Source organism: Epinephelus fuscoguttatus, linkage group LG5 (genome assembly GCF_011397635.1).
Source record: "Epinephelus fuscoguttatus linkage group LG5, E.fuscoguttatus.final_Chr_v1".
Taxonomy (NCBI): Eukaryota; Metazoa; Chordata; class Actinopteri; order Perciformes; family Serranidae; genus Epinephelus; species Epinephelus fuscoguttatus.
Genome location: NC_064756.1, coordinates 27,216,514 through 27,340,346, shown reverse-complemented (window position 1 = coordinate 27,340,346; position 123,833 = coordinate 27,216,514). Strand labels below are relative to the sequence as shown.

General features: G+C 40.4%; 5 protein-coding genes across 8 annotated transcripts; 3 read left to right on the top strand and 2 right to left on the bottom strand.

Moving 5' to 3' along the window:
• The first annotated feature begins 17,604 nt into the window (after positions 1 to 17,604).
• jam3a (junctional adhesion molecule 3a) lies at positions 17,605 to 26,999 on the top strand. The gene is made up of 9 exons (XM_049577432.1): positions 17,605 to 17,791; positions 22,681 to 22,752; positions 22,832 to 22,945; positions 23,155 to 23,307; positions 24,396 to 24,598; positions 25,137 to 25,236; positions 25,491 to 25,620; positions 25,722 to 25,773; positions 25,888 to 26,999. The coding sequence occupies exons 1-9, from the start codon at positions 17,743 to 17,745 to the stop codon at positions 25,921 to 25,923; spliced, it is 909 nt and encodes a 302-aa protein (XP_049433389.1). The 5' UTR covers positions 17,605 to 17,742; the 3' UTR covers positions 25,924 to 26,999.
• A 2,152-nt stretch (positions 27,000 to 29,151) lies between these two features.
• On the top strand, positions 29,152 to 35,252 carry vps26b (VPS26, retromer complex component B). The gene is made up of 6 exons (XM_049577431.1): positions 29,152 to 29,857; positions 31,007 to 31,163; positions 31,369 to 31,533; positions 32,499 to 32,674; positions 32,785 to 32,927; positions 34,668 to 35,252. The coding sequence occupies exons 1-6, from the start codon at positions 29,635 to 29,637 to the stop codon at positions 34,803 to 34,805; spliced, it is 1,002 nt and encodes a 333-aa protein (XP_049433388.1). The 5' UTR covers positions 29,152 to 29,634; the 3' UTR covers positions 34,806 to 35,252.
• Positions 35,253 to 38,732: 3,480 nt separating this feature from the next.
• thyn1 (thymocyte nuclear protein 1) lies at positions 38,733 to 41,447 on the bottom strand. 2 transcript variants are annotated; one of them, XM_049577434.1, is made up of 8 exons: positions 41,400 to 41,447; positions 40,067 to 40,122; positions 39,828 to 39,979; positions 39,670 to 39,738; positions 39,402 to 39,494; positions 39,215 to 39,310; positions 38,984 to 39,134; positions 38,733 to 38,896 (listed from the first exon to the last, which is right to left on the bottom strand). In XM_049577434.1, the coding sequence occupies exons 2-8, from the start codon at positions 40,110 to 40,112 to the stop codon at positions 38,850 to 38,852; spliced, it is 654 nt and encodes a 217-aa protein (XP_049433391.1). In that variant the 5' UTR covers positions 40,113 to 40,122; positions 41,400 to 41,447; the 3' UTR covers positions 38,733 to 38,849. The 2 variants fall into 2 exon arrangements, with proteins under 2 accessions (XP_049433391.1, XP_049433390.1); XM_049577433.1 differs by lacking the exon at positions 41,400 to 41,447 and adding an exon at positions 41,024 to 41,393.
• Positions 41,448 to 41,546: 99 nt separating this feature from the next.
• On the top strand, positions 41,547 to 48,242 carry acad8 (acyl-CoA dehydrogenase family, member 8). Its single transcript, XM_049577429.1, has 11 exons — positions 41,547 to 41,872; positions 43,610 to 43,710; positions 44,086 to 44,255; positions 44,478 to 44,587; positions 44,771 to 44,847; positions 44,959 to 45,096; positions 45,208 to 45,343; positions 45,738 to 45,835; positions 45,947 to 46,099; positions 46,345 to 46,447; positions 46,581 to 48,242. The coding sequence occupies exons 1-11, from the start codon at positions 41,755 to 41,757 to the stop codon at positions 46,634 to 46,636; spliced, it is 1,260 nt and encodes a 419-aa protein (XP_049433386.1). The 5' UTR covers positions 41,547 to 41,754; the 3' UTR covers positions 46,637 to 48,242.
• Positions 48,243 to 51,196: 2,954 nt separating this feature from the next.
• esamb (endothelial cell adhesion molecule b) lies at positions 51,197 to 110,945 on the bottom strand. Of its 3 annotated transcripts, none has more exons than XM_049577426.1 (7): positions 110,522 to 110,945; positions 66,252 to 66,397; positions 64,537 to 64,738; positions 63,964 to 64,119; positions 56,227 to 56,349; positions 56,011 to 56,140; positions 51,197 to 53,604 (listed from the first exon to the last, which is right to left on the bottom strand). In XM_049577426.1, the coding sequence occupies exons 1-7, from the start codon at positions 110,574 to 110,576 to the stop codon at positions 53,133 to 53,135; spliced, it is 1,284 nt and encodes a 427-aa protein (XP_049433383.1). In that variant the 5' UTR covers positions 110,577 to 110,945; the 3' UTR covers positions 51,197 to 53,132. The 3 variants fall into 3 exon arrangements, with proteins under 3 accessions (XP_049433383.1, XP_049433385.1, XP_049433384.1); XM_049577428.1 differs by lacking the exon at positions 110,522 to 110,945 and adding an exon at positions 76,303 to 76,397; XM_049577427.1 differs by lacking the exon at positions 110,522 to 110,945 and adding an exon at positions 68,004 to 68,193.
• Positions 110,946 to 123,833: the final 12,888 nt, after the last annotated feature.

Below are 123,833 nucleotides of genomic sequence, written 5' to 3'. Positions count from 1 at the left end.
AAGACCAGTCTTGCAAATCGGGGTTTTTCAGCAGAATTTGTCACAGTTTTGTCTCGGCATCTCTGCTGTCTGCCCCCCCCTCCTTTTTTTAGGAGACTGTCATATTCCTGTCTGAAATCAGAGAAAATCTAAAAAAGGTGAGTAAAAATCAAAGACATTCTCCATTTTGTCTCCAGACCTTTTTAATCCTGCAGTGAAATCCTGCTGAGTTACATTTTCACAACACATGTGAACATTTTTATAACCAGTTGTGACTGCAATTCATTGGAAGCTCTTTCCCCTGTGAGAGGACTTGAACACAGTGTGATCTAAGCCTTACACTACAGCCCAAAACAGTGCAGTATCATTTTTGAGACCTTAAAGGTCCAGTGTGTAGGATTTAGGGGGACATATTGGAAGAAATCAAATACAATAAGATTAGCATGTTTTCTTTTGTGTGTAATCACCTAAAAAGAAGAATCGTTGCATTTTTGTTACCTAAGAAAAAGCCATTTATATCTACACAGGGAGCAGGTCTTTGTCCACGGAGATTGCCATGTTGCACCGCCATGTTTCTACAGTAGCCCAGAAAGGACAAACCAAACACTGGCTCTGGATAGGGCCATTCATGTTGGCCACCATTGTTAGCAGCCCCTATGTAACGAGCAGTGTTGGAAAGACAGATTCTTTTATGTGAATCTGCGTCATTCAGTGTTTGTACCAGTTTAAATCCCAAGATCCATTTATTTTCGAGACAGTGTATGTCCAGGTAAAAACCTACTTCACATCAAGATTTTAAATTATCAGAGAAAAAGGGTGAGCGCACATCAGCAGGTGCTATGCTAGCGGCCCGTCTCCAACGAGCAGAACAGCACAACACTGATTTTGTAACGTGAAACTCCTTTACTCAGTGTTTTTTACCGCTTTAAAACAACAGCTCTGTTTGTTATGGAGAGGACGAGACCTCTGCAGATGATTCAGCTCCCAGTAAAAACCTCCTGATCAATGAAAACTGAAGGAATTCTAACTGGATACATTTCAGCTGATTGCAATCTGCAATCCTCACCACTAGATGCCACTAAATTCGCCCAAATCTTCCACACTGGACCTTTAAGAACTTTCAATTTTGCTTGCTTGATTTCTTCTATGAAGGCGTCAAACAAGGCCTGTGCATGTTAAATACAGATGGATTGACAAAGTAAACAAATAAACAGCATCACTTGTCTTAATAAGGTGTTGGGCTGTGGTCATTAGCATGTAATCTCCACGTCTCTTAAGAATGCTGTTCTTCCGAAAGAAACTCACTCATTAGTTGCTGTCGCTCTCAATGGTTTGGGATTGTGATCTGGTGACCGTGAAGGCCGTATCATGTGATTGACATCATTTTCGTACTCATCAAACCACTCAGTGACCCCCTCGTGTGCGCTGTATGGAAGCATTTGCATTTAGTCACTCATTAATTCAAGTTTGTACTTTAATTAGTTTGAATACTTTTCTAAAACAGTGGTTTCCAGCTTGGCCAAATTGTGGATGCTGGATAATTAAAAACAACAAATAAAAACAACAACAACCCACAAAAAGAAAAAGTAAGAAATATATATATATATTAATGCTACACATTTATGTTTATTTTTTCTTGACTGTTTTTTTCTTATCTAAGCATTTATTGTGAAAATCAGAACAGTTTAAGCCTCTTAACAATACTCTTTGATTCAACTTCTCGCAGCTCATACAGTGGCGATCCTAGACTCTGGAGGGCCCCAGGCAAAGACGCCTATCTTGGCTCCCCAACATCCCCTGGTGTCATTTTAGTTTTTCTCTTCTTTTTTTTTTTCGCCTTCCATTTCTGGTGAAAGGTATGCTCATTTCACTGTGACGGTTACACCTAACATATGTGCAACAGTTACAGGTAGCTAGCTGACTGTCCCAATTAATGGTATCCAGTTGTCATACAGTATAGAAGTGGCCACACTTAAGGATTTTCGGGACAGTGGTGGTGCACTGTATTGTGCCTTTGACAACCATAGTGGCCATCTAGGCTTTTCCAAAACTTTTTTTTGGCCCCTAACATTTGACTGGTTTGCCTCTCCTGGCGGTGCGCCCCTGAGCAAATAGGTATACAGTATTCAAACTGTAAAAAAAGGAATTGCATGTAAACACTACTTCTCTTTAAGGTTCAAGCCTTAAATGTTGGAAGGACTCCTCTGAAACAACACCAGCTTCATACAGAATAAATTAATGATCAGATTTGGAGCTGAGTAGCATCTGAGTATTGCTACTCTCTGAGCTCCCCCCTCACAGCTGCATGGGCACGCCATGCCACATACATACAGTACTGCACATGTCTCAGTGTAAGCAGGTACAGGTGGGAGATCCAGTGTTGGAATCTAAAGAGAACTAACCTCCTCTCACAAATGATGAGCAACACGACTGCTGCTGGAGACGAGGCCTTTCTCTGCAGAGACTCAGTGGCATCCACAACTGAAGCTATGAGTCATAAGTTATGGATCCTAATTATCAATAGCTGTGTGGCGGGGAGTCCTTGTTTAGTCATACAGCCTGTGACTAAACAGCAAAATTGGAAGGTTTCACATTCTAAACTCCACAGAGAGGGCTGCGTGGAGGAATTGTTACCGTCAATGACCAGGCCGTTTTAAAGGTGGAGCATCCATCAGATTCTCAAAATGACTGTCAGGGGAGGTGTGCAAGAGTGTGCTGTGACTGCCGCATGGCAAAACAAGGTCACATTACCTATACAGCCCCCTCCAGCCCTCACCTAAAGTTACAGAAGTGCTGACACGACACCGGAACATACTGTGTGCCTTCTTCAGCACGAGCCTTGATGAGTACAAAGCCTGTCTCCACAGTGACACACACATGACATAATGGCATTTGCCTCATGACGCCGCAGGAGAGATTGTTTTTCTTTTTCTTCCCTCCACGATAGAATTTGATTTCCTACAAGCCACAGCAGAGCAAAGATAAGAGCAGTTAAGATAATCTCTTATGCAACAAAACTATTAGTTTTCCAGCCCTGTTAAGGGAGACTGGATGGCTGTGTTGCCGAAGGGCAGGGAGGCAACATGAAATATTTCTAAATTTTGAAAGCAGTGGGGACCAGCGGTGCTGCCCAGAAAAACAACTTCAGGATTATTTTCTGCAGAAAACGGTCTATCCCTTGTTACATGCATGATTTATCAGATTCATTTTTATTGAGTTTGGATGTTTGTGCTTGTTTGCAGCTTCTCACTGATCAGGAAAAGGATATTCCCATTAACAATTACAGGAAGGATCTTAAACTAAAGAAATAAGAGGTTAGCTTTATTGGTTTACCTTTCATTTCCGCAGCTATACTGTACTATTAAAAGTTACGGTTTAGTCTTATTTTGAGCAGCAATCAATAAAGAAAACAATGCAGTATTTTTCTTTTTTGACAAGTGTGGACACGAGGTAAGACCAGAATCTGTATCTGTTGTCTTTAAGGTGCCCTGCCAAATATACTGGAATGAAAAATTAATAGATATTTGTCTTCAAGGACGGCACATTCAGTTTATTTTTAGGGTCATTGTCCTTTGGGATCTTCTCAGGCTGTCAGAACTGTGAGCAGGCAACTTTTTGATGTCCACATTGGTGAAGGCTTTATTCTACATCCCCTAAAGCAGGAGAAAATGGAACAAATATGGCATTCCCAGTCCAGCAAATTCTTGCACTGCTCCTTTATTTCCATGTTCTGTAAATCCGCACATTGGTGTGACTAAGAACCAAATGCGTCTGCAGACTCAGATGCTTCAGTGACAGAGACATATGGATGTGTACACTGAGGGCCCCACGCAGCATCAGTCAGTCAGCCTGCAGCTGACTAACCTGCCGAACAGATGTTCTGCTGCATGTCTGTTTATGGTGTTTTATAAGCTCTGTATGTCCTTATTGTCTCACACTGCCTCTGAGTATAATTCATGCTTTGTCCAGTAGTGGTCAGCAGTGTTTTACACAAGAGACCAGCCTGAATTTTCACTGTCGGTGGGTTTATTTTTGCTCATTAAAATGGCATTCAGGACAATTTAAGAATATTGTAAGAACATTTATATTCACCTTGAAAACACTCAAACAAGTGTATTAATCCTTATTAATCATAATAAGACAATCAAGATGTATATTAGGAAAAATACCTCCTGTGTGCACATAAACATTTCAGCCATACTGTATAATGACTGACACGAATCAATTGCAGTCATACTATAATCATTATACTGCAGATTAGCTGCTGTAGCTCTGGATATCAGTTGTCATCAATCAGCAGGGAATTAACTGGCAATTATTCTGATAATAAAATAATTGTTTGACCATTTTATAAGCAGAATTGCCAAACATTTGCTGGACTCAGCTTCTCACATGAAAAGATTTGCTGCTTTTCTTTGTTGTATGTGCTAGCAAATTGAATATCTTTAAGTTTTGGACTGAGTAAAGCAAAGAATCTGAAGACGCTATTTATATATTACTATTGTCTGACATTTTATAGACAAAGCAATTAACTGAGAGAATTCATCCTCTTGAGGGTCGCGGGGGGGCTGGAGCCTATCCCAGCTGACATCGGGCGAGAGGCAGGGTACACCCTGGACAGGTCGCCAGTCTATCACATAGAGACAGACACATAGAGACAGACAACCATTCACGCTCACATTCACACCTACGGACAATTTAGAGTTACCAGTTAACCTAGTCCCCAATCTGCATGTCTTTGGACTGTGGGAGGAAGCCGGAGTGCCCGGAGAGAACCCACGCTGACACGAGGAGAACATGCAAACTCCGCACAGAAGGGCTCCCACGCCCGGGATCGAACCGGCAACCCGCTTGCTGTGAGGCGAGAGTGCTAACCACCACACTACCGTATAGCCTCAACAGTATGCACATTACAACTGCTTCTGAAATGAAGTGCAGAGATTCAAGAGACCTTCACAGATCTGTTTAAACCTTTAACAAGTGGGTTTCTGGATATTTTTGTTTGTAATTGTGAAATGTTTTGAGAATCATTCATTTCTCAGATCCACCACATGCAGTATATTGTCACATAGTTCCAATGTCCTTATACTGTATATGTGTGCCTCTTACATGAAAAGTAAATGTCACAGATGTCAGAAGTTGTAAAGGAGTTGGCATGCTGGCTGCAGGAACGTCCACCAGAGCTGTTGCCCCTGAACTGAATGGTCATTTCAATACCATAAGCTGTCCCCAGTGTCAAATTGCACAAATTTGGAACATCCAACTGGCCTCACAACCACAGACCACGTGTAACCACACCGGCCCAGGACCTCCACATCAATTGATTTCACCTGCAAAGTCATCTGAGACCAGCTGACTTAACAATTGGTTTGCACAACTGAAGAATTTCTGCACAAACTTCTAGCCACCATTTCAAGGAAGCTCATTTGCATGCTTGGCGTCTTCACCAGAGTCTTGACCTGACAGCAGTTTGTTGTTGTAACCAATATCCAGCAACTTTGCACAGCCATTAAAGAGGAGTGAGGCAACATTCCACAGGTCACAATCAACAACCTGAGCAACTCTATGTGAAGATGTTTTGCACTGCATGAGGCAAATGGTGGTCACACCAGGTGGTGACTGATTCTTGGGGGTATCTGTGTCCAAAAATTGTGGCGCTAGTCCATTGAAATCCAAAGAAATGTTTTTTAAAGATATTTTTGGGGGCGCTTTTGCCTTTAATGGATAGGACAGCAGAGTGTGAAGGGGGGAGAGAGAGGGAATGACATGCAGCGAAGGGCCACAGGCTGGAGTTGAACCCCATCTGCTGCGGCAACAGCCTTGTACATGGGGCGCCTGCTCTATCCACTAAGCCACCAACGCCCCAGAAATGTCTTTATTTTAAAGATAAAACTGCAAATTTTAGAGTGGTCTTTTACTGTAACCATCCATCTGTGTAGTAATCATGCTGTTAATCAGCATCTTGATATGCCACACGTGTCAGGCGGATGAATTATACTGGGGAAGGAGAAGTGCTCACTAACAAATTTGCAATCGAAATTTGGGAGCAGTCATTTTTTTGTTTATTTAGAGAAAATGTCTTGAATCTTTAATGTAAACTTGTAAAAAAAAAAAAAAAAAATGGAAGAAAAATTGAAGTGTTGCAATTATATTGTTGTTCTGTGTCATTAAAAACAGCATTAAAAGTACAGTATAACACCACAGGTGAAAAATACAGTTAAAGTTACAGTTAGTTACAACTAAATGTGCCCTTAATGTGCTGTTACAGTCAGTGTTGTGTGATGTCACTACAAAAATTTGATCTGAAGTCAAACACCAGGCCTGAAACAAGTCAACTTCACTGACTTCACTGTTCCTTTTTGTCTCCATTCGTCTATGAAGCAGCTGATTTGAATGACACATTGGTTGCGTTGGCAGGAGGGCTTAGGGCCTCAAAGTCACTTTCATTCCCCGCACTGCTCCTCAGCAGAGAATCACTTGTCATGTTCAGTGGTCATCAGTAGAGTCTGTGAGCAGCCCACCTAAATGGTGAATCAGTGGGGAAAATACAGGAGCAGTGAAGCACCGCCCTTCGTCTTGTCGAGTGTACTGAACTGCAGCAGAATCACGCTGTTTCACCTCAGAAAGTTAAATAATTAAATGTTAATTACAATGTGTTCACGCCCATAAAAAGCACTGTCACTTAGCTTTCAGTGTCATCATTAAACACACTAGGTCAAGTTGCTGAGCCCAAATCAGCTTGAGGTTGCATGTATGACTGCCATGGTTTCACATCTCCTTCTACAGGTGTATGTCACTGCCAGAAATTCTGCTCCTTACTGGTTAGTCTAATTAAAATACACCCAGTTAATTAATATTCCAAGCTAAAGGAGAAGTTACAGTGTTAAAAGCAAATCTTAATTTAAAGCTGCCTGCTCACCTTCCTCACACTGAAATCACTGAGTCTCTCAACATTCTTTTTTTCTCCTGTGCATCAGCTCAGCTCACTTGTGAAAGCTATTAATACCACAGTGCTAATTGAGCTGTAGATGCAGTGCCGGCTCATTTCTGACTTTTCATATGTTCTGTATGGCATCACAGCGCCATTTGGCCTCACTGTGGGTGAAGCTCTGTCGACAGCTTCTCTTTAGCAAGAAAAGAACAAGGAGTTCAATTACTGTGGCCGAGAGGAGAAACTGTAGTGTGTGTGTGTGTGTGTGTGTGTGTGTACATAAGAAAGAAAGAAAGACAGAGGGGGCACATTTAGTCAGTTATTGTTTTTCGACTTGTGATAACTTTCAGAGAGTTAATCCCACTGCGACCAATATAAAAACTTTCTGCAGTGCTTGGCAACACAAACTGATTCTGCCTGCCAGCCAGCTTATCAGTACAGTCTATTCCCACATGATTAATACTACTGTAGTTATTGAGGTTAGGATGTTGCTTTTGAGAGAGCTGAATCAAAACTGTCACTAATTACCGATTACTTGCTAACATTTGTACACAGTGATTATGTTTACTGACTTACATAAAGTCAGATTAGCTGTGTAATCACATTTAATTAATTAATTAAGTGGAGGAGCTATATGAGCTCATAAAGAAACACATACTGTGTCTCAAATCGCGTACTTCTGTACTTACACTTAGTATTTTGAGTGCGTTCACACTGAGAAGTATGGAAAAATGCAGTGCACTATGAGCACCCATATGGTACACTCAAAACGGTCAAGAAGTTGAGTGTAGCCATCTTGGCTACATAGCGGAAGGGAAATGGACCACTTTTCAAACTGTAAATGGCGGCTGAGGACTGTGCGACAGTGAACGTAGCTGCATTGTACAAATGTAAGTTATACCTGTGTTTTTTGCACTAAAAACACAGGTATAACTATATACTATACTGTTGTTGGGTATAAGCCAGCAGTATGTTTATTTGGTTAATTTAGCAGTCTGTAATGATTTTGTACCGCAAATGCTAAGCCACAACTTCCGTGTTTGGTTTGAGACAACACTACCTTACGCCAATAAGTACATATTGCACAAAGTATACTACATGGAAGTGTACTAATAGAAGTATGTGATTTGAGACACACTAACAGTTTGCTTAAAGGGACAGTTCACTCCCAAATCAAAAATACATATTATTCCTCTAACCTGTAGTGCTATTTATCAGTCTAGATTGTTTTAGTGTGGGTTGCTGAGTGTTGGAGATACTTGTCGTAGAGATGTCTGCCTTCTCTCGAATATAATTGAACTAGATGGCACTCAGCTTGTGGTGTTCAATGCGCCAAAAAAAAATAAAAAATTCAACAGCAATGTCTTTTTCCAGAGATCGTGACCCGGTTACTCAAAATAATCCACAGACCTTATTGTGAGCAGGTTCATGTAGGACCTATTTTCTTTCTACCAAACTACACCCACCAACTGTATCACTGTGCAGAAGGAAATGTGCATCTACTGGTAGCTCCCTTAGGACCACTGAGCTAGCTAATGTTACAGCTCAGACGTGAAGAACGCCAGTAATGTTTACCTCTAGTGCTGTCATGAGCATGAATCTCTCGTCCATGAGTAGATGCACTCTTCCTTCTTCACCTTCGGTAGACAGAAAATAGTACCTACATGACACCACTCACAACAAGGTCTGTGGATTACCTTGAATAAACGGGTCATGGCTTCCTGAAAGAGACATTGCAGTTGAGTTTTTCAAATGTCTTTTTCGGCGCTCTGGGCACCACAAGCTGAGTGCTATCTATTTCCATTATATTCAAGAAAAGGCAGACACCTCTATGGACGATATCTTTACCACTTGGCAACTCACACCGAACTAATCAAGATTGATAAATAGCACGACAGGTAAGAGGAAAATACATTTTGTATGGGCTTAAACCAGAAATTGTTGGGACATAACCAGAAGTTGTTATTTTAAGCCCAAAGTACATATGGCTTGATCACAAGTTGCTATATTTATTATGTATTAGGAATCTGCAGAACAATCTCAAGACTGAGCTTCAGATCATTTCTGATTGCAGGAGTAAAAGATCTGAGCATTCGTCTCCACCCCAGCACATACTGTACCTCTCACTGTGATAACTGTCAAAAATACTTTAAAGTAAAATGAATCATGTTGTAAATTCAAAGAAGCTGTGAGCCCTGCTGAAAATCCCCCTGAATCCCATTTGTAAGTCCCTCCTGCCTCCCTCGCTCAGCCACCATGATGTGAAACTTCGCCCTCTCCTGCTGTTGTTCGTTAGCCTTTCCCATCTGATCATCATGTCTGGAAAATCGGAGCCGTCTCCCTATCTGAACCTCGAGCTGCATCTCAAAGCCCCGCTCCCGCTCTGAGGAGATGCTCTCTGGCTGCAGCTTTTTAATGAAAGCTATAGCCGAATGTGTGTCAGCTGCAGTCTTCAATATGTAAAATTACACTCTAAACAGCAGAGACCAAAAATAGCATGCGCACATCCTGAGGAATCGCTACCGTTTTTAGGTTAAAATGCAGACTGCAGCTTAAAGAGTGATTGAATCTCGGAGTTGGTGGGAAAGAACACTAAGTAGCAGGAAAAATTAGCAGGAGAGGAAATGTCTCGCTTTACATGCACACTAATAATAGTTGCAGAAAGGGGGTTGGGGGCTCGATGGGAACGTTCAAAGAGCAGGTTTTGACACTCACAGAAGGTTACTTTGAGATAGGAATATCTGTCAAAGAAAGTGTGACAGTTACGACCAATATACAGCCATATATAGTATACATTAGCATTTCTTTCAATCACTTAAGACCTGGAGTGCTGTTACCAAAGCCATCTATGTATCATTTATCTTGAAACACAGAGCTCATGCACTACAGTAGCTCACAGCAACATGCACCAATATGAGCCAGATTTGCTGACTATTTAACACTTTACTCTGGATCACATATTATCAGTATTTTTTTTTAAATGTCAGGAACACTGTGCTGTATTTTTGGAATTAGTGTTACCTGTTGGTCCACTGTCCCTGAATGAGTAAATAATGATGTATCTCAGTTCAGTGTAGCAGTGTATCATTAAGTCTGAAATGCCAGTTTGCTTCAACATCTCCCCTAAAGTTTGAATTGAGATACACAAGATTTTGGGTGCATTGCAGAACTCTCTGCAATAATAAAAACTAGATTACTAAGTAACCTGCTGTAGACTGCCTGTCCTGTATTCTCTTATAACATAAGTCGTGAAGTCGTCTGGGGAGGATCCCAAGACTGCATTGTAGGCGGGTGATAAGTGGTGTTGTAGGCCACCCCTCTGTTTAACGATGGTCATTCCAGCTTGACATAGATGGCCTCTTTTACTCCTCTTTCAAATCATCTTTCTTCTCTTTTACTAAATTTCAAGGGGAAAATTTAAATGTTCTTACTGTCAGGTGGTTTGGTGCAAGGCAACAGGGAGTAGGAACCAAATGCCGACAGTTGGGCAGTCAGGAACAGTTCAGAGACTTATAGAAAAGTTGAACGTACATAAGATTTCTGGGTGAGTCCAAACAGAGGTCACAGAGTCCAGAGGATAGCAGAATTAGAGCAGAGGTAAGTGCAGACAGGCAGGTTCAGTTCCTGGTCTGGTTACAGGGTACAGGGTAAAGGTATCAGAGGCTGGAAAGCAATGGCAACTGGTGAAAATAGGCTGGTATATGTACTGCAGGGTGATTGGGAAATGTGACACAGGTAAGCAGGAGAGTGTGGGAGTCAGGTGATCAGAATAAGGAAAGTTTGAGAGCATATTGTGGACAGGTGGAGAATGACAGTAAAGCTCAACAGAAATGCAGGGGCCTTAGGAAGTGGAAATGTGGTGGGAAGGGGAACCACTGTGACATTTAACACCTCTTCCTAACATAGAGGGAACGAGCAAACTGTGGTTGATGTACTGCTAAAAAGTGTATACTAAGAGCGACAATAACATTCATGGACTCTCCTGAGTTCTGAGCAGGGGCGATTGCTCTGAGACAACAAGGGAGGCTGAACTTCCCCTAAAATTTCATAGAAGAAATGGTCAAATATGCACTATTGAATTTACATTAAAATAAGAATTCACATTGCATTAAACGTGCGCTAGGATGTGTTTAACATCATGATGATGATGTTCAAACGTCAGCTGTTCATCACCAGTTTTCAAACACGACCTCCTTGTCATACATTCTCATGTCAGCACGGTGGACGTGGAGCCTCTAAGCATTCCTATGAGACAGCTCTGAGCAGGTTTTTTTCATGCAGTAAAGCGAGACGGTCATTGGATAAATGCCACAAAATCGTCACTTCCAGGGAGGCTCACCTTCCCTGGGACCTAATGGAGCGGTACGCAGGAGAGGATGCTCGTGTATGCATGATGACTTCAGGAATTGTCTAAAAGGCTGAACCCCTTTGTGACTGACAGCGCTTTGCATTTCAAGCTCAGTCCCATGCGGATATTTGCGAGTGGAGTCTTCTGACAGAGTGCCGTCTGGAGTTCCTTATCTCCATATACGACATAGCTCATTTGCCCATTTGCTCAGTACAGTTCAGGTGTTTAAACCCATCTGAAAATCTCTGAGGTATGTTTTGCTGTGGTTCTATGGCATGAGTGTGGCTCCTTTTATAAGTTACTGCCTCGCTACAATATGACAAATTTTATGATGTAAACTTAAAGTGAGCTCCCCCTGTTTGAAAGACCAGCAGCCTCCACTGGTTCTGAGCGAGCCTACGCAATGGCTAGCTGTTGCTCTAAGAAAGGTTGGAGGTGTGCAAAACTTCATCAAAATAAAGCCAGGGAAAGCAGTTTTTCAAACAAGCTACATACACTGTACATTGTATGCTCACACACAGAGCTGGCTGAGACATCTTTATTGGGAAACACTGATACAATCTGATGTTTGCCCACTAGCTCGCTCGCACCACGTCCAGTTAGGAAGAGTTCTAAAGACAGAGTCACACATAATCGTTCATATTTGACTTCCATTTACTTCCATTCAATAAGAGCAAAGTGGCAACTAAAACGTTCTCTTCTGGTGGCAAGGCAAATTCACATTTTCACTCCTGTAGAGTTAAACTTTGGTGAAATGTGACTGGCAAAGTTGCAACCTCAACCAATAGCAAAGAGGCATGAAGGAGACACTGATTGTTGATATTGATGTTATATAATATCAGCTAGAACATGGACCAACAAACTCATATTTCACAGTATTTAAGAGCAAGCTAGCTAATATTGGCTAGCAAGCCAGCTTTCCATGTACGTCACACTTGGCACTGCCTACGTTCAGCACAAACATTAACTCGGCAGGCGATGGTTACTCACATCACATGCATATTATCGTGCGAGTCTTGAAAACAGAAATTACAGATAAAGCATTTTGTAAAATACATATGTATGTACATGTATGAAAATTTAAATGTTGAATAAAAATGTTGGTACAACAACAATCACCTGTCTTTGAGGCCTTTGTCCACACTTTGCACAAATAAAACCCAACAGTTGTTTTATTGATACTGTAAAACAGTGGCAATCTCTGTATTATGTTTCTTAATATACTGCAGATGTCAACGCTTATTGGAAAGACTATAAAACATAAACTCATTTCATTTATTCAACCTGCAGCACCTGCACTGTTATAATCTTCTTCTATGTAAAGGAAAATTTGCAGTTTCATTCCACTGTAGATTTTGCATAATAATACAGGCTGATACGTTTTCATTTCCTGTGCCTATTTCAACACATTGCACACCTTAAATACCTCGGCTGGTGTTAGACCTGTCTGTCAAGCTTACAGGAACAGGGCTCATGGGTTTGAGACCGGATAGACGAGTAGAAATTAAATCCCAAACCAACCGTGCCGCATTCTTCATATCGTGAGAGATATACATTCTCAGTGTTAAATGATGCACTCGCTGATGTATAAACGACAACATACCACAGGAAATGGAGGTGTCTAAAAGCAACATCTGTAATGTGACACCGTGTCACAGTGATGGTGTCATTAATTTGGCTCAGTGTGAGATTGACTGAAGTACAAATAAGCTGAACATCACTCCCTCAGCAGATGTGTGATGTAAATGTTCTTACACTGAAACGACAGTAACAAATTTGAGTCTTTTCTCAGAGAAAAACAACCATTACGTACCAGAGTGTGTCTTTATTGTGTAGCTATATTTGTAAAATAACAGAATGTACAGTTTTCTATGAGGTGCAATGAAGGGCAGCAGGAAGGTGCCTTGCAACAAGGCATAATTGCCTAGAAACATACATTTCTAGTATGGCAACAGTGGAGGGTGAGCAGAATGGTCAGATGGTGCAGGAGGATTCAAACAGGGCAGCAAGTGCAGTTGTTTAATTTTGCCCTTTTTATATTTTATATATATGTTAGTGGGTTGATCAGACTTTTTAAATGCAGCTTATGTTTTCCATAACTAAAATGAAAACAACTGGTATTCTGAAGAATCACAAAATCGACTGCACATGATATGAATATCATTATTGCCCAAACATTTGCACAAGATGGTGCTGTTATCTGGATGTGTCTGGTTTACTGACAGCTGCATTAGTATCTGGTTTCACACTGCCACCTGCTGTTCATATGCAGGAACTCAAGCAGCTGCTGTGTGTAACCTACAATAAGCAATAGAAATAGATACAACTTGAAGATAAATGAATTGAATCTTAGAGGAATCAGCAGTATGGAACTACTTACAGTAGTACAGTACAGTAGTAAAATTTAAAAAATCAGGTATTGCAAAATATTCTGTCATTCTTTTATATCCAATTTTACCTTTTGCACCATCAGTAATATTTGTAAAATTTGTGTTGGTGCAATATTGCAAATGAATACAGGTCCCAAGGAGAAACTGGTGTTGACTTCAGAGTTCATTGTCTGACAATATGACGTACAGGCATTTCCTGTGTGTGGATGGTCCATCTTCCGCCCTGATGCTCTTGTAGTTTGTTTTTTTTTAATGTTGTTAAACCCTCATTGTTGTCTTACAGACAACAACCTTTTGCTAATGATGTGGTCTAGGCCTACATTCACTCGAGTACTGTACTTTGAGGTACTTTACTTAAGTATTTCAATCTAATGCCACTTTATATTTCTACTCCACTGCTTTTCAGAGCTTAATATTCTCATTTTTAATTTAGTTACCAATTATTTTACCAATTCAGATTTTTGCACACATATGAAAATAAACTAGTACAGCTGAAATTTTTTGATTATTGTCCTGTCTTTGAATATTTAAGCTTATTTCAGTTTATTACACGTTATGAGTTTGTTGTCTGTCTGTTCACACATATTGTTTCTTGTCTTTGTTATATATATGATATATTTTGCATTTTCTGCCACTTCATGTGCAGGTCTGTCACAATATATATAACACTTCTTATTTTATTTCACTATTGTTTCCTTTCTTTTTATTTGGAATTGAAGCCTTTTTTCTTGTTACTGAGTATGTGAATGTAGTATACATATATGTCGTTTTCATTGGCAGTTTCGTTCAGTGTGGTTTTTGTCTAGTAGGACTACACCACTATATCATGTGACCTATGCCACATGACGCCTACATGAGTTCTTAATTTGCACACCTGTTTCCAATACATTTTACACCCTGATGAAGACTCTCTAGTCGAAACACGCTGGTTTATCCATGTGTTCATTTAGGATATTTAACCACAGTCAGAGTGCCTCAGATGCATTTGTACTGCCTGCCTGTATCATGGATTTTTACACTGAGTGAGCTGGCCAGCTGTTGTGTTTTTTATCATTATGAGACATATTTTAAGTAATTGTAATAGCATCTCCCAACATGTTTAGAACAGTGTAAGAAAATGATAAATGGAGTCATAGCCTATTCATTACGCAGAATATCTGGAATATTGGCTACTGGATTATAATTTTTGAGTATTAATGTGTTCATCACTTGTTGAAGCAGGAAAAGATGACTAATTTTAATTACTTTAAATGGGTTACTGCTGGGTATCTTGTGAATTCCCCCCAGTGGTTAGTCTTTCCTTATCTTCATTTATTGATTATAATTTGTATTGTTAATGAGAACATGCAGAGTAACGTAAAGTACAAGTAGCCTACAGTATTTCCCACATAAATGTGGTGGAGTAGAATTAGAAAGTAGCATAGCATAAATGGAAGTATACAAGCAGCCTAAAATACAAGCACCTCAAAATTGTACTTAAGTACAGGACTTGAGTAAATGAAACCTATTTTCTGCAGTTAATTTCTACCACTGAAAATGAGGTAGCGTAAAGTGGCTGTGTTGTGTACATAGTTTGATCTTTTTTTACTCCTGCAATTTGATATTCTTTATTTTATTTTATTCTTGTATATTTCTTTTGTATTTTAAATTTTAGTATTACTCTGTTATATTTCTATATTCTAATGTCCACATACTGTTTGATTGCTTGCTGCTGTAACATAAGAATTTTCCAGTTTGGGATCAATAAAGTACTCTTATCTTATCTTATCTTATCTCTTAAACTAGGCTACAGGTACTTCAAAACTGTATTTAAGTCACCTCCAGTGCTTGAGTATATGTAGCATACTTAATTACTGTCCAACACTGAAAATATAGCAGTATGAAATGGAAATACTCAAGTAAAGTACAGTCACCTAGACTGGACTTGAGGGAAATTAAAGAAACAGTGTATAATCTTTACAGGGATTTAGTGGCATTTTGCAGTGAGGACTGCAGATTGCAACCAGCTAAAACTTCTTCCAGTCAGAATTCTGTCAGTGTGCATTGTTCAGCAGGTTTTTACTTGAAACCAAATTATCCACAAAGGGGCCCCTCCTCTCCAAAACAAACTGAGCAGGTGATTAAAAATGGCAAAAATGCTGAATGAAGCAGTTTGACATTAAAAAACGTGTTTTTTTGCTGCTCTCATCACAGAGGGGCTGCTAACTACAGTTGCAGATGCAAAAACACAAATGGCCCTATCTAGAGCCAGTGTTTGGTTTGTCCCTTCTGGGCTACTGTAGAAACATGGCGGTGAAAGATGGCAATCTCTGTAAAGGGGACCTGCTCCTGATGTAGATATAAATGGCTCATTCTAAGGTAACAAAAACACAACGATTCTTATATTCAGGTGATCATACACTTGGGTTGCAACTGTAAGAGATTATTCATGGAACAGTAACCGTCTAAGAAAATATCGTGGGATTACAGAATTATTATTACTATCAGTTACAATGACCCTTAAAGTAATGAGAACAGAAGGTTTTTCCATTGGTTGAACAAATGTTTTATCACTAAAATGGAACTTGAAACCATTTTTTACCAGACGTATGTGTACACAGTCTTCCTTTTGAAAAAAAGTAAAATAAACATGAGATTCGCTATTCAGTTGCATTTTTAAAAATATCCGACATAAGCAAATTAACATGTTAACTGTGATTTTTCATATCACAGTGTATGGGAATGCAGGGCACAACCTAACACGGGGGAAATTGTAACATGGACTTTTTATGTGGTCACACAGGGTCGATTCTTTCATGCTTCCGGCCAGTTGACCACAATACCACCACACAGTGACCTGCGAAATTCCACAGAGATTGGATGTATTTCAGCAGAATTCAGTGACAAAGAGTGTTTTCATCCAATTTAAGTAAATTTCATACTTGTCATACTTGTTTTTTGATTACTGAGCTGTGTATGTAAGTCACCGAATCCAACCAGATATCATCTTAATAATCTTAAACATGGCACCATTTGAGCAATGTAACCAACTCTCAGCAAGTGTTAGCTAGGCTTGATAAAATGTCCACACAGCAGGGTTAGTTGTAGCTAAGCCTCCTAAGGTTGCATTCTCTATTTTTGCACTTCAAACTTACGTTCAGTTTGAATTGATGTCCTTAATTAAATAAGATATACTTTGTATAATTAATTTGTCAGGTATCTTATTGACACACAGTTACACAGTCTTGTCAATATTCATACATTTAAAACTCATATTTTGACATGTAGGTCTAGTTTACATATTCCATGTACATCTATCAGTCCAACCATTGACTATCCATGATAGACTAAGGATACCTATCCTTCCCTTGATGTAGATGGAGACCTTTAGTATATAGATAGTATTGTATTGAATCAATGGTGTTAAACAGACTTTTCCAGCAAGTGTTACAGCTACACCCTCTGCCTGTTATAATTAACCCCACCCATGGGGTACGTTGTAACATTTCACTTCCACCATTTCTCAGTGAAATTGTAGAGGAAAGATAAGTTCTTGAAAAAAATAATAACTTGATTTGTAGCAGAGATGTGCATGCTGTTAAAACAAGACAAAAAATAATCTCAAACCGTTTTAATAACATTCAGCTCAAACTAAAATGTGTTAGGTTGTACCCCGCTCTCCCCGGTATACCCTGCAACTCTATTATACATTAAAGAAAACATTATATTACATTTCATTTCTGCCAATGTATCACCCTGAATCATACGCACTTGACAGTACAGTGCTTGAGTAAGTGTACTTATTTTCCACAGCTGAAAATACAGCATGAAGTGGAAATACTCAAGACAGTACAAGTACCTCAAAATACAGTACTTGGGTAAATAAACCACTGGGTATCTGAATACTTTCTCCATCACTGGTCTTTGGAGGAGGAGTGCATATCTGGCACCACCTACCGCCTGTCAGGCAGCGTTGAGGGCTGCCTCCCCCTCAGCGCTTGTAGCTATGGAAACTCGTCGATGGCAACATCCACCAGTCTGTTCTGCCCCCATCCTCATACCTCTCAGAGGTGCTGAGTGTGTGCTACTGTAACCGATAACTGAGGCGCTGCAAGATGGCGATCCCGCGACTCATCGCCTGTGTTGTCCTGTACACCAGCCTAGGTAAGTTACTCTTCCTCTCCCACGGTGCTGTTGTACACACGACGCTGCGCTTAACGAGGTGCCGTTACAGTTTAAAATCACAGCTGTGTAACGGAGCTCGCAATGCTAACGGTTACCAGACGTTAGCTTGACAGAAACAGACTGTGAATTGTCAGGGAAGCATAATGGTTTTGTATTGTATTGTTTTATTTAGGAAATTGTATTGTCATTGAGGTGTTTGACCGTGTAACGTTACGTTGCTGTTGTGCGAGTCAAACCTGAAAAATGACGTAGTTGTAGGAACATCCTTTACGTTTTTATATGTTAACGTTACCGTTTGCTAACCATGGTGTTAGCGTTACAAGGCTTTATTTCCTTATTGTAGAAACATATAACCAAGCTTCGACAATATTTCGTTTGCTTATTTGTCATGGCGAGTAATTGTGAGGAAATTTCCAGAATGAAAACAAAGCAAAACGTTACTTAGGGCGAAGGCAACCACATGGTGACATAAGGGGACTTTCATGCCAGCCACAATTTATGAGGAGTACCTGAAATACATATTGCCTAAAAGATTTAAAATACCGTGCATTTATTGTTCTGTATCTTTTATTGCACATGCATTATTAAAATCCAGTGTTCAAATGCATCCCTCTACCCAGCATGAATCCCATCCAAGTGTGTGAGTGTGTGTATTGACCTTTACTGGTCACATGCTGATTGATGATGGTGTGTGTGTGGTGTTATTAGTGGGCAGAAAATGAAGAGTTGGAGATGACATGCCTCATCTTCCTCCCTGGCCAACAACAACAACAGCTGGAGCTTTTGGAGCTGATCAATGCAGCCGATGCTGGGTGCTATGTTGCATCCACCCACCCCGGGTGTGTGTGAGTTCACCCTGCTGCCGGGTGAACATTGGCAGGGGAGTGGGTTATTTCCAAATGGCAGACGGCATCTGTAATAGTGTTGAACTTTTGACTGAGCTCTGCAAGTGTGAATCAGATGACTAAGCGTCTGACAGGAGGAGCTGTGATTATTATGTTCTTGACAGTGTGTTTTTGTTCTGAAAGTTAGTGGGAAAATGCAGCTCGCTACCGTAGTGGTGGCAGAGATGATTTGAATTTTTAGATTAATGTTAATAGACTGAAATACTGCCCTCCAGTTTTAGACTGCCTTTAGGTTTAGATGATGAATATTAATCCGTTTTAATGCTGTTTAATTCACGCTTCGTAAAACTTACACACATTGGTGCATAAATTTAAATGGTTTTGTTTAAAGTAAGATGAAATTAATGAATATCTTAATCCCTTAACATCCACACCCACAATATCACATATGTACTTCATAAGCTGTCTCTTAATTGAAGTTATATGATACTTAAACTAGGGCTACAACTAACGCTTATTTTCTTGATAGATAGATTCATTTTTCTGTCCATAAAATGTCAGAAAATAGGGGAAAATACCTGTCACAGTTTCCCAGAGAGCAACAGTCCAAAACACAAAGATATTCAGTTTAAAATCATACCTAAAAAAAACAATAAATCTTTACATTTGATGTAGAATCCTGCAACAAAGGGACTGTTTATTGTCACCAGTGTCATTCGTGTAGCCTATGACAGCTTTAGAAAACACAATACACTTCAACAGCCTCTTTTTGCATTTCCCTCAAGTTCTTAGGACAACATGATCGTCTCATACTGATCTACAGGACTGATTTGTTATTACACAGTCACTTCAGTATGCTGTGAATCCCAGCGGTCCTTGGTCCCTATACCTCTCCATGTTACTCGCCACTAATTCTATCTTGCCTTCAGCATATTTGCAGCGACTCCACTGGAATGTCTGGGAAGAAAGCTTTTTATAGATGCACTGGTTCAATGACATTTTTTTGTTTGCTTCAGGGATGGGGATGAATAGTTGTTCTCATATTTAGTGCGTAAGAGGATTGCAGAATGTGGCCATTTAAGAGCGCATTTCTCTCAGAACCTACTTTGTCTATGCATTACAAAAACACAGGGATTAAAAATGAGCCTGTGTTTGCTTTCCAGCAAGCGCCGGGATTATTTTTGTATTTGGAAAATATTGTCTTCTCTTTAGCCTACATTGTGTCACCGGGGGACCGAGCATTGTTGTGGGAATGCTTTTATTCTAAGCTCGTATTAGTAATTAGCAACACATTGTCATGTTAATTGACTGTGCTTATACTTTCCCACGGCCTAGTTTTTGTTAAAGAATCATGTCAAAACTGTGCCTGGTTGCGCAGTTGGTTACTCTAGTGTGCATGCACCGTACTCCATCTTCTCAGTTATCATTTCTGTGAATAATAAGGAGAGAGACTATGTTTATGGAGCCTTTTGTGGTTTGTTTATTTGGTCAAAGAGAGGACGGGGGAGGGTGACATGCAACAGAGGTCATCCCCAAGGAGTTTTTATCAGTTTTGCAGCTCTACAACAGCACATGGACTTCAGCTAACTTAATTAGTGAAATAATTTCCTGGAAACTTAGTTAACACATTAACCACTGCTGTGTTGTAATCCCTGACATGATGAGTTTGTTGTATTTTTGTCATGTGATACTTGTGCAGTGTGGTCGTAGCTGATTCTATCAGTTGTGTAAAGTGGCGTCACCTTCATTTCGTCCCCCCTTTGTTGTTCATGTAAACTTGCACTATGAGAAAAGCTGTTGCCTCTGTCGTAGATTCAGCCCGCAACTCTTGACTCTGTCTCACATATGCCAAGGGAGCGCTTGTTGGATGAGCTCTCCCTGTGTCTCCCGGGATGTCCAGTCACAGCTGGGCTAAAAATAGCGTCTTGATGTACAGGGTGGGAAAGTCAGCAACAGAGACGGAAGCTGAGACCTGGGAGTCAGATCTCATCAGTGTCCGCAGCTGTGCTTATATGACTGGATACTTTGACAGGACCCACGTTTTCATCACTTTCGGGCCGAGCGTCGGCTATATGCTAGCTTGCTGCAGTAGCTGTACATCTCAGGGTCACTCGTGTGGTAACGAGGCTGCTTTGAATAAATAGATAGTCAGAGTGCACGGCGCCTCGGGCAAACAGAAGGGGATGTCTCGCAGTATTCAAGGCTTGCTCAGATAATTATTGTTATCTAATTTCAGCCTTCATTTGGAATCCTTCACATTGCCCCCACTGGGAGTGATAATGCCTTCATTACTCAGCATGGGTGCTGTTAGTCGCATGTGTACCCAGCAATTATTGCATTTGAAAGTGACATAGACACAATAGGTTGAATGTAGGGTATCGTTGGAAGGTGGGAACATGCTTATTTATCCTCAGCATTTAAAATCAGACACATAGTGGAATTAGCCTAAGTGTACATTCAAATTAGTAATTTTCACATTTTCTTAATTTGCCATTGCACACCCCTCATTCCATACTCACGCACTTCCTGTTTAAAATGGCGTTCTGCTGCCCGAAGTTTGACCAGACTTGTGAATTATGCCCCTTGCCATTAAAATCTGACATTTGCAAAATAACACTGATTGCTTAAAGGAGCGCGCTCAAGCAAGGAACTTCTAAAATAAGTAAATCTCATGTGTTGTTTGTGCCGGGGGGGAACAAGACGGCTGATTAAATATGCTTCGCATTTAAGCACATTCCCACTGTCAAGTTATTTTTGTGCTTCTGATTTGTTTTGTTAAGGGATTTCGATAAATTATTTATTCTCCAAAGCTCGGTGTAAATTAGTGTCAAAATTTAGCGAGGAAGCTCTTCCACTTAACCTGAAAAAAATGAAAATAAAATAAAACAGATATCTTGTAATTGTTTTACAGTGTTTGCTCTAATGGGTGACACACCGTTGACCAGTTCAAGCTATTCCTCAGAGGCACGTTGACACCCAGACATTAGTCAGATCTCGTGAATTAGCAATGCAAATGCTCACATTCAAACGCCAGATTTGTTTTTGACAGATAAGACAACCACGTCCACTTTGTGTCTGAAAGCATCGTCTCTATTTTTATTTCTTCTGGCACTTTCCCTTTCTACTTCTCAGTTTGGGAATACTCAATTAAAGAACTTGTTACCCACTTGTATGTGCAGCATGTCAAGTTATGCTGAGCTAAAATAACTAAACTGAAATGAAGTCATCATAAATAATTAGGAAATCTTAGTTTATAAATGACTGTGCTGCAGTCCCTTCTTGTTTAAGGAGCTTTTTGCTGTCAGACTCTGTTTTCAGTCGGCGAACTGAAACAAATGTAAGACTGGGGTAAGGTGATTTTTTACTTTGGCCTTAAAAAACTCCTCAGTTGCCTCGTCTGCATGCTTATGACTATTGTCCTGCTGCATTGTTCTAAAACTGGAGGGACTGTGCATAAAAGTCCTCCCACACTGGCTCTCCAGGGTGTGTCAAACAAAAAGCTGAAAAGCTGAAAGTCAGCACTTTAACTTCAGACAGGGTTTGATTTAAAATGCAGTGCACAGGGGTAAAGCCAAACAGTATAAAACAAACATTTTTACAGCAGTGATGTAACATTTAAAACTTGCTCTCTCGTTCGATGTTTCATCATTAGCCAAATTATTATCCAATTAACCGCTATAAATGACCCAAATCAAATACTGTCAGAATATTTCTCCTCAGCAGTAAGTTTATGCCCAGAGCCTATACTGTGCAGCACACGTTCATTAAAAATGCACGTGAAAGCTTGCACATTTTGGCCCCAGGTATTAATCTTCTTCAACAGAAATGTGAAGTGATTAATAAGAAACGTTTACCCTGAATCAGATCCCAAGGCTCTCTGAGAGGTTCTATATTTATCACTCTAATCCACTGTTTATTAGGCAACATGCCCAGTTGATAATGTCTGCTAATGAAAATGCTTGTGTGTGCCATCAGGGTTACTCAGCGTTTAGTGTCTTCCTTCTTTTTTTTTTTTTTTCTCAGGTCACATCCCATCATCACTCGGGGTAATCCTCCGAACCACGGACAAGATTGTGTGGGCAAATGAGTTTGAGCGTGAGTTGCTGGAAAATCACTCTAACCTATTTAGCTAAAGTAGCTTTTCTTTTCCTGATGCATTCTGTTTCCCCCACAGCCATTGAACTGACCTGTTTAATAGAGTCCATCTCAACAAACAACCCGAGGATTGAATGGAAAAAGATTAAGAACGGTGTCCCCAGTTATGTGTACTTTCAAAACAAGATAGCAGGTAAACGGCTTGCACACTCTTTATTTTTTTTGAAAACCCCATCAACCAGTAGGCCACAGCATTTCAAAGTAATGTGTGAGGACTCAAAGCTCAGCTGAATGAATGCTACCTTGAAAGAACTTGGCATTGAATTCTGTTTTTCTGAACTGTGAAGTCACGCTGTGTATGTGAATGAGCAATTGTAAAGTGTTTTTTTCCTCTCTTAAAAGGGGACTTGGAGCACAGAGCTCAGCTCAGAGAGCCAGCCAACATCCTGATCTTCAACACCACCCGGTCAGACACTGCAGAGTACCGCTGCGAGGTGGCCGCCATCGATGATCAGAGGGACTTTGATGAGATACTTATTAGTCTTGCAGTCAGAGGTATGGTGGTACCACATCAGAGTGGTCCGTGATTGAAGATTTACAGCACTCTTGTGGGTTAACAGATGAACAGAAAATTATAGTATATGTCAGCATATATTAAAGGATTATCAATTAATTTTACATTTATTGTAGAGTTTAGAATTCAATATAAAATCTTGTTGTGTCCATACAGTTAATTTAAGTCTCTCAAGACACCTAAATAACCATTAGATTAATCAAATATAGCCACAAGCGGTGGTCCTGGGGTTCAAGCCAGTACGGACTTTTTAGAGGTTGAAAGCTGCAAAGGATAAAGACCTTTGACAGCTTATTACACCTGCATTTAAGATAACCCACAGGTTTTATGACAATTGGACAGATTCTCATTCTTTTATGTCCAATATCTGCTGGGTCATGCCCTTCTCCTGCTATGCTGTCACCCTCTATTAGTCAATTGCAGTAACATTTTGGGGACATGCTTCAGTAGGTTACTTAAAAATATCTACTGAGTTTGATGATGTTTGGACAATCTGTCTTTGATTTATGGCCAAATATTGCGCAAGGCCAGGAGAGATGTGGTGGTGCCCCTTGAGAGATTTCAAAATAAGTTTTCACATGTGGTTCAACATTGTTATGACACATATCTGGCAAAGTATGCGATTGGACAAACAACTTCTGATTGGATTAGTGATGCCATGCCTCTTTTCTTATATATGTGTCACCATCTAGTGGTCAATTTGAATGAACTGTTCAGGGTATGTTAGGGTTCTTAATTTGGACATGTCCTGCACGTTTTTTGATTATTGTTGCATTGGTTGTGGGGTTAGGTCTATTTATGTGCTGAGTCATGCCCCTTTTACAGTTCATCAGTCATTATTCATGGTCAAGTGGCCATTGTAGAGCACATTGAGCTGGACTTGTGTGTCAAATTTCAAGTCAGTAAGACTCACGGTGTGAGGAGCATGGCCTTTACAAAATTAAATTTTTGGGCCTTGGTGTAATTTATCATGTGAAATTTAGAGTTTCAGCCCGTCACGCTTGAACCCCTAATGACAAAAGCTGTCAGTGATTGCAATAGATTGAGGTGTGTCTGTGTCTGTGTGCAGTGAAACCTGTTGTGCCACGGTGCAGCGTGCCAGAGGCGGTCACAGTTGGAACATCAACCGAGCTGCGATGTCTGGAGAACGAGGGGTTCCCTGCTCCTCAGTACCGCTGGTTCCACAACAACGAGGAGCTTCCTCAGGACCCCAAAAACAGCCCTAAGTTGGCCAACTCTACCTACACCATCAACCCTGACACTGGAGGCCTGGTGAGAAAGACGGGTTATGACTTGTGTACTTCATCATCTGCACAACGTGTCACTAAAAGCATGGCAACATGCACTATTAACTATTAGAATATTATAAGAAATCAACCTCTCTCTCTCTCAGTCATATGTAGAAGAGGTAGCTGTTTGTGGATGGCACTCTGTAGCATCAAGGATGCTTAATTACAGCTTATCTAATGCAAATGTGAAACAGCTTAATCTGAATAAAACCTTAACCATCAGATGACTAATAGCAGGATTAATCCATGCGTGTAAAGATAGCCAGAGAGGAAGCTCAACCTAAAACTGCCGTATGAAAGAAGGATGATGTTGCATTCAAAGCCAAGGTGATGTGTTCACAGGCATAACAGCCATGTTATTTAACACATTTCCGTATAAAAAATAGTTACAACAAAATTTGAGACAGTCAGCTTTTAGAAACTGTCATGAGGTTTTATTCACAGCCAAACATCCTTAGCGTTTTGCTGAAAATGCAGCTGTCTGTCATTGCTCTGAGAAATCTCTAAAAATGTCTCCTCAGAAATTTCGAAGAGTGAGGAAGGAGGACGCAGGGGAGTACTACTGCCAGGCGAAGAATGATGCCGGACATGCACAGTGTCCCTCTCAAATGATGGAAGTCTGTGAGTGTCTAAACGTCTGAGTCACTATTTTCTATCCGTCCCAAGATGTCAGAGTTTTTTCTAAAGCTGTCTTATGTAATCAGCTACCAGAAAAAAATAGTTTCATAATGCTTTTAAGTTTTCTACCAGCAAATATTTGACATCTTTACATGATAGCTGGCTATTAATCAGCCGAACCATTAATCAAGTGATGATCTCAGCACCATGATGGATAACATAATAATCAGGCTACCTAACTGTGCGTCCTGTTGCAGATGACGTCGACATCCTGGGGATTTTCCTGAAGTCGTTTGGTGCCGTGACTGTTTTCTTCTGTTTGGCTGCCTCCATTTGTCACTCCTTTAAACGTGGATGCTTCTACAAGAAAGGTCACAATGAAAATAAGTGAGTATAATTCTGAAGAAGGAAACAGGCAGTTAGTTATTCTGTCTTGAATTCTATACTAACTAATGTTTTATTGGGTATTTTTAATGTATTTATTTCAGCTACAACTGGCCAGCACAGAATGATGGTGTCGAATATGGTGATGCAGATGAGGTAAGCTCAATCTGCAGAGCACACACAGCACTTATTCCATGTCTTACTATGAACAAATTGAGTTTTTAAGGAGCAGTTCTGCATGCCAATTTGATAATTCCTGTTTTGTCACAGGGCCACTTTCGCCACAAGTCCTCCTTCATCATTTGACAGCTGCGGCGGAGGACCGGATGGAACTGAGACAAACACAAACTGTCGAGGTTAACTTGCTACAATGATGCTCCAGATGGTAAAGTTTGAGGTGTAACATGGCACATTATTCTCTGATGCACATCAAAATCAAATCAACCAACTTGCCAAAGTAATTTTAATATCATTTTGTGGCACTGTTTCATATTTTTTATAACATTGTAGCATTTTTTAATTTTTCTCTCTATCAGTATTAATTTCCGTTTAAAACACTGTTTTTTTTTTACTCCTTATTTCTGTTATTTCAACTGATTTGCTGTCATATTTTTATTATACAATGAAACCATTTCAGAGCTGTGGAATTTGATATTTGGCCCACGATGCTGGAAGCTACATTCCTTCACAGTTTTTTGGACAAATCCTCTTTTATAACTGTTAAACTTTTTACTGAGTACAGTGCAGTTGTTTTACAAAAACTCCTTTACATTATCTTTATTCACAAGATAACCACGTTCTGATTTTGTTTCACACAGGGAAGAGTTGAAACTTGTTTTTGTATATACTGTAGTTATACAGGCAATAAGCAGCAGACTGTAAAAGGCTGATGAGCTCAGATTCATAAGGCACAATTTATCAGCCTTTCTTATATTCACAGATGATACCAAGTATGTACGAGTACAGAGTAATCCCTGAGTTTGAATATCATATATCCCACTATGCTGCAAAGTCAATATGTACTATAAAGGTGGTGAAGTATGATTTTTAGAGTGCTGTTTCTGTGTATAAGTGACCTTCTGTGCTTTACTAATTATTTTACGAGTATTGGACATATTGTCCAGTTTCGACTCAGTATTTAATGTACATAAATACATACATTTTTTGATCTTTTGATTTTCATACATAGCACTCCATACCTTATTGTAAATACTGCAATAAAACTGTTTGTTGGAAATAAATTTACAGTATTTACTGTTCAGTGTGTATCTGCAGTGTTGAGCCTGTCATTTCGAACATTAGTGTCAATGATTTGTGTAACAACTCAGGAACTGTTGTAAAATGTCCACTGTTCATTTGATATCAATGCTATATGTTCATGTTATTTTGTTACTATTAAATACGTTTGAACTGTAATTGTTGTGGAGACTCAAATGTTTCATGTGGTTCATTATGGGAGTGTATTGTAAGACTGGTTTAGAGAAAGTATTAGAAAGTAATCCTACAGGGGCAAGAGACAAGAAAAATCTGTGAGAAAGTAACTTTGCTAAACTAGTTATTGACCATAAATGTCTCTAATAGGCTTTTTCAAAATTAATTTCTTGGCAGCTACGTTGTCTTGAATATGACATTTTAAACACTTTAATTCACACAGTAATTATAGCTTCAAGTATTTTATTATTACCATATGTCTTACTGTGTGGTGGAAGAAGTATTCAGATACTTTACTCAAGAAAAAGTATCTATACCATAATGTAAAAATATTCCATCACAAGTAAAAGTATAGTGATCATATTTTTATATGTATGTAGAGTAGAAAGTACAATAGTTCCCTCTGAATTGAAGAGTTGAAGAGAAGTAGAGCTGAAGTCAAAGTAAAAAAAAATTGACATACCTGTAAAGTAACTGACTTAAAGGGCCAGTGTGTAGGATTTAGGGGCATGTATTGGCAATGATACCATAATAGTCATAACTGTTTTCATCAATATAGCATAGAATCACCTGGAAATAAAAATTGTGTTTTCATTACTTTAGAATGAAGCGTGTATAATTACAAACAGAGCGGGTCCTTTTGCCTCTTCCACACACCAGTGGTCATCCACAACCAAACCATTGCACAGGTCGATCATATAAATATATTGGTGTCTTTGTTGACAACTCACTAACCTCAAACACAAATGTTGATAGTCTCTGTAGCAGAATACAACAACGGCTGCATTAAGTCATCTGAGAGTTCATGGTGGATACATTTTTATCAGGGAGTCTTAGAGAGCCCGATCAGGTACAGTATCGCAGCTTGGTTCAGTAACCTTTCTGTGCAGTTAAAAAACAAACTGTTCTGATTTATCCATACTGTATGAAAAATAATTGGTACAAAGAGCACATTTCCATGCAGACTATTTTTGAACAGGCTACTCTAATTCAAGCCAATAAGATCATCAATGAGTCATCTCATGTTCTGCATGCACAGTATGAGCCGCTGCCCTCTGGTAGGAGATTTAGAGCACCTCGTTGGAGATTGAATAGATTTAACAGTTATTTCATAATTATGTCTATAAGGCTTTTAAATAATGGCAGATAAAGCCAGAACTGGCTTTTTAGCATTTGTTGTAATTTATTCATATTTTTGTGCCTTTTTTGTTTTGTTATTGCTACGTTTAGTGTATAATGTATTATGTTGATTTGTTTATGTACTATGTTGTATGTTGTGTTTTTGTGGCTGTAGTATGGCTGTAGAGCCCAAGACAAATTTACCACACTGTGGGACAATAAATTTAATCTTGATCTTGGTTCTACAGTAGCCCAGAATGGACATATCAAACACTAACTCTAGAAGGGCCCAAACGTCTTTGTGGTGGCCACCATAGTTCTCTTCTACAGGGTTAGTTAATGAGAGAAGTTTCACTTCTATAACCTCACTGCTAGATTCACATACTGAACCTTTAAGTGCAGTTTTGAGGTACTTTCCATTTTAGGCTACTTCACTTCACTACATTTCAGAGGAAAAATGTGTACTATACTACAATTATGTCACATTATAGTCACTAATTACTTTAAATATTAACATGCTATATTTAAAATCTGTGATAATCTCAAATATTATACATTATTATAAATACAATTTACCCAACAACATGGTAAACATCATCTCCTCTTTAATCAGCTACAGTGTTAAAACACATTTATTGACAGGGGTCATTCTCTTCTATAATTAATACTTTTATTCAAGGTATTTTGAGCAGGCCTACACATTACTGTTGATGTGTTTTACCTGAGAAAATATTAGAATGTATGACTTTTATTTTTATATTGTGGTACTGCTCATTCTAATAAAGTAAAGGACCTGAACACTTGCCACCATTGTTTTTTAAAAATTATACTTATGTGCAGTAGCCTATGTGGAGGAATATATTTAGTTTTCACCACTGTCCTCACTGAAATAAAGCATCAATACAAATTAATATATACGATTTCACTCACTTCCGGTTGAACTCCAACGACTTCTGGGTTTTATTTTGAAAAGCTCCACCCGGAAGTAGATCATCCAGTGCAGGTGGCGTACATCCTGATCATTTGACAACATTCACCGTCTTTTCTTACAGAAAACAAACATGTAATAGATTTTTACAGAGCGAGATTTTTGTCCATTACGGAGCAGACTAGTTTGTGGCGGGTGTAGACTATTTCCTGGAGACATTAAAGTCAACAGAAGGAAAGCACAAACGGCTAATTTGCTGATGGACGTATTATTGTGCGTTTTGGTTGTGCCGTCGTATTGCTATTTTGCTCCGTCGGTATGGACATGTAGCTAATGTAGAGTTGTCTGTAAAACATCGTCGACTTTCTCCATGTTGAATAGTGTGTTTTGTGCTCGGAAAGGGAACTAGGGTCGCACACCCTGCAGGCCTTACTGTGGTTTCTACTTTGAAACATTAGCAGGGTTTTTGGGTCAGTTTGCTAACAAGTGAGTCAGGACAGGAGTTTACACGGCACACACGGTCACTGCTTCACATCACGATGAGTTTCTTTAGTTTTGGACAAAGTGCGGAGATTGATGTGGTCCTCAATGACGCCGAGACGAGGAAGAAGGCTGAACACAAGACTGAAGATGGGAAGAAAGACAAATACTTTCTCTTCTATGACGGTGAGACTGTCAGTGGGAAGGTGAATGTCACACTGAAGAACCCTGGCAAGAGGCTCGAGCACCAGGGCATCAAGATTGAATTTGTGGGCCAAATAGGTAGGTTTAAAATAATAACTTGTACAACTGACACATTTTTACATGTTCACCAATGACTTGACAGTTGCCTCCGTTGAAACCCCTAATGTGGTGACGTTATGACGTCATGGTGCACATAAATTATATACAAAAAGCCATTTATATTAGGAACTGTACACAAATTATTAGTGTGGGAAGTAGGGGCTGAACATAACACTTAAAATCAACAGAAGTACACACCCCTAAATTCTTTTTACACCTTTTTAAAATGAATGGCAAGAATTTATGGGACCAGTTTAGTAGTGTTACATTATTTTAACATAATTTCAAGAGGTGTATTGTCGCTGCTGAGGGCCTCTCACAGGGCTAAGCACCCATTGTTCCAAAAAATATGCACACAAAGATGTTTGAAAAGCTGAGAAAGTCATATCTGTAGGTATGTCCAAATTCTTCCAACTCCAATTCTTCCAAGACTCTTCCAACCAACCATTAAAATATTCAGTTTGCAACACAATAAAAAAAGAATTACCAGTTTCTAAAGATGCAACCACAGTTGCTAATCTAGGAAACTAGAAACAACAGATCTCGTTCTTGTTGCTAAATATTAGCATGTTATTTTGTATGATGATATATTGCGAGCAAACTAAGGGAGAAGATATGTCATTTTCAGCCACCAACTTGAGAAGCAGGTTAAAAAATGTTATTATATCGTCAGGCAAACAGAAAAAAATAGAAAAGTATTTGAGGGTTCCATTAAACAACCATCTGGGTTTTACAAATATTGCCGGGTATGTATAATTTTTTTAGGAAAATGACATGCTTAGGCCTGATATTTGTATATAATGATATTATTTAAGAAGCACAAACTAGTATAAGGCCTTCCTCAGTGTTATCAGTGTTATCCTTGGACCCTTATCATCATTAAGTGAAAAATGGCAACACCCTCCCCACATTGTTTAAAATTTAGAGAATTATGCAAATATATGTGGAATATTCAGTTGCCAGAATTACGTTAAACATATATTATGATGGACAGAATATATATACATGCATATCTGTCCAAAACTTAATGAATAACATGGGTACATTTCAAGATGTTCTCATTACAGGGGTAAATGTTCAGCAAAATCTTAAAGTGGACGTTTTGCTAATGACTTCTGTCTTTTCTAGAGCTGTATTACGACAGAGGAAACCATCATGAGTTTGTTTCCCTGGTGAAAGATCTTGCAAGACCGGGTGAAATAACTCAGTCGCAGACCTTCGACTTTGAGTTCACTCATGTTGAAAAACCTTACGAGTCCTACACAGGCCAGAATGTCAAGCTAAGGTAAGTTTGATCATTCACTCTGCTTCACAGGCAGTCGAATGAATGACTCAGTGTCACTCTTTAACCTGTGTATCACATGGTTACATTTAAATGGGGCATTTTAACGCATGCCATTGTCTACGTTTACCTTGCAGTACATTTTATGGCTTAGATGTGATAATGTTAAAACAGTACTGTTTTCAGTCTCTGTGTGTACCATTTGCAGATATTTTCTTCGTGCCACAGTGATCAGAAGACTAAATGACATCAGTAAAGAGATGGACATCGTGGTCCACACGTTGAGCACTTACCCTGAGCTCAACTCGTCCATCAAAATGGAAGTTGGAATTGAGGATTGTCTCCACATTGAGTTCGAGTACAACAAATCCAAGTAAGACTTGTAGGGATGCAACAAAGCTGTATTTTTGCAATTTGATAGGACACATATTAAGTGTGAAAGGGGGAGAGAGAGAGAGGGAGGGACACGCAGCAAAGGGCCACAAGCCGGTATCCCACCCGCGGCCGCTGCAGCAAGGACACAGCCGTTGTACATGGGGTGCCTGCTCTACCCACTGAGCCAATGGGCGCCTCATACCCAATTCACTTAAGTGAACTCATGAGAAATAAACAATTTAATGGTGCTTTTTAAAACTTAATTTGCAAGGTGTAAATAGGCAAAGAAAGATTATCTATAAATTCAAGATTTAAAATGGTAATAAATTCACTTACAGAAAATTAAATGCCCGATTCAGCAAAGAAATCTAAATAAGATAAAGCGTCTCTAACTGCCTTTTAGAAGTACTAGCATTCAGCAGTCAAAAAGCCAAATATATTTAGTCTACTATAACAGAAGATAAAGAAAACCAGCAAGTCTTGATATTTAAGAAGCTGAAACAAGTGAATTATTTTGCCATTTTTTTAATTATCAATTTCATGTGGATTGACTGATTAATGCATCGATTATTTCAGCTGTAATTGTGTTATTTCATGCTGCCCAAGTTACGGCAATCAAAAGTGTCCAGTGAGACATTGGAGAAATAATCAAATACAGGGCGTCGGTGGCTTAGTGGTAGAGCAGGCGCCCCATATACAAGGCTGTTGCCGCAGCAGCCCGGGTTCGACTCCAGTCTGTGGCCCTTTGCTGCATGTCACTCCCTCTCTCTCTCTCCCCCCTTCACACTTGTCTGTCCTGTCAAATAAAGGCTAAAAATACCCCAAAAATATCTTTAAAAAAATAAATAAATAATCAAATACTATTCTGTGTGAAACAAATATTGGTGCTCAGTGACTAAATGACTTGTTATTTACAGCCCTCGTTCTCATTTTCTGATCATGTCTCCATTTGTCCTCTGACAGGTACCATCTGAAAGATGTAATCGTGGGAAAAATCTATTTCCTGCTGGTGAGGATTAAGATTAAGCACATGGAGATTGACATCATCAAACGTGAGACAACGGGCACCGGCCCAAGTGTATACCACGAAAATGACACGATCGCCAAGTATGAGATCATGGACGGAGCTCCGGTCAGGGGTAAATGACACTTATTTATGATTTCAGTCGGTTATTATAATCATGAAACATCTCCTTGCTCTGTCAGGATTTATGTTATCCAACCTGTGACAATGTATTTCATATTTTAGGAGAGTCCATCCCAATCCGGTTATTCCTGGCTGGTTATGATCTGACTCCCACCATGCGAGACATCAACAAGAAGTTCTCTGTGCGGTATTATCTGAACCTGGTGCTGATCGACGAGGAGGAGAGACGCTACTTCAAACAGCAGGTAGGCTGCTGATCAAAGATTCAGAAGAGAACAAGTTGGACTGGCCGCTCTCAGGCTCAGGCAGTGTATGTACACACTTGCATAATGATTGAAGCAGCTGAGAGTGTGTGGTTTGACTAGTGGGATGTCAAGTGTTTAAATAAATTCTAGGTGGGATCTACAGAAAGATCCTGGGTGACAGAAAATAAGTATTTAATATTGGTGCAGTAGTTAGCATTGTCGCCTCACAACTAGAGGGTTCCTGGTTCAAATCTGGAGTGGTGGGCTCGAAACCCAGGGTGGGGGAGCCCTTCCATGTGGAGAGTGCATGTTCTCCTTTCGTCACCATGGGTTTTCTCCAGGTACTCCGGCTTCCTCCCACACTCCAAAGACATGCAGGTTACTTGGTGACTCTAAAGTTGGCCGCAGGTGTGAATGTGAGCATGAATGGTTTGGTTTGTCTGTTGTCTGTTCGCACTGCAGTAGTCTGGCGACCTGTCCAGGGTGTACCCTACCTCTCGCCCAATGTCAGCTGGGATAGGCTCCAGCCCCCTCACGACCCCCAGCAGGATAAAAGATTCAGAAAATGAATGTATTGGAAATATGTTCAGCTTTCTCCCCCTCGTAAAGTCTAATTGGTAGTAGCACTCAAAAGGTACAGTTTAATTAATGGGCTTGTTTAAGATGAGCGAGGCCTCTGCAGAATCCATCAGTGTCAATCGCCACACAATGTGTGCGGCTTTGATTGTGTCCGATATGATTCTGACTTGCTCTGACGCCACGCACACATGGGCAGCGATAGAGCTGATTGGCTCTTTGATCAAACGCAAACACCATGTTATGAAAAAAGTTTCTGTCAAACATATCCAGTTGATAATGTAAAGGTTATAACTTGGTCTATAGCCTCCAGATGGATCTAACAGGATGTTAAAATGTCTATGACTTCCTGTATGTTCTTTAAAGACTGCTGGAAACTGTCCCACTTGACCGCAGCTAATTTGTCACCGCCCCCTGCTGCTATCTGATCTCGTCCACTTTCCAGGCGAGGCTCATCTCATCTTGAGCAAGCTTAATGTCTGTCAGCCCACATAATGCATCATGTCCTATCAGCACTAGTTCTGATTTGATTAGTGGATGAATCAATTGGCATAGAATTAATCTACAACAGTCGTGACAGTCCATCATTAGTCAATCACAAGTGCCAAACATGCGCTGGTCCCTGCTGCTTTTTTGTTTAGTATCTTTCAAAATTAAAGGTCTTTGGTTTTTGGACTCCTGGTTGGAGAAAACAAGCAAAGCAAACAATTTGAATAAGTCGATTTGGCTATGTCTTTCTTTTTTTCCACTATCCTCTAACATTTTAGGATGTACAGTGTAACATCGCCTTTTTTTACAGATAAAAGCTTTATTTATTTGTACGGCAAATCACAAGGTTCATAAAATAAATTGTTGTAAAAGTACAACAGTGTTCCTGGATTAACTGGACAGTAACTAACAGATGACAGTAATCCACTCTAGTTAATGATAGCATGTATGAGTTTGTTGTTATCAGCAAAGGAGTGCATTTCGCAGCTGATACACAAACAAGCTAATATTATACAATTGTTACTAATATGAGTGAGATTACTGGCAAGAGCAACACCAGCATATACTGATGTTGCCTTTGGCTGTCATGGACAAGGAGTCAATATACAGTGACATAAAAAAAAGTAAAGCACGTGAAGTCTAATAAGCTCCAAACCCTTTCCTTCCCCTGCGCAGGAAATCACACTGTGGAGGAAAGGTGACGTGGTGAGGAAGAGCATGTCTCATCAGGCCGCCATCGCCTCTCAGCGGTTCGAGGGCTCGGCTGCCTCAGAGAGCGCCTTGGAACAGGCTGCAAAGGAGGAGAGCGGGTAGACGAGAGCCGCAGCCCTCCAGTCTCCTCTCACAAGACTCGTCTGCGTCAGATTACCTGTCAACTGTACAACATCTGGTGAAGCAGCTGTTTTATTTGTAGCGGCTGCTGGTGGTGGAGGAGGAAGGAAGAAGGGATACCGATACACAGTAATACATTCAGTATGTGAACAATGAAACAGTTTGCATGAGGCATTCAAAGTGGCTTCAGGCTGCTGGTCTTGACCTTCCTCATTAATGCATTCTTCTTTTCTTTATAAGAATCAAACTAATCACCTGTCGCGATGTACACTGTGTTAAAACCTTTCATGTGATATATGTTGAATTTTTAAGCCTTCTGTCGGTAACTTTCATGCTTTTTGGGATAAATTCATTTCTAATCTCTTTAATTAATGCAGCTGAATTGTCATGAATTTTTCAGAAATGTATCTCCAACATTCCACCATTGTTGAATGCATTCCTAACACTGTTATGAGGTCAAGAAATCTGAGATAACTTTGCACTGCTTTAACTTGCTGAACACATTTTTCTCTTTGTGTGTGTTTGCACAAAAAAAAACAAAAAACATAACGAAAGCAGAAAATTTCCTTTTTGAGCGAGAGGGCTGAAGTATTATGATCTGTAAATAAGACCAGCTAAAACCTTTTATCCTGTTCCAGCTTGTGTACATTGATTATGCAGTACAGGGTGCCACACGATGACCTTTCATGTTCATATGCTTTGCCTCGGCATTCCAGCTGTGTTAGGAAAGGGTGTTTGTATTAAGGTCCGATAGTATGAAGTCTTCTGTATCCTCTTTATTAGAGACTTGAAAGTTGTGCCTAAGTGTATCAAGCAAATGAAATCCTCCTGCCTCTTTAACATAATTTTAGTCTTTTAACCAGAGAAAAAGTTACAGTAGAACTATCTATCTTTTGCAAAATGCTAATTAATTATTCCCTGTCCCTGAAAGTCAAATAAATTGATGCCAAATGGGAAAAAAAACTGAGTTAATGAGTTTAAGTGTTTGTGACAGACATGATAAACCTGATCAGACTGGGTGGACAGATGGATAAAACACCACATGACACCTCCACATCACAATGACATCATCCTACTTACACTGCCGTGTACAATACATGTGTGAGTTGTGCTGTCATTGAGCCATTTAACGCTGTGCGACAGCTTTGGACAGGTAATGTAGTCAGTATTCACGTTTTTCAAATCCATGTGGATCCTCAGCCAAGTAAATGGTTCCTAAGTTGCGCGTACATGAACACAAAGTTGCGAACTCATGCTAAAACAATTCAGTGGTTCGTCAGGCAACAAAAAAAAATCTGCAGCTACCTTTATAAGTAGTCATCAAAGTTATTTTGTAAGCTAAAGCAGTGTTATAGTCAATGCTATGTAAACAGAGACCAAGTCATGACCAAGACCAGATCGTATCAAGACTAAGACAAGACCAGACCAGTTGGAGTCCCACACTACATGACACACTTAAGATAAAATGTGGAACATACAAACCATAGAACTCCTCAGTTAATCTGAAATCTCCACATTCCCATAAAAACACCCACAGAAGTTAAATTAAGATTCCTCTTCATTCACCTCTTTAATTGTTCATGTGTGCATGTGTAAGTATACCTGAGAGAGATGTCTTGTTTATGTATAGGAATTTTCATTTGTTTTCTATGAGTAAACAAATACAAACACTAAGGAGATTGTATCTACTTAATATTCTTTATTCAACATTCCTTTTGTGCACAGACAATTTTGTGATATCCCTGGCGTTGCAGGCTGGACTCATCCTGAAATAAAATTCGGAGTCCTCTTTGGCGGCTGTGGCTCAGAGTTAGAGTGGGTCGTCCACCAATAGAAAGATAAGCGGTTCGATCCCTGGCTCCTCTGATCAACGTGGCAAAGTATCCCTGAGCAAAATACTGAACCCCAAATTGCTCCCAATGGCTGTTCCATCGGTGTGTGAGTGACTTAAAAAACTGAGTAGCAGGTGGCACCTTGTATAGTAGCCTGGGCCACCAGTGTATGAATGTGTGTGTGTGAATGGGTGAATGTGACTCGTAGTGTAAAAAGTGCTTTGAGTGGTTGGACCGAGTGAAAATGTGGTCGACACTGAGATGAGACAGAGACCTTCAAAAAGTGTTCTTGAGACCAACACCATTTTCATGTGCTACAACACTGGCTAATGTGCCAAAACTTCAATGGTTCTGACTTCTCTGGTGTTGTATTGTTTTAAGATGAAAACTTGGTATTTGTGCATTTGCATTTTTTTTAATGTATTTTTTTAACATCCAAACAAAAAAATCATCAGATTAACCAGTTGTAAAATGAGTAGTTGCAGGTCTATTGCAGAGTGTCATGTTACAAAGAATACAGAAAAGCAGGCCACCAGTCCATTGCAAACTATATTTGTAAAAAGGTCACCAGTCCAAAGTTCAAGAATAGATCAACACCACATCACAGCTTTAAAAACTGACTCAATCAAAATATCTACAGTATGACACTTTTAACAAGAACTGTATAAAGCTTGAAGTTATGGTCCAGCTATTGAAACATCAATTTGATCTGAAGACATCTTTAATAGTATCGACCAGACGTCCCCAACCTGGGAACTGGAACTACGCCAAGAGGAAATAACGATTCATCAAAAAAGAAGCAGTCTGTACAACACTTCTCCTTATCACTTCCTGTCACGCAATCAGCAGCAATATCTTGTATTAAGGGTTTGGATCAGATCTTGAAAGCAGGTTGTTAAAAAGAAAATAGAACTCTGAACTCAGATAAGATCATGTAATCCAGTCTTGGTTTTGGATCTGGATCAGACCTTTAGTATATTTTGTTCAAAACATTTTAGGATTTAGGATTGGGACACCTTTGATTAGAAAAAATCAGGATTATCTTGATCCCAGTAGAGGGCAAAAATTTAATAGATGCCTTTAAATTGGTTAAATATATATACGTTTATTTATATTTTGCACTTTATTTGTTGACCAGTTACTGTGATGAAGTAATTATTTAGCTTAATATTAAGCCTTTCAGTACAGTTAATGTAATGAAAGGATGTCATCCACATAAAATAATCCCCTGTGTAGCAGTCATATTCAAACAAAAATTACTTAAAGTTATAATCTCAATGACCTCCTTTTTGTTTTCTTTGGCAGCACCCATGACATTAAGTTTTAAATTGCAGTGTGTTTGTTGGCAGACAAACACACTCCTGTGTTGGTGATCTTGCAAAGTTTTTATCTGAATCAGGGCGATCCAGTTTAATGTTGCTTTGAAACACCGGTACAAAGACAGAAAAACATTCTGATCCAGATTAAAATTTTTGAACAATTGGGCCCAGTACATGGAATCTGTGCAGGGATATTCCCTTAGACAGGTTAAGGTCTATCAGTATATCTTTAACAGATATGGCCAGCTAGTTCACAACAAAATTGTCAGTATAAAAACAGTATGGTTGAAAAAAAAAGGTTTGCGAGCCAATGGGAGTCGTTGCTATCCATAATGACCAAAGAATATGAGGCCATTTTACAGGACATGGTGATCTGTAGGGTTTCAGATAACACTAATACTCTCACACTTTACACTGAGAAACCTGAGAGTTCTGCTCGCACTGAAACATCTATTATCTCCCCGCTCACTCGACCATCACTGGACAGCAGAGGACCCTATTATAGAAATTTATGGAGTGCAGAATGTGAGGTAATGTGAGACTGGCCTCTTATGCTGCTATATACAAATTACAAGTTGAGTAATGGAAATAAAACAAGCTCGAAGCTGTTCTGAGGGCAGAGGGCAACACTAATCAACATTACAAGCTCATGTTATATCATAATTTATATACGGCTGCTGTTTTGGATCCAGACTGTGATTCGAAAATCTTGTATGCAGCAGCTGAAGGTGTAGGTAAAAACAGGACATGAGCCATAGTTTGAAAAAAATACATTTAATAATATTTATGAACAAGAGAAAAACACAACAGTGCTGTAACTAAGGTCGCTGCATCATGGTTTCACTCAGTCACGAAGCATCATCTGGTCCAAATCCTCACAAAGGCTCCTCATCCTCCAGACTCAGGACAAAGTCAAACTCTTCTGCAGAGAGAAAGCAGAGCGACCATTCACAACCTGCCCACCACTAAGTACTGAAACAAGTCACAAAGTGAGAATGTCTTCACGTACCGGTAGTCAGGGGCTGCACAGAGAGCCTGGCTCTGGTAAAAAGCGCCATGTCCTTCAGAGGCCCTCCTTCGGCTCGGTGCTGCAGGTGGTACTTCTTCAGCTCGGACAGAGGCAGAAAACGCTTCAACATCCTCTGATACTGGACATCTACCTGAGAGAGAGGAGAACAAGATCAACCTTCATGCTTGATTAGTATCAGTAATTGTGCTTTTAATCCCTGACTGAGTTTACCATGCTCCATTTGGGGTTATCTGGTTTACTGCTTGCATCGTAATGGACGTCTTTCTTGTCAAACTGAGTGTGGTCCACGTAAGATTCCTTCACAATCTAGAAAAAGAAAGCTGAATATCACGCCTGTCTGCAGCTGTGTTTAAATAGTTTATATTATACTATCAGCTGGGGAAAGAGTGTGACTTGCTTTTATGATTCCTGCTATCCCCGGCTCCTTGCAGTTGCTGTGGTAAAAGAAAGCCGACTGCCCCTCTTTCATCTGCCTCATAAAATTGCGCGCCTGCAGATGATGGATAATTCAGAGGAACATTCCCGCAGAGAGAACAAAAAGAGCGAGACAAGTAAAGACTTTGCACACGGCTGGTGAGAATAAAATGACAAAAAGGCCTTTTCAGAGCGGTGCCTTATTGCAGGTAAACATCTTTACATCACAGGAGCCAGTTTTGCGGCTCTACCTGATAATTGCGGACGCCGTCCCAGCAGCTGGTTTGATCAGGCGAAGCTTTCAGATCCTCGATCCCGAACTGCAGGATGGAATCAGATGCGTCAGACGTGTGCGGCCCACTCATATTTCCCCCCCAAAACAACAGAGGGAGCTGATGAGGCTCTGTACCTTCACGTCGATCCCATTCTCGAAGCGGCTCTCAGGCTCAGACTTCATCAGCCAGTGGCAGTACTGTGGAGACCCTGAGCTCTTCTTCTTTGGTTCAGACTTAGCTGCAGCTTTACTCTTACTGCTGACCGTTTCGCCATTATCACCTCTGCCTGTTGTTGCAGCAATAATCATCACTCATTAGAAAATAACACACCAGACTAGATGTTTTGCTCACTTTTGACACTTAATTTGCCTACCTGAATCTGCTGTTTGACTCACTCTGGCCCTTTTCTTTGGTGGCATCTCTCACAGTCTGTAAAGAAACATGTACAAACATGATATTAAAAACATTCATATTAACATTTCTTTTTTCTGTGTACATGCACTGATGAATCTAACTTCTAAAATTACAGGCGCCATTTTTTTTTAACTGCACCTTGTGGTTATTTGTCCTTTTTATATGCACATCCGCCACAACTGTAATTACAAAAGGGGATGTGAAACTACTTAACTTTAAACTAGTTAAAAATTTTGGCGCTTCTCAGCAAATCCAATGTGGCAACTTTAAAAAAACAAAAAAACAAAACCAATATAAATAATATTAGTAGTTTTTAAATTGTAAATTAATATTTATTCCTATTGATAAATTACTGACAGAATATTGACCTTTTCACTTCAATTGCAACCCGCATCTTTCAATGCTGTTTGTGAATATAAATGAAACTAATTAAATACATAAAATAAGCAGTTAAAATAATTTTGCAATTTCAAAGTTTTTTTTTTAAAGTATTATGTCACAATATATAACGTCATTGACACTGTAATATGAAATTATACACACTATATAGACTGTTATCCAGCCAACCCTTAAACACATAATAAAAATCTGTTGCAAGAATAATTTCACTATTTGCATATATGATCTAATAATTATTATTTTACTGACACTGATTTAAGCTTGTTTCCTCTTGGTTTGCAAACTTGCATTCACCACTTTAAATGAGCAGCACTTGAATTTGGGAGGAACCTCTTCATCAGCATCATCATCATCATCATCACCACACATGATGGCAGAGATTAGCTACAGCTTTAACAACTCCGCACAAATCTGAGCAACACGTGTAAATTAAACGTGCCTCACAGTATCAAAGTAATACAGATTATAATGCAGCTCTGGTGAGTAGATAACCTCTATGAACACTGATAAATCCTACCTGACGTTACAAGCAGTGCTCCAGGTTTAGAGATCAGCCATCAGAACCCGCGGAAAAACCAATACATGACGTCTACAAGCTTATCGGCCCACTTTTATCTACTGCTAGCTACTTCCGCTTGTGTTGTAACGGCTTCTACAGGCAATGTAGTGAACCGTAACCCCGCCAACTAAACCTGTCAACCAATGCGTTAGAGGCAGTCACGGACGGTCCTGTGAAAATCTCAGGGAAGCAGCGGTGAACAGCTCTTTAACGGAGGTGTGGCGGTTAACCAGACGTTTATTTGCCAACACAACCCGCTAGTCTTCAGCATAGGAGTCTTTTAGCTTGTAAAAAAAAAATAGTTTAAACGCTTCTGATAACGTATAAATCTCACCGTTGTGTGTTTTGTCCATGTCAGTTTGCTATTGCGACTTCTTCTTCGCCTCAATGTGTTGCGCTAAACTATAACGGTCTCTTTACTGCCCCCTGTGGCCGGAGGACAAAACAAGCGACACTTCGCCACTAAACTACATTTCCCAGCAGCAACAGCAGCTGGTAGTAAGTGGTTGTATTTGATTTTACCAGAGAAACTGTAACTATATTACTATATTATAGCATGCTAACGTTACTCGAGAAATTGGTAGGATTATTTATCTGATTCACACTCCGAAGCAGAAGGCAGCGGTAACGCACCTCCATTAAACCCGAGAAGAAGAAGCAGCGCGTGACATAACGCTGTGGAGGTAAACATGGCGACTGTCGGACCTCTAGGAAGGATAGCCAGACTGGGCTCTAGCATCTGCAGAAACCATCGACTGGTGCTAAACAGAAGCCCGCAGAGAAGAGGAATAGCTTCATGTGTCGACCGTAAGTCCCAGAAAACAGAAACTGTTAGCGTAAGATAGTTATGACAGATGTGTGTTATGAATGACCATTTGTACTGAACTTTGTTAGCTAACAGTAACAGCCCGGTGTTGCTCTTCACTTTAACTGCTCCCCGGTACACACACTTAGCATTTTTTGACTGTGAATAAACAAGATAAAGTAAACACACACAGCCCATTCAGAGCTTTAACATTACATGTACCGGTGGTGTTACTAAGCTGCCATTGGTCAGTTCTGCACCGCCCCTTTTCTTGCTCTGCATGTTCTGTGTGATGTGTCAGGCAGTTTTAGCAAACCTGAGTCGGTTTAATATTTTAATTATTTATTGTCTGGAGTCTAGAGGCTTTGCACACTCTGTGCTAGTTTCCTACTTTGCACCATAGTGGAAGATGCTTAACTCCAGTAAAACTTCTAATACCACACTGTGGAAGTACTCAACTACAAGCAAAAGTCCTGCATTCAAACATTGTAACCTTGTAGAAGTATGAAAGTATTATCAGCCAAATTGACTTGAAGTGTCAAAAGCACCTCCTGTGTAGTAAAACGGTCCCTCTCAGTGTTTTTTCATTTATATGTGATGTTTTTGGGTTCATATAACTGCTGCATGTTGCATCTCACTGCTGTAGATGTGCCAATAATCAGTACCCAAACAACTTTCTTTATCCCACCAGGGGCAATTTGTTTTAACAGTTTGCCTTGCACACATACTATAGCATGCAGTAACATGTAGGCACATGAATAGATGAGTAATAAATGAAAATACAAAATATGCCAAGGAGTTCAGTAGAATAAATGAATCTAAAAATAATAAAAAGTTAATAGACTGATCCTCAATAAAAGGAACAAAAAACAATAAAATCAATTAAAAAATATTTACAAAAAATTTAGAAGACCAATTGCAGAGTGAATACAGGATTTTGAATAGGGGTTAGTTATTATACTGTTGGGTAGTTTAATCTACAGCAATCCATCATATTCTATAAGACCATCATATGTTCTCATGCATCGCTGTCCTGTGAGAACCACATATCTCTAAGAAGTCAACTTTTCATGAGCTCAGAACATTTTCAGCTTTGTGACGATGCATTTTCTAACTGATCAAAGAAGTGTTCTTAAATAGTCTTTTTATCTTAAAATGTAGGAGAATTTTCTCAACCCACAAAGGAAAACTTAATTCTTCTGTGTATCAGAGAGGTTCACATTCAAAATCACGAAATTAGGAGATACAAGGAGGAAAAAGTAAAGTACTTGCCTCTGAAATGTGATGGAGTAGAAGTATAAAGGTGCATAAAATGGAAATACTCAGGCTCAGTACAAGTAGGCAAGTAGGTCCATTTCAGCAAATCTGGACTTTATGAAATATAAACTCTTATATTGCAGACCAATGTGACAGATGCCATGCATCTTCTTGTAATTTGAGTCATATGTTCTTCTTCTGACCCAGACTATATAAATTCTGGACTGACTTTTTTTGTGATTTAAACAACCTTGTATTCCTATATTTGGGGTATCATCTGAACAACTCCAAATTAACTCATCACAGTCCAAAATATTAGACTTCACTTCCCTTTTGGCGAGATGTTGCATTTACTCCTGTGGAAATCTATATCACTGTGGCTTCTTAAATTTGAGAAAATAAGTTTTGCACCCCTGTATCTGTGCATGATCACACATTATTTAATCTATATTAAAAATATGTTCTCTGCTCTTTGTTGACAGCTGCTCATGGACTCACAGATGAACAGAAGGAGTTTCAAAAAGTGGCCTTTGACTTTGCAGCAAATGAGATGGCTCCACACATGGCAGAGTGGGACCAAAAGGTATGTTGGAGGAAGGAGAACAGTGTGTTAGTAAAACAATGTAAAGGCAGCAGACCTCATAATTTCTGGCCAGAGGATACACCCTAGAAAAGCAAGCATAATTTCTGGTGAAGTATCTCTGAGTGACAAAAATCTCACATCCTAAAACATAGTTATCATTACTGTCATTTTGAAATTATTGGCCTGACAGGTGGCACGTCTGCACCTACGTCATCCCTAACTGTGAAATACCTTAGCAACTTAGCAGCTTTACTTTTACAGTCATAAGTACAGTTGGGTCTGATGCTGATTGATAGAACATTCTCTGTCCAATGTGCTTAATTGCAGTTTTAACATCATCATCATTTATAGTTGTATATGTTTATTTTTCCACAGGAAATATTTCCAGTAGAGACGATGCGAAAGGCAGCCCAGTTAGGGTTCGGTGGGATCTACGTTCAGCCGGATGTGGGAGGATCGGGTCTCACACGGCTGGACACGTCGATCATCTTTGAGGCCTTGTCTACAGGATGTGTCAGCACCACAGCTTACATCAGTATCCACAAGTATGTACCCCTCATGTGGCAATGATGGCATGTCGATTAGAACATTGAAACATCGCGAAAAGATTAGTTGTTTGGTTGTTTCTAAGTCAAGAGGATGGATTTCACTTTGTTTAGTGTGTTGCTCTTTCTAACCTTCCACTTTATCCAGTCCTATAATGATAGCTGTGATACATATTTTTATATATTTCCCTGTAAGTTGGCAGTATGCTCCTTTTCTTCCAGCATGTGTGCCTGGATGATCGACACCTTTGGCAATACTGAGCAGAGGGAGAGGTTCTGTCCTGATCTCTGCGCGATGGAAAAGTTTGCTTCCTATTGTCTCACTGAGCCAGGTCAGTCTTTGTATAGGAAATAAAACAACCCCTAACATTTATTGCAAATTAAAGATTATTTTACAGTGACATAAATTCCTAGTTTATGTATGGAATTTATTGTACATCAGTGTTGTTGCTCTATACATGTGTGCACTTCAGTGTAAGGCCAGCAACACAGTAACCCTGTGATCTTTATTTTAGGCAGCGGCAGTGATGCAGCTTCACTTCTGACCACTGCACAGCTGAAGGGTGACCATTATATCTTGAACGGTTCAAAGGTAACCTAATACCTGTCTGTGCTCACATGTGGCTTTAAATAACTGTAAATTGTTTCTTTAAAAAGACAACAGTGAGCCAGAAGCATGTCTTGTCTCTTCATGACCTTTCAGGCCTTCATCAGTGGAGGAGGAGACACAGACGTGTACGTCGTGATGTGCAGAACAGGAGGTAAAGGAGCGAAAGGCATCTCCTGTTTGGTGGTGGAGAAAGGAACCCCAGGCCTCAACTTTGGCAAAAAAGAAAAGAAGGTAGTGTTCACTTGGATTGTTGAATTATTTTTGCTCTGTAGCTTGTGTCAGCAGTGAACCACTAGATGGCAGAAGTAAGTCACAGTAGCTGTTTTTCAATCCCATCTCCAGGTGGGTTGGAACTCCCAGCCGACCAGAGCGGTGATATTTGAGGACTGTGCCGTTCCAGTGAGCAACCGGCTCGGTGAGGAAGGACAAGGATTCAACATAGCCATGAAAGGCCTGAATGGAGGCAGAATTAATATAGGTGAGGAGGAAAAATCTATCCCAGTCACTACCCTTCTATTGCAGTGACACCCAACATATGTAATCATTCCCATAGCTAGAGAAAATGATAGTAATCGCCCTGATAATGGGAATTATTCAGTTTAAATACAGATATTCTGCAGATGTAAGTAATTATTTTGTGAGTCAGTCTCGGAAGCAGGTGGGAAAGAACCTGTTGGCAACAAATTTGTGCATTATGTATGTGCATACTGCTAAAAAAGTTGAGACTTGAGGTGGTTAAATGTGAAGATGGTTTTATTGGATACTGTAACCTTTTAAAAATTAATAGTTTAATTCAGAAGCAGTAAAATGCATCTTTGCCCAATAAGTACACTCAACTGAACTGTCCCTTTAATTAAACACTCTTCCAACAGCTTCCTGTTCTCTCGGGGCGGCACATGCCTGCGTCCAGCTAGCAAAGGACCATCTATTAGTACGCAAGCAGTTTGGAGAGACCCTCTCCAACAACCAGGTAAGTAGCTCATACACGGATCCCACATCCAAAGGAATTAATTACCTATCCTGCCGGTGATGAAGAGCTAATCTTGAGTTTGTCCTTCCTTCTCTTTCTGTCTGTTTTTAGTTTCTTCAGTTCAAACTGGCAGAGATGGCCACCAAGTTGGTTGCGTCTCGCCTTCTGGTGCGTGAAGCTGCGACAGCGCTGCAGGAGAGCCGGCCTGATGCTGTTTCTCTCTGCTCCATGGCCAAACTCTTTGCTACAGATGAGTGCTTTAATGTAAGTAATACTGAGTAATAGTAGGGGTATTGTGTGTGTGTCACATATAGGCTGAGTCCTCTGCAGAGGCTCGGGTTTGATTCCGACTTGTGGCCCTTTGCTGGCTGCAGGTCATCCCCTCTGTCTCCCACCTTTCCTCTGTTTAGCTGTCCAATCAATAATGGCAAAAATGCCAAAAAAAATCTTTAAAAAAAAGTTAAATATTATTTTACTTGTCTGCACTATTACCTGTTCTTACTCAACAGATCTGTAACCAGGCTCTTCAGATGCACGGTGGGTACGGTTACCTCAAAGACTATGCAGTGCAGCAGTTTGTCCGAGACATCAGAGTCCATCAGATCCTAGAGGGTGAGCTTTTATAACACTGGCTTTACTCTCTATGTCCTGTGTGTCAGATTTTAATATTATTAATTCTTTGTATTTAAGACAGCTGTTTGCTTGCATTTGTAATTCTTAAATTCTCCTGTTGTTTTCCCCAAAGGCACAAACGAGGTGATGAGGATGATCATTTCCCGAAATCTGCTGACTGAGTCGTGATAAATCTTTGCCCCTTGATCCTCGGGTGACTTTAGTAGTGACCATATTGTTATGGTCTTCACCTCTGGTTTGTTACTGTGTGACTGATTTTCCTGAAATATCTTCCACATTGTCGGTTTTGTAAAAGTGTCAAAGTCTTTGAAAAGGTTTGGGATAAAAGGGTTGTAAAATGTATTTTAGTAGTATGATATTAGTTATTTTCTGTCATTTTAGATATGGATGGCAATGTCTATTCATCACTGTGTCCAGAGTGAAATATCTCAGTAACAACTGCAAGAAAATTTGGTACATCTGTGGTTTAAAGAGGCTGAATCAGAATAACATTGGTAGTCCCCTGCTTATTTTTCATGAGGTGCCACCTGCAGATCAACATTTCCACACTATTGACTTAAATTTCAGGCTATACTCTGAGCTAAATGCTAATATATCATGTTAAAACGCTAAATATTAGCGTATTACACTAACATGCCAACATTAGCATTTTCAGCTGAACGTAACTGTAATTACAGTAGACAAAGCACCTTTTATTTAGGAGGCAACTATGTGAGCCTCAGTCGTGCTTGAACTACTGTACATAGGAGCAACACTAAGTGTCTGCAGCCATGCAAGCAGCTCTGTGAGGCTCTGTGGCAGAGCAGTGCTGATGTTTAGCAGGTGTAATGTTTACCATGTTCACCGTCCCAGTTGAGGCTTTTAGCATGTTAACATTTGCTTGTGAAAATTTGACCTGCTGATGGTGCTTGATTAAAAAGTTAAAGGATCACCACAGTTATCACAGTTCATCCTGAGGGGAACATGAACGTCATGTAACAAGTTTCATGGCGGTCCATACAGCAGTTTTGAGATTATGTAATTAAAAGCCAAAAAGGTCAACCTCATGGGCTGCATGGATGTGGAGATGCTAGATTTAAAAAAGTCATATAAAATTCACAGCAATCCCTCTAACAGTTGGTGGGTCGACGTTGCCATCATTAACCCTTTGCTGCTAGCATCACTTAAAACCCCCTTTGGTTTCTGTAACTACATAGCGTTTTCTCTGGCACCACCACCACCAGTGGCAACAATCAAATAATAGTTTAGAAGAAAGGGTTTGTTTGATTTTTCATCCACACATTTTGTTTCTTGTGAAGCTGCTAGTGTGAATGTTTTAGTTTTATTTTTCTATATACATCTACAGAGCCCCTAAAGTCCCAAAAGCTGGTATTTTTTTTATCCTGTGCACACAAGTTATTATCTTCTCCCTACAAAATACATAACTTGTTTTGACAAGATAATAACTTGTCTGCACAAGACTGTAGAGGCTCTGTAGAACGCTGCTCCTGACACCAGTTTCACTCAGTTTGTGAAAAAATGGTTGGGATTCTTTTTTTCATCATTTATAATTCAGTAATGGGGTTGAACTACTGTACATCACACATGTATATCCCATGCAGTTCCAGCATCACTGTGCCTAAAGTGGCCTTTTAGATCGTATAAATATCCTAGGTTACTGTATTGTTACCCTACATGCTGTGTGTATTGTGGGATATATATTGAAATGTTACTTTGCAATTTATGTCTGCTGATCACACTCCAAATAAAATAATGTCAGCTTTCATAAAAGGAATGAGTTGTTTTATTTGCACCCTAAATCTCACTTTACTGGGACTTATTTTTCTTTTACATTTTCTGTCATTTTATGTTGGCCGTACACCAAACGAGTTTTAAAGTGATTTCACTGTTGAGACAAATTTCCACTGTCGGAGTTAAATCACGATTCATTTAAGTTTTTAGTCTTGGCTCATGCAAATATCGAATCCTCAATCAAGTGAAATTTGTCAGCAACCAACAGCTGCACTCTTCAACACGAAACAGGAAGCATCAAACAGGGTGGACAGTAACGTGGAGTGGACTCTGGAGAGGCAAGAACGTTAACAAGACTGTTCTCTTGGACTCTGGAAAAGGAGGAGAAACTGGTGGATGTGTGAAATGAAAAGGAATCAGTTTTTAATTGGGCTCATCAGATCCACCAATCATCACTTACTTTAATGGGAAATCCTAATTTTTGAAACTGTCTGCTTCTTACAGTGGGTACGGAAAGTATTCAGACCCCTTTAAATTTTTCACTCTTTGTTTCATTGCAGCCATTTGCTAAAATCAAAAAAGTTCATTTTATTCCTCATGAATGTACACTCAGCACCCCATCTTGACGGAAAAAAACAGAAATGTAGAAATTTTTGCAAATTTATTAAAAAAGAAAAACTGAAATATCACATGGTCATAAGTATTCAGACCCTTTGCTGTGACACCCATATTTAACTCACATGCTGTCCATTTCTTCTGATCCTCCTTGAGATGGTTCTGCTCCTTCATTGGAGTCCAGCTGTGTTTAATTAAACTGATTGGACTTGATTAGGAAAGGCACACACCTGTCTATATAAGACCTTACAGCTCACAGTGCATGTCAGAGCAAATGAGAATCATGAGGTCGAAGGAACTGCCCAAGGAGCTCAGAGACAGAATTGTGGCAAGGCACAGATCTGGCCAAGGTTACAAAAGAATTTCTGCAGCACTCAAGGTTCCTAAGAGCACAGTGGCCTCCATAATCCTTAAATGGAAGAAGTTTGGGACGACCAGAACTCTTCCTAGACCTGGCCGTCCAGCCAAACTGAGCAATCATGGGAGAAGAGCCTTGGTGAGAGAGGTAAAGAAGAACCCAAAGATCACTGTGGCTGAACTCCAGAGATGCAGTAGGGAGATGGGAGAAAGTTCCACAAAGTCAACTATCACTGCAGCCCTCCACCAGTCGGGCTTTATGGCAGAGTGGCCCAACGGAAGCCTCTCCTCAGTGCAAGACATATGAAAGCCTGCATAGAGTTTGCCAAAAAACACATGAAGGACTCCCAGACTATGAGAAATAAGATTCTCTGGTCTGATGAGACCAAGATTGAACTTTTTGGCGTTAATTCTAAGCGGTATGTGTGGAGAAAACCAGGCACTGCTCATCACCTGTGCAATACAGTCCCAACAGTGAAACATGGTGGTGGCAGCATCATGCTATGGGGGTGTTTTTCAGCTGCAGGGACAGGACAACTGGTTGCAATTGAAGCAAAGATGAATGCGGCCAAGTACATAGATATCCTGGAAGAAAACCTCTTCCAGAGTGCTCAGGACCTCAGACTGGGCCAAAGGTTTACCTTCCAACAAGACAATGACCCTAAGCACACAGCTAAAATGACAAAGGAGTGGCTTCGGAACAACTCTGTGACCATTCTTGACTGGCCCAGCCAGAGCCCTGACCTAAACCCAATTGAGCATCTCTGGAGAGACCTGAAAATGGCTGTCCACCAACGTTCACCATCCAACCTGACAGAACTGGAGAGGATCTGCAAGGAAGAATGGCAGAGGATCCCCAAATCCAGGTGTGAAAAACTTGTTGCATCATTCCCAAGAAGACTCATGGCTGTACTAGCTCAAAAGGGTGCTTCTACTCAATACTGAGCAAAGGGTCTGAATACTTATGACCATGTGATATTTCAGTTTTTCTTTTTTAATAAATTTGCAAAAATTTCTACATTTCTGTTTTTTTTCTGTCAAGATGGGGTGCTGAGTGTACATTCATGAGGAATAAAATGAATTTTTTTGATTTTAGCAAATGGCTGCAATGAAACAAAGAGTGAAAAATTTAAAGGGGTCTGAATACTTTCCGTACCCACTGTATTTACACGGTCTCCCCCCGTAAAATAGAACAGCCAACAAACAGGCTGGTGGGCTAATGTAAAAATTTTTCACGTAAATACAGTTTATGGATTAAACCAATGCCAGATTGACAAAAATTATGTCAACATATGATGCCTTTAATATTGTGTTTCTAGAGTTATGTGTTTTTGCGGACATGCAAGGAATTATTAATATGCCATTTTTCTTAAAGGGTAGTTTGGAATAATATATTCCACTGGGAGCGTGATGGGAAATAATCTCAAAAGGAATCTGCTTGTAGTCTTGCAAATAGTGATCCTGCAAGATCCCAGGTCTTTGTCTTTTAGTGTGTGACTAAAAACTTGCATTATCTTTGGATATGAGAGGGGGTCAGACTTTAGTCTTTTTAAAGTATTAAAATCTAGTGTAGTGGATCCCAACTGTTCCAGCCACAGGGTCCAGGTTGCTTCCAGATTTGTTAGTTATTAGTTAAAGTCCACACAGTTAAATATATTCATCATCATTCTTGAGTTTGGCCATGTTATTGAGCTAGTTCGCTGTGTCAGTCAAGTGGCTATCTGTTAGTCACTCACTCTACGGCAGGAAACTGCATTTAAAATTAAACCTCTGTGGCGCAAATTCCCTGTACTTCAAAATAAACTGTGTTTTTTTACAAACTTGACATACTTGTAAGTCACTTGCGGTCCACTCAAAATGGACCTGCGACACACTTTTGGACCACGACCCACCAGTTGGGAACCACAGTTCTAGTGTATGGTAAGCATATGAATTGTTTGTAAAAGCAATAATGCGTTCAGTGGTGAAGTGATTATAAGACGGCTGTGCTAAACTCTCAAACACTCCAGAACACTTTATTGAAAAAATGATCAACAATCAAAACTGCATTAAAAGTGCTACACACAAACAGACACACATACACACACACACACACACACACACACACACACACACACACACACACACACACACACAGCAGCAGCACCACCACCTGCTGTTTCTGTATACTTCAGTCTTGGAGCTGTCATGATAAAGACTTGGCTCCTGTGTAGACTAAGCTGTGTATGTGTCTGTGTTATAGTTTTCTCTCCTGAGAGATTCTCCAGCTCCACAGGAGTCCTGCCACCATCTGACAGCCCAGAGGAGAGCTGTGTGTGCATGTTTGTGTGTATAGCTGATACTCCATTTCTTCACTACGCTCTGCTGTGATGTGGTGCTAGCAAAAAGGTGAAATATGGTCCATATTATATTGCAAAATTTAAAGGTCCAGTGTGTAGGATTTAAGGGAACATATTGGCAGGAATGGAAATGAGTTTGTTTTCTTTTGTGTATAATCACCTGAAAATAAGAACTGTTGTGTTTCGTTACCTTAGAATGAGCCATTTATATCTACATTGGGAGCAGGTCCTATCTACAGAGATCACCATCTTTCATTGCCATGTTTCTACTGTAGCTTAGAAGGGACAAACCAAACACTGGCTCTAGATAGGGCTATTTGTATTATAATGTTGGCCACCATACTTAGCTGCCCCTCTGCGATGAGAGTGGTGGGAAAACAGATTTTCTTTTTAAGTGACACTGCTTCATTCAGTGTTTTTACCGATTTAAATCAACTGATCTGTTTTAGAGAGGAAGAGAACTCCATGTGTTAATTCAGCTCCTGGTAATTACCTCATGACCATCCGGATGTTAAATTACCAGAGAAAAAATGTGAGCACACATTAGCAGGTGTTAGGCTACTGCCCCCTCTGTGACAAGCCAAACAGTATTGGGAAAACACTGATTTATAATGTGAAATTGCTTTAGTCAATGTTTTTTCCGGATTTATTCAGCTGGACATTTCTTTTGGAGAGAAAGAAACCTCTGCAGATAATTTGGCTCCTGGTAAAAACCTCCCAAAAAATGAACACTGATGGAATTCCAACCATTAGAAGTTGCAATCTGTGATGTCACCACTAGATGCCACTGAATCGCCTTAAAGCTTACACACTGTTCCTTTAAATGATGTTGAATCTTGCCCATAAAGTGTAGCCTTCCACTGCCACATAACTTCCAGAGTTAAGTATACTTACAACAAACAAGACCATCAGCAGGAAGTTTGGTCAAATATCATCTCGTCGACTAATTATATCAAATTATACAGAGCACCTTTGAAGAAAATAGCAAGAAACCCTCAACTTCAACACGTTTCACTCACTATTTTGGTTACATTCCAACTACCAGAACAGGCAACATACTCATAAATGTTCTCTCAGCAGACATCAGTGTCATGGAACCGTACTGACGTTGTTACAGCAGGGTGAATAAAACAACCCTCACATGAACACAAGTAAATGTGGGTCAAAAAAGCGACAAAAGATGAAGTTGAAGTACCTGAATTGTGATTTTAAACTAGTGCAGTTAGCCTGAGAGAAGTCACTGAAAAGTCACTGAAAAATGAAATCATAAAAATTTGTATATATTTAGTTATTATACAAATGTAGCCAAAACATTATACCTTGCAAAACTCTAAGCAAACTGAACTGTGCATTATGGTTTACAGTATCCAGACACAGAAGGTATATCTCTCTTGGAATCATTATGCCCACTGGATATCATTTTGAAGATCTCTTTATAAGAGTGTAAATAAAAATATATTTCTTACAAAAAGAAACTGAAATGAAAAAAAACAACAAAAAAACGAAGGGACATGCGAGACGTTTTCTCTCTCACAACCTTTCAGGTCTTCATGGAGAAAGTGCTTTCCATTTCAAGGCATACTTTCTCTCCATCTGTAACCTCTGTCCTCCCGCTGGCTGGCCTACACCAGTGAGCCTGCTTGGCTCTGAGCAGGCACCATGACGGCTACAGCTCCCATGCGTGTCAGAGTGGAGGAGCTGATCTGTGGGGAAACAGCAAGTGGAGGTGGCACCTGAGGCTGAGCGCCCTCAGTCCTGTTGGGCATGGCGATCGCAGGGCTTCTGAGAAGCTGCGGAGGGCCCCCGTTTGTACTCGGAGGTCGCTTGTGTTTGCGTGATGGGGTGCCTCCGATGTTGTAACCGGGCAGTCCCTGTAGCGTGTTAGCTTCTCCAGGTCGCAGCTGGTAGGCGTTGATCACCGAGCCAGCGTCTGACACAGATGTGGGGGAGTATGGGTAGTGGAAGTTGGGCTGGTGGGGGTCTCGGGGTCGAGGACTGGTCGCTATGGAGGACAGCGTGCCGTTCTTGGACACAATATCTGAGCCGGTGTTACTCTTTGCCCATGACACTCGCTTTGGTGCCTGAGCATCCTCCCTGTGTGTGAGAGAGGAAAGAGATTGAGAGGGAAGCAGAGAAAGCAAAAACTCATCATTAATGAAAATGATTAAAATTAAAAATGACAAAAAGAAAATGGGGCAGCACACATTCAGCTGCAGTGTTCTGCACTCATACTGAGCTCTGACAAAAAAGCACTTGTACATGCAGATTTTTAAATGACCCCAGTTTTATACAGTGTTTATTACAAATGCACAACGGTGAGCAAAATATTACTAATATTACTTTAAACAAGTAAAAATAGTGATAGCACAAATCCAAATAAAAGTCTTGTATGTATATGAATTGTTATGCAATGGACCTTTTTTGTGTCCTTAGTAAAGTCCTTATATATTGTATTATATTGTCAGTACAATTAACTGACAGAAGTAAAAGTATTCATTAGGAGGCTTTCAGAGTGTAATATCATACACCTGTATTGTTCAAATATTGTCACCATGTGGAGATACTTTTACAGGCTTTTAATCTACAACAATACATTATATTTTATTAGATAATCTATAACTATAGCTGTCAGATATGTATAATTACATAAAAGGTATTTCCATCTGAAATGTATTGGAGTGTAGAGCAGAAATATAACAATAAGTATTATATTGCATTTTTCTTATCAACTCAATATCATGACTATTAAATGCAGTGGTTGCTTTGGATTTAATGAAGTAAAAATGCAAGAAGAAAATGTGCGAGTGCTCGTCCTACTTATTTGTGAATTTAACGGGTCTAGGCTTCTGGAAGAAATGAGGAGCTTTAATATCGTTGTAATGAGCAAAGCCACAAGTATAGTAACACATAAAAATGCAATACTCACAAGAAGTACATGTACCTACAAACTTAACAGTACTTCTTTAAGTAACAATAACTAACTTCACTCTTAGAAATTACTCAGAGCCACCTGCTTCTGAAGAGCCCCTTTATGAAGAAAGGGTTCTTCAAAGGCTCTTTCTAAAGTTGTTCAGTCCATAGGGACTTGGGTTGGGAACCGAAGGGTCGCTAGTTCAAGTGCTCGTTTGGACCAAATATTGGGTCTGGACTGGTAGCTGGAGAGGTGCCAGTATGCCTCCTGAGCACTGCTGAGGTGTCCTTGAGCAAGGAACCGAATCCCTAACTGCTCAAGGCACCCTTCCATGGGCAGCCATTCTGACATCTCTCCATTTAACCCTGTGAAACCTGAGCAAATTGGCTTGATTTCTTTTTTAAAAACATTGGGGAAAGGCAATGAGCACTGAAAGAAGAAATGACCCAAAAAATTAGCATAACATTAGTATTAAAGAAAAGAAAAGCAGAACAAGGAAATTAGTAGAAAACAAATGAAATGACCTGGAATGATTATTTAAAAATTATAATAATTCTGTAACATAATTTTAAAATGTATTAATAATAATAATAGTAATTTTTTAAAAAATAATTTTCTTTTTTTCCATAAATTTATTACCAAGTTGCTCATTGCCTTTTTTCCCATGTGTCTGAAAGAAATCACACCAATTTGCTCAGTGTTCAAAGGTTCAATATATGGGAAAGGTGCCTAACATTACCACAAGAAAAGTGATGTTGCTCCAGGTTTCAAAGGGTTAATGCATGTATAGGTCCTGTTTGTGCATGTGCGTGTATTTTGGATCTGTGTGTATGACAACAGAGTGAAAAACATTTGAATATGCCATTGGGGATTAATAAAGTCTATCTTCTTCTTTCTTCTTCTTCTTAGAAGGTGGAAAGGTTCAAAACAGGACCCCCAGAGAACCTTTCACAGATGATTGTAGGTATAACCCTTTATGTTTGGTTCTTGACAGAACCCTCTAAAAAGTGATCCAGGTGCAACATTTAAAAAAAAAAAAAAAAAAAAGTTCGACTAGGAACCAAAAGTAGTTCTCCTACTAGGACAAGCCAAAGAACCGTATATGGTTCTAGTTAGCACCTTTATTTCTATGAGTGTTGTAAAGCTGTACTTCAAAGCCTGCTATAGTCAGTTTTCACTTTATCAGGTCGACTGTGCAATCTAATGCAATCCAGTACAACTGTTCTGCCTCAGAGCACTTTTATGATGCCTATAATGTTCAGTTTTTGTTGACACTGCCATGGAGTGGCTCATTAAATTATATGTTTTGGCACTCAGGTCGTAGTGAGTGACAGTGGTGTAGTGCTATTTCTAATATCCTGCCCCCCTCATGTATGTAAATAGTGAGGGCAAAACATTAGAAGTAGCTCTCAATATAATGTAGTCCAGTACAACAATACCTTCAACTATGACCTCAGCAACAATGACACCAAAAACTGAACATAATAATCTTTGTAGAGGCAGAGAATGTATGACAGAGCTGTTGTACTGGATTGCATTTGATTGCATAGGTGAACCTAATAAATTGGCCACTGTAGTAAAACTCTCACTTGATCTCGTTGGCCATCTCCTCCTCAGTGTCCCTTCTCCGTTTCAGTATGAATATAAGGAAGAGCACCATGGCCACCAATCCCACCACGGACCCCAGTGTGGCTGCTGCAATCATGCCTGCGTTGGAAGCTGGGAATCAGATCACAGATCAGTACGAACACTTAAAGTAAGTCACAGTAGAGGAGTGTAGTGGAGTAAAAATATTGTGTACGTACAGGTGATAACCTCCAGGTTAATGGAGCAGCTGTCGGAGCCGGCAGTGTTGCTGGCTCGGCAGATGTACTTCCCTGACATGCTTTTAGTGAGGTTGCTCAGCCTGAGGGTGCCGTGTCTCTCGTCTGTGAAACAACCACACAGTTACACACACATCACAATCACATATTTATGTGAGCTGTGCAAATGGGCTGAGTAGAATTAGAGAACTATAAAGGTCAACATTACATTAATAGTACGCACTGGGGAACTATATTACTAAAGTAACAAACACAACTTTAATGCAAGAATGAATATGGATATGAAGGAAACAACAGCACCATCAATCAGTCATAAATGAATCAACTGACAGAAATAGAAAGTTTCTACTGTGTGCAAGTTTCCTATTTCAGAGAATTCAGCTAGTTTTTGTCTGTTTTACACTTGGATTTATAAGTTTAGAAGTTTTGTGTGTAAAGAGGTTTAAATGAAAAGAAGTTGAGCTATTTCTTCCTTCAGGGGAGTAGAATATTTGTTTCATGGGTTGAGCATGATGTTTTTTTAGTCTTATTAACATCTTAGCTGTTTAAGAAAGGGAAAAAGACTGTATCAGACTGGTATCCCTATTGGCAACGACTCAAGGTTGTGGTATCAATATTGGTATTGGATGTGTTTAAAGCCCCCTGCCTCACCCACCCAAGATGCCATTATGGACTTTGTGCAATAATTGTTGTGTTTGGCTGTTTTTATTTTATCTTATTAATCTTTTTTCTTTTAATTGCTCTTACTACTTTGCATATATTTTAAAAATATAGATATGAATATGTGCATATGTGACTGTAAGAATGATGCGATGAGTGAGTGTGTAACATTTATATGCTGCTAAATGGATATCTATCTAGCTAGCTAGCTAGCTATCTAACTAGCTATAAGAGATAGCAGTGTGTTCAAGTGCAACTTTTTGGCTCCCACATGGAATGTGAGACAACGCAACAGTCGGCCTTTGTCACCACTACCTCTGTGATGTTTGTTTGATATGTTGTGTGTATCATATCATGGTGGTGTTGAGTCATTATTTACTGATTCCCACCCATAATCCAGAATCTAATCCACTATTGGCTCTTATCCAGCACCTACAGTACCTATATAGTTTATCACTGGTGCAATCCTACAGCAGTCAGAGCTGCAGAGGATTCTGCAGTCACTACATAATGATGTTTGTCAGCAATTTTTGTTTCAATATTTTCTCACACCAAGGTCATGACACAGCAAAGTTAGATGTGTGTGCATCCGCCACAGGGCTGTCACAACTTGGTATTTCCATTCAACACAATCTGTTCCTCTTGGCACATCTGACTTTAAAATGCTCTGTTGTTGTTGTTGCAAACATAGGCTGTAGAAAATAAACAAGCTCTATGAGGGACTTATCACAACAAATCCTCTGAAATCCAATCTTAGACGTCACATCTCAGCATGTCTTCATCTGATGTGTTTTTGCTTTCGTGGGGAATGTAAGGAAATGAGAGTGGGTGTGTGTCTGTTTAGTGGGATCACCCTCCTGAAGGGTGTCCGGATGGGTGGGTGTCTTAAAAGTGTTCGTGCACGCCTGTCGCACTCTAAGTCTATTCCCACAGAGGGAAGAGTAAAGCAATTCAGGGACTCGTCCAAATCATCCCAGATAAAAAGTCAACGTTCACATTATGCCAGCAAGCAATATTTTAATGCAAGAGGCCAGAAAATCCTTAACAATCATTATGTCCAAACAGCTGCCTTCCTCACAAAGTTTGGGTGTACTGTGGATTGAGCTTTGTGTCTGCACCATCTGCTACTGCACCACCAGGAGTGAGGTTAATGTAGGCAGGTGCACACAGACCACTGCCAAGAGTGGAAGTACAGTAAATCTGTCAATACCCTAAGATTTTAGGTAACTAAAACAAGTGTAACTCAATGTAAATTCAGAAATGATCTGCTATAATTTGCTGCTGATAAGAAACACACGTCCATGTTGGTCTGGTTAATGTGTCACACAATTAAGAACACCATACACTACAGTTATTACATGTTAAAGTAAGAATACTGGTGTTCATTAACTGATCATAGCTTTATCATTAACCTTTCAACCAGAGTATTAAAATCATGCCACAGAAATCAAAACAAAACTTTGTGCCAAATCAAACAGTGGCAGATGAGTGTGATATGCCCTTATCCCTCTCTGATTATTTAATCCCCCTGGCCTGAAAACCAGCTGTGAAGAACCAAACCCAATTGTGACAGATAAGCAGAACATCAGCTGACTGGGAGCTTGGAGCGAGTTCAAGCCTGCACAGTGATCAGATCCCAGCGGCGGAGCTGACGTTACAGAAGGTGCTGCCTCGAATCAAGACTGGGGCATTACTCATATCACGCTGCCGTCACCGCAAGGTCACTGAGCAGTATTTGTCAAAGCCCCCGACACACGACACGTGATTAATGTAATTCAGTTTCTATAGGAAGCTCATGGTATAGTTTGCCTCCTCACATGACATCGACCAAGCTGCAGTGGATTAGTTTTCACAATTAATGTAAAAGACCACACACACAAACAGAAATGGTGTATCAATTATTACAATTAATAAACTGTTGCTAAGGATTAGGCATGCAACTTTAATGATTACACCAACAAAAAGGTCTCAAGATTACATGTCTCATCAGACAAATGGTCCAAAACACATTCAGTTAACAATAATAAATAATAAATGAAACTACAGCTAGCAGCCAGTTAGCTTAGCTTAACGAGTAGTGGCAGGGGGTGACCAAGCCCCCAGGAGCAGCGCCGGGATTGAAGCCAACCATGAATTTACAATTTGTGGGTCCGTCAAGTGATGCCATGGCGCCCTAAATAACTTCTCCCTATAGACTTACAATGTGAACAAGATGTCTCGAACTCAGAACATCAACTTCCCAGTACAAACACTTAGACTGCCCCTACTTACATCATGTCCTAAAAGTTGTAAAATGCACTCATAGCTGAAACCAGAGTTTCCTGCCCAAGATTGAGCGGTTGGGAGCATGGATGTATAAATGTATCAGGAATATGTGTCACAAGTCAAATGTACATTTGTAATATTAAGTATTATAATTACACAAAAATTGGTTCAGCTGTTGTTACCTGACACGCTTAGGCCTCCGTAGTCAATATGTGGAACCCTTGATAACCCGTTTCTGTACCCTTACGTTTACCTTTGGGGGTACCCCACCGATAAAAGGGGTGTCTCCCTCCTTGCCTCTCCCCTTTTGCTGTTGTACTCCATGGGAGAGGTAAGTGACATTGCTCTTGTGGTAATATCCATGTTTAAACTATGTTTGTAAGTTCATTTTATTCTAACATAATCTTGTGGCACTTAATTTGTGTAGGGGGCTGGAGTTTGTATGGTTGTGTATGATGGAGGATTTTTGCCATTTGTTGTCAAGAGGGGATTAAACGGAGATCGCCTCTGAAGATATCCACCGTGTGGGCCTCTTTATAGCTACACAACACAGACATCACTAGAGTCCACCTGTTACATTACCCAGATCCCCCACATCTTTGGGCCAACATAGCAGGCACACCAATGACTTCCACTGTCAGAGCGGCTAACTACTGGTTCAGCCCTCTCCTAACTTTAATGTGGCGAAAATTATTTAATTGCACGTCTCTTCTAGTCTTTAGAGATGTTATCAAACTGACTGGATCAAATTCTGATAGTGAAAAGAGTCATTTCACAGGGCTGTGATGCTTAAAAATATTTATCCGCTTATTTACAGACATCTCTTTCACAATGTAAGTCTATGGGAAAAGGACTTTTGGGGCCAAATGGCATCACATGACAATTGATTGGTTGGGTGCCAGGTTAAAGGAAATGCTAATGGGCTTGCTCTATGGGCCTATGGATGCAGAAGATCTGAGTTATTTAAGACCTGGAAGTTGAACTTTTTCAGCTTCTTGTACCACTGAGCAACTTCCATAGGAATCAGCAGTGCTTCGTGTCCAATTCTGTATCCAGTTCTCTTTATCCATCCATGGGGGTAACAGTTAGCACACTCGGATTTGTCTAACGATTAAAAAAATCTGCCTACCAACACCAAATATAGTGTAATACAGCACTGCAAATACAGCTAAACCTAACATGACACACATACTAAAAAGCTTTGAAGGACAACTTCAACCCTTCTCACAGAAATGATTCTGTATGTGATTTTTTAAATTCCTGATATTCAAGAAAATATTAGTGATGGTATTGTGTTCACCAGGCTACACTTGACATAAGATTCCTTGAGAGTTTAACATCTATATTTTCGATGATTTAATAAATGGAGGGAGAATGTGGATTTTTAAGGTTGAGTAGGATTTATTATTACCCGGCTTAACAGCTATGCTTTCTCTTTTTTGATGGTAATCTTTTTTGAAACATAATCCTATAAGCATTCTTACAAACTGGGTTGATTTGTTTTCCTTTAAAGCTTTTCGTCCAGCTTATGGCTGTGATTTGAGGAGTGGCATGTCGACCCCTAGGTGCAGTTGAGGACTAAGGAGGGAAAAAGATGGAAAATGTAAGAGTGAAAACCCTTACCCATGAACCCAAGGACAAGCATGGGCTGGGGGCAGGCTCTCCATTCTGTTTTTAGTATTTGTGCAAAAGGAAAGATGGCAGAGAGAAAGAGTGATGATGAATGAGAGGTAGGGAAGAAATGGTAAAACTGATGGGGAGGGGTTGGAGTGAAGTCCCAAATCCAACTCTTGCCTCTTAGAGGGGTTGATCAAGTAATGACATGGGGCTTGTTAGATTAGGCACCAAGGTCAACAGGAAATGAGGAGTGCCGAGAGAGGATCAGCAGAGAGAGAAAACAGAGAGAGAGATTGCTGGAAGAGATAAGCAGTGATAGCGGAGATCAAGTATCATAGAGAGTCATAGAGAGAGAACACAGCAGCGCAGATGAAAAACATGGGTTTGAACTTGTGTGTGTGAAAGGGTGGCGAACACACATGTGATGGAGGCGTGAGTGTGCATACTGCACTACAGAGCCCTGGGTCAATGCACAATCAGAGGGAGTAGTTTTCATTTCATGAATCTGAGGACTTTTCTGCCATAAAGAGATGAAGGCCAAAGATCAAAGCAGTTAAGTCAATACGCAATCAATCAGCCTAAGTCCTGTTGCTCAGAAGCAGATGGTGTTTTCTCTGCAGCATCATCTGGAAACAAACAGTACAAGTATAACAGAGATGCACAAATGCCTTTTCTCTCTCTCTCTCTCTTGCCTGGGCTGTGAGAGGAGTGTGTTGTGGTTCGAGTTATCTCAATCTGTAAAGAGGATTTCATGCTGCATGTTATGGCACGATCGAGGATCTTCCTCTGAGGTGCATCTGGAGCATCTATCAGTAAAGCCGACAGGCAGCGTCTGGTCATGTGTGTGACCTGACGACACGGACTCAGCTTCATCTGCATGTAAGGTGTTAGAGTGCATGACACTTAGACCTGCACCTAAACAGGCTTACAGATCAGCTATCTACCATTTTTAATGCTTCTGTTCGACACATATCTATGTTGACAGGGAAATGAGGCTGGCTGATTGCTCTCACGTCTTTCACTCTCCAAAATTACCCACTTTAAAGAGTAATAATGTGACGCTATTTTAACAAGGATGCCTGAATGTGACATGATGAATAAGTGTAAGGCTTGCCTCAGTTGTGTGCAACCTATAATAAATGAATGAAAAAATGCATTTCTGTAAAATCTGCATTTGCATACATTTATATGAACCTAGGAAAAAAGAATCAAGAAAGTGGTTACAGCCCCTCCCATACTAATGTTAGTATGACAACAACAACAACAACACCAACAAAATGCTGTGTAAATCTGCATTATGAATGCACTAACCCTACCTAAAGGAGCAGTATGTAGGATTTATGGGGATATATTGACAGAAATGGAATATAATATAATAAGTATGTCTTCTTTAGTGTATAATCACCTGAAAATAAGAATCTTAGTGTATCTACATAGAGAGCAGGTCCTTGTGTAGATCACCATGTTGCACTTCCTTGTTTCTACAGTAGCCCAGAATGAACAAATCAAACAATGGCTCTAGATATGGCCATTTGTAATTTCGATTTTTTTTGCATCAGCTGTAGTTTGCAACACCATTTTTCAAAAAAGGAAACTGCTTTATTCTGTGTTTTTACCGGTTTAAATCACCTGGTCTGTTTGTTTTGGAGAGGAAAAGACCTCTATGAATAATTTGGCTCCCAGTGAAAACCTCCTGAACATCTGGATCTTAAGGGCCATTTCATAGTCGACGCAAAGGCACGCAGATGCAAACGCATTGGGACACATTGAGACGCATTGACCGCCATGATGTGTGCTTGCGTCTCAAAATGTGTTGTCCATTTTTTTGATACGCGATGCGCGACGTGATAATGCAAGCAACATACCCACTTTTTGTTATTTACAGAAGAAGCAGGTATGACAGGCCAGGAGGAAAAACTAGTGCCCTGCACTAGAATAGCAGTACTAGCTAGCTACAGCAATACTAGCTAGCCGGAATGTACCGTTGACTCTGCTACCCCCTATTGCGCAAGCGATGTATTGCATTCCGAGTGTCGCCTGCGTCGCTTACGTTCAATGTGTTGACTATGAACGGAAGTGCTTTGCTCGTGACGCCTGCTAGTGTTGCGTGCGTCAACTATGAAACAGCTCCTTAGTCATGGGAGAAAAAAGGTCAGCACACATTTGCAAGTGCGGGGCTAGTGGCCTGTCTCTGACATGCCAAACAGCATTTGATAAACACTGATTTGTAAGGTGAAATTGCTTTATTCAGTGTTCTTACTGGTTTTAATCATCTTGTGCGTTTTATTTTGGAGAGGAAGAGTCCTGTGCAGGCAATTCAGCTCCTGGTAAAAACCTCTTGAACAATGAACATTGAAGAAATACCTAACGTGGATAAGTTTCAGCTGGCTGTAGTCTGCATCATCACCACTAGATGCCACTAAATCCCCCTAAATCTTTAACACTGGACCTTTAAAATCCAGTTCCTATCCGTTTTTTAATAGGCATGATATGTTTATGCCAAATTCTGGCATTTTACAAAAGAACATTACGCTCGTAGTTTGAGTAGTTCTTGTGACCTTCCTCTCAGGCTGCATACAAGCGAAAAACCTCCACCAATAGGCCTCCTTCACTGAGGACATTCTGACATGTCACAGCAAGAGATGCACAGGTGTAAATAACAAAATTAACGATGGCTCAACTCCCGTCAGCTGCTTCAGTTTTAGGCTCCTGGTATCGGCTCACTGTCACGGCTTACTGGGGTAGCTGAATAGAACATTGATAACGTTATTAGGAACACTTGTGTTTCTCCTACTATGACAAGTCAAAATGTCTGCTGTGAAAAAGGTCCGTGAGATAAGGGAACCTGCATGTAGCCTGATAGGCAAAACCCAGGAGAAATAAACCGGAACTAACTTGCTAGCCACCGCCTGCTGCTCGTTAAGCTTAATTGCTGTGAACTCGTGGTAATAAGGTGACTGAAATTAGCTGTGTTTGTTGGGACTCCTGCTGCGACAGAAAAAAGTAAGAAAATAGGTTAAATTACATTTTTTCACTGCTGTAAGCGTCACAAGCCTCCATTTTATCTGTGTGACTGCAGGAAAGCTGGGCAAATAAAACCCCAGCTATCTACTACAGTAAGTATTTTTTTCTTAATTTGGGTGTAAATGCTAAATCCTGTCTTCAGAAATTACTCACTCTGCATCGGGGAGAAGAAGACCTCAGACAGTGGTGCAGCCTTGGTCCATTTGTACTGAGGGATGGGTTTTCCTTGACTGGACTTGCAGCTCAGAGTCACGTTGCCCTTCACCACTGGGTTCCCTGTCATGGTGCACACTGGGGGAGAAGGAGGGACTGCAGAGAGAGACAGACAAACAGACAGACAGGGTGTTATAACTAAATAACACAGGGTCAATCACCTCATATTGAACTTGTATGTTGGGCTTTAATCTACTGCAAACAACGTGGGGATTTCTCAGGGCAGTGGCCATATTGCATATGAATAAGTAAATGTTTTGATCCCGCGCTGTTTCATCAGCTGCTGGAGGATGACATAATGACCTCAGAGCCAAGTGAATCCCTAAACAGCAGATGAGTCTTATGTGGACGGCGCTTACTCACATAAAGGTCTGATTTTTAAGAGAACAACCTAAAATCCTTCAAAACATGTTCAGCATTTACTGTGCCTGAAATTTCCAAATCCGAGGACATGTGCGTGGCGCTCTGATTAAATCTAACCTTTGAAATTCCTCTGACGCTGTGGTCCATTACCTTTGACATTAAGGCGCATCTCTCCCAAAAGGCCAGTACTTCCAGGGATGATGACAGAGCAGGAGTAGAGTCCAGAGTCAGACTCCTGGGTGTTGTTGATGTAGATGGAGAGGTTGGCTGATGGCATGGCCGCGCTGAAGCCCACTCTTTTGGTGAACTCATTCTGGCCGTGCCCGACCTCGCCTGAGCTAAAGTTTATCACCTGAACCGGAAAAAAAAAATCATGACCATGGAAGCACTGAACACGGCAGCACAGAATCATTACACTGTTAATTATTAATACTCGTAATCAGACATTTCGGAGACTTTTAATAAAATACAACACAATTTGAAAATAAGGTAATACAGAGACGTTTACTCTCTAGTCATTTGAGTTACATAATTTGAATTTGAATTTCTGCCACCATATTAAGATGTGCAGATTAACCATATAACAGAAATCAACGTCCTTCATAAAGATAATCCCGACATGTACAGATGGCGGATGTTGAATTTTAGGCAGATTTTCTGTTTGAGATAAGCTCGCAGGCATCGGACATTGACACTGTTTAGATTATATTAATCATGCAAAGACCCTACACACCCTCACACACACATGCCCTACACACACAAACAGTTTCACCAGCAGTTCATGCCACGTGTGCTGTAGGAGGTGCAGCAAAAAGTAGAGATGCAATATCATTAGTGGCGTTCTGTCGTTAATAACAACCTTCCCACCTTCCGCTTTGAATTAAAAATCTGTAATGGTGTTGGGAATAATCCTTATCTGTACAGATCTTCTTACAAATCACTAGATGGGTTTCTCAGCACGTAATATACCCGTCATCAGATACAAAAAGGCTCTCTTCCTCTCATGTAAATTTCAGATGACGTATGTCTGGTACAGTAAAAAGACTTAGTGCTGCAGCGATTAGTCAATTAATCGATGAGTCATTTGAATCAAAATTTAATCACCAGCTTGTCTGATAATTGATTAATCATTTCAGTCCGTTTTCAAGCAAAAATATCGAACATTTGCTGGTTCCAGCTTCTTAAATGCAAGAATTTGCTGCTTTTCTTTGTCGTTTATGACAGTAACTGAAGAGTCTTTGGGTTTTGGACTGCTGCTTGGACAAAGAAGCAAACTGAAGACATCATTCTGGGCTCTGGTGAAGTGTGATAAGCATTTTTTTCACAATTTTTTGACACTTTTATAGACTAAAGGATAAATAAATTAACTGCGAAAATAACCGGCAGATTTCCTAATTTATCTGTCAATTATTTTCCCCATTAACCCATTTAAAAAATGGCATAAAATGGTATGAAATGCCAATCACAGTTCCCCAAAGCCCGAGGTGGCATCTCCCAATGTCATGTTTTGTCTGACCGACAATGTAAACTCAAAGATATTTCAAATTAAAAGGACAGAAAACAGAGAAAAGCAGCAAATCCTCACATTGGAAAAGCTGGAACCAAATAATCTTCAGCACTTGTGCCAGAAAAAAGACTTAAACTATCAATAAATCGTCAAAATAGTTGCCCATTCATTGTTTCAGCTTTATTTTTCTTTGTACAGTAAATATAGTACTGTCGTAGTAGTAGTAGTAGGATCAGCAAACACACAGAACATCATTGTAATCTCTTTAAAGAGGCTCTCATTTCTTTACTCCACTAGAGGTCAGAGCAGGGTCAGCTATAGAGCAGATCAATGCAGATTGACTTTGTGACCTTCTCACCTGCTTGGATTCATTTCCCCTGAAGTGCCAAATGACAGAGTTTTTGGAAATGTCTGAGTTGGGGCTGTACCATGCGTGTAACACCACCATCTGGCCCTTGACCACCTCCATCTCTCCTTTGGGGAACTCCACATTCTTTGTGTCACCTGGAAGGACAACACAGGAAAGTGTTAATCAGTGATGTAACGTAGCAGAGGCAAAGCAGTTCTTACTGGTGTCATGATTTAGGGCAGACATAGGTTATATTTACTTTAAGTATTTTCGGTGTGTGTCATGCTTCAATCTTATGCATAGAAATGCTTGTTTGTGTCATGTGATGTTTATTTTTTTTGTTTATTTAGTCCTTGCATATTCCAATCTGCTGATTATTTCTCAATATGAAATGTCAGAAAATAGTGAACAATGACTGTAACAACTTCATAATGCCAAACTTGACTTCTTTAAACATCTTGTTTTGTCCAGCCAACAGTTCAAAACCCAAAGATATTCAGTTTAAAATGTATAAAACATCTGTCAATTAATTCTCAATTAATCAATACGTTCTTGGTCTATAAAATATAAGAAAATGGTTAAAAATGTCATCCAGTATTTTCCAAAGCCCAAAAGATGGCGTACACAAATGTCTTGTTTTTTCCACAACCCAAAGATATTCAGTGTACTGTCATGTAGGAGTAAAGAAATATAGAAAAGAATAGAGAATAGAAAATATTTACTTTTAAGAAGCTGAAATCAGGGAATTTTCACTTTATTTTTCCTAAAAAAGTACTTAAATTGATTAATCTAATACAAAGTAGTTGTGATTAATTTAATATTTGACAACTAATCAATAAATCATTGCATTTCTACAAGTGACTAATCAGTTAATGGAATTTTTTTTTAGAAATTTTAGACAAGCGTGTCAGGTGCACGTTTATTCTGCTTTTATAAAAGAATAAAATCAGGTCAAATGTGACAAAAAACGGATGAAAATGAATCACTGTGCTGCATGTACACGTCTCTGACACTGGAATTTGTCCATTTTTACAGTACAAAAAAAGATCAGACAGAAGACACATGAAACAAAAATTAAATTCAGTAAAAATCTGCAAACATTCCCACTGGACTCTGTCATCAAGTTGTATTTCATAACTGTGACATCGGCTCATCTGATCTCTTATGCTCCTTTATAATCACCAGCAACCTCAGGATCAGGCAATCCCAAACGTGCTCTGACTCCCCCCTGATGTCTTGACGTGCATCTGTGTGTATGTGTGTGTGTGTGTGTGTGTGTGTGTGTTGTCCATTTGGTTTCTGTACATTCAGCTACTCGTCAAAGGCGAGGCAAATTTCTGAGATCACGTGGCAGCAGAATAAAGCAGACTTTTGCTTCAGTGGTAAAGTTGAAAAAACCTGCATCTGAGGTAGATGATCACATTATAATAACTGACATTCAATTTCTTCCATCTTCAATTCCTCACGTTAAAAAACAGCCCTGTCTTCAGCTTTACATCCATGCATTTTACAGATAGGGTTAGAAATGAGTTATTTAGCTGCAGAAGTAAAAGTTTAGGGGCATGGATTATGAGAAAACTAAATTTTAAGGACTCATGCTCACACGTCAATAAAGTACAAATAACTGTCTAGAAACTATATATATATATATATATATATATATATAATATTACTGTCACTCAAGAAAATGAGCTATAAAGGAAGGACTGAATGGAAGAAGACAAGATCCTAAAGAAAACAAAAGGAGGATGCCCAACTCACAGGGTGCCCAGTCACCCGAACCAGACAGCTGAAGCTGGATCAACTGATCCCAGCAGTCGGTGTCCACCCGTGTCTCCAGTTTGAAGATTCAAAAACTCACACCAAGGGAAAAAAAATTACTCGTGCCACTAAATCCTTCTACCGCAGAAAATACAGAGAATTGTGTCCCTCTTGTGCTCAGATGGCCAGAGTGGACAGTTAGAGGGGAATACACAGAGACAGAAAGAGGGAGGGAGGGAGTGTTATGATCCATAGACAGGCAGCTGCAATCTCCACATCTGTTCAGCCAGGCACGCCTTCCTTCTTTTCCAGAATGAGCGCGTGTAGAGGCAGGAGAATTAGGCGATCAGTAGTGGTGGGTGGTGGTGGTGGGGCAGGAGGGTATACAGATGAAGAAGAGGGAAGTGTATGTGTGAGGTAGAGATTTTAAGGCAGAAAGCACACGAGAAACTTGTTTTTTTTTTACTTATTTAGTTTTGCTGCAGTGACTCAGTGCTTTCTTTTTCCTCCCGGGACAATGTGACCCTGCCACTGAGGCACTCCTGTCCCTTAATTTCTGAATCTCTGGATCTGGTAAGTCCTGCTGACTAATCCCTAAACAATCCCGGGCTCAATCCTCTCACCTCACGTGAGCGAAAGAGCTCAGCTGGACATGGATATGATCTGACACATGGTCACTTCAGCTACCATCGCTGCTGCCACTGCTATCATCATCATCATCGTCATCATGGCAACAGCATTTGCATTCTCTAGATTACGATTAGCAGATCGCTTTGCTTTACATTTAATTATTCATGTCATGCAACGTCTGCCGAGGCTGTTCGTGTAGTAGTCCACATGTTATGAGTTTGAAATGAAGCATCCTGGCACACATCTGAGGAAACTAGGCAGATGAGAACCCAAAAGCAAAACAATTAGACGGTCAATGTAGCAAGCAAGCTCAGTTAACTTGGTCAGACAGGCAAAAGCCAAAATACTGGATAATCAGTCACTCAGGCAAACAAATCCAGTGAGGAGTAGGCAGGTCAGGTGAGGTCAGGGAGTCAGGTAAGCTGGATCACACACAGGTATGTCAGGCAAACCAGGGACAGGAAAACACTTGGCAATCAGATAAATGAAAAGTGAAACAGGATTGGTATATATACTGAGGTCTAATGAGGGGAATGAGCTGCACGTGAGGAAATGGGCATGAAGTGCCAGGTGAGGAGAATGATGGCTGAAGGGAGAGGAGGAATCTGAATTGACAGGCAAAGAATTCAAACAGATGAGAACATGATTAATTGCTGGTGGAATTTGTGACACATCCAACATGTGAGGGAAAAAAACCACTTAGGAATGTTTGATGGCACAAAAAAATAAATAAAAAATTTCAGCAGACATTGAACTATCAATTTGAGAGGTTTCTTTCAAGTACAGTTAAATTGGTCTTCCTCTTCAACACGCTAAATGTGATCTCAGGGTTCCACTGTGGGCAATGAATAATGTTCCTGCAGAGCGATCACAGGCGACAAACAGTGTACAGAGTGATGCTGCTTTTGTAGTTGCATAATCTTGTGTGAAAAAGGTGATGGCACATAATTACAATAATAACTTCTTCCTTTCCAAACACAGTGTTTCTAAATTTACATGGCAAAGTTGAACCTGCAAGGGAATCGCACTGAAACAGGAAAATTAAAGTGAATAAGAGAGCGAGTTAATATTCACAGAAGGTGCTAATGTGAATGTTGAAGAAGTACTTCACTGATGGATGGGCTGTCTATGCATGAAAGACACAGATACTTTCTAATATGGTGCTGCATGACCAGAGGAAACAAAGGAAAAGGGCTGTGGCATTTGCTTTTGCTCAAGAGGTAGAAAACGTACAACTACCAGAATGCACTGTGCCACACCAGACTTATAAACGCTCCTGCTAATGAGTGATGTAATGCGAGCTTAGCCATTTGACACAGGAAATAATATGGTGTCTGGTGAGTAACAAATGATCTCTTATCAAGGTTAAACACTGGATGTTTCTCAAAGTCAAGGAAGGATCCTTAGAGGAATTTCAAGGATGCTACATCATCAAATCGCCCCTAATGACTGTTCCAATGTCAAGGATCCTTCAAATTCTACCGAGGACAGAGTCCTTCATTAAAGGAATTTTCAAGGATGCATGTGTGTATCATCATCAATTCTTTGTGCATGATTTGCTGGAGGTGAGGGTGGCAGGATTTAAATAAATATATCATTTATTTGGACTAATATCTCCAGGGGTTTTTATAATACAAGCATGATAAACATATTGACAGAAACCTCATAATTTACACTTCCCAATGCGTCCACTGCCAAATAATGACATTTTTAAAAGAATGCAATTTACATAAAACATGAAAGTTTTTAACTGAATCATTTACAGCAGTGATGGAGTGCTAAGTGCTATGATTTGAGCTGAGAGATGAGCAGGTTAGATCTAGGCACTGGTAAGATTGAGGGAAGTTTACCACAGTTCATTTACACATACTACCCACATTGTTACAGTATGACACAGAGCTGGTTGAAAATCGGCAAAGTGTCCCTTTAAGCACAGCATCGCTTTGAAATATATGTGATCGTTGTGCTCACAATGACAACATTAAGATGATGATTTCAATATATGCAATGTTAACAGTTTTAACTATATTGTTTAGTGTTTTAGTATGCTTACATTTGCCATTTAGCATCTTTAGCATTTTTGTTGCAAATGTTTGGTCATGACTCAAAGCACTGGACAAATTTTGACTGATACTAAATTAAAGGTCAGAGGATCAGCAAAGTTATTACAATTCATCATGAGGGGGAGTATGAGTGTCTGTGCAAAATTTCATGGCAATCCATCGGATAGGTACTGAGATATTTCAGTCTGACCATCATGCCATTCACAGAGTGGGACATCTGCCCACGCAAGAATCCACAGCCATGCTTTTATTAACAAATGAAACCATGCCAAACCATGTGATGTGTATTATGCGATGTACATGCCAAAAATCTTGCCCTGCCTTGTCATAAATCGTGTCTTCATATCCGGCATTTCCTCCTGTCAATGTCGAGGAGCAGTAAAACCATCTATTGGATATGCCTGCACGAGATTAATATCTTTACTATCACCATTGTTCCTGCAGTCATCATCATATCAGTCTGTTTCTGATTCATAATGCACAGCAGCCCCATCTCTTTTTTCCTCCAGATTTGAAACATAGTTTTTCCCTCACAAATCCTGTTAGTGCTCCGATTTCATTTTCAGCAGCTATTGTGTTTGCTGGGAGCCGACATGTGTGCACTGTAACAATTACGTAACAGCACCGAGGAAAAAGGCCTCGTTTGGGACGAGGCTGCGATTGTGTCTACATTAAATCTCTCTGCTTGTATAATGCTGTGAAGCGCTGTGCAGGCGTCGCATGTTGATTAATATACGTTGTGTACCAGCAGTGGCACAATCAGAAAGGGATCAGGTTTTTCTGTAGGTTTACGAGACCCCACTGCGTCTTCATGTGAATGCAGCGCTGGACGTGGACAATAATTCTGAATGATATTCCATGATGAAGTAGGATAATGCCCTGTAGTCTCCTCACTCCAGACTATTCTTGTGCTTCTTTGAGCGGGTTTATCCTCAAAACTGTGTCATTCAATTGTTTATTAAATGAAGGAAAATCTTCGCTAATCCGTGGCTGTCTCCATCTGGGATATGTGTGTGTGTTTGGCTGGAGACACAGACAGATAGAGGCAGTTCAAGATGTGGATATGGGTATGAAGTCAATCTAAATCCTTCACAACAGGAAAAAAATAAGGAAAAGCTGCCAATAAAAGGGATGCAGATATGATACTGCGTAGCCTCAGTAAACTCTGTCCTAATTACATTTTGCCAAAGGCGATCGTTCAGCCTAGCCACGCTTTATATCTGCTAATTGGATTCTTCTCTTTAGAATAAACAGTGTTTTCTTCTTTTTTTTTTGTTTTCCTGCAGGGTATCCTGGCTATGAGATATTAGTGGAGTCTCGGCTGCAGCAGCAATTAAGACAGCAAGGACGCTGGACTCATAAACCTGCATGGACTCATCAAAGAAGAGTCAACCCTCTCATGCATGTTTGAGCTAGGGCACCATTAAGAGATCAAATGTGAGTTTGTTGTGGTACCGTGAGGCGTCCATAGGGGGCAGCACATTCATATGATAAAACAGATCATCTGATTATAAATAAAAAACACATTGGAAAGCATCATATCACCCAAATCTCTGACTGTAAGACTCAGCGAATGAATAAATTAAGCGCAAACTGAAGCAACATGGGCGAAACTGTCATGTCAGGGTGAGCGGGTTTGTGTTGAAGTAAATAAACAGGTGTTTCGTTTTTTACTGAAATGCATGTGATTTGCATGTCTAACGAGGCAACCTAATTCTGCTGTGTTGTTGTGATCAAATGAAGGATAAAAAGTCAGTCCCTCTCTCAAAGCCCTCTGGGAGCCACGAAGGCCTGTGTGAAGATAAACTGATCCTCTTTAACCAGCCCCGCTCTATCTCCCCGAGTAATCTCTGCTTCCACCCATGTCTTTCTCTCATGTGAGTCCCTCTCTGGAGCTAAAGCTTTAGCTGAGGCTCAGATTTACTCCCCATTTACACCTCTACCCCTCAGCTTTCCCCCATCCATACACAGGAGCGGGCCTGCTGCCTCGAAAATGAGCTGATAATCTGAGGCAACAACATGGTCTGAAGGGCAAAGGTCATGACAGCAGGCTGGATGCACTTTTCTGTTTCTAAGTGAGGCTGTAAAAGTCACACCTTTACATATAGAAAATGTTTTGTTTGTAATACCACTTTATACCTTTAAAATTATTTTGTATTTGTATTCATCACAGTCAGTCACCTGTCATCATTTGAAAAATATAAAATTCTTGAATTCAAGCTCTGCACAACAGCAAGTTTTCTCCCCCATAGGCAGACTCAGAGCTTTCAGGTGGATGCTGGGGTGGAGGTGGAGCTTTCGAAATGTTATTTGAACAGCAGCAGTAGCAGCAACACCAGTAGCACCAAGTATAGCTTTCACAGAGCGGTGTGGCAGCAGGCGCGCAACACGAGTGCACAGAACACTGATGGCTCAACTACAATGTGACATTTAAAAGAGTGTGATGTACACATGTTGCAGTGAGAAGAGTGTGCCATGGAGCTGTAGCAGTGGACTTGAGTTGACTGTCTGAACTAACTTAAAGGCTTCAAATCAATCAAATCAAATGCTCCCTCTTCATTGACACTTTAAAGACAAGTCTTAAAACGTACATGTTTTCAATGGCCTTTGGTTGTTTGTAGTTGTTTTAATATTTTAGTATTTTTTATAATCGTTTTTACTGGTGTTATTCTGTTTTATATTTGTGTACATTTTATATCGCTATTTATGTGTAATTCTTTAATTTTGTACAGCACTTTGGTTAACTGCATTTTTTTTTAAACATGATTTGATTTGATTTACCTCCACCATGAAGACACGTAGCATATTTAATAAAAAATAATACTTTTATTAAAAACATAATTACATTTTTTTTCTTCATGACTGGATGCAGTAATTGTTTTTATATTTAGCTGCATCTTCATGAAGTAATCTGGATTCTACAGCTCCTTAAACATAATCTCTTGCTACATGTCTCCGGTCTTCATGCAGTTCTCTACCTTTCATCTTGTGACACTGTTGCTTCTGATTGTTGCAGACACACTTCCTACTTATGAGTGGGTGTCACTAAGTGGTTCATCACTCACAGATGATCCAAACAGATGATGACTCTCTTTCCTGATGTTCAAACCTTGCACCAACCATACACCCGATACAATGTTAAAGACACGGAGCTGTGTGCGCTGCTTTTCCGCATCGTAATTTAAAGGCTGCACCTCATTTGCCGCAACCTGGCTGTCAGTCCCTTTGATGTTGAGCGGAAAGTATAATATTGCTGAAATAACATCTGATACATCACTGCAAATATCGATGGAATCAACCAATCACCTGCCTGTTCAGCTGAATCAGACCTGAGGATCCTGATGCATCTCATCTCGTTATCATTGCAGTTTAAACAATAGCTGTACACAGTGTTTGCTGTGTGACATGGCACCACTGCTCTTAGTTTCAGGTGCTCGGTAAAAGAGAAACTCTGCGTCTTGACAAGGTTGACATTTTCTGAAAACTTAATTTAGAAACCATTTACGGGAAAAATGAACAGAGATGAATGCCTTTTTTTTTGACTAATCCAGTCAATACCTAGCAGTTTAACGTAGTAACATGATGATATACACGCATCTGTGAAATGCTAATATCAGCAACAATTCTGTAAATCCAATACTGGCACAAAGCATTCCTGCTCACTGACTGTGCAACACTTCATAAAATGGCCAATTTCCACCAGAGATATTTAAGAAATAGCTACTTCAACAGAAACAGTATGGAATCTGTAATAGGTCTGCAACTTGCGACTGTTTTTATTGTCGATGAATATGTCAATTATTTTCTTGATTAACAGATTAGTTATTTGGTCTGTAAAATGATAGAAAATGGTAAAAAAAATTTAAAAAAAAGTTGATCAGTGTTTCCCAAAGCCAAAGATAATGTCCTCAGATGTCCTGTTTTGTCCACAACCCAAGGATATTACACTTACTGTCAGAGAGGAGAAAATAAACCAGAAAATATTCACATTTAAGAAGCTGGAAAAATAAAATTTTCACTTTTTCTTCTTTTTTAATTACTCGATTACTCTCTAAATTAGCAAATTAGCTGGCAATTAAAATAACCATTGTCTGTACTGGTTGAAAAATGTCTACTGTGATATCGTCCAATCCTGTGCTTCATCATTAAGTGAGGAGTTTTCTGCTCAGTAACACAGCAGATGTGCATGAAACAACACTTGTCTGATCTCTGCAGCATGTTTCGTCTGTGCTGAGCTGGGATCTGTGTCAGAGCAGCGATAACAAAGTCTTAAATTGACCCCATAAATGCCTCTGCGAGAACAGACAACATAATGATAAATTATTTAAGCATCGGATTTCTTGTCCTCATTATATTCGTTCATTAGTCTGGCTGGCTGACAAAACTGGTTGACCTTGAGTTTTACTTTTATTAAGGAATTTCACAAGTGAAGAACAGATTGCAAAGTGTTCCAGATTTGTTGATGTCAAATGAGGACAAACGTGAACAAAGATTATGGCTGAGCCAAAAAAAGGGGTTATTCCCTGACTTTTTGAGATACAGGACTGGGAGGAATGTAGGACAACAAAATAGCCTTGTTGGTGTAAAACCGCCCGTTGGACTGACCCTACAGGCTTCAAACAGATGGTGCTTCAATAATAAATATTTGGGGAAGGCTCCTTTAAATTGGATTACATTAGTGTAATCTCTGCAGCTATTTTAAACCATTTTGAGTGTGCTATCTCATCACAGTAGCTTTAATCCCTCTTAACTTTTTGATTGTGTTTAAATTGATTCTCCTCGCACACATGGATCCAAACTCCCACAACCTCCCTCTGGTTCTCACTGCAAACTCAGCCGCTTTCACGCTCACACGTACAAACATGTGAGGGCGGGCACACAAACAAACACACACACCTCATTTATATTTATTTGTTGTTTACAGTATCACCTTCAGGTCACAGCAGATGTACCAGCCCACTCATGACAGGAAGGTGTCATCTTAAATCAGAAGTGGAACTAGTTTACTGTAATTAACTTAGAGGGAGGATTTCTGTGCTTCTCTGACTTATGGACCTGATTCAGTTTGAGACTGATGCAAGTTTTAAAAAAAATAGAGAATTACTGCCTCACGGCTGTATGCCTCTGCCAACTAGGCAACTTGTAGTGTCAGTTTTAAATATCCATTTCTGTTCAGACTCATGTGTCACCATGACAATGCATCAAATGTGGATGTTGCAGCACAGTTAAGTATCACTAATTCAGTATCTGACAAAATGTCTCCCTTTCTGTTCCCGAGATATGATGTTGAATTTCGGCCAGTAAAGTGTTTTTGCAGAACATTATAACATAACAGCCAAGATGACCTTTGACCCTTTAGATGTAAAATGTTGTCACTTAATCATTTTATCCTATTGGACATTTGTGTTTTGTCGTAATTAGCAGATAAATTCTTGAGTTATGGCCAAAACTTATTTTGTGACCCTGACTTTGACCCCTCACCACCAAATTCTAATTAGTTCATTGTTAGGTTCAAGTGGACGTTTGTGCCAAATTTGAGACAAATCTCTCAAAGCCTTCCTTAGATGTAGTCTTCACAAGAAAGCGATGGACAGGGTCACAATAACCTTTGATCGCCAAAATCAAAGAAGTTCATCGTTGAGTCCAAGTGAACGTTCGTGCCAAATTTGAAGAAATTCCCTCAAAGCCTTTTTGAGTATGGTGTTCCCAAGGAAAGGCCGAGTGGACACCCTGCAAACGTAATGTCTCTGTCAATAACTATTGCCAGCATGGAGGCATAAAAACATGTTTAATGAGGTCAGAGTGACCTTGACCTTTGACAACCAACTTCTGTTCAGTTCATTGTTGAGTCTAAGTGGACATTTGTGCCAAATTTAAGGAAATTCCCTCATAGTGTTCTTAAGATATCACATTAACAAGAATGAGACAGACAAGGTCACAGTGACCTTTTCTTCTACCACCAAAATTTAATTATTCATTGTTAAGTCCAAGTGGACGTTTGCGCCAAATTTGAAGAACACATTCACAAGAGTGGGGTGGACCACCCAAAAACATTATGCCTCTGGCCACAGCTATCACCAGTGCATAGGCATAAAAAAAGTTAAAGCATCAGCATTTAGGTTGGTAAGGAGTACCGAACATGAAGTATTGCTATACTGATTTTGCCTTCACACACACTTTTGACTTGAGGATGAACTAAGAGAAACCACTTATTTTAAAGAGCTTATAAAAGCACCTGAAGCTGTCAATTTTCAATTTTTTTCATCACCACTAAAAGGATGCCAGCCCACTTTAGATGGCCCCTCAGTTGCAGCTCATCACAGGCGTAGATTTCAGGGGGGATGATGTTGACACATCCTCCTCAATATGTAGAACATGTGCATATGTCCCCCACATAAAAACATTAAAGATAAAGAGGACCTTTTCTTTGACGGAATTACAGACATCTGCACCACAGAATTGATGCAGAAAAGGCAGAAACTGAAGGAAATTAGGTGTCTGATGCTCAGAATTTTCATGTGGAGGACACCCAAACTCCATGTTTTATTTTATGGAGCCCTTCCCCCGCACACTGAAACAAAACCTACGCCCTTGCAGCCACTAATCTGCATTTAGAAAGGCTATCATAACTGATTATAGCCACTCAAAGAACATCCTTGTTACACTTGACGTTCACTAGGTAAGACTGAAGCAAACTCATGCGTAGGAGCAAATTTAACAACGAACTGAACAAATCCACATTCAGAACAAAACGCGAGGGAAAAAAACCCTCAGATTATTAATTTCCTCACTTCCTCTGCCACACTGTCATTGTCTCTGCTTAAACAAAAGTGAAAAGATGACGCTCAGGCAATTGAGGCAAGCGTGCACGATATATAAAAAGGCTCAATCAATGGGGGAAAAAAAGCTCCCTTGTAATTTCTCATCACTGAAACTATTTATAACCTTAATTTCCTGAACATTAAATCATCAGAAATACGATTACAACCATCACAACCTCTGAAAAACAAAGCAGCGACCACACACGTCTTCATTGTGTACTGTAGATGTACATGTGCCTTGTGTACTTTCCCTTACGTATTCAGAAGCCCACTACAGGTCAACCACCTTTTGAAGCTTGCAGACGCCTTCCGTTTGTTCTCACGAGGCAATGTTGTTTTACAGGCCTGATTATGCAGTTAAGGCGACAGAGGCATGCCTGCTTGTGTTTATGATGAATGCCTTACATGTCTCCTGTCAGCTCTGACAGCCGACACATTGAACCGCAGTGTCCTCTAAGGGAACAAATAGAAAACAGGAAACAGAAAAGCAGGTTTCTATAGTCAGCACTGGAAGGAGGGAGCAGTGGGCTTTGATCACATGGAAATACCAAACACACACACACACACACACACACACACGCCATACACGGGGGATATAGGTGTTTATGTGGGAAAACAAAGGCTCTTATTGTGGAGCAGCTTTTGTGAGTTATGTAAGTTGAGGGAAAGGTTTACACCTGAACATGTGTGTGTGTGTGTGTGTGTTGATGCTGTAGAGAAGCAGTCTGACGGTGAAGCTGAACAACAAGTAGTTGGTTTCTTCTTGCAGCTATGCTGTGTTGGTCAGTGTGACGCGGACTACTGGGTGCCAGCGGCCTTTTTCATCCCAGCTGTCCATCACAAGTCCCACACTGCCCTTCCTCACACCCTCCCCTCTTCCTCCAGCCAGCTCTTGGGTCCTAGTGGCAGGGAATGAAAGGCAAACTGAGAGCTTAAATGGGTCTGCAATGTTGCACCACAACAGAGCCCATAACCACCCTGCCACCCCTCACACCGTCTTGGGCCTTTGAAGAAGATATTTATAAACCATTAGTGTGGCAGCCGGGCGAGGGTTGGCTGTTTTATCTCCCAGATCTGTCATGTGTTACCGCGCACGAGTCGAGCTGTGATGACAGAGTGACAGAGTGAGGGCCGATAGGGCCGCTGCCGCACAAGTCCAGGGTCAAACTCGTCGGCTGAGGCCCCAACTGCCTTCACCACTCCACTGCCTGTGGGACAGGGGGGAGCACTCAGTGCAGCGAGACTGTAATTAGGAAGCTGTGTGATCTGATTTCAGATTTCCACTGAGCTCTCATCAGAGAGGAATTACAGCACGAGTATTATAATCTGCATACAGCATCAGATGCTCAAATGCTTCCCAAAGTTTATCATGGGAGAGGTGCTGGATACAAGTAGTATGGCATCATCATGTCACATCTGGAGAGGGAAACAAAGCTTACTGTTTAAAAAATCACCAGAAAACTCTATTTTTAAATAAAATCAAATCCCTTCATTGTCACGGCATGATCATATTACACTTAAAAACAAACTGATGTGTTTCTGATGAGGGTTTTTTTTTTTTGTTGAGATTTTTGTGCCTACATGTATCCTTATCGAAAAGAGCACCTCAAACAAATTCAACTCCAATCCAGGAAGTACTCCTACCTCAACATTTTTTGTTGGAGGTCTGAATTCAGCTTTCACCATCAAAGCACTGAGAGTATCTTCAGTTCCCACAGCCAGAGCTACTCCCAAAGCTCAGGTATAGATTTTATAAAGTGAAATCCAATCCATATAACTGACTTTGAGGTTACCGATCAATATGATTTAGCAGGGCTCTTTTCACAGATTGAGCTGTTTGTTTTGTGGAGAAAAAACACACAATAAACCAAACCTACAAGTGCTACTTTACTGCATTTAGAAAACGTACCAAACCTTTTAAACGTAACTTGATTTTCTGATTCTGAAAGCTTTTTCTTCAACAACAGTCACCTGCTGCTGCTGGAAAATAGTGGGAATGAACTGTAGCAGTAAAGTTGTGGGCCGTAAAACCAAAACATGAGCTGAAAGACGCTAAAGATGAAGGGAACTGCAGAGTCAGCCGATACATCTCTAAATTTTTCACTATACAAGCAATTCTTTTGACATTACACACAGTCATTTGATCCATTTATATGATGTGTGCAACTTTCTTTTAAATCTGATATCCTGAGAACCAAAAATTAAACTGTAAGGTACCTTAAAGACCTGTTTCATGGGATGTACCATACACAGTACCATGCCACCTTAATTTATATTTTACCATAATCAAACTTAATTTATTTCAAATTACTTCCAAATTCAAAACAGAAAGCAAGGACCATTGTAAAGATTTCTTTTATCATCAAAGTCCAACTACAATAAATCATTTCGTGGTCAAATTTAACTACAGTGAGTTACATGGTCACCACACCTTACATCTTTACCTCTATCTTTACCTTAAGCACAGAAATGAGGTGATTAATAATTCACATCACCTGCTGCAGAACCCATTATATAGGCAAAATCAATATTTAAAAAAAATCCTAATTATAGCATGCCAGTTTAATATGTATATAGGACATGGTAGACAGAAGTCACTGTGCATACTCTAATAGAGCAGGAAAAAGAAAGGCTTTTGGACATGTGACATCTTTAGAAAGGCAACAACTTGGCAAAATCCTGACATGCGGGAGAGTCAGGGCTCAGATGGTCAAAAGAAGCTCTGATGGTCCTCATCTCCACTGTACATTATATCCAACATGTCTGACACACACAGATTAACCCACACGCCCACCTACAGTACAACTGAAGGGGTCCTGGTTAAAGGTGAGAGCTGCAGCTTAGAGTCCACAGAGACCAGAGGAAATAACTTAGCCTGGCATGTCTCCCACCTGAGCCCAGTTCACTTCCCGCTGCTCTGCACATTTAAAGGGTCAGTAGACCCAAATGTTGTTGAGACATTAAATAGGATCAAGTAAGTCCCTCCCTATGCAATTCATGATGTCAAAAGCTTATGAGACCCAAGTGGCAACCTACAGAGCCGAAAAATGAAGCCAACGGGGCAGTGCCAAAAACTGCAGATCCTCTAATGGCCACTTGAGGCTGGATCCAAAAGCGAATTTACAGCCTGGTACAAAAAACAGTTTTGGGCTCTATGTCTAATTTCAACACCCATGACAACTGTACGGGGAGTACATTTTTATATACCTCAACCCTTGCAAGGCTCAAAGTTATGGATAATTAAGGGCGTGACCACTTTGACTGACAGACTGTCTGCAAGGCATCACAGTCTACAACACTTTTTACGGAAATCGTGCTATAGGACTACAAAGTCCCTTCTTTATGCCACCTTTGCTCTACACAATACCAAACAACGCCCCAGTGTGTGACTTGAGAAAGCATGCCAGTGTTTTGGACGCAAAAGAGACATGACAGGATGTGTAACACAATGGTGTCGGCTTCTAGTGTGATATGTAACATATACGTCTGCAGCACTTTCTATATAATAACAATCACATAACATGGCAATAACAATCATGTACCATCTCTGTTACATGGTGACAGATTTCACTCTCTGCTAAAAGGGTTTCTAGACCCACTGTCTCCCCAGTATGCAAACATCTCAGCTGCTGTTCTTCTTTGAGTTAGCTACTAACTGCTACTTCCTGCTTTTTTAAGTCTCCCAGTGGTAGGTTGCACGCATAACACATCATCAAAACGTCACATTTATCCCATCCATCCCATCCATAGTCCAGTCCTGCCGACTTTCCCTTTTACACAAACGTCCATTTGGCACTGTTCCTCCACAGCCGGCTCAAAGGCGAGACAACCGCCATTCCAGGCTCATACCATTTATAAAGAGCAGCATGACAGAATAACAGCACGTCATTCCTGCCTTGAACAGGCAGTGTAAAAGGGGCTTATCAGTGAGCTTGCTTGCTTCTTCACAGCTCCATCCTCTCATCTAAATGTGGTCACTTATGGCTCCAAAAAAAAGCCTAGATGGTGATGGCCAAAATGCCAAACTCAAGCCTTCAAAACACAGGTCCACAGACTAATGGGTGACATCACAGTGGCTACATCCATTATTTTTACAGTCTATGATGAGACCCCAAACACTGCACAGCAGTTCCTAATTCAATGGTATAGCATTTACTGCTCTGGAAAATGATCACCATGTTAACTGTTTTATCTTTTGTTGGAGTAATTGCTGCCTTAACCCTAATGATATCTGGCCATGCAGATAGTTTGGGTTTCACTTAAAAAATATCAGCTGTGAGACTTGTCATCAACACAATGGAGGTGTAATGGAGCTCAGAAATATTAATTAAATATCAGGTCTGAAAATCTTTAACAGAAATCCAGACACAATGTCCCAGTTACACTGGATCAATCCACAGACCTCACAGCGTGGATGTTTTCCTTGTACTATTATTTTCCCTCTGGCAGAAAATACTTCCCAGTGAAAACTGTGGATGATCCAACTTTCATATCTAATAATCTTTTTCAATGTTTGGAGGGAATAATTTGAGTGAATTGACCCTATCACTGTCACTATACCTTTGATCCAATTTCACCCAACTTAGGTGCACATGGTGCAGCTCACCTACAAACTGTACACACACACTGTGCAGTAGCTTACATTGCATCTGCATGGTTACACGTTGAAAGACATGACATGAAAAGATGTTTTCCAACTAAATTAGATCATGCAGGTATCTGTTTCTCCTTTAAATGTTTAGACCTGGGTCTCGCAGCACTGTTTGGCAGCTAAGGGTGACATAGGAGCAAGTATTTATGCAGTTATGATACAAAAAAAATGGACTGGAATAACTGGTTATTAAAAAGCCCTGTCAAATCTGTGGATTTATACACAGAAAAAAAATCTTAAATGGTTTGTTTAATTGCACAAAAATGTACAAGTCATAAAAGTTTTACAACACACATATAAAACGAGTTGTTTAGTCCATCAGCCTGCAGTAATGACTTTACAGCTCTCCACTGCAGCAGCCAGCAGTGTTCATGTGTGACATTTTACCGCTGAGCAAAGTGGGTTGTAGTCGTCTGTTTGGCACGCTTGCAAATCAAAGGCATGATTAATGTGGCACAGTGATTTGTACAGGTAATTTCGCTCCTGCTTTACTTCCTTGCTGTGCATTACCGTGCTAATGTGACACTTTATTGATCCCCGTAGGGAAATTTTCTTTTCACAGCAAGGTCTAAGTGCAGGGTCAGTAACAGGAGAGCAGCCCCCGCAGCTGGTAAAGATTCAGTGTCGTGTTGAAGGATGTTTGCCGGCATGGGGGCTTAAACTCGTAGCCTGTGGTCGAAGGACGGTCGCTAAACTCAATGTGCTGCCAAACACTGCCTGATGTATGTTGTTTCAGTTTCAGCAAGTTTCTAATAAGAGCACATTGCCATTATGACAGCTGGATTCATGCAGAAGTAAACATACATGTTGCATAGTTGAAGTCCGAGCCACGTGTGTTTAAAGGAACTTATCTTCATACTCTTGGCCATAATCCCTCTTAGTTATTATATTTCATTGATCCACTTGGTAGTAGTTAAAATAGAAGTGCAACAATAGGACCATATCCACAAGCAGTCAAATAACCTGAGGAGGTTAAAAAGAAAAACAAATGATAAGTGTTTTAGATTCTGCAGACAGGTTCTTTGTTTCGGTCAAGTTACTTAACTTCCAGATACGTTTTCTAGATCAGGGGCTCCCAAACCAAATACTTTGTATATTTTTTCCATTTTAGATTCTCCCTGACCTCTCCTGAAGAAACTCCAAACTCTTTTTCTTAACGCATGTTAACTGGCGAGCTGCAACAGTGACAGAATACAGCACAAACAGTGGAGAGGTCAACTGGGTGACAATTTACCTTGCATATTAATGACATCCTTTACTTCAGTGATGCAGAAAGATGCAGCACAGACAGATTGCACCAGGTTTCAAGGCAATTACTGTCCAAATAGCCTGAAATAGCCCGTAAAGGGCTTTTATTCAGTGTTTTCAGGAGTTACAGCTTTAGATGTCAGGTTTCAGAGAGAGGACACAAATACGTAACACCCAGCAGACAGTTTAAAGATCAAAAAGGTTAGCTTTGATCAAATAAAGCTGATACCAAAAGACACAAACAAGCACGCGGCACAACTGAGAGAGCAGGCTGAAAAATAAAAATAAAAGAAGTCCAAAAACGAAACTGGCAACAAACTGGTCATCGAGGAACAAGAGAAGAGAAGCCAGCAAGGAGCAGAGAAGACCATCACTGACAAACAGTGAGGGTGGTGATGAGGGACAGGTGACAGCAGGGTTGATGGGGAACAGGTGAAACAAATCAGAAATAAAACAGGCAACAGACTAAACATGTATCAGTAACATGAAACAAGTAAAAACACAACAATTAGAACACCCCAAACCCAGAAAACTAAGTCTTCAAGATAAATTATGATTCCCAACACAGTCCAGTCTAAAACATAAAGTCAGAGGGCAAGACAAAGAGCCAGGATGTGACATTAGATAACACAGCTGTATCGGCAGGTTTGCTTACAACCTGTGTGATCATCTCACAGCTCGTGTTTCGGTTATAAAAACTGCAAAACCAGAAAAATACGAGCAACGATGTGAGAAAAAAAAAAGAAGATGTCATTTAAACTGACAGCAGATTGAGTAAATTGCTCTTGCAGAATGATCAGCAGTGAGTGAGTGAAAAGGGCGGGGGTTTTTTTTACGAGCATTGACAGATACCAAACAAATGACAGATGGACTCATGAACTCACAATGGAGAGAAACTGTTGTAACGTGATTGACCATATCATTTAGTTGTAACACCTAAAATCTTTCACACTTTCTATTTCCATAGAAATTAAATAAAGTACTGCCCAGTACACACAACGAAAAAGAAAAAGAAAAAGAGATGGTACACAGACGAGAGGACAAGTCAGTGCCTTCTTGGATTCAACACAATTAAGAGCATCAGTAATTTCAGAGAGGTGAGAGGACTGTAATCAACATGGATTATATCTGAGGATTCGATGGCTCCCTCAACCTGACATGATGGATTAAGCTGAGGGCTTTTAGAGCCTCTCGAGGGTCTGCTTGTGAACACATTATAAAGTGTGCTTTTGTAAAAGTGCTCCCGTCAGTGTTTAGATGGAGAACAGTTGCTCCCCTGAGACCGACTGTGGAGCTGTTTCTGTGTAATGGTCAAAGACATAAGAAAGGGATTTATTTTGTGTAATCCTCCTGAGCTACTTTACTTTTCTCCACATTAAGAGAAAAAAAGCTGGTGTCTTAATGACAGCAGACTGAGGTGCAGGCCCAGGAACTACTAAGAGAAATGTATTAAAGTAAGTGCTTGTTGCAGTCTGGGGAGCAGTGATCTAAAGTATATGAGTATATCTCTGAAAGAGCATTTGATCTAGGGCTGCAAGTAATGATTATTTTCATTACCAATTAATCAGCTGATCAATTTCTCCATTAATACAAAGAGTGACTCAGAGTGAGATTCTGTATACCTGTATACTTTTATGCTCTGCCATTTCTACTCTAATCATCACACTGTAACCTGTGACAGGCTGTTATGCTACCAGACCTATCGCATATTCACACACATGTAGTTTTTTGTTGAGCTTCGAGCGTCACGTAGGTTTACGTTACTAAAGCTTTATGACAAAATTACTTGATGACACTGGCTATCATGTGCGCACGGCAAGAGAGGAGATGGAGAGAGGCTGTGCTGCTGCCAGAGGAGCCACTGAATGAGTTCCCTCTGAGCGGTAACTCACTACAAGAGTCTGAGAAGTCCGGGGCTGTTGATAAAGTATTCAGGATGCCATAGTTTATTCCACACTACTGAAGCTGCTCCTCTTTTTATAACCACCTCTGAGTCCAAAATAACTTCGCTTTCAGCCATGCTTGTTGTTGCCGTGGGTACCTGTATGACATTATATGTCAACAAATCAAAATATCGCGAGTCACCTTATGAATTTTTCATATGATATTAAAAATGATACCAGTATTATCGTGAACAAGATGATATGGCACACCCCCATTGTCTAATAGGTGTTGCTGTACCCCGCTCCTTTGCGCAACTGCAGTGGATCGGTGTGATCACTGTCAAACACTGTATCTCCCTATTTCATTACTTCCAGATGTATTAACAAGTAGAGAACTAGAATGTAATATGAGTGTTATATAGGCTACATCAATGTTGACTGTTACAATTTTTGTAAAGTGTAACTATGTTATAGTAAAAGGTCAAGATTTTTGTTTCAAAGTATTCTAAAATGGTCTGTTTAGCTGTTGAGTTTCTAAATGTTAAATTCTTAATTTTAAATATGTGACTAGCAGTCTTGTGGTATATGGAGCTGTAAAACACTTTCAGTTTACAACTTTGTCAAGGATGACTGTTTCGTAACATTTACTATAAAAGCTTCTGCAGCTGCAACAACACAAATAAATGTAAACAAACTCCTGTATCAGACGAGCCTTATAAAAATCAAAACCTATGTCTCAGCTGACTGACAGTCTAAATCCCGGAAGCTCAGCGACCACGGTGTTTTCATGCTGATGATCCCCAATAAGTGCTAGAGTGCCTTCTCTAAAGCTCTGCTCCTGTTAAGATCCGTGTGGACAGTTGGCAATAAGGGGTTAAGCCTTTAATTCTTGCACAGTTCAACAGAGCATTGATTAGTTTAGATGGATGAAGCCACTGATGGAGGCGAAAGTTGGCTTGCTGTGGAGGAGGTGATAATGGAGAGGTAAACAGGGTGTTTGTATGCGGATACAATAAAACATTTAATTCTGTGCATCCTTTAAGTATGTGTGTGCCGTGAAGCTAAATGTGCTCCTGAGTGTTTCCTGCACAGGCAATTAAAGTCAGTCACACAGTGATTTTATAGACACATTTGTGACTGAATGGCGCCTGTTGCCCCCTGACCTCTGCAGCCTCACACCCACTCTCCGCTCAGAGACCCCCCTCTCCCCCTGTCACATCTATCTGCAGCAGCCTCACGGATAAACGATCACCGTTTCTTAGGTCAGGTCGCTAAGCTGCCTCTCTCTACGCTCTAATCTTATTATCAGCCCAAGCTGGCTTTAGCAGGGAGGGAGACGGGATAGACAAAAGTCGCACACAAGAAGACATCATAACATGACCACTGTCCTTTGACTCGTGAGACAATCGCATTAGAGTGGAGACACAAACCTGGTAGTAATGAGCATGGCAAGTCTGTCTGATTGTAAACTATTCAGTAGAACTATGCTTTCCATAAATCTCTTTGTCAAAAGAAGAATAGCATCTGTGGCTTTATATTCATCGTACATTTTGTTGGTTATCAAATGACTAAAACTGAATAAAATGAGCAGCAATTGTGAAATTATGGTGCTGAAAAATATGAAAAATCATGAACTGATGAACTGTTTCAGATATTTTACAGCTCAGTTTTAGTTGAGTTTAGCTTATCTACTGCAGCATTTAATGGTTTGCTTTAAAAAGGGAGTCAAAGAGACGCTTTAATCAACTCCAACAGTTGATTCGGGACCACTAACTTGGAAAATTAAATCTCCCAGCGACAAAACAAACTGGTTCAAGTTTAATTTGTTGCACATCATTCAAAAACTGCCTCCAACAACACACTGACTCTGTACAGTCATGTTTTTCTCACTATAAACACTGTGGTGTATTTAGATTACAGACATGAAGCAGACGTCGCTCTTGGATTTTGTGCCACGAGATGCTAACAGGGTGAAAACTGCTGATCTAACCTTTACTTTAAAGCCATTTCTAAGAAAACAGTCTTCTAAGAGGAGAAGTGAGCTCCCGAGGGCACAAACCATTGTCCGCGCCTTCACTTAAACCAATTAGGACTACGTGTTGGTAAACTGCTGCTCTCCCCTCACCCCACCCAACTCTCTCAAAATAAGTATAAATACTTCTGTAACCGGGTAGAAGTATTCACTTTCATATATATTTTGTGTACAGAATAAAGTTGGACTCCTTGCTCCTCTCAACACTACTTCACATTCTCCTGTTTACCATGGAGTGTCGCCTCTTCAGTTTATATTTTATCTGCATCAAGGGTTTTACGCTTAAAGTGACCATGTACTTATGAAACAGATGTCCTGATAGGCTGTGATTATCTTGTCCCCTTAAGTATATTGCTCTCTATAAGTGGAAAGATTATCAAGAGAAGTGTTTGCCATGTCGGTGAGAGACAGAAAACTGGTGGGCTGACGATAAGCAACGCCAGGCAAAGTTCAAACGAGGGCCAACTGAGTTTAAAGAGTCACAGTCATAGAAGTGTAGAAACTTCTGTGGGAAAAAAAACAGATCTGCCTCTACAATTAAAGGGTAACCTTGGTAACCTGGGGCCATATTCACAAACACTTTGCGAATACTCTCAGGGAGCTCCTAACTTAGCCTAAAAACATTTAGTAAGGAGTCCTAGCCTAGGAGTGATTTAGGAAAGTTCTCAGAGCAACTCTGAAGGCGCTTTCAGACCTAGAGTTCACTTGCTTGCCTAGAGTTGGTTCGTGTTCTCATGGCAGCATTTACAAGCCAACCAGACATAATGCCTTGATTTTAGCGCTGGTCATCGTGGACTATATTGCTGTCATTGTTTACTTTAGGCAAACCATACAGTTTGAAAATGAGGCACGGCTCCAACTAGATAACAATGTTTGGATGCACTGGGTGTGCCAAACGCAGGAGGAGGTGCACATTAATAATCCTGCAGGACTGTAATATGCTCATGCTTGTTTAACCCAAACAATGTGTAATGTGATTGCAGCTGGTTCAGATCGAGGTCAGAACACGTTCTCACCACAAATGAACTGCATCAGAGTTCGTTTGTAACCGGACCGAGACCACCTCTTCAAGAAGGTGCCCACCTGAGTGCGATTGCTGTCTTCACACCTGCCCAAAAAAAACACACTTAGGGGGCAAACGAACTTTAATTCGATTGAACCAAACCAAACAGGGCAGGTGTGAAAGCACTCTGAGCATGGAAAGGACAGAAACTTCTATCTTAGTGAGGAGGTGTAAATGACCCCATTGCTAAGTATGAAATGTTCTTTTAACAGATGTGATTGGTTGTCACAGACATGCCTCTTTGTGAGTCTGCAAGGTGTGGACACCCAGTGGGAATGAAATGAACTACTGACTGTGAAAGTGTTGTCATTGTTAGTGTGATCAGTCTGCTGATGGAAGGTTGAGACAGACCCAAGTCATCACTGCTGCACTGTTGCATTTTTCCAGTTTTCCAAATATCTTAGTGTTGTGATCATTTTATCTCTGACTATTTCTGATTTAGTGGTAGGTGGGAAATGTGTGCGTATCCCCAATGAGATCAACCACACATATTATCCCTGCACGATCTTATCTGTAGCATTTTATATACTCACTGTCAACCAAATTTTAAAGCTCACAAAAGCTACCGTGGCTTGTTGTTTGTTGTCTTTTGGGTTGGCTTCATACACGCTAAAATGAATTATTTAAATGGAGTCTAGGGAGGTTGGCGATAGCGATTTCTGGGCTGTTTCTGGTTAAACAAAAAGATCTATCTCTGTAGGAATCCTTGCCATAAATTGTCAGACACTGTCAGTGACAAAATCAAACACTTTTTGTGGACGTAAATTGGCAGTGATCAAATGCCCTAAGTGGTTACATTGCAGCCCATTTCTCTGCAGTAGTGCTCAACAGTTCATTCCTCAAATGAACCAATTTCAAAACTTGCTGTATTCATTAGACTCTTAGACACAAAATCAAGGGAGAAAAGGGTCCAGGTTGGGAAACACAGAAGTTTCCCTTTGAATAAATAATTTCATTCCACTCAAAAACTTTACCTGACATGCTCTTTTACAATAAAAACACTCCTCTAGTTTTGCAGAGGAAGCTCTATGTCCTTTAATACCGCAGCTCTATTTCTGTAACTGCAGCAGTATCACTAATTTTCTCATTTCAAACCAGTGAGGACACAAGAGTGCGCTGATTAGCAGATCTAAATGCACGACAGTCGTCTCCACTCCAGGATTATACTGAAAACTCCAGCAGGATCTCTGTCCAGACTTGTTCCTTCTTATTTTGGGTAATTAGACCGCTTCGGTGTGGAGGAGAACACATGAATAATGAAATACTGTCTTAAATGCTACAAACCCAGCAGATGTTTTAGTCTGAATCATTGATTAATCACAAACTGACTTTCTACAATATGAAAATGGAGCACTGGTAATTTTAAGGGCATAAAGAGCTATTTTTTGCCTTGACGCTGAATAATAATACATCTCTGTGATAAAGTTATTTGTAGCAACTTCTTTCTTTCAAGCTCTTAAAAGCAGCTGTTAACCTCTGCTTTGTTGTCGGTCAATACTGTGGCTGTGAAACTTATTTTGAAATGGAGAGTGTGAAAAATGTTTTGCTTTTATCTTTTGTCGTCTCCAGGCATATTTTTAATTCAATGTAAGAACTGTATTTACAAAACAATAATACTTGGGATTATATCTATAATGTGTTTTTCATACGGAACCATCAGAAAGCATTATATGAACTAATAAAACAATTAAATGCAGGTAAATGAAGGTGTAAAAAACTAAACACAAAGACAGAGAGGACAGAGGAACAATGAACCTAATCAGATGTAACATACGTTATTTAATAGCATCAATAGTAGGGCTGCATCACAGATGATCATGTGTATTATTACATTTTATTATGAAATTGGATTCTTTATTAAATTTCTTAATTTAATAAGCATAAAAAAAATCTCAATCTTCCAGGTGATGTCTTCAAGTGGCTTGTTCTGTCTGATCAGCAGCTCATTTGCACATCATCACATTTTAGTAGCTGAAGCCAGCAATGACTTAAAATTGCACTAATCAATAAATTTATTTCAACAATGGATCAATTGACTGTGTATGTGATGTGTGTAATTAAAAGGAGTTGCTCATAATGATAAACTCACAGAGACACAGTTCCCTTCAGCTCTGCGGAGTGTTATAGCGTCTTTCAGCTCTTGTTTTGGGTTTTAACGCCCGCAAATTTTTGGTTTATTCTCTAATTTCAGTTGAAAAGAAAAGGTCCAGATAAATCTCTACCCTACATGTGCAGCACAGAGCAACACAGTTAGCAACTGGCTGTTGAACACAGAAGAGCAATCATCAGCTGAGGAGCCAGATTCCTCTCCCTCTTTTTGGCAAATGACCAATTAATGGTGCTTTTAATGGAGCAAAATTGCTGGTGATTGATTTCTTGTTCATGTCAGCTGCTGGATTTATCGATTGTCAGCTGATGATTGAGAGCATTGCTGATTTATTGTTTCAGCACAACTTCACAGGTTCCATAGAATGAACATTTTGGGACTTTTTTTTGGGGTGCTTTGGGGCCGGATGCATAAAATTCTGTGCAGATTCACAACTAAAACTGTGTGTATGCACAACAGCAGAAATATGCATACGCAGTCTTTTCACCTGATTCATAAAGCTGTGTGTACACCTGATTCTGCTTTGTTAACTCAATCATTGTGGTGCTGGGTGCATGTGCACACGCCTCATTTCCACATCCCCAGTTTGCCATTAATTGATATAGAAACGCCCTAAAGAAGACATTTGCATATCAGTACTTCCACCACTTCTGCAAACCCTCATCCCAGTAAAACTGCCGTCATCATTATTACTTCACTTCACACATTGTCACTTAAATAATCTATAATCAACTTTATAAATGATGACCTATGATTACCATTTTAGATTATGCTATGTAGCCTACAAAATAATATAAATCAGTGAAAGTGGTAAACAATTTAAAAACAATGCTACCTTACTCTAAACTTATATTTAATCTCCTTTTTTATCACCTGCAGCCCTCTCAGTTAAAACCATCTATACAGCTGTGTGGAGAATGCGTAAGGTGGAACATTCTTCCTTATAAATACCAGTGTATGTGTGGGAAAAGGTTTACGAAAGGTTTCTGTGCACATTATTTATGCATCTGGCCCCTGATCCTGTAAATTAACATCCTGTACACTCTTCAGATACCTCATGTTTGCAGCCATCAGTTCCTTCACACAAGAATCTCAATTGATTTGGTTGAGATTTTATCACGCACAGCTGAAGGCGCTCAGCAAAGATCTGGTACATGTTCGGAATCTAACTCGGCAGACCAAATGAGAACACTGCCTGGTCCGTTTCACTGGGAATGGCTCCTGTTGGTTTGATAATCTTAGTAAGTAGCTCGGCCACTAAGAGAAGTCAGTATTAGAAACCTTCTCATCCACAGTTATCATCTGACAACAACGCCCTTACATTTAGATGAGTGGAAACTCTGCAGGTAGCAGCCTGCTGGTGTCATATTTTAGAGCACTTTGTCAAACTTTTATTCATTTTACATTTATATGACTCCTGTGAATGTTCATGTGGGACTGACATGTTGCATGCGTTCTTCCCTTTCACCTTCAAGGAAGTGTCTTCACATGTCTCCACTGCAGATTAAAGACAGGTTGGACACAATAAAGTCTTCAGGTGCAGTTTTCAGGGCTTAATAATTTCTCATACGTCGCAACAGTTTCTGAATAAATTAGGTACTTTAGTGGCAGGCTTGATACCAGAGAAAGTTTATGACTTCCACATTCCCATCTGAAGTGAAGCATATTTGATGTCTGAGCTTTGCCGGTAAAGGTGCCATGGTTACCGGGCTTATCAGGTGTGAGCAGGTTTCTTAGAAGCAGCTGTGTTCGCCAGATCAATTTAGAGAACCGACCAACCAACCTCTGGGCTGGAAATAGAAATGAGCAAATTCCCCCGTTGAAAAAAAAAAAAAAAAAAAAAGCTATGAGGTAAGACTCACTATAGATCCTAATATATGTAACTTAATGCATGACTGCCTGCTGCCACACTGCTGACAGATACAGGAGAGTGCTGCACAAAGCAGTTCATGTTTTTGGCTAAATTAATTTCAGGACTGCTAAATGTGACATAATTTAAAAAAGCTTTTTTCAGCACTCACGCGACTATTTCAGAGTGGCATATAAAACCGATGATTCAAACAGCTTCACCACCCAGTTACTGTGTAAGCAAACTGTCTGTTAATGCACTTTCGAATGATTTAGTCAGACTTTGCATGCATACAGGGCGCCAGAGAAAGTTAGACAGACCTGCATTTGTTATAACATAATGACATGTTTATGTTCCATAAAAAACACATTTATAATAGCGCAGCTTTTCATAGTACTCAGGAAAAAAGGCCTTATGAAACAGAAAACTTTTGAAAAAGGGCATTTTGAATCAAAAATTAAGTCCTATAAAACTATATTAAAACTAGAGCACTCAGAGAGCGCAGACCTCCGCCAAGCAGCTCAGATTTCCCGCCATTTTATTATTTTATCCACTTCACTTTCATCAAAATCCGTTCAGAACTTTTCGAGTTATTTTGCAGACAAACAGACAAACGCCGGCGAAAACATAACCTCCTTGGCGGAGGTGATAAGAATGGAGTAACATTTTTGTGGAATAACTATTGTAAATTATTGTTTCATTTAAATATGCTGCAGAAAAATATAAACAACACCTCTGTTTTTCAAGAGTTTAAGTAAAATTCTTCTTCTATACACACATAAAACTCAGTTTTCTCAAAGTTTGGTCACATTTTTTTAAAAAATCCGTGTTAGTGAGCACATCTCCTTTTCCAAGATAATACATCCACCTGACAGGTGTGGCATTATCAAGATGCTAACTGAACAGCATCATCACTACATAGGTGTGCCCTGGGCTGGTCACAATAAAAGGCAGCTCTAAAATGTGCAGTTTGATCACACAACACAATAACCCATTTGAATTGTGCAAAGTTGCAGGAAAGCCCAATCAGTCTTCTTTCAGCATTGGCAGTATAAAAGCAAAATCGGGGAGTGTGGCAAAATGCTGCCTACCTACTTTTGTTTATACAGAATGCGCCTTTTTCGGGGCAATGGGGGGCATGAGCAAGTAACAAAACGTGTAGCTCAGCGGACATAAACAGTGACGTGGGAGGGAAGCCGCGGCTGGTCAGTCCTTTGGCGATTCTCTCGTAAGTCGGCCCATCCTTCACCGCGCCTGTCATGAATGGCCTCTTCATTTGCGAGGACAAGGAGGACGCGCAATTCTTTGTCTCCCCAGTTGCTCATCTTTACAGTGTCTGTCAGGTTTGTGTTTCCCTCTTGCTAGTAGCTGCTCGCTAATTCCTGCTATCAGCTGTTTCCTGTTTATCCACCGCCAGTCCCACATGCGGCATCATCAACAGCTCCTCCCACAAGTCTTCAACAGCCCCTCCCGTTGCGGAAGGCCACCTCGTTCTTTTTAAACCAAAAAGGTTCCGCCAATATGACTACACCTCGGGTCAACTCGCCAATCCGGCTCTGTGTGTCTAAATGCTCGCAGCTTTCCAGCAAAACGCCCCAACATTCGCAGAAAATCTGGCAGTGTAAAAGGGGCTTTTGTCACAGATGTCACAAGTTTTGAGGCAGTGTGCCATTGTCATGGTGACTGCAGAAATGTCCACCAGAGCTGTTCCCTGTGAGCTGAATGTCCATTTCACAACCATCTGCTGTCTCCAGTGTTTTCCTCTTTGAATTTGGCAGTACACCCAACCAGCCTCAAGACCACACATCATGTGTAACCACCCCAGCTCAGGACCTCCACATCCAGCGTCTTCACTTGCAAGACCGTCCAAGTCCAGCCATTCGAACAGCTGATGCAAAAACTGTTTTTCACGGTTAAAATAATTTCTGCACAAACTGTCAGACATAATCTTCAGTGGCTGCTTTCAGACTGTCTTGCAGGTGAAGAAGCCAGATGTGGAGGTCCTGAGCTGGCTCACTAGACTGGTTAAATATAAGATAAAACTGCATATTTTTGAGGGGCCTTCTACTAGGATCAGCCCAAGGCACATCTGTGTGGTAATCATGCTGTTTAACCACCATCTTGATATGCCACATCTGTCAGATGGATGAATAATGAATTATGTTGGTAAAGTGCTCACTAACATGGACTTAAAAAAAGTTGTAAACAAACTTTGAGAACTAAACCTTTTGTGTGCACAGTCAAAGTCTTAGATCTTTTACTTCCAGTCTTGACAAATGGGAGCATGTGATTATTTCATCTTTATTCATTATTGAACACTTTGGCGGTCCACAGTACTGTAGTGCAATTTGTTTCCCAACGTGCAAACAAGAAAAAATAGTTGAGTAAGCACCCCAGTAATCAAACATATATTAATTCATTATGACTGTGATATATTGTAAGAGTGTGTGATGTATTAAGTGAGGTTTAATAATCCATCATGATGACATTCACATGGATTCTGCTGAAGGCAGTATTGGGCTGGCTGTATATTTAATGTCCCTGTGTCTGAATAATGTGGCTAATGGTTGATCAAGGTGTTACATAATATAAAGTTACACTCATCAAACAAAAACAGCTGTCTAAAAGAATTCTTGCTGCAGAAAGTAGGAAGACTGCTGCACACATCTTGGTAGATGCACTACAAACACAAAGCACTAAAAACTGAAAAACAGCAGATAACTGAGGCAGAAATAAAAACTATGGTAAAAAGAGAGAAATCATTGATGTGGCTGCTATGGATGCAGACGTAATAATTATGTAAAATATGTTCTTCCTAACCTGTAGATACCGATTCTGTTCAAATAGCTCGACTCTTGCCTGGGTACATTGGGAGAATCACTGACACAGGCTCAACAAGGAAGGAGAGTAATGTTTGTGTCTGTTACAACATGAGTTAACAGTTACAGGATAAATAACTGACAATGTTTCACTGAACTTCCACATAATCTCTAAACTGGAGCTTCATGTAGAAAAACACTGTTTGATGCAAAATGCAAATCCTTTTTGTATCTGATCTAAATGCTTCTCTTCTGAACTCCTGCTCTGCAGCCTCTGTGTGTCTTTTAATCATGTTTTCTGTGTAAAAATGTCAGTGTGTATTATAGCTCTGGTTCTCACTAACTGGGAAATCAAAATACAGTAAATTTTCCAACTTGTTAGTGTGCAAAGTAAAAATGATAATAAGAATCTCACCTGGACAGTCACAGGACTAGCCCTTGCAGAAAGGCTTTCATTAGTGATGATGCCGAGGAGAAGTTCCTCTTATCAAACCCTCGCTGGTCATACTAATGACATCAGGAGAGGCTTACTGACAAGAGCGTCACCTCAAGTAACGGAAAGGTCATTACTCTGCCCGGCTTCAATTCTCAGCCATCCCAAAGAGCCAATTATTCCAGGGGTGACAGATCACTGAGATTATAAAATGCTGTTCCAACTCATATTCTGCTTGGTAGGTTGTTTCTATTTTGAGCGTCAACACCCCTCAGGGTATTAATTCTAATGGCAATGGCCTCCCCACCAGAGGGGCCAAGCAGAGTGAAAATTTGATCCACAAAATAAATTGATGTTAGAGCTGTAATAAACACTTGAGGGCTTGGCAAGGAAGGGAGGGGATTCGTGGAAACGACGAAGACCACCACTGGGAGGTTTAGTGTAGTGGTCGGCCAATAGTGGATATCTAAAGGCAGATTTAATGACGATAGTTTGGAGCAGACATTTTGCCGATATCACCCCCACACCCCTCAGAAAAAAATAAATTAAGAGTCTTTTTATATCTTGTTAGCACCAATAGCAGTCGTGCTAAATAGCTAGCTAGGATGCTGATGTTTAGAAGGTGTAGCCTAATGGTTACAGTGTTCACCATCTTGTTTTAATGTTAGCCCGCTAACATTTGCTAGTATGCGCTAAAAACAAAGTACAGCTGAGGCTGATGGAAATATTAGTTTTGCAGGAATCTGGACATACATTTGAGTGTTAAATTCTGGCCTGAAGATGGTGCTAGATGAAAGATTAGCGTGAGAATAATTGAATCCACCCCCTGGGGACCATACATGTCTGTACCAAATAGCATGCGACCACATCCAGCAGATGTTTGACAATTGTCTATGTCATGGTGAGTCATCGGATCACCAAAATTACTAGTAGGCTATTCATTCTCTGAGAACCATGAATGTTGGTATGAGGTTTCATGGCAATTCATCTCATCTCACTGTTTTTATTCACACATGCTGTATGTAAAAACACATTGAGATTAATTTGTATGCAATGTGCCATATAAATAAAATTTTATTGATTGATTGATTGTTGTTGGGATATTTCAGTCTAAACCAAAGCAATGAACCAGCCAACACTGACATGGATAAAAAGTGATGAAGGATTTTGGTATTATAGGTTTTAGGTGCCTTCAGGATGCCTGTTATTTTGACCAATAAAACAGAACTATACTGTTTATTAGTATGAAAAAAACCCCATAGATCCTCATATATCAACCTTTTAATTCCAGAGTTCAAGTGACATGACTGTTGGTGATGCTATCGCAAAGACAACCAGATCTTTTTGTCCTTCTCCTCAGAGCCTGGTAACGACCACAGTTCACTCAATTACTTCTCTTGTTCTACTACCGTCCACCATTTCTGCTACTGGCGATGGTAACTGCAAAGATCTTACAGTGATACTCTTTGGCAACTTAAGATAGCTACCGATAGCTAACAGGGACAACAAAGGCATTACCCTCTTCCTGTTTTGGTTGCACAATAATGTACTTCCTTTGTGCCATGAATAGAGCCTTCATTATCCTGGGAGATCCTACCCAGTGGCAGACACAGGTTCATAGTGAAAGCGAGGCTTATGGGGAACCAATCTAAAGGCAAACCAATCTAAAGTTAAAGCAAAAAAAATTCTCGACTTCTACTTTAAGAAAAATGTTTCTGAAGAGAGCATGAGAGGGAGTAACATTACATAGGCACAGCATGAAGCAGTTTTAATCTGTATGAAGGAATAACTGCTGCCCGTGCGGTTGAGTTGCCTCGCCACCGCAGGATTGACCCAAAGGACCTTCTTTAGCCTCACATAACCACGCCTGAAGCCTGTAAGGCCAGGTTACACCTCAAACCACATGACTGCAGTAATCTGGCCACAACAACCCTCCCCTCCATCTGGCGAGACAGTCGAGCAACAGGAGAAAGGACCAAAGATGCCTCTCACTCCTCAATGAATACTAATCTCTCATCTCTGCTGCCATTCGCCCCAATTCTGTCCTTTCACACGTAAAAAAAAAAAAAAAATCACCAGCTCCACAGGGCTATCACCTAGCATTTTAAAACTAACCTATCACCAATATAGCATGGCAGAAAACCTATACAACCCTATGGCACCATAAGAGGAAAAAAATTCCATCTCCTGTGGCTTCACTATAACAGCCAAACAGGACTATAATCTTCTAGCGTCTTAGTGCAAAACTCATCTGCTGCCACCACGCAGCCCAGTTCCTACCTGCACTACAAAGTCAAAAGAATAAAAGGTATTTTTTTCTTTACAGACCAGCAGTTTTCACGCATTTTACCCTTGAAAATCAATCTCCCTCTTTGGATAAAAGCAAACATTTTAAAATGCTGATGAAACAGGTTTTTTTTTTTAACAGTCATATTGCTTTTAAAAGAAAAGAGCTTCTCTGTCAGAGTGGAGCAACCTCCTGCAATTACAGTTCTGATGCTGCTTTTCAATTAGATAAAGAGTAATTGTGATGAGTTGTCTGAAAAATAATTTCAGCAGGTTAACACTGCTTTCACCAGCATTAATAGGATTTCTTTGTCTCAAATCTCCAGATAAATACCTCTTGGCAAATGTTACTGGAGATGAGTTAGCGGCCTTGCATTGTGTGTGTGTGTGTGTGTGTGTGTGTGTTTATATGCCTGGTCTCTGAAGTTCACACGCTGGTTTCTACCCAGACTCGTGATCTCATTTAAAGAGAGAACGCACCTCATTAGTGTGTGCCATTTTCCCAGGGTGCACCTGGTCTAAATCATTGCGACCTTCGCCCACGCCTGGGTTGTAAATCACACACTCCTCCGAGATGCATCATTTATGGGCCACGATCAACAGGGAGATCAACCAACGGCGAGTACAAACACACTTCATTTGCTTTTTCCTTTGCAGAACATCTGTGATTCAAATGTTGTGAAGGTGTTGCAGCTGGGGTGAGACTAAAGAGCAAAATGACCATGGAACTGGCCGAGTGGGAAGATTTGAAAAGCGCCCTGATTGTCACATCTCCCCGGTGGACAAACCAGACTGGTTGATGGCCACATCATTAGCCACATGAAGAGGGAACGGGGTGGAGAGGTCAAACAGGTGAAGGTGCAGCACCAGCAGCATCCATATTTAAGTTTCATTATAGAACAACCTGCAGGTAGGTTTAAAGATGGATTTGATCAACTAAAGAAACAAATAAATATACCACAGCTGCTTCTAAAGCCTTTTTGCTACAGCAGTCAATCAAGTGGTTGCAGCTTAGGTTTACAAATGATTCAAGCTGAGAGGATCTATCTCGAGTGTCTGTGACTATATATTTTTTCCCTTAAACACTGAAGACTATCTGAATCTGCCTACATGAAATTTTTATTGCATAACAAGAACCATTTTGCGCAGAGGAACACTCCTCTGAGAATAAAGCATTAACCTCTGAGAGTTTATGTGCATTTCATTTCCTCTGCTGTGTCTTTTAAATTTCTGCTTCAATTTAAAAAGGAAAAACTTGAATGCCCACCGTCTTAATGCCTGACTGGAGATAAAACAACCATATGATGGTGTGTAATGGTGTGCATGAAATAGTAACTTGCCATAAAACCAACAGTTAAAGCATAATTTCAACACAAAGCAGGTACTCTTGGTTTCTCTCTATAACAATGGCTGGTACTGCCAGACACACTGTGTGGTTAATCAACCTGCATGTCTTTCATATACAGTATTTTAAATTTGCTGGTTTTGATAGACAATATAATTTCACATCCGGTCACATTTTGGATGTATTTGACGTAGGACTGCACAAAATTATTTTGACAGATGGGAATGACAATTTTTACATTTTATTTTTTACCAAAAAATATACAAAAATGAGGATGATGTAATTTTTGCTGCGGTCTATAACAAAAAAGCATGTTCCCTTACGCCTGGAATATGATTTGTAAGCTGGAGCATCTCTGTGGCACCATAATGCTTCATTTATAATGGTATTTCATGACACATTTTACCGTAATCCAAAAAACTGCAGCTCTTGTGATTTGGATATTGAGATTTTGATAGCTTTTTGATTAACTGCACAGCCCTAATTTGACGAAATGCTCATTTTTATTTGGCATCTGTTACTGCAGCACGAAAATATATCAGATCAGATGAGTTAAATTCATCCTCCGGGGTTTTGCATATTATCAACAGTATGACTTTTGTTTTAAATTGGAGCAAAGGTGATTGACAGATATAATTTGTTTCTTCGTCTGCTTATAGGAAAAAAACAAAACCAGATTATACATTTAGATGTAGATTGTTTTCAGAGGAGTAATGACAATTTTAAAGGTCAATTCTGAAGCTCACTATCCTGCTGAATGACAGATGAGACCACACCATTAACACATCCATGACTGGGAGCTGAGTGAATTCAGTCAGATACACCACAAGGGGCTGGCATGGCACAATACAAGTGATTACTCTGTAGAAACCTAGCTTTATACCACTTTAGACATGATTTGCGGAATTATTGTATGTTAACACAACACAACTCTTTCACTTAAAAGGAAGGGGAAGGTTATACATATATAGATGACGGTCTCTTCTTCCTCTAATACATTTCCAAACTACTGCAGATGCTATAATACTGCACCTGCAGACAACGTGTGGTTTCCTGTGTGGAGTTTTGCATGTTCTCTTCATGCCTGAGTGCCACAAAGACATGCAGGTTAGGTTAATTGGAAACTCTAAATTGCCCTGAGGTTGTCTGCCTCCATGTGTCAGCCCTGTGATTGATTGGCAACCTGTCCAGGGTGTGCCCCACCTCTAATGTAACGGCCGGGCTCCACCGGCTGCAAACGTAAGCGTCAAATCAGCGTAGCGTCGCAGCATATTCATTTGGGCTACACTGACTGCGTACAGAAGTGACACGTAGAGAAGCCAGCGGGGTTATTTACCGTTTGCCGAGCCGAGAGGCTGCATGTAGGCTGCATGAAATGTTAAAGCATTTTCCACCTAAGTTATTACATATATTTGAGTTATCTACAAGTTTACTGTACTGTTTGTCATCTACTCGCTTTCAAATGTCCACCACGGACATTTACACAATGTCACGGATAAACATGGGTAAATGCATGAAAAAAAATCATCACATATCACCTCTGATAATGGTTTATTCATTTAAAAACACATTGTGTTTAGCACACTATTTCATGTAGTTTTTATCTGCTGGAGGGTTGCGTAGGGGAGCGTAGCTCGACAAAAATAGAAGAGCCGCATAAATAGAGAGTTGTCGTGCGACAGACGGGGGTTGTCGCACCGCTCCCATTGCCGGTGGAGTTGCTGTAATTGATTAACGGGGTGCGAGCTGCTACGGGACTCGCGCTGCAGACGTGTCACGTCGCTGACGTGCCCGGTGAAGCCCGGCCGTAAGTCTGAGTGATTGCCTTGCACGATGCGTCACTGTAAGTCAACTGCTTTCCAATTCACCCTCACAAATTGAAATAATTGTTTCTTAGACATTTAAACTCAACCAATGTATATGGGTTTTTGATAGTGGTATTGATTGATTCAGGTCCAAATCTTGACATTTAGGTGCAAAGTTTTTGAATTCTATATGTTCTACATGTGTTATAAATATCCATAGTGACTTCCCTCTACAGGTTGACACCCGTCTATTGCAATTGAATTTTGCTATTCGCTCATCTGGTGCCAACTGAGCCAGCTTTCGTCACCAACCAAGCCACCCGCTCCCTCTGTAGAAGCAACATCTCTGACTGTGCAGACTGTGGCGAGCAGTGGTCAGTTAGTCAGTCAGTTAACATAACACTTAAATTAAGGGCCTGCGCTTTTATTTGCTTCAATCACTGAACTCAAACAGCATATATTTTAGACAGAGGTCTATATGAGACAGGCGAGAGAGACAGTTAATACTGTTGTTTTATGGCACCAGAGGATTACAGTTATGCATTCTCGTAAAACAATATTCACAACTTACATTAATTTTTATGAAAAACTCTTTTGATTCTTTTGATCAGTGGACTATTAAAGACTAAAGGAATATAAATAGGAATGTCCTGACTTTATGGCCAATTCAGAGATAAGGAATCACCACCTTTTTTTTTTGGTTTCGATTGAATTGTGAAGAATTCAATACATTAAATTTTGATAATTACAGATAACAAATCCTGCTGCACTCTGCATTCTTTCTTCAACAGAGAACCAATAAAGTCACCAAAACTCAAAAATACTAAGAAAAAAAATAAAGTACTGTACTGCTTTAGATTTTTTCATGTCATTCTTTTTGGCTAGACCGACACAGCCATACAGCAGGTTATGACCAAGAAAAAAAGAAAAGGTTTAAAATACTTTAGCCCATTTGTTCCTGACTATTAGGCCACAGGTTCTCATCAACATTGCACTGGGCATTTTTCTTTGCAGTGCATTCCCTTGCACTGAGGAAAAACCCTCTTTGTGTAGCTTATCCATCTCTGGCAGTCCTCTGCACCTATTGCCAGGCAACCAGCATTTATTGCCTCCAGTCGGGACCTCTGATCATATGGCCGGTGATCATTTACCTTTCATTTCCAAGCAGAGAGGGATTCCTCAGCTGGGTTCAGAAAAAGACAGTATGCAGAGAGGAACTGCATCATCATACGAGGCTGCACTGCAGACCATTCATTCACACAGCAAGAGCAGTGGAAGGCAACATTGTCCAAAATGATGGTGTAGATAGAGTCATGCCAGGCCTCAACAGGTCTGTCTTTCGGTGCAACTTTCACTCAGTATGTAAAGTATCATGTTATTAATTATCAATGCACAATGATTAACAGAAGCAGTCGTCAATGAAAATCTGCTGAAAGCTGAGATACACAGTCGTATACAGGAGCATTGTGACTTACCTATTCTCACTAGAAAAAGTCTGACAATAGATGCCACAGTGCTCCGACTTAAAATGAACTGGACCCTTTGTTCAGCCTCTCTAAAGGACAAGCCATGATTGATGACACATTTAATAGTTGTTGCCTGAATTGCACTTGGAGCTAAAGCTCTATTTTCTCCTCTTGCTGCGACTCCTCCACCATATGAACGTCTCTTCCCCGGGGACCTCTGCCATGGCCTCTTAGGGCTCATTTATGCTCAATATCAGATGCATATAGGGACATGGATGGAGTCTTCTGTCCGTACTGTGTGTTCATTTCATCAGTATTTGTGCACATTTTCTGAAAGCTTACGGATACGGATGAAACAGAGTAGTACCACTGAAGATCGTGGGGGCAGCGTAGCATAGTTCAAGTGAGATTCGATCATAGGACATGATGAAGACATTTAAAAGTGACAGAGCATGCCGTGATGAATTTAATGGCCTCGCAGACCTGGCTGTCTACAACACTGCCTCCATTAAAAAGGTACAAATTTACAACTTCCTCCTCTATTGCCATGTCTGGACTCTGCTCTCTGGTGCCATTTAATAATTGTATCTAAGGATTCTTGGAAGTATGAGGGCGGTGACGTTTACAGTGTTTGAGACGGACATATCTGTTTTCATAGATAGATGAAGCATGAATGAGCCCTTCTCTCCTTGCATGCCTTTGGCCTCTTTGATCCAGGTAGCATTTTTTCTATACGGAAAAGGACTGATTGGTGGTCAAAGAGTTGTGCAAAGTGGTGTAAAGGAGTTTGCAGCTGAGATGCTTTGGTTGCATCTGGTTGCAATGATACTGAATTCTGGTGGAGGTATGTTGGTGCAAGGAAAAGCACTTGCTCTGGGCCTCTGCTCTGAATGAAGGGAAGGCTGAAGCCCACAGGTAGAGAGGATGGACCCTCTAGTCTATGTGGGTTCAGTGTTCATTTGTGTTCAAGATCAAGTGGATACTAGTTTCATTAAACATGACAACCTGCTGACTGTGACAAGACCAAGTGAAAACCATGAGAATGTACATAATATAAACATCAAATCTTTTTTTACTGTAGTAGTGATGGGAAATGCAGGAGAATGAGAAAGACTGTCTCTTCAAATACAGCTTAATTCACTGTACAACCTCAAGAGTTTATATAACCGAGTGTAAAAATCTGTACTGTGTCAACATGGTCGCACATCCATCAAACTTAACTCGGCACAGATTGTTTTGATCACCTGCCTCAAAGTCACATTTGCTCAATGAGCCGGCACGCAAAGCTCCAATCAACACCTGTCAGCCTCCACTACTGTAACTGTCACTGGGTGTAGTATGAAGTTGAACATGCAGCAGCTGTTGTGTGTAGGAACATGAAAAAAATCTGAGCACCACCATGCTCTTTATTGTGTGGCAAGCATGAGCCAATTAATTTGACCTAGTTTTAGATGAAAGAATCCTTTAGGTAGCACCGGCTCTTTCTGCCTCCGATCAACGTCTGCACCCTCTGCAGGGGTCTCTGTGTGTGTTTGTGACACACAGAGAGGACCGAATCAATTCATCTCCCACACACTGAGGTATGCGTCAGTTTCACAAATGTTGGAAACTGGTGGTAATTCACCAGTTTGTGTCAGAGAAGACAAATTCAGCTCAGTAAGGTGACTCAGAGGATGTACGGTTTCTCAGCAGCAGGACGATGGCTAATGTGGTCGCTTTTAATGTGTTTCAGCTTATTAACCTGCAGGACGACAGAAAACCAAGCACACTCTGATGAATCACGCATTGTAGCTCCTGATTAGTAAAACGGTGTCCACCAAAGAACATCTACTGTTCACAAGTTTACTCAGCCACCTGACCTGTTGATAGGAAGCATTCTGCATCCGGTGCAGTTTATGGACTTAATTCACTGAGAAGTAGACAAGACGTGGCAACAAAACAGCCGGGACAGACAACAAAAACATGAAGGCAGCATGTGACATGGAAACTAATGAATGGTAACATCAAAGGCTGAGGATGAAATGGAAATGTTACTTTCAGTTGGCTTTTTTCATGTTTCACAAGAACAAGAAAGGATTAATGTCGGCTGTTGGTCCAAATCTAGATCCTCTAGATTTTCGCTAAAGGAACATCACCCCATTATCTAACAATTTACCTTTTCCTGTCAAATTAAACCTAAACAATTAAGAGTATTTCGGTGAAAAAGTCAGTGACTCTGGCTTCTGAATAAGTCTGTTGTGCGGAGTACAAGTAGCTGTGGTAACGCTAACTTTGAATGAAGGAGAGAAGTTGTGGAATGTACAGCTGGATGCACGATATATCAGGCCGATAAATTATTGGCCAATAATGGGACATTTATATAATTTTGCATTATTCCAATAATTAAAATTATAGCCGATAAATAATGCCAATAATATGAAGCCAGACTACTTTCATTGACTTAACAAGGGCAGTGTCTGTACACTGGACACAGTGGGTGGCGGTGCATGTAGGCTACCTTAAAACCTGGTTTAGCCGCCAGTAAACACAGAAGAAGAACACCTGCAGGACACTGTCTAGAGGGAAAAATATGTTGTGGTGTGGACATCTTTTACAGTTCCAAAGGGAAGACAACAGGATTGTCTCCAGTGTTAGCACGAGCTAAGTAGCAGCAGCGGCTTACATCCAACACCACTGTGAAGTCAGGGCTATGGAATATTATATTTTCTCACTACATCTTAGCCTATCTTAACCTCATGTGTACATAAACTACAGACAATGCACTTCTTTTGAAATAAAAAAAAATGTGCAATTATCGGTTTTCATATCATTTATCGGCCATGAGAAGCAGGTAATTATCGGTTACCGGCATTGATAGAAAAAAAGCCATATCACTGCATCCCTAGCGAATAGGCTAAATGATGATGCACAGTCATAACCTACCATCACTGCATAGGCCGCTGTAAGCTCTCTTTGTCATCTCTGGAAGGCTTTTAACACTCGTATGTATGCCCACAGGGCTGGTGCTGGAAATCTTCCAAGAACACATAGCTGCAATAGTCAAAACTCTCTGCCTCCATTGTCCAGTGTGCTCTCCGTTATTATAGACCATTCCCTGGAATTGCATCGCTAGGCAACAGCAGGTGTTCATGTTTACTTCCTCTATAAAGACCCATTTAGAATGATTATGTTGTTAAGTTCGAAGTGGTCTATACATGTTTTTTTTCCCTTTGTTTGAGGTTTGACTGACACTTTTTTTTGACTACATCATCTCGGTGTGCTCTCTTCTCCTAAATGGAATGGAATTTCCGCCACTTACTGCTAATCTCGATGAACCAACATCCAATGTTAGCATACAGTAACAGCGATGGATGGAAAAGCACATACATTTTCTCTTGCGGATTGTCTGAAAATTCCATATCTGGATCACATGATAACAACTAGGGCTGTCCCTGACTAAGAAATTTCCTAGTTGACCAGTAGTTGTCATTTAGGGCCATTAGTCGACTAGTTGCCCGCATGTTTACGATATTAATTTAATTATTAAATGATATATTTTGGGCGGGGCAACACAATGGTTTGAGTTGAAGGTGTGAGAAAGAATAGTATCAGTAACATTGTTAACACTGTGCTACATTACAGAGAAATACAAAACCGTACTAATGAACCTTCATTAATATAGGCCTATATTTTAGCTACAAGTGCACGTCACACACTGAGCGAGCCGCCTGTTAATGACGCTGTCAGCAAAGCAGTAATGATTGTGCTAAGTGGCTAATGGTCATGTAGCTACTGGCATGTTTCAGATGATATGTCATCAGGGCTGCCCCTGACCAAAATGGGGCCCTAAGCGAAATTTTATTTCCCAAATGTATCATAGATACAAAATGACCGTACAACAATTTGCCATTTAACTTGACAACCTTTACTGGCAATAACAAATGTACTGTAGATACAGTAGTTTGGCTGTATGAGTCAAATAAAATAAAAAAAAAATCAACCTGAAATAAATAAATAAGTATTAAATAAAAATAACTTCAAACTGAAATAAATAAATAAACAAATCTGAGTCACAAATAGCCATCAATTACTCATCAAAAGAAAGTAACTTCCACCACCTCAATCCCCCACCCTTGATTAAACACTGAAAATAAAATAAAAGAGGGAGACAGGTTTTTCCTATTTAATCTTCTCCCTCAGCCCTCCGCCTCTCCCACCTTAATTAAACACTGAAAACAGAAATAAAATACAGAGACATTCTTTTCTATTTTCATCTTATTTAGCTATATTTCTCCCTCTCCCCTCTCTGGGAGCATCCGACCTCCCGGCCCGCACATACCCCCGAGGCTCGGGTCTCCCCCTCCGTGGAGCCCGCCCTCCCTCCCGTCCCCGCACATACTCCTGAGGCTCTTTTGGATGACATGACGACAACTCTTCACCTACTGCAGCTCTGCAAGTGCCTGCCAGCGCACCCCTCTGATTCAGATGTGGAGTGCTGTCAATCATTGCAGCGACGCATGGGAGGTCAGGTCTCTTCTCTCCTTCCTCGAGCTGATTGTACGCACGCCTCACGGTAGCGCACGTGCGCATCCATTGCGCATATGCGCAAATGCGTCCCCTCGCGCAAAATGTGGCCCCCCCATGGAAGATGAGGCCCTACGCACAGTGCGTGTTCTGCGTTTAGGGAGGGGCGGCCCTGTACGTCATGTTTGTAGTCGACCAATGAAGATGAGTTTACATATCACCTTGGGTTCGTCCTTCACCTTCTCAAAATGATCTCACACTTTGGAGTTCCTGCCTGACATGTTATTAACTAGCCCGTGGAATAGCCGTGGGTACCACTTCCTGTGTCTGTCCTTTCAAATTAAATTCCCACATGGACCAGTCTTATAGGTTTTGATTTATTTTGACAAGGCACAGCCCCTCATAGAGTTTCACATTTGTATTTTTTTTCTGCGTCTATGTGGCCAATGAAATCTTGCCAACCTATGACTGGTCAACTAATGTTTGGTCGCCCATCAAAGGGGCAGCCCTAATGATAGCTAAACCATTTCTATGAAGACTTAACAAACTATCTGCTGATGAAGGCTAAAAGCTCTGGAAAATGAAACCAAGTCAGTCGACCTTGTGATGAGAATTTGGTGTCAACTACTTTGTTACTTTTCTAATTAACCAAAGTTCCTTCCAAAACCCCCGTATTACACACAAACTTTGGTATCTAGACGCACACACTAAAAGGCATCTGTGTTGACTGTTTTGGTCTTTGACTTTGACCCATTCTCTTCCAGATATCTTCCAGATCTCTACATGACTGAGACTCTTGATTGCCAGACTCTAGTAGCTGTGTTGCCAACAGGAAGCTTTGCACTAATAGTTAATTCTCATGGCAGCACCCTGCTGTAATCGCTGTTTGTTCCAGCACTGGACGTCAACCAACCAATTTCTTGTTTAGTTAATCATGCGATACATAATCAGAATTACCCTAAGCTCTGTGAGTTATTCTGTGAAAAGGGATATAGCTGGCTCGCAAACATCAGCTTACACCAGAGCCAAGTGGCTCCCGTCTCATTACACAGCAGCCATCACTGAACACAATCAGCTGAGGACATGACAATATTTTAATAGATGGGCCACAGAGAAAGGCATTTTTTCAAGAGGGGGGGCGAGGCTGGCACGTTAACTGACTCTACACTCAGACTGCTGGGAGCCGAGTCACCTTGTCACTGTCCTCAGGCCAGTTTGGGCTATCTGATGGGCAGCGGTAATGTGTTTGTGTGGTGCAACTAGAATGTAATTTATTGCTGTCAGTGGTTACAAAATGTTCAGCATCTATGTCAGATCATCAGAAATGAAAGGATCCTGCAGGCAGCTGAGTATTAACAGATTTATTTTAGCGTTCAGTTAGCTAATTAGCTATGGGTCTTCTCATGTAAAGCCAATGAGCGGCTCTGTTTCATCAATACCAGCTGGGTCTGCTTTGCTCATGGGAAGACAGGCACCACAGTTTGTGCTGCAGTTTTTTGATTCACTAATTATGACAGTCCTGACAGACAGGACCGGTTGTGTTTTTCTGAACAGGTTTAGCTGCTGTCAGAAATGTGGAAAGAAATCCATCATGCAAATTAAATGAAATCCATTCGATCATCAGAACAGGAAGCAGCTGAAGTTGCTCGCCAGTGAGCCGCAGACTGAATTCATTCATTTGTTTCATTCCATTTAGCAGTGGCACCAAATCAAAGAACAGCAGATGTAATGTCACGCCACACTGGTTTCCATGCAGAGGCTCATAGAAACAACACAGATTTTTTACACCAGGTGTCCTCTGCAATGTTAAAGGACATCATACACACTTTCTAAGTAATTCCAGCACTCAGAAGTGGGTTAAAGATGGAGATAATGTCCCCTTTCTGTCTTTCCACTGCTGCCCCTCAGTGGAACCTGAGTTTGAACCAAACAAATTCTGACATAAAAGACACAAGCTGGAACAATCTCTGATTTCCACACTGGAGGAAAGCCAACATCTGGTAAGAAATGATGCAACAGCACAGATGACAGGTACAAAATTGGCCAAGTCAAAAAAGCCTAAAGGACTTCTTTGAGTTCTGAATGATGCAGATTATGTGTGGATAAGGAAGACTGAAATATTTAGTACTCAACACAACTTGTCAATAATTCTGTGTTTGTGATTATGTAAAGTAAGACTCTCAGTTTTGCCTCCGAATTAAATATTTACGGCCCCGAAAGACAAATACAACAATAATTGTTGATGTTTTTAGCTTTGCAAAACATTTAAATAGTTATGCTTCTTTTTGTCAAACATTTGGTGTAAATTTGTGTCATTATAAATGTGAATTTTTTATCAGTTTGTCGGTGAATTCATCGCCAACTACATGCATGCAAGCCATACCAGCAAAACGCCAATACCGGGTGCAGGACTTTGAAGCCGTATGACCATTAAGTGACCCAAAATATGACAGCTGGGATGCCTTGTCCAGAATTTTTTAAATTGACATCCTCTTCCTTCTGGTAGACTGGCTCACTTTTATGTTATTTCCAACCTCACAAGGGACAATAAGCATCAAAAGAAAGCAACAACACTTGACTTCCTTGAAATTCACTTGAGAGCATTCAACCATGCAACAACATTATGCCCTCTTAAGATGAAGAGTACTCTGCTGTGTGCTTAAAAGGGGACCTCTGGTAAAACCACAAGCAGCAGCAGCCACAGCAATAAAAATTACATATTTCATGAATTGTCAGTGTGCTCACTCCTGCATTTGAATTCAAAATTTTGCTGGAGGGAAAAAAAGGAGGAGAGGAGGAGTGGAGGGGCTTTTCAGATTGACACATATTCGGAGTCTGAGGAGGCTGATGGCTGCTCCTTACTGCCAATAATGTGAATCTGACTGATGCATTTGACTACATTTACACATGGGCGTATGCTTCCTTTCAACACTGAGGGGTCAGTGTCTGAAAATCTGAGCATCAAATACTTGATTTCCTGCCAAATTTGTATGCATCAATTTGTGCCATTTTTGCTTCAATTCATGGTTTCATGTCTTTCATTTCCTCAAATTAAAAGTCCTCTTCTACTTTCATTCAATATTGAGGAGGACATGTGCCGTGCTTCCCACAGAAATCTACTCCTGTGCAGCCACTCAGGATTTAAATCTGAAGTTAATGCAGCCAGTGTTAAAGGTCACACAGCTACAGTCCAAACATTACTTTCTTTATTGCATTGTGCTTTACTGACTCAATTCATCACAGTTAACTCTGAAAACTCGCTTGTTTTGGAATAAGGAACAAGTTAAAGGACACCTTCTGTTGTTTTCTGACTTTCTAATTTGTCCAAAAGTGGAAATTTGATGACAAGAAAACCTTTACTGTCTTTTCTCACTTGTTTTTCCTTATAAATGCCGTTTGAAACACATATTTATCACTTTCCCTGACACTAACAAACTGCTACTGGACTCAGGTTACACTCACAGGTTGCCACTTGCAGCAGCTTAATGCTCCTCGAGTGAATTAATTAGCTTACCTTGTAAAATCCATAATAACATCAGGATGGCTCGAAGTCTTGTCTTTATCTCCATGGCGCAACATCCACCGGCTGCTCCAGCGCACAGGGGCTTTCTTTGAAGTTTGTCACCAAACAATCTCTCTCTCTGCTGCTTAATTGTCTTCAGGTAGCAATTAACTGTCCGCTGCACGAACCAGCGAGGCGACGTCTGCAAGTCAAGCTTCCTCTCCTCTTCCCATCCCGCCTCCAAACAGCGGCGGACATCGCAGAGCGCACCGGCGGCTCCGCTCGCCTTCAACTTTACAAACCTCAGGAAGGTTTAAACAAAAAAAAAAAGAAAAACACTCAGGGTTTCTTTTATATCCTTTCTCTGTTGAATCCAACCTGCTTCACTTCTGCTCCTTCAGTGCGTGTCGCTCCTTGTCGTCCTGCTCACACAGTAAAACTGTGAGAGCTTATCACCTGCCTGAGCTGCTCGGTGACGCCCCCTGGCACCTAAACCCCAACTGCAGCTCGTCAGTGAACACATCTGTTTTTTATAAGGCAGGTAAACCGTTAATATAAGGACTTTTGTCTGTTTTAATAGACAGTTACATTAAATGGCAGCATGTTGCACTGACAGTGAGAGTGGGTGTGCCAAAAAACGCTCTGTAATATGCGTTTCGCTTATTGCTCTGACTTTTTGGGGGCTTGGTGTACACTTTCTTTACAACAGTTAAAATGTCAGAAACGTTCATTCAATTTTCAAGCAGAATGCATTATTTCTTTGCTTGGTTTTGTCTTCAGTATAGCAAATAATGTGAGTACAAAACTCTCAAGTCTCATCAGTCATGTAAAAAATACAGTGCTCATGAATGCAAGTGAAGGTAACATCCACAAACCACAACCAGAAAAAAATACTGTTCAGTGAGAACAATCTTGGCAAAAAATAGTTTATTAAAAAAATAATAGTCATGTTGTTTATTTATGATGTCTTGTACTAAGCCTGTGAAAGCATAAGTTCATCATTGCTTAGGTGGTTTTAGATTTATGTATTGTGGCGGCACAGGCAGATTATGAGACAATGGGCCCCTGGGCACGGATATGCAAAAGGCTCCACCACCTCCCCTACACAGGAGCAAGACACAGAAACTTTTTATTGTTGTTTTTGTCCCTCTGTAGTTATTTTTCATCTCTTTGTGGTCTTTTTGTGGAGTCATTTTGAGTCTCTTTCTGGTCGGTACATGTTAATTTGGATGACATTTTGCCAGTAAAGGCTAGAGGGGTCCCTGACACTCTGGGCCCCTGGGCCTGGGTCTGATGCCTGTTCAGTTAACCATCCATGTGTGTTGACTATTGTCCTGTAAGTTCTTGCCTTTCACAAAGTAGCTGAGTACCAAATATTCTCTGTAAATGGAGAATATTGTAGGTTTTATTTGTTTTATATTGCCCCCAACAACCAATCGTTTTATGCATCCCATTTATGGGAATGTAGCCCCACAGCACACAGGTGATGTCAGGGCGTCATAAAAAGGTAGCAACCAGCTGCCAGACAATAAGCAGGAGGCATCCAAGACACACAGCACTGAAAAAAATGCAAATATAGCAAGGCGAAATGTCAAATCAGAGTAAATCTAGGGTTTGCTTTTACTGTCACTTTCACCGGCAAGTGTGTTTACAAATAGTAATGACAATCACACATAGCAGCACAATGTGAAAAACCACAATAAACTTCAAATAACTTTGCTGTAAGACCAGCACGAAGCATGTCCTCCCCATGTCTGTATAGGTGTCCTCCACTTGGATGGCTTGGGTGGCTGTGGCTCAGAGGTAGAGCGGGTCGTCCACTAATTGGAAGCTCAGTGGTTTGATCCCTGGCTCCTCCAGTCTGCATGTCAATGTATCCTTAAGCAAGATACTGAACACCAAATTATAGCCCAATGGCTGTTCCACTGGTGTGTGAGTGTGTGTGAATGGTATTAGTAGGGGGCACCACGTATGGTTGCCTCGGCTGCCAGTGTGTGAATGGGTAAATGTGATATGTATGTATGCATGTGTGTTGACGGTGGCTTTAAGTTGAATATTTTACAGGCAAACATCAAAATAATGGAGACACCCCCTCAGAACGACTCTCAGATACACTTAGTCCCATCTAAATGTAATGTCAACTCAGTCACCATGCATTAGCTGATGTATTAGAAAGTCTAATTCAGAGCAGAATAGAGAGTCACAGGTAAAGGTCCCACAGGAATGCGCTGCGCAGCCACTTAAACAGGAGAACAGGAGCTGCTGTGGGATTTTACATTGTAATGCAAGTCTGAGGTCCCAGCTCGACTCACAATAAATGGGTCACCAGGTGAAATATTAATGCAGGTGGGTCGATGTGTTGTATTTTTAATGGAATATAATGGATTTATTACATGATATAAAGCTTCACATGTTTTCAGGGAGCAGTGGCTGCACCGCTGTGTGCACTGAGCTTTACAGTTTAACACCGTCAAGCCGTGAGCCCATGGTTCAGACACTTAAAGGCTGATATGATGGGGCTGTTGTTATTTTGGCATTGTTGTTTGTTTTATTTGTTTTAAGTGTTACTGTCTGACGCTGACTTATATTATTTATATTGCTCTCATGTTGTGGAACCTGACATCTTTTCCTATTGTTATCAGATTTTAACGTTCAACTTGGAAAAGTTTTCACTGAAAACATTGTTTAAGTCAAAAATTATATGTGTGACTATCTGACTCAAACTTTTTGATTGTTCCAGAGGTCAGAGGTCAAAGGCACGGAGATGCAGCCTTTGTCAGTTATGCCCCTGAACTGTGGAACAGTCTGCCTGAGGGCCTTAGGGGCTCTACAGTACATCTGGTGAAACTTTTAAACGTTACAATGAGACACATCTTCTTACCATTGCTTTTGTCTTAAAACATATTATTGTATTAATATTATTACTATTACTAATATTATTGTTATATATGCATGTGTGTGGGGTTCTCGGCGCTCGGCTTTACAGTCCAAATTACAGTGTAATTATTTTTGCATTTGGGCATATTGATAAAATCTAAATTGTCCGTAGGTGTGAATGTGAGCGATTACTAATGGTTGTTTGTCTCTATGTAGACACAGCCCTGCGAGGGGCCCAAAGTGTCCAGGAGTGTACCCTGCCTCTCAGAGAGATTAAAAATGACCACAAAGAGATGCAAAGGCACACAAAATAATGACAGAAAGAGGCTACACAAGTACAAAGAAACACAAAACGACCAAAAAAGACCGACAACAAAAACAAATTGCCTCAGACACATGCGCACACAAAAAGATGCATTATGACTACAAAGAGATGCAAAACAACGGCACAAAAAGAGGCGAAACAACTATAAACTGTGTGTGTCTGACACCTACGAAGGAAAGGTGGAGGATGAGGCTCTTGCATATCTGTGCCCAGGAGCCCACTGTCTGATAATCCACCACTGACTGAGACTAAGACAAGATGATGGGAACATGGGGGTAACAACTTTGTGATTCAGAGGAGATGACACTGTGCTGTAAGTATTTTTTTGTATGCATGGAAACAGTATTGTAAATAAAGTCCTGTACACTCTTTGCTGTCAGGTGAAAGTACTTCCAGTCATTCAGAGCTGCTTTACAGTCATCAAGTTAAGCTCTTAGGAAATGCCCGCTGCAAAATACACTCCAAAAGTGCACAAAAGATATATGAATGTTTGTTCTTGGAGCCTTAATACTTGAAGTGCACTTAACTTACTCTTGAAAGTGACTGTTTTTATCTATTTAGGATGTGTTTGGACCAGTTTTTGTATGTAGTGATGTTACTGGCTTGAACAGTAAGATATGGGGCCCCCTGTTTGAACCCTGTAACCGTCTGTATTTTTATTTTTTTTTCTATTAAACATATGACTCGTACGTCTGTATTTATGTGTGAAAAATGTGTAAATCTTGGACACTTGCTCGTGAGGAATTTAATGTCACTGCTATGTGTGAATAATTGATTGCTCAAGTGTGAAAGAAGCAGTGATATGAAACTGCACAGCTTGCATGTTCCAGCCTCTCTGACCCTGTTCCCCATTCAATGAGCTACATTTCTCAGTAGGTCAGGTAGACTTTAGTAATGAATTCAGCAAAAAATGTTACGGACCACTTCACCACCTGTCCTTTCCTGCAAGTGACCACGTGATTTACGACTGCACAGAAGAGATGAAAAATGTCTCTGTGGGGGATTTTTTCAGTATCTCTATGATTTGTGACACTCTGAGCTGCTATCTATAGGAGGAAAAACACTCCCCGCTTTCTTCCTGAATATGTTCATTGTTAGAGTTGGCTGAGATGCTGTTATCTCTCAGACAGCCTGATGATCTAGCCTTGACAGTCTTCTTCCAGATAGCATGACTGGAATCCTTTGTAGAGACCATTTTCTCCCCATTGCACTTTGCTCTACTGTATTTTCCACTGTCTGAAGAAAACAACTTGATGGATTACTGGTGCAAAGAGCTTAAATTTATTGATTCTTTTGTGCCATCTAGTGGTCAACACCTGAAGCACTAGTCCTCTACCTGCTTTTTTTATCTTTATTTTTAGGGGCTGTTGGGCTGCAGGTAAAACATTGTGAACAGGTCAGCAGTCCCTCACAGGGCTAATTCAGCTTGACAGACAATCATCCACACTCACGCTTGTGTACCTGTTGGCAGCTTTAGTCTTCACTCCTGACCTGCGTGGCTTTGGACAGAGGGAGGAAACACCCAGAGGAAATCCATGTGAGAGCATGAGTGGGCAGATTCAAAGGTCTGGACCCAGGCAAGATTGCTGCTATAATTCTATACTTTTTCTCATTGCCAAACAAGTCCCAAAAACAACACTGTCTCTCAGTGCACCCAGTCTTCCCTGCTCTGTCTGTGTCACCCAGCCCGGAGCCTATTTGCTCCCACAGAGAATCATAAACCACCATTCATTTTTCCAAAGGGCACTTCTGTTGCAGATGAGCAGCAGAATCAAGTATTCATAGTCTTACTTGCAAAAAAGGATTTTTATGTTTAAATGTCAAATAAACATTTAATCAACCTGCTCATATTAATTTGAACTGGATCAGCCTTGTGTAACTGTGACTGGATCCCTTATCTCCGTATTATTTGGCATTATTAGCTCCATTGCTTCCTCTGGTGGCTCCACTTGTGTATTCAGTGTTGAAGCAACAAAACTTTTGTTCAATTTATGTTTCTAATAATACTGCAGGGTCAGAACTCCAGCAGCAATTGTAAAAAAACAACTTTATTATACAATATGGCAACAAAGTTGTTCTTTACACCCCAAGTTCACAAGAGTTCTCACCTCTTCAGACTTCTCCATGCACACTGGAAATAGGTGTAGTTGTTCCTAGAATGTTTCCAACCAGACTAATGGTTAAAGGGACAGTTCACCCCCAAATCAAAAAATGCATATTCTTCCTCTTACCTGTAGTGGTATTTATCAGTCTAGATTGTTTTGGTGTGAGTTGCCTAGTGTTGGAGATATCAACCATTATACAACAGTTAGTTCCGGCCCTGCAATCTGATTGGTCAAGAGACAGTAAAACTGTGATGATATTGGAGTACAACATCACGGTTAGTTCACTATGTATGTATCACTCCGCCTCACAGCTGATTGCAATCAACAATCAAATCAAAACTGACGGTTAGTGTCAGTTAGGTCAGCAGTTGCGTTGTAGGCTAATTAATTCATCCACTGTCAAACAGCCAAAAATACGGATTTATTTCCTAAAATAAGTTTTGAACTATGAATGGTCATCAGAGGAAGATGAGGGAGAGGAGAAGCTGAATCCATCTGAGCACACATCCAGGTTTGTCAGTGTTTCATCAGTGGAGCTCAATGACTTGGAGAAAAGCAACACACTATCAGATCAGAAGGCAGAGTCGGCTGTGCCTGTGAAGCCACAGTCCACCATGCAGTCACCACAGACTTATTTCACCGGCTGCACAATAAATGGAAACGTGCAGATAAATGTGTATAAAGAGTAAGTGCCTGGCACCTGCGGCCTCGTGCCTACGACCGAATCACAGCCGTGACGATATCACAGTACAACATCACGAGCTCGAGTGTGATATTGCTTAATAGAATCTGTCTTCTATTGAATATAATGGAACTAGATGGCGCTATTCAGCTCTTTCAGAAATCATGACTCAAGAGAGTTAGAGTTACTCAAGATAATCCACAGACCTTGTTGTGAGCAGTTTCATTAAAGGCTCTCTCTTCCTGTTATCTTTTTAGCCAAATACATCTGCCAACTGCTAGCTCAAGTAATACCGCAGAGCTAGCTTAAGTTCCAGCTGAGCCAAAGAGGATGTACGTAATGTTTACATCTTGTGCTGTCACGAGCACGAGCCTCTCGTCCATGTCTAATGTCCCTCCAAGAGTCTTCAGCCATGCTTGCAGCTCTGTGATGCTGTAGGCTAAATGCTAACATGCTCACAATGCTAACATACCGATGTTAAGCTGGTAAAATATTTACCATGCCCACCATCAACAACACACCTACATTGTTTCCATCTGACAGTCCAGCTGCGGGGTAAGCAAAGTGCTGTCTTTGAACATTTCACTTCGTGCACAGTGAGAATCCAGTAAGCAACTTCAAACACGCAGATACAGAACGTTTTCAGTTTGTGATACTCATACACAAAGAGGGAAATGTGTCTTTTGAGCTGCCTTATGTGAAATTCAAGGGTAAAATTAAGAGTTTAAGAGTCTAATTAAGATTTCTAGATGCACCACATTAACACAGGACTGCAAAAAGAAGACATCAGAGCAAATAAGGTGATGGGAGGGCTCTCTGAATCCATGAAAAGTCTAAGTCACAGTACATTTGAATGTCTTTGACTTTATCGGTCATGCTGTGTCATATTCTTTGCATGTCACGCCTTAATTTGGATTTCCCTTACCAAATAAGAGTTTGGCAACACCTCTTGTTTCCAACATTCCTGTAAAACAGTGTTGGCCTAGTTTAAGTTTGCTGATAGAGAAGCTGGTTTTCATTGATAAGTGCTTCTCTGACAAACCACCGTCCCCACGCTGCCACTTCATATGAAAAAGCATAAATAAAAATAATAATAATGATGATTTCTTTCGAAGGTTGTGAATTATTGTGAGCGCTGACATTTGGATAAATGCCATTTAAATCCACCTACACCAACCACCAGCAAACGCAGACCATGGTTACTTCAGTGACCTCTTCGGTAAATCATGTCTCGTGGTGAATGCAGCAGCCAGGCATGACACTTTTAATTCATCCTGCATGTGAAACCTTTGACGCCTACTCGCATAAAAACATCACGACCAGCATGAAAGTAACGCTCACACGGGAATATCAGTAAAGTTATGAGCCATCAGAGGACTTAAATGGGAGATTTCAAAATGCCAAACAAATAAAAGCATTAATCATTTCTGTCCTCGGTGAAATAAATTGGAAAGAAATCCAGCTTCTACCTGTATATCTTTTAAATGAATTCTTCTGCCTGTTACCTTCTTTTCTTACAAATAATGTGCTGGAAATATGAATGTTTATCGGTGACAAGAGTTTGAAGAATCCTCACAGTGAAATCGGAGCTATTAGTTTGCTCTGGACATTGACTGCTTGCTTCCTGCATTTCCATTAAAAATGTAGGAGTCACACTGACATGCTCATATTGTGCAGCAGGAAGACTCGCAGCAGAGCACTGTGACAACCGGGCTGGTGAATAATCTCAGAAGCTGTTTGTGTGTGTGTGTGTGTGTGTATGTGTGTGGCGCTGGATGTCTGCCATGTGCTTGGTGATATGAGCCCTCTGTGTGGAAGGGCCTTCTGTCATTTATCACTCTTTAGCGTCATTACAGAGAAGATTAGATTTAGACGAGCATAAGGAATATGAAGATGACCTTGTCTTGTTTTTTTTCTTCCTCCCCAGGAAGATATAATGCAATTCTGCTTGTGCAGCACAATAACACTTGTTCAGAACTGCTCTTCATGAGTTTGAATCTGCATTTTTTACATTACTTTTTGGTTAGAAATAAACATCAGTCCTTGCAGGCTGCTGTGTAATGTGACTCAGCAAGATTATCAGCTGTAAACCTGCACCATCCTCGTCCTCTTCATCCTCAGAGGCCGAAAACAGTCGTGATTCTGATTTAATTCTTAATTGCCAATTTGCTTCATGCCAGCATTGCATCTGTTTTATGCTCTCCACATAATACTGTACATGACAACTGTTTTATTAGCTCAGCATGACAGAGAGCCTGAAACAGACTCAACTGTTTTTTGAGGAGTTTTATTTTCATACATCTGAGACTCGCCATCCTGAAAATGAACCCGCGGTTTCTGTGAGAGGCAAATGTTTTTTCTTCTGCAGACAGTCCAACTGGATTAGGATTCACAGATGACAAAACAAGCATGAAAAGATGTTCAAAACATGAGAAATCACAGCTGAGCCTCTGCGATGTTATTGTAAATCTCAGAGGAGACGTTTTTTAATAACAGCAGAGGGTGCTCTGACTCATCCTGTCGTGATGAATTCCATTCAGAAGGAGGTGATAACAAGCTGAGAGGGATAATGAAAAAAAATCTAATACATATGGACAAAAATATGTTTGCTATTTATGTTAATATTATCCTGCATGACATGATTCAATGATGCAACACAGATGATGCTCCAGCAACAGGACAGCAGAGCCATGAAGAGGCACAATTGATCTGTTGTTGTTTTGTGACACACACCTGAGCTGCTGTCTTAAAGTTCTGAAGATGTTTTTGAAGTTGTGAAAAATCCTTGTTTCCCAGAATCCAAGGTGGCATCTTTTTTAAATGGATGGATGAAGGGAATACTGATCAAACTGAGCACTTACCACCAAGTTTTGTTCTGTATAGCAAACTGTTAATTTTATTGTAAAGGCCATTCTCGGTGATGGCAGTGTTGGGAGCCAGAATTGGGCCAGGTTTTTTTGTTGGCCCAATCTGGGGCGTCATTCATCCCAAATCTCAGTCAACTCTGGCAACCAGACTCAGCCCATCTTATTTCTTCTGGCATGCTGAGTTTGGGACGCCTGCTGGGCCAGGTCACTTTTGATAATGGCTCAGTGATGGCAGTGTCAGCAGCCAGAATCACACCAGTTTATTTAGTCCAATTCTGGGGCATCATTCCTGTCAAGTCTCAGTTGAGATGGGCAACTAGATGCAGCCTGACCTATTTTTTTCAGGTGTTCCGAGTTTGGACCAGCGCTGGGCCAGGTAATTTTGACTACCTGTGTTAGGTGATAAATCATTTTTTTCTACAAAATGTCAGAAAATTGAGAAAATTTCTATTCTAGTTTCCCTGAGTCCAAGGTGACATCTTTTTTTTTTTTTTTTAATGGCTGTGGATGAAGGGAATACTCATCAAACTGAGTGCTTTTCACCAAGTTTTGTTCTGTATAGGTCTGCAACTAACTATCATTTTCATCTATCAATTTCACTGTTGCTTATTTTCTCCCTTAGGTTATTCCCAGTGATAGCAATTTTGGGAGCCGAACTTGGGCCAGTTCTTTTTTTGGCCTAGTTATGGGGCATCATTCATCCCAAGTCTCAGCCGACTCTGACAACCAGATGCAGCCCAACTTATTTCTTCTGGCATGCCGAGTTTGAGCCGCTGCTGGGCCAGGTTATTTTTGATAATGAATCAGTGATGGCAGTGTTGGCAGCCAGAATCGCACCAGTCCATTTAGCCCAATTCTGGGGTGTCATTCTTGTCAAGTGTCAGTTGAATTGGGCAACTAGATGCAGCCTGACCTATTTTTCCTGGCATGCCAAGTTTGGGCCAATGCTGGGCCAGGTCATTTTTGATAATTAATCAGTGATGGCAGTGTCGGCAGCCAGAGTTGTGCCAGTATATTTAGCCTGATTCTGGGACGTCATTCATCCCAAGTCTCAGCTGAGCAACTAGACACAGCCTTACTTATTTCTTCAGGCGTGCCGAGTTTGGACCAATGCTGGGCTAGATCATTTTGGCTACCTGTGTTAGATGATGAATCTTTTTTTTCTACATAATGTCAGAAAATGGTGAAAAATGTATATCCTGGTTTTCCTGAGTCCAAAGTGAGGTCTTTTTTAAAATGGTCGTCAATGAAGGGATTACTGACCAAACTGAGTGCTTATCACCAAGTTTTGTTCTGTATAGGTCTGCAACTAACTATTATTTTCATTATTTATTAATTTCATTGCCGCTTATTTTCTCCATTAGGCCATTACCAGTGATGGCAGTGTTGGGAGCAAGAATCGGGCCAGTTTTTTTGTCCTTATCTCAAGTCTCAGTCCAGTTGGGCATCTAGACGCAGCCCAACTTATTTCCTCTGGCATGCCGAGTTTGGGTCGAATTTGGGCCAGGTCATTTTTCAGATTTGGCACAGTGGTGACAATGCCGGCAACCAGAATCATGCCAGTATATTTAATCTGATTCTGGGGTGTCATTCATGTCAAGTCTCAGTTGAGTTGGGCAGCTGGAAGCAGCCTGACTTATTTCTTCAGGCCTTCTTCAGGTCATTTTGGCCACCTGGGTCAGGTGATTAATAGATTTTTCTATAAAATATCAGAAAATGGTGAAAAATAGTTTTCCTGAGTCCAAGATGACATCTTTGAATATCTTGTTTTGTCAGATGAACATCAAAACCTTAAAGATGTTCAGTTTACAATCACAGAAAACAAAGGAACAAAGGATTTTTTTTATTTCATTGTATATCTTACGAGAACAATACACCATACATATGTTTCAGATATAGCCAAAAACTAATTTCTATCAGTAGTTCCTGGGCGGAGGCTACCAGTGACACAAAGACAAGTCAGTTGTGGTGCACTGAAACATCAGATTTTGAAAACAAGTACAATTAAAGGGTATTTAATAAGATAATATGATAATAATAATATACAGTAATATAAATTGGCTCGCAGCTAGGGAGTATACCATCAGTACTCAAAACTGTTTGCTGTTTGTGTGTGTGTGTGTGTGTGTGTGTGTGTGTGTGTGTGTGTGTGTGTGTGTGTGTGAGACAGACTCATTAATTAAGTGGCTCTACTGTTTTGGCACTGATACTGAAATTCAGGTATCATACTGGCACAGATATTGAAAGTTTTCAAACAACACCCAACCCAGTGAGCCAGAGCAGAACTTCTGGAGCTGAATTAACAGACCATAAACAGAAAACTCAGTTAATCAAAGGCTCCAGGTTCCCAAATGGAAATATTAATATTTTCCTTTGTCTCCTGAGATGTTAACCCCTTTACATCCAGTTTTCTGCTTCTGTTTAAGAAGCCTAAGATTGGAAAAATCCTCCAATAAATATATTTTGTATCAGATTGTTTGGACTTTTCATTGAATCTGTGTGATGGTAACACCAAGTTAAACACTCAAACCCAAATCTCCCTGGTTTTATGGCTGCACATTTACAATCAGTTGAATACTCTAGATGTATTTTTCATAATTTTATACACATTTCTTCAAATTCTGATTTGGAACGCTTTGTGTTTGGAAAATTTGGGACTTCTAGTAGATTTACAATAAAGCTCAGTCAGTTTGAGCCAAGTCTTGCTGCACAGCATGAGTTAACAGTGACTGCGATTTAGGTTTGGATTGTTGTTCAGACAAAACAACAGTTTGAACATGTCAGTTTGGGCTTTTTGGAAATTTGTGGTGGATATTTTTCTGAAATGTTAGGCACCAACATAGCACTGTTATTTTCTGTCACTACTTTCATGCATTTTTCTTGTGAAGTGAACAGTGCTCTATTTCGTCATCATTGCTCCCGAGCTTCTGTGATGTTGGATGTTGTTAGATGCATCTTTATGGAGTAAACGTTTGACATCTGGTTTGAGCACTGTGGCCAAGCTATAAGCTAAAACTCAATTTAAAATCTGTATCAGTGCTGGCACTTCTGCTGACTCTTGCAGCCCTGATCCCTCCCAGGAAAGATGTGCAGTTATGACTTCAGACCAGCAGAGGACTCCCATGAGCCTCGACTGCAATCTGCTGCTGCTCTCACAAACTATGCTCAGTCTAAAAATGTTCCTTTTTCCTCCTCTGTCTTTCACTGTTTTCAGTGCTCCTTCCATAAGCATTGTTGGATAAGGTGGTCATTGCAAATGTGAAATGAAACCCACACATAATACATATTATAAGTACTTGTAAAAAACACGAGGACAGAACATCTCTTTGCAGGTACTCAACCTCAGCTCATGACCTCTGCTATAACTTTGATGCAAAACACGTCTGATATCTTCCTCACAGAGACACGGAGGAGAGGCAAGATTTGAGCCTTGTGACGTAATGCTGCAGAATAGATAAATGGGCTCTCGAGCACAAGTGGCAATTACATGAGAGATCTATTTGTACCGAGCAATCAGTGGCTGAAGATGGGGAAACTGAGAAGTCTGCTTTTTTTTCTCTGTTTCTGCAAATGTCAGAATTGTCGGGTGCTGTTGTTTGAGTGGCGCTCATCTCACCCAATCTCACTGTTTCACAGTCCCCCAAAACAAGTTGCATTTTAATTACTTTCCCATAAAATGCATTTTTCTCCCAAAACAACAGACAGAACTCAGCAAACACAGCTGTCTGAAACTACATATATTATCATTATATAAATTACAAAGACACGTATCATAGCGGGATGTTGACGCATCATACTGACTTGACAGGAATGAGAATGGGCTGATGATGAATTAAGTCATTAAAAGTAGCAAATATGCACGCATACATGAGTATATTATGATTTATTGTGTTTGATATTCCTGCTTAACTGCTGACTGCATCATATAAACAAAAGCATTTAAAAGAGCTTACTAAACTTCTGTATGGAAGCCCATTCCTGCCAAAAAAGGAACAAGCAAAGTTAGGTAATATTTTAAAAATGGCATGGTAAATTAAAATCATGAGACAAAAAGTCAAATATTTGGACTTACTAAGTCAATGCTATGACAAGGTAAGTCGAAATTGTGATTAAAAAGTCAAAATCATTAGATAGTAATTTAGAAATATGAGATTAGACATCAAAATTGGACTAACTTAGTCAAAATTACAAGATAGAAAATGAACTTGTAAGTCATCCATCCATCTATTTTCAACTGCTTATCCGAGGCCGGGTTGTGGGGGCAGCAGGCTGAGCAAAGTACCCCAGACGTTCCTCTCCCCAGCAATGCTTTGCAGCTCCTCCTGGGGGATCCCAAAGCTTTCCCAGGCCAGACGAGGTATGTAATCCCTCCAGTGTGTTCTGGTTCTGCCCCGGGGCCTCCCACCAGTTGGATGTGCCTGGAGCACCTCAGAACCCAGGAGACATCCTGATCAGATGCTCGAACCAC

Bases quoted from the DNA above. Each gene is read 5' to 3' on its own strand.
- jam3a (XM_049577432.1), top strand. From the start codon at position 17,743: ATGGCGATCCCGCGACTCATCGCCTGTGTTGTCCTGTACACCAGCCTA. The intron at 22,946-23,154 runs GTAAACGGCTTG...CTCTCTTAAAAG, and splicing joins CTTTCAAAACAAGATAGCAG to GGGACTTGGAGCACAGAGCT. The intron at 25,621-25,721 runs GTGAGTATAATT...TATTTATTTCAG, and splicing joins AAAGGTCACAATGAAAATAA to CTACAACTGGCCAGCACAGA.
- vps26b (XM_049577431.1), top strand. From the start codon at position 29,635: ATGAGTTTCTTTAGTTTTGGACAAAGTGCGGAGATTGATGTGGTCCTC. The intron at 29,858-31,006 runs GTAGGTTTAAAA...TGTCTTTTCTAG, and splicing joins TGAATTTGTGGGCCAAATAG to AGCTGTATTACGACAGAGGA. The intron at 32,675-32,784 runs GTAAATGACACT...TTCATATTTTAG, and splicing joins GGACGGAGCTCCGGTCAGGG to GAGAGTCCATCCCAATCCGG.
- thyn1 (XM_049577434.1), bottom strand. From the start codon at position 40,112: ATGCCACCAAAGAAAAGGGCCAGAGTGAGTCAAACAGCAGATTCAG. The intron at 39,311-39,401 runs GCAAGTCACACT...TTCTTTTTCTAG, and splicing joins GGATAGCAGGAATCATAAAA to ATTGTGAAGGAATCTTACGT. The intron at 39,135-39,214 runs GTAAACTCAGTC...CCTCTCTCTCAG, and splicing joins ATAACCCCAAATGGAGCATG to GTAGATGTCCAGTATCAGAG.
- acad8 (XM_049577429.1), top strand. From the start codon at position 41,755: ATGGCGACTGTCGGACCTCTAGGAAGGATAGCCAGACTGGGCTCTAGC. The intron at 44,848-44,958 runs GTAACCTAATAC...ATGACCTTTCAG, and splicing joins ATATCTTGAACGGTTCAAAG to GCCTTCATCAGTGGAGGAGG. The intron at 45,344-45,737 runs GTGAGGAGGAAA...CTCTTCCAACAG, and splicing joins TGGAGGCAGAATTAATATAG to CTTCCTGTTCTCTCGGGGCG.
- esamb (XM_049577426.1), bottom strand. From the start codon at position 110,576: ATGGAGATAAAGACAAGACTTCGAGCCATCCTGATGTTATTATGGATT. The intron at 64,120-64,536 runs GTAATGGACCAC...CTCTCTCTGCAG, and splicing joins GATGCGCCTTAATGTCAAAG to TCCCTCCTTCTCCCCCAGTG. The intron at 56,350-63,963 runs GTGAGTAATTTC...GTTGTTTCACAG, and splicing joins CTTCTTCTCCCCGATGCAGA to ACGAGAGACACGGCACCCTC.